This window comes from Girardinichthys multiradiatus, chromosome 19, assembly GCF_021462225.1.
Source record: "Girardinichthys multiradiatus isolate DD_20200921_A chromosome 19, DD_fGirMul_XY1, whole genome shotgun sequence".
Taxonomy (NCBI): Eukaryota; Metazoa; Chordata; class Actinopteri; order Cyprinodontiformes; family Goodeidae; genus Girardinichthys; species Girardinichthys multiradiatus.
In genome coordinates this window covers 38,291,415-38,435,593 of record NC_061811.1, presented here as the reverse complement: position 1 = coordinate 38,435,593, position 144,179 = coordinate 38,291,415, and the positions used below count along the sequence as shown (strand labels likewise).

At 42.0% G+C, this 144,179-nt stretch overlaps 5 protein-coding genes and 1 non-coding gene across 10 annotated transcripts in view; 4 read left to right on the top strand and 2 right to left on the bottom strand.

Moving 5' to 3' along the window:
• Positions 1-6,617, top strand: part of dkc1 (dyskeratosis congenita 1, dyskerin) — a 9,274-nt gene extending 2,657 nt beyond the window's left edge. The window contains exons 5-16 of the mRNA XM_047346181.1: positions 404-495; positions 574-758; positions 1,018-1,082; positions 1,317-1,443; positions 1,935-2,065; positions 2,256-2,399; positions 3,710-3,830; positions 4,022-4,140; positions 4,215-4,318; positions 4,552-4,591; positions 5,808-5,963; positions 6,072-6,617. Of these exons, the coding sequence (XP_047202137.1) occupies positions 404-495; positions 574-758; positions 1,018-1,082; positions 1,317-1,443; positions 1,935-2,065; positions 2,256-2,399; positions 3,710-3,830; positions 4,022-4,140; positions 4,215-4,318; positions 4,552-4,591; positions 5,808-5,963; positions 6,072-6,131 (1,344 nt within the window). The 3' untranslated portion in view covers positions 6,132-6,617. The remainder of the gene's footprint in view (positions 1-403; positions 496-573; positions 759-1,017; positions 1,083-1,316; positions 1,444-1,934; positions 2,066-2,255; positions 2,400-3,709; positions 3,831-4,021; positions 4,141-4,214; positions 4,319-4,551; positions 4,592-5,807; positions 5,964-6,071) is intronic.
• Positions 3,869-3,945, top strand: LOC124856071. Its single transcript, XR_007035244.1, has one exon. It is a non-coding gene; the product is annotated as a small nucleolar RNA SNORD83 (small nucleolar RNA).
• A 13,811-nt stretch (positions 6,618-20,428) lies between the features above and the next one.
• LOC124855755 (cyclin-dependent kinase 2 interacting protein) lies at positions 20,429-37,975 on the top strand. Of its 3 annotated transcripts, none has more exons than XM_047345814.1 (6): positions 20,429-20,827; positions 29,231-29,402; positions 30,417-30,561; positions 34,587-34,716; positions 35,193-35,270; positions 37,351-37,975. In XM_047345814.1, exons 1-6 carry the CDS (start codon positions 20,758-20,760, stop codon positions 37,551-37,553), a joined length of 798 nt encoding a protein of 265 aa, XP_047201770.1. In that variant the 5' UTR covers positions 20,429-20,757; the 3' UTR covers positions 37,554-37,975. The 3 variants fall into 3 exon arrangements, with proteins under 3 accessions (XP_047201770.1, XP_047201771.1, XP_047201772.1); XM_047345816.1 differs by lacking the exon at positions 20,429-20,827 and adding an exon at positions 24,789-24,921; XM_047345815.1 differs by lacking the exon at positions 35,193-35,270 and having other exon boundaries at positions 20,451-20,827.
• Positions 37,976-48,946: 10,971 nt separating this feature from the next.
• Positions 48,947-74,671, bottom strand: znf839 (zinc finger protein 839). Its single transcript, XM_047345155.1, has 10 exons — positions 73,674-74,671; positions 69,423-70,508; positions 67,893-68,036; positions 63,323-63,436; positions 63,112-63,204; positions 61,723-61,869; positions 61,519-61,623; positions 58,518-58,605; positions 57,342-57,468; positions 48,947-52,536 (listed from the first exon to the last, which is right to left on the bottom strand). The coding sequence occupies exons 1-10, from the start codon at positions 74,400-74,402 to the stop codon at positions 52,044-52,046; spliced, it is 3,126 nt and encodes a 1,041-aa protein (XP_047201111.1). The 5' UTR covers positions 74,403-74,671; the 3' UTR covers positions 48,947-52,043.
• A 1,532-nt stretch (positions 74,672-76,203) lies between these two features.
• On the top strand, positions 76,204-133,147 carry tecpr2 (tectonin beta-propeller repeat containing 2). Of its 3 annotated transcripts, XM_047345245.1 has the most exons (28): positions 76,243-76,352; positions 77,664-77,744; positions 81,923-82,050; positions 86,794-86,934; positions 88,026-88,154; positions 88,234-88,365; positions 88,438-88,595; positions 88,703-88,856; positions 90,074-90,226; positions 93,650-93,782; positions 93,871-94,100; positions 99,310-99,538; positions 100,445-100,709; positions 102,712-102,943; positions 109,601-109,831; positions 111,327-111,394; positions 111,466-111,581; positions 111,766-111,939; positions 114,604-114,784; positions 117,093-117,234; positions 117,465-117,690; positions 117,766-117,855; positions 117,946-118,043; positions 118,149-118,284; positions 128,521-128,669; positions 129,030-129,171; positions 129,272-129,421; positions 132,159-133,147. In XM_047345245.1, exons 3-28 carry the CDS (start codon positions 81,970-81,972, stop codon positions 132,308-132,310), a joined length of 4,092 nt encoding a protein of 1,363 aa, XP_047201201.1. In that variant the 5' UTR covers positions 76,243-76,352; positions 77,664-77,744; positions 81,923-81,969; the 3' UTR covers positions 132,311-133,147. The 3 variants fall into 3 exon arrangements, with proteins under 3 accessions (XP_047201199.1, XP_047201200.1, XP_047201201.1); XM_047345243.1 differs by lacking the exon at positions 77,664-77,744 and having other exon boundaries at positions 76,204-76,352; XM_047345244.1 differs by lacking the exon at positions 77,664-77,744 and having other exon boundaries at positions 76,208-76,356.
• A 6,542-nt stretch (positions 133,148-139,689) lies between these two features.
• ankrd9 (ankyrin repeat domain 9) lies at positions 139,690-142,091 on the bottom strand. The gene has a single exon (XM_047345495.1). It carries the CDS (start codon positions 140,987-140,989, stop codon positions 140,168-140,170), a length of 822 nt encoding a protein of 273 aa, XP_047201451.1. The 5' UTR covers positions 140,990-142,091; the 3' UTR covers positions 139,690-140,167.
• Positions 142,092-144,179: the final 2,088 nt, after the last annotated feature.

Below are 144,179 nucleotides of genomic sequence, written 5' to 3'. Positions count from 1 at the left end.
GGAAATAACTTGATGCATTACTGCCACCTTGTTGTTGCAACAGCAGTGCAGCAAATGACACAAGACTAAACAATTTACATATCCTTACTTTAGTAAGTTTTCAATTAACTTTTATGTCTGTCCCTGTTGTAGTTTTTCAGTCCAGTTAGAGCATAAATTCAGAGTAGACTGATTTGTCTTTAAAATACTACTGATTGGACAGCAGCATCTTACTGATCTGAGTATAATTCGGTTTTAAGGCAGGCAATCTTCAGTTTTGCAGGATTACAGTAAACCATAGATGTTTGAGATGAGTTGTTTGACAGAGAGATGTTGCTGTTTTCTGAACAAAATGTTTAAGAATCTAACTATCTGTGAATTAGTGTGCTCCAAAGACGCTAAAGATATGATTTGTTTCCTGCAGAATTTTCATAAATTGAATATTCGAACAGCCCATTATACACCTATACCATGTGGCAGCAACCCTCTGAAGAGGAATATCACAGACTATGTCAAGTACTGGAACATTCTCATAAAATATCACCAGTACTAGGCTAAACATGAATATGATGATGATGCATTTGTTCTCGCCAGGTCAGGCTTCATTAACCTGGATAAACCAGCCAACCCCTCATCTCATGAGGTGGTGGCATGGATCCGGAGGATCCTGCGTTCAGAGAAGACAGGTCACAGTGGAACACTTGACCCCAAGGTTACCGGCTGCTTGATCGTCTGCATAGACAGAGCCACACGACTGGTGAAGTCCCAGCAGAGTGCTGGTAGGTTCACATAAATGCATCCACTTTATCACCCATGTATTATGTTTGACCTCTGACTGCACGGTAAAAATCTGCTTGTCTGTTGTTGCTTCGGTTGACTATTACAATTTGTATGAAAACCTTATAACCTACATAATATGGATATTTCATCAGAGGATCAATAAAACATGGTCAGATCTCAGCTCCATGTGATCTGATGCTCCTGAAACTGAACGTTGGAAACATGGTGAAGTGTCATGGTTTCTTCTTTTATTTGCAGGTAAGGAGTATGTGGGAATCGTTCGCCTGCACAATGCAATCGAGAGTGAACATGTTCTGGGCCGGGTACGCTACTGGTTTCTTAATGATTTACGTAGATGTTGTATAATGCAACACATGAACTGAATAAACTGCATAGGTTTCATCACTGTGGAAACAAACTGTTCTTCTGACTTGTGATTGATCAAACTTTCCTCTATAGTTTTTACTTGTACATTCAATTTGATTGAAAGAAATATATTGTGATATAAAACAGTTGGATTTTAGAGGTACTAATCCCTCCTGGCTTGTTGTCTGCAGGCCTTGGAGACGCTAACTGGAGCATTATTTCAGCGTCCGCCGCTGATCGCTGCAGTTAAACGTCAGCTGAGAGTCCGAACGATCTATGAGAGCAAGCTGATAGAGTATGACCCAGAGAGAAGGCTTGGTGAGGAATCCCTTTTACGAATTTTTATCTCCCAGGGTTTATATTGTGCCAAGAGAAACCCCAAATTCATCTCTGTTAATGCCAGCCTGAACAATCACTGCCTGACTTTCAGCCTGTCGTTCATAGAGTCATTAGCCAAGCACTGCTTTAGCCATGCTGGGTGACTTCTTTTGCATTTCCCAGTTAGTGTTGACATTATCCTCACAACAAAGGTGTGAATCTAATAGAAAATATCAGTTTAAAAAACTGCGGCTAATCAGCCAGTGAGAAATGTTTAGCATCCTCCTGCTATGAAGCTCCACCTTTTAATTCAGGGTCCATCCTAAAAGCTTTGTTAGCAAGGTGGGTTTCTAACCACTTTGGTCTGATTTGGTCCTTGTTCCTGCAGTGGGAACACACCCTGAGAAAACAGATTTCATGTTGTGTCTGTTTGATTCTGGCAAGCAATCTAATAGTCACAGCTTGACTCCATTTACATTTTTTTTCCACAGGCATCTTCTGGGTCAGCTGTGAGGCAGGAACCTACATCCGGACTCTGTGCGTCCACCTGGGACTGCTACTTGGGGTCGGAGGACAGATGCAGGAGCTCCGAAGAGTTCGCTCTGGAGTCCTGGGAGAGAAGGTCAGAAGGAGTTCTTGTTATTCTCAAAGGTCCAAAGCGTTGAGTCCAGCTCTGCTGTTCAGTGCCGAGTTGTTAATTAGACTTTGGAATAACAAAAAGCAGTGGAGACACAATGGCCAGAATGTGTCCTGACTGTTGAGACTCAGTGCTGCTAACATGGCTCATGTTCAGTGTGACTCTATGCTTTCAGGACAATATGGTGACAATGCACGATGTTCTAGATGCTCAGTGGCAGTTTGACCACAATAAAGATGAGACGTATCTGAGGAGAGTCATCTTCCCTCTAGAAAAGCTGCTGGTGTCGTACAAACGGCTGGTGATGAAGGACAGCGCGGTGAGTCTTCCTCCTGAGAACCTGCTGCTCATGAACTTCAGGACGTTAGGCTGTAGCTATGCAGGATGAACGTCATGATTACGTTAAAGGTTTCCTTTTGATACCCGTAGGTATATGTGTTATGTAATGGTTCAAATCATTCATAGAAACATCTTAACACAACCAGAACCATTCAGATAAATAGAACAGAGCCAATCGGTGTAGACAGTTTCACAATCTGCTGAAGGGAACCGCTCTCTGAGGTCTGACCAAACAATGATGCCAAGAAAAAGGATAAAATCGATTTGATAAAAGCACAATAAAAAAGGGTCAATATGGTTGGGTCAGTTTCATCATTTCTGCCTCACAGGTGGCATCATCTAAATTCATTGAAGCTATTTGTAAGAATGCACTCTCTATTTGCCTGATCTTAAATTAAAGTGACTTTCTGCTGATGAGGCTGTCTCTTAAAATCAGTTATCATATGTTCAGTGTTGTCAGCATTGAGATGAAGACCAGACTCCTTACGTTATTGTACAGTCACTGGTCGCTGGGCCAGGCCTGCTTCCATCTTCTTGGAGCAGAATCATCAGCATACTTTCTGATTAATCTGTTATATCTGCTCTAACGCATGTTTATATACAGAATAAATAGCGGAGGTGATAACACGCAGCCCCGAGGTGACTCGGATGAAGTGTATTCATAGTCTGAGAGACAATTACCATCTCTCACTCTCTGTCCTGTTTGTTCAGTGATCCAGGATCCACCCAGGCAAAATATTAAACAGTTCGTGGAGTCTCTGCAGTTGAATTATATCAACAGCTGAGGAAGAATCCACAAATAAAAGCCAGCCATGGGTCCCATTAAAATCTAAGCAGCATCTTTCCAGGTGGTCTAGGAGCACGTGTTTCCAAAGATCTATTGTTGATGTGATGAAACGATACTCGGCTCGTTGGAAAGAGATTTCACCACAAAGCTGCATATGTTATCCAGTCCATGACTGTTGTTCACTTTTACATAATTAAAGCCTTTTTTACACCCTTGATGTCAAAGTCTGGAGTGTCTTTAAGATAATGGAGCAGTTTCTGGATTCCTCGCTAAAATCCCAGATGTAAGAAAGATGATAAGAACTAGGCGCATTAGCCAGGTCAGAGTCTGAATTAAAACCATCTAAGGAGACATGAGTGTGCCAGTGTGGGTTCTGGGGGCCTGCAGTAGTGTTCATAAGGGCCCAAGCTGAACCAAGCTTGTTTCTGTTCATTTTCTTCCCTAGTTTGTTTTTTGTGGTGGTTCCACAGTTTATAACTATTTTATACTGGACCTGCCTGCAGGTGAATGCCATCTGTTATGGGGCCAAGATCATGCTTCCTGGTGTCCTTCGGTATGAAGATGGCATTGAGGTCAACCAAGACATTGTTGTCATAACGACCAAGGGCGAGGCCATCTGCACAGGTAAGAGCAGGTTCTTTTGCGTGTTCTGATGTGTTGGAGCCACATGATGAGATGAATAGCTGCAGCAGCTTTCGAGCAATGATGACCTGCTATCTATCACCCTTTTCTGATGGCTTCACTGTCAGCAAACCTAACATCTTATTGTAGACTAAACAGGAAATGAGATGAAAGCTTTTTCTCTTTTCCTGCAGCTGTGGCTCTGATGACTACTGCTGTGATTTCTACATGTGATCATGGCGTTGTAGCAAAAATAAAGAGGGTGATCATGGAACGAGACACGTATCCTCGGAAGTGGGGACTAGGGCCAAAGGTACTGAAGCTTCTGATTGTCTTGTTCTGAGTAAGTGGATTAAATTGTCTAACATATTTCTGTTTTTGAATCAGGCGAGCCAGAAGAAGATGATGATTCAAAAAGGACTCCTAGATAAGCACGGGAAACCAAATGGCAGCACCCCACAGGAGTGGAAAGACCAATACGTTGACTACAGGTACCCCTGAGATGCTGGCAACCCTGTTTAAGCTGCAGAGAGTTATCCCTGTCTGAGCTGAAGTGCTCTTTCAGGGAGTCGCTCTGCTAGATCAACTTTCTGCTTGCAGCCCCAGCCCTCCGTCATCAGCTGAGGGTTCAGCTCACCAGAGAACAGACTACTCATTGTGGTCAATATGCAGCTATAATGTGCCTAAAATGTGTCAAACCTAAAGGTGTTGTTTTCTTGGGCAGTGTCTCTGGTGTGGTGGCCTCAATTGACGCTTCAGCAAAGGTAAGATCTTACTATCAGTCTCTCATGAGGTTAAGTTACAAACTGGTGCTGGAGTTCACCAAGCACCAGTTCTTTGTGTTTCCACCAAGTCGAGCTCTGGCCCCAAAAACCGAAGGGTTACCTGTGTGAGATATTTCTAATAATGTGTTGACTTGGCTCACCGGTGGTGGAACAGCAAACCGGTTCTTTAACAGAACCAGTTGGGAACTGGAACTTGGTGGGAAAGTCCTATTTCACACCAGGGTATTCTGGGGGTGCATTTCAGCTGAGTTTTAGAAAAACGAATGGAAAGAATGTTTGTGGATAAATGCTCGAAGCCCAACTCACACGAATGGAGAATTTGACATCCTTTGTGTTAGTAAGGATGGCGTCTGTATTTGCTGAGATGTTTTTGCTTTGAAATGATGCATTCTGGGTGTTCTTTAATTTGGGCAAACTGATTTATGGGTATTTGATTTAAAGATCCTCTCAGCTAATAAATGGTAAATATTATATCATACTAACATATTTGAGGCAGCAAACTGTTAGCACGTTGATGTGAATGGTTTGAGTCCCAGACTGTTGACCTTTGCTGCATTGTCTTCCCCTCTCTTTCCACCCCATTTCCTGTCAACTTACAAAATAAAGGCCACTATTGCCACATAAAAAAAAATGTTTCTTAATTTTAAAATGTACACTACCGGTCAAAAGTTTTAGAAACACTATCTCATTTACTGGTGTTCTTTATGTTTGAGTATTTCCATTGTACGTATATTCTCACTGAAGGCATCAAAACTGTAAATGGAATTATTTAGCAAACAAAAAATTGTAAAAACTATTTAGATTCCTTAAAGTAGCCACCCATTGCTGTGATGACTCAAATGGACAGAATACCAAGAGAGCAAAGCAGTAATCAGAGCAAAAGGTGGCTATTTTGAAGGATCTTAGGTATAAAACTGTTTAGTTATTTCACACTTTTTGTTTACTATATAAGTCCATATGTGTTCTTTCAAAGTTTTATTATCTTTGGCAAGAATCTACAATGTAAATAGTCATCTAAAGCTAAAATCAGACTTGGATGTTGGCTACAAAATTCTGATCAGTGCATCTCTAAACTAGTTTTTGTTTTGGAGAGCGGTCACATAGTCCAGGATCACGAATCTGAGCTAATTGAGCTCTTGAGTTCAGTTTCACTCTAAATAGATTTGCAGCAAACATTTATCCCTTTCGCTTGCAGAGAAAGCGAGAGGCAGAGAGTGATGGTGAAATGGCCCAGCCCAGCACACCGTCTGCAGAGGAGCTAAAGAAAGAGAAGAAGAAGAAGAAAAAGGAGAAGAAATCGCAGATGGAGGAGGCAGAGGCCGATAAAACAGAGGAGGAGCCTGACACACAAGTCAGTTTCAGTTTAGATTAATTCTCCAACATGCTTTCATTGAGTTGGTGGATATAATCTTCAGGACACTTTGCAGATAGTTATTGTGTGAACTTTGTCTTTGTCTAGGTTGTTGAAAAGCCAAAAAAGAAGAAAAAAAAACAGAAGGAGGGTGACCCATCGGACTGAATGATTCCTCAACAGAACTAACTCTTCCATCCACTGATGAACTGGGCGTAAATCTCAGCACAATGTGCTCAAGGAAGACTGAAATTTACCTCGAGTCAGCAGGAGGACCTCACAGTGAGAAAGCTCAGCTGTATTGTTCAACAGAAAGACATTAGCTATGGCCATGAGTTGAATGTGAAACTCTCAGTACCACAAAAGTCCACCCCTAACCTGTTGGGGAGCAGAGGAGTCCGGCTTGATTCCTACTGCTATATCTTTGTGAAGCAGCAGTCCTTGGTTTTCTTTCTGCTGCCTCAGCCTCTGTCCTGTCACGTCCCCTCAGACAAGAGACTATGATGTAAAGAACGTATTCAGGTCCTTTGGGTTAATATGAAAACAAAAGCATGTAAAGGGTTCATGCATTGTGAAAACACATTTGTGTATGAAAGTTATCAATTTATTTCAGTATGTAAATATTTGACTTTTTTATTTTGAAATAAAAATATAAAAATGTATTCTGTATTTGTCCTCTCGATAGTTTTCAGAAAATAGTGTGTCGAACTTTGTTTTGGTTCTCACAAAACCTGATGACTGCACGGAGCCCATATCTGCCCATGCCTCTGGGAGTTCTGTCCTTCCTTACAAGCTGGGACTCAACAGGACCTTTGTGTTGTCTGGATCTCTTTATTTTGCAGATCTTTAAGACTACTACTTAAATTATATAACATTTATTTTTGTGTGTTAAAAAAAAAACTAATTAAACTCAGGGCTTAACAAGAAAGTATCAGGATGTACAAGACTGCAGAGTTTTCCACTGTCAACACATCACTGGAAGAAAACAAAAAAAAATGAAATTTTGGGAATTGCTCTGATGATTTAAGAGTTCATGCCCAAGGTCACTAATCCGTCTGCCTGGTGCTGCAGGAATGTTCCACCTGATTTAAAACATTTGTAGCAGTAACCATACAGGGGTTGGACAATGAAACTGAAACACTTGTCATTTTAGTGTGGGAAGTTTCATGGCTAAATTGGACCAGCCTGGTAGCCCGTCTTCATTGATTGCACATTGCACCAGTAAGAGCAGAGTGTGAAGGTTCAATTAGCAGAGTAAGAGCACAGTTTTGCTCAAAATATTGAAATGCACACAACATTATGGGTGACATACCAGAGTTCAAAAGAGGACAAATTGTTGGTGCACGTCTTGCTGGCACATCTGTGACCAAGACAGCAAGTCTTTGTGATGTATCAAGAGCCACGGTATCCAGGGTAATGTCAGCATACCACCAAGAAGGACGAACCACATCTAACAGGATTAACTGTAGACGCAAGAGGAAGCTGTCTGAAAGGGATGTTCGGGTGTTAACCTGGATTGTATCCAAAAAACAAAACCACGGCTGCCCAAATCACGGCAGAATTAAATGTGCACCTCAACTCTCCTGTTTCCACCAGAACTGTCCGTCGGGAGCTCCACTGGGTCAATATACTATGCTATAGCCAAACCTTTGGTTACTCATGCCAAACATGTATTGTTCTCTGATGAGTCCACCTTTACTGTTTTCCCCACATCCAGGAGAGTTACGGTGTGGAGAAGCCCCAAAGAAGCGTACCACCCAGACTGTTGCATGCCCAGAGTGAAGCATGGGGGTGGATCAGTGATGGTTTGGGCTGCCATATCATGGCATTCCCTTGGCCCAATACTTGTGCTAGATGGGCGCGTCACTGCCAAGGACTACTAAACCATTCTTGAGGACCATGTGCATCCAATGGTTCAAACATTGTGCCGTGTATCAGGATGACAATGCACCAATACACACAGCAAGACTGGTGAAAGATTGGTTTGATGAACATGAAAGTAAAGTTGAACATCTCCCATGGCCTGCACAGTCACCAGATCTAAATATTATTGAGCCACTTTGGGGTGTTTTGGAGGAGCGAGTCAGGAAACGTCTTCCTCCACCAGTATCACGTAGTGACCTGGCCACTATCCTGCAAGAAGAATGGCTTAAAATCCCTCTGACCATTGTGTAGGACTTGTATATGTCATTCCCAAGACGAATTGATGCTGTATTGGTTGCAAAAGGAGGCCCTACACCATACTAATAAATTATTGTGGTCTAAAACCAGGTGTTTCAGTTTCATTGTCCAACCCCTGTATATAGCAAAGACTGGGGACTTGGGGTTAGACTCTTTCATCACCCAGGCTGAAGTCACCAAGGTGGTTAAAAAGCACCACGGTAGCAGGGCTTCGGGGGTGGATAAGGTCTGCCCTGTGTACCTCAAGTCTCTGGATGTTGGGGGGCTGTCATGGTCAACGTTGTGTGGCGGTTGGGGACAGTGCCTCTGGACTGGCAGTCCGGGGTGGTGGTCCCCCTTCATAAGAAAGGTGACCGGAGGGTGTAGGGGAATCACACTCCTCAGCCTCCCTGGTAAGGCCTACGCCAGGGTATTGGAGAGGAGAGTTCGGCCGATAGTCGAACCTCGACTTGAGGAGGAGCAGTGTGGTTTTCTTCCCGGCCGTGGATCACTGAGCCACTCTCTGCAGGGTACTTGAGGGTTCATGGGAGTTTGCCAACCGGTCCACATGTATTTTGTGGATCTGGAGAAAGCATTCGCCTGTGTCCCTCGTGGTGTCCTGTGGGGGGCCCTCCAGGAGTATGGAATCGGGGGCCATTTTTTAGGGGCCATCTCGTCTCTGTACAAGCGGAGCAGGAGTTTGGTTCGCATTGCCGGCACTAAGTCGGACCTGTTCCCGGTGCATGTTGGACTCCGGCAGGGCTGCCCTCTGTCACCGGTCCTGTTCATAACTTTTATGGAAAGGATTTCTAGGCACAGCCAAGGGCCGGAGGGAGTCTGGTTTGGGGACCAGTGGATTTTGTCTCTTCTTTTTGCAGATGACATGGTCCTGCTGGCCCCCTCTAGCCAAGACCTACAGCATGCACTGGGGCGATTCGCAGCCGAGTGTAAAACGGCTGGGATGAAGATCAGCTCCTCCAAGTCCGAGGCCATGGTTCTCGACCATGGCCTCGATCTGTCAGGCACGCCCCACCAAGAGGACGCCCAGGGGACGGCCCAGGACACGCTGGAAAGACTATGTCTCTTGGCTGACTTGGGAATGCCTGGGGATTGCCCTGGACGAGCTGGAAGAGGTGTCTAGGGAGAGAGAGGTGTTTCTACTGACTCTGCCCTTTTGCCTTCAGAACTGCCTTAACCCTTTGTTGCATAGATTCAACAAGGTACTGGAGACATTCCTCAGATAGTTTGTTGCAGCAGAAATCGAGACTCATCAGACCAGGCAACGTTTTTCCAATCTTCTATTGTCCTATTTTGGTGAATCTGTGCTTCTTGTAGCCTCAGTTTCCTGTTCTTAGCTGACAGGAGTGGCACCTGGTGTGGTCTTCTGCTAATGTAGCCCATCCGCCTCAAGTTTCGATGAGTTGTACATTCAGAGATGCTCTTCTGCAAGCCTTGGTTGTAACGAGTGGTTATTTGAGTTACTGTTGCCTTTCTATCAGCTTGAACCAGTCTGGCCATTCTCCTCTGACCTCTGGCATCAACAAGGCATTTGCGCCCACAACTGCTGCTCACTGGATATTTTCTCTTTTTCAGACCATTCTCTGTAAACCCTAGAGATGGTAGTGCGTGAAAATCCCAGTAGATCAGCAGATTTTTGAAATACTCAGACCAGCCTGTCTGGCACCAACAACCATGCCACGTTCAAAGTCACTGAAATCGCCTTTCTTCCCCATTCTGATGCTCAGTTTGAACTGCAGCAGATCGTCTTGACCATGTCTACATGCCTAAATGCATTGAGTTGCTGCCATGTGATTGGCTGATTAGAAATTAGCGTTAACGAACAGTTGGACAAGTGTACTTAATAAAGTGGCCATTAAGTGTGTATATCTTATATATACACTGTTCAAAAAAATAAAGGGAACACTTAAACAACACAATATAACTCCAAGTAAATCAAACTTCCGTGAAATCAAATTGTCCACTTAGGAAGCAACACTGATGGACAATCAGTTTCTCATCTTTGAAGATTAGCAAGATACACTCAATAAAGGAGTGGTTCTGCAGGTGGGGACCACAGACCACTTCTCAGTACCTATGCTTTCTGGCTGATGTTTTGGTCACTTTTGAATGTTGGTGGTGCTTTCACACTCGTGGTAGCATGAGACGGACTCTACAACCCACACAAGTGGCTCAGGTAGTGCAGCTCATCCAGGATGGCACATCAAGGCGAGCTGTGGCAAGAAGGTTTGCTGTGTCTGTCAGCGTAGTGTCCAGAGCCTGGAGGCGCTACCAGGAGACAGGCCAGTACACCAGGAGATGTGGAGGAGGCCGTAGGAGGGCAACAACCCAGCAACAGGACCCCTACCTCCGCCTTTGTGCAAGGAGGAACAGGAGGAGCACTGCCAGAGCCCTGCAAAATGACCTCCAGCAGGCCACAAATGTGCATGTGTCTGCACAAACGGTTAGAAACCGACTCCATGAGGATGGTATGAGGGCCTGACGTCCACAAATGGGGGTTGTGCTCACAGCCCAACACCGTGCAGGACGCTTGGCATTTGCCAGAGAACACCAGGATTGGCAAATTCACCACTGGCGCCCTGTGCTCTTCACAGATGAAAGCAGGTTCACACTGAGCACATGTGACAAACGTGACAGAGTCTGGAGACACCGTGGAGAGCGATCTGATGCCTGCAACATCCTTCAGCATGACCGGTTTGGCAGTGGGTCAGTAATGGTTTAGGTTGGCATTTCTTTGGATGGCCACATGGCCCTCCATGTGCTCGCCAGAGGTAGCCTGACTGCCATTAGGTACCGAGATGAGATCCTCAGACCCCTTGTGAGACCATATGCTGGTGCGGTTGGCCCTGGGTTCCTCCTAATGCAGGACAATGCTAGACCTCATGTGGCTGGAGTGTGTCAGCAGTTCCTGCAAGATGAAGACATTGAAGCTATGGACTGGCCCACCCGTTCCCCAGACCGGAATCTGATTGAGCACATCTGGAACATCATGTCTGGCTCCATCCACCAACGTCACGTTGCACCACAAACTGTCCAGGAGTTGGCGGATGCTTTAGTCCAGGTCTTGGAGGAGATCCCTCAGGAGACCATCCACCGTCTCATCAGGAGCATGCCCAGGCGTTGTAGGGAGGTCATACAGACACGTGGAGGCCACACACAATACTGAGCCTCATTTTGACTTGTTTTAAGGACATTACATCAAAGTTGGATCAGCCTGTAGTGTGTTTTTCCACTTTAATTTTGTGTGTGACTCCAAATCCAGGCCTCCATTGATTGATAAATTTGATTTCCATTGATGATTTTTGTGTGATTTTCTTGTCAGCACATTCAACTTTGTACAGAAAGTATTCAATGAGAATATTTCATTCATTCAGATCTAGGAAGTGTTATTGCAGTGTTCCCTTTATTTTTTGAGCAGTATTTGATATATATATCATATATAGGGTATATATATATATATACATATATATATACACATACATATATATACACATACACACACACACACACACACATATACGTACAGTACAGACCAGAAGTTTGGACACACCTTCTCATTCAAAGAGTTTTCTTTATCTTCATGACTATTAATATTGTAGCTTCACACTGAAGGCATCAAAACTATGAATTAACACATGTGGAATTATATACTGAACAAAAAAGTGTGAAACAACTGAAAATATGTCTTATATTCTAGGTTCTTCAAAGTAGCCACCTTTTGCTTTGATTACTGCTCCACACACTCTTGGCATTCTGTTGCTGAGCTTCAAGAGGTAGTCACCTGAAATGGTTTTCCAACAGTCTTGAAGGAGTTCCCAGAGATGCTTAGCACTTGTTGGCCCTTTTGCCTTCACTCTGCGGTCCAGCTCACCCCAAACCATCTTGATTGGGTTCAGGTCCGGTGACTGTGGAGGCCAGGTCATCTGGCGCAGCACCCCATCACTCTCCTTCTATTAAACACCAAGTTTTGTGTTTGTCTGCCATTATAATGCATTAGTCATACTGTACAGTGATGCGTGTTGGGAATAAATACATTCCATGTAGTCACACCACCACTAAAATGAAATGATTTTAATGACTGTGCCAAGATAAATGATCTTTATCCAAATATCTGCAACACAAAACCTACTGTTTGTAACTTTTTTAACTAACTCAAGAATGTGTTTATTTTTTCAGGGCCAACCAGCATAATTAAAGAAAGGAAACAGAGGCTCCAGTAGTTAAAAGGTCCCTTTTTATCAAGATTTCCTTCATTGGGAAGAAGATTTAAATAGAACCAGGACCAAATATAGTCAGAGGAAGTGAGGACATCATAAAGTTCTGCAATATGAAGTACACAAGACAATAGAGTGAAAATATTAGAGACATATTGAAAAGGGATTACCAGAACCACATTGGAGACACATTAATAAAATATAAAAACATGATTTAGCTTCACTAAAAAGAAAAAATGGCCAGTGTGAGCCAAAGAAAATGCAGAAGTGTCTCGATGTACATTACTGATGACTAAAGCAATTGTACATACTAATTTCCAGACAAATAATACATCCATGCCTGGAAAAACAAATTATTTGAATATTCCCAGTGATTATTTCCCAAATAAACTGAGATACCTTTAACTTCTTTAAAATAAATAAATATTAAAATGAACAAGTCGTTTGAATGCCTCCCGTAGGCAAACAGATCCACAAGATCTAGCTACCTTCAAAAGGAACAGATCCACAAGATCTACCACCAATAAAAGAGCCTTAGATCCCATCTCTGCTCACCATGTAGAAACTTGATTTTACAAATCGACCCACCTTTGACAGATCTAGTAATTAAGATGTAAGTAAATGTAGTTACAGTACTTTGTCAAAGTGATTCAAATACTAAACCACTTTTATATTTTCAATGGCGCAACTTGTAACTGTAACCAGTAACCTTCCCAACACTGGTGATTATTCCTAAAGAGAGTTTAAAAAAAAAGTTACAAAACAAAAATCTTATTTTTTTAAAAACCAAAACACATGTTGCTGTCCAAACTAGAGACTGATCACTAATATAAATCACTCAAGCATATAAGGATACTTAATTCAAAAGATGAACAAGTGCAAAAACCCAATTTAACATAAAGCCTTAGGCACTAGCAGATTTCTTTAGTTGAATGTACATTGCATAATAAAGACGACAGCTGGACAGGCATATGATAAGAAGTCCCAGTGAAAGATTAAGAAAACATTAGCTGGATGAGCTCAAGAATTGTGCATCTCTCAGACTCTAAGCCGGATATAGCCATCATTCATTTCATGTCTTACATGGTTTCCACATATAAGGTGTTGGGGTAGCAGGCCATTCAGATGAAATATGAGCTACCAGAACATATATGCACTAGAGCAGAGGACACCGAACTGTTGGACAGTTATTAACCAACCAAAGCCAACAGAAGAGGCTATATGCAGAGGATGAAGGGTCTATAAAAGCTACACAATCCAATGTTCAGAATAAGTTCGAGCTTCTCACCTAGTGTTTCACTGTCTGCAAGAAGACTTTGCTGACATCATCTTCAGAACCTGACAGTGAGCACCAAGCTCTAATCCTAGGCCGTGAAGAGCTGAACACCAGAAGAGCGCACACAACTGGGCAAGGAACTTAACACCAAGATTCCGACCAAGATGTACATCAGTGTATGTCTGTGAATGTGGATTTAGTGTGAAGCATGACCAGAAAAGTGCTGTATAATTTCAGACTATTAATAACCTGACCTGTTAAACCCTAATGGTTTTAGAAGCAATATCCGCCTGAAATTACAGACCTGAAATAAATCAGGCATAGCTCCACAGTTATAAGGTCTACATGCAAACTTTTGGTACCTGTGTAAAGGTAAGACATAAAAGAATATTTTCCAGATGGAAGCACTATTGCAACTGTTACTATGTCTAATTTATTTATGATTAAACAAAAAGAAAATCAAACACACCACACACAGCTCAACCCCCCGACGGGCTTAACAGGTTAAGCTGGAAACCTATGGCTTACACCCTTTCAGAGTCTGCTAGAAGATGCAAATGTGCATTGTTCTAATCCCATTAGAACTATTACTGTTAACAGTGCAGACGGTAAGAAGCAGCTATACCACTGATGGAAGAAGAGGCTAGAGGTTCGGATCAAGGCAACACGTGAGTAGTTTCCCAGTTGTCACAGAAAGACAAGTGTGATAAAGTGGTCTCCATTAGAGGCACTACAGGCTGCCAAACAACATATCACTGCTCTGCTTATTTACCTCAAAAAGTCTTTCCCCTTTCAGATTTCTTCTGTTATTTTGTCACTAATGCTTTTTGTTTCAGATGAAATTTTTATATCAACGATAACCTCAGTAAATACAAAAAGCAGTTTCAAATGATGATTATATCAAGGTATACGGGAACCAAAACTATCAATAACAACCTGGCTCCAATGGGATAATGTAATTACCCCCTAAACCTAATAACTGGTTGTGGCACCCATGGCAGCAACAGCAACAGTGTTTGTGTTAGCTGGTAATGAGTCTTTTACATCACTGTGAAGGAATTTGGACCCACTCTGCTTTGCAGAATTATTTTAATTCTGCCACTTTGGAGGGTTTTAAACAATAAGAAAAAGACTGGACAAAAATGGCATCCCGTCTCAAATTTGCTTTGCCGTCTATGACCTTAAAGCTGCAGTAGGGAGTTCTGAGAAAACCGTAGCCTGAAAATTTGAACAAGCACACTGTACACGTCCTCCCCCTTGCTCTCTGCTGTGCTACAGCCCTATAGGACCACTAGGTGGAGCCAAAGTTAGATTTTTTTTCACATATTACTTGTCCCATATTTCACTGTGAGGACATAGTGAGTTTTCACAAATATATAAAAAATACTTTTTTGCAAAAGTTACCTACTGCAGCTATAAGACTCAAGCACAATGGGGTTAAACAGTAGGGCAATGGTCCAAATGACACCAGGAAGTCTTCCTCTGAATGGCTCAAAAACAAGAGACACAAAATGAAGGTTTAATAATGGCCTACTCGAAGTCTAGACTCAATTGCTTTATTGGCTGTTGGGACTCAGGACGGAAAAAGCAGTTATTAAGTTTATGGATAATTACTTTTCACATAAGGCCAGGTTGGTTAGAAAGCTTCCTTAATAAATGAAACCATCATTTGAAAACTGTGTTTTATATTTACTAGGGTTATTTTTGTTTCATGTTAAAATTTGTTTGGTGACGTGAACATTTAAGTGTGACTAAAAAGCAAGAAGTGAAGAAATTTGTAGGGGGTAAACGTTTTTCACAGCAGTTTACACTAAGAAATTAACAGCAAGTCCTCGACAACATGCAAAGCATAATCTTAGTGGTTAGGGAACAACTTCAGACCCACCCTGAGCTGAGACCAGATAATACTGGAGAAGACCACAGGGGGCGGAGGCATCGCATAACACAAGCCAGTGAAAACCAGTACCCATCACTGTGACAGATACCAAAGTCAGATTCTCAAGAATAAAAAGTAGGACTGCACCAGACCTGGATTTGTTTCAATGGAAGTAGATACAGAGAATTTTTCTTTGGTGAAGCTGTTGACTCCAGTCTATAGTCAGATACAGGCACAGGTCAGAGCATCTCTATGTGAACTGGTGATAACTCTGACTTTGTGATTGGTCAGTTTTTGCAGGTCAGAGATCAGCTGCAGCAAACGGGAACTTGGCTTGTAGACAACCAAGCTTGGATCATTTGGGTCTGGTCTATAAAATGAATCCAGAATTTCCAGAGTGTTAAGATGCTGAAGCTGATGGAGACCCAGGAAGTCTTCATCTGACACGTGATGATGTCTGAGACCAAAATAGAGGCAGGAAACCACAGGTGAACACAGGAACCATTTTATAGAAGTTATACATGTGGCTCATGTTTGAGTGTCTCACCTGATTGCCAGTGTCTTCAGGCAGGGAAACAGCTGTGGGAGCAACCTGACTAGGTTGGAGGAGGAGCTCCATGGCTCCAAATGCAGGTGTTGCAGGTTAGGGGCTCTCAATGAAACCACATGAAGGTCTTCAGGCTGAAGGTCCACACAAAGAGTCAGGCTGAGAAGGGAGGATGGAAGGAAGTCAGCATACACCACCAGGGGATGGCCTCCTGTTTACAGATAGAATGGGGTCACATGATATGACGGCGGTCTGATTGTTTAGTCAAGAAACGACTTAAAGAAATATTAAAAATAAACCAAAATAAAACTCTTTTCTAGCCTGAAATGTCTTTAGTTTTTGGCTTATCAAAAATTTGATTATTTTCTAGGTTCAACATTAAACCAGAGGCCCATGAAGAAAATCCAGCTTTCCGTCAAGTCAGAAAGTTGAGACACTCAACATGATTAAGAACATGTTTTTTGCATGTACCCAGAAATACCTGTTCTCTAAGCTTAAGTGAGCTTTGATATGAATATAGAGGAAAGGTTACAGTGATGACATTTAATCTTTGAATGTTATGAAACCTTTGAAAGAAAACTGCTTAGACCTGTTCAGTGACATTTGTCCAAGTTTAACACTGTTTTTAATGAACCTCAGCTCCTAGCATATGTCAGTCTGACTACTTTATTAATTATATGGACATAATTTTGCTAAACTCACCTCAACATCAGACATAACTAATTTGAGGTCTGCATTGATTATATTTACTATTATAGATTACAGCTGATTTATTTGTGCAAGCCATAACACAAGTAAGGTCTGTTTGAGCTGTGATATCAAGGTAATTAGTTCAGTTTTCTAGATCCAATTTACATAAACAAGTTTATAATCAAATCAATCCCTCATACTGAGCATACTTTGGTGACAGTGGGAACAAACATGTCCTTTTTAACAGGAGAGATCATCCAGCAAAACTTTGAACAGTGTCAGTGGCCATTTTCTGCAACCAACTAGGGTTTGAGTAGACAGAGCAGACAGAAAAACTCATAAGCAGTTGTCCAGGAGTACTTTCTATGTTAGAGTTAGTGACAGCAGTAGCTCCTTTAATGGCTTCATCTAGAAAAGTCAGCCAAACAAATAAGCTCTTGTCCAGTAATAAAATCTGTGATGAAAAGATGAGTATATACAGTCAGTGGCAGCAGCAGCTTATTCAATGTCTTTGTTCAGGGGGAAAGAGTGTTTTAAACATAGAACGGCAGGGCCAAGTATCACCTATAGAAAGACAACGTTACGTTATATGATAACATAAAGTTAATGTCAGGAATTAGTACAGATAATGCATAAAAAGAGAATAGTAGGAGAAAGTAGCAGGGTGAGGAAAAGTGGTCAGTTTGTCCTCTAGCATTAGTGTCCAGCAGTGTCTCAGGTTATCCCAAGCTACTGAATCTCCAGAGTTTCTGAAAACTGGATAATTTTTCCTTAACTTGATAACTATGCTCTACTTTGTGTTGTTTTATCACATCAAATCCCAATAGGATACTAGTTAGTGGTTGTAATGAGATAAAATGTGAAAAACATTCAAGGCATTGTAAACTAACAAAATAAATAAATCTCTGTTTCAAACCGAAGAAAGTGGCGTTCTTATATGCAATACATGGGAAGTCAGCACTCTCTGTGTGTGTGTGCAGGACAGTACGCTGTAAAGGCTGTCAGGTAATAGTTACCGTGCACACTGAGGCTGCAGAGTTGTTGCAGTGATGTTAGCCATGTCTGCAGGTGACAGGTGGGTCCAGGCACGGAGTAAAGGTGGAAGACTGACAGGCTGCGGAGATTGGCCAAAGGCTGCACAACTTCTTGTGTTACAGCAGCGTCATAATTCAGCAGCTGCAGGTCAGACAGCGGCAGAGAGGCACCCCCAGCTACAAGGAAAACACCGCAGGTGGCACACAGTAAATAAACAATTATAAGAGTTAGGATGCTGACATCTAGTCGGTCAGGAAACAGCCAGACCCTACACAATGTGACCTACCTTGCATTACTTCATCAAGTGGTTTATAACATTAGGATTAATGTAATAGTTAGGAGCATGATTAAAGTGTTGTTTATTGATGCCAGGTACTTTATTTACTTCACATGCTGTAAGTTTAAAAATAAAATTACTATAGCTTGCACTTTCCAAGTGGATTTCTTTTAATGGCCAAAATTCTTAGCAATATTTTCTCATTTTCTATCAAAACTTGGAAAGTAAATTGGGGGAGATTTACAAGGATTTGAGTGTTCCTATCCACCAGAATTCACAAGAGGACAAACGCAAACCCTCAGGAACTTTGCCTCTAAATTCAGCATGAAAATACCAACGTTATTTTAATGATTATTAAATTCTTATAATAAAGATAGGAGGTTGTTCTTTGGAGCCTCGCCTCGCCGCAGAGCCTTTAAATCCAGAGAGGAGGCTGTGAGCCTGTTTAAGCCGCTGCACGCATCGCCCATGGGACAACACACTAACATTGGAAAGACCCACAATTCTATGTGTTCAGCATTTTATGGTTTGACTGCCAACATAGAGAAATTGGTGTGTAGCCTCATTATCCTTAAGCTCCAATGTACAATCTGTATATGTCACGTAAAACTGAAATTTTCCAGGTGTCTGAATGTGACCAGTGCCAAAAAGTTGGACCTCCACTAAGGAAAGTCAAGATGCTGGATTGCATCAATGTGACCATCCACTAAAATTCACTACTGTATCAATGCATAGTGTGCTGCTTTAATGCAGACATTCATGCAAAAGGAGCTTCAACCAAGTCTTGAATGCATAGAAATTAACATATTTTTCAGAAACCTGATATTTATGTAGAAAATATCCTTTTTTATTGATCTCATGTAATATAGAAATTTTCAAAGACACTGAAATTTGGGTTTTCTTTATCTTTAAGTCATAATCATCAAAATGACAAAAATAATGCTTGAAATATTTTGCACTGTGAGTAATGAATCTATATATGAGTTTCACTGTGGAAGTTTTTCACAATATTCACATTTTTTGAGATGGACGTGTAATATATCACCAACAAGTTATCTGCTGTGTGGGAGCTGATCAGTATCTGCCTGACAGGTCCACTTCTGCAGCCATCCTTTCAGTTTGTTTTGACAGCTACTGAAGGAGGAACCCTTCCCTCTGAAAACCAATTCCGCAGAGGAAGTCTGAAAAATCCTCTGCACTTCTTTTATAGGCATGGCTGTCCTCAACGTATCCTTACAGACCAAGGATCAGAGTTGGTGAATCAAGTAAGCTATGTTTGACACTGTTTGTAAGTTCATGTTGTGTAAATTGAAGCTTCACAGAACTATAACTAGCTTTATGGTTGTGTCAGATCAATAGTAGACTCCTTTTATCTGAGAGGAGCGCCACAGCTGCAAATCACCCACAGACAAACGGATTGGATGAAAAAACAAATAATATTTAATGGTAAAAAAAATAATTATTAGCATTATTATTATTAGTTGAAACAGTATAATGTTATTGAAATATTTTGGGACAGAAGCCTGCCATAAAATGTCATTTTCTTTGTGCATGGTAAAACTAACTCTAAATAAGATGTATTTATATGCATCCATCTACAGCTTTGTGAGTCTCTATATTATGGGAATGATTGTATAGTTGCTAGATGTAAGTCAGGATGTCCATGCGAACACCCCTCACATGGACTGCAGCTGGATGCCAGCGGTTGTGAGGTCTTCATTTTGAAGGAACATAGAACACAGATGAAGTCCTTTGAAATCAATGTTTCTTAAAACTGATATTTTTCATAGTTTGAAGAACACTATATTTAAGAGACAAGTCTGCAGTCAGTCAGCACTGGAAGTGATGAAATGTACCGGGCCAGACTGGACGTTACAATCACTCTTTTGGCATGCAAAGATGATAAATACAAACTGGTTAAAAACACATTTTCCAAATATTATTGTGGTAATTAATTAGTGGCTACAGTGAGGTTTGGAGAGTACACTAGATAAGCAAGACTTAGATTGATTGTACATGTAAAGAGAATAAATAGTGGCTATGTTGGAAAACAAAGATAGTGATGGGATAGACTTTGATTCCTATTCAGTATTTAGAATAGTAATGAAGAAGACGGATGCTCAGTTGTACTTTCCTTGTTTTCATTCCAGAGAAGGGAGGACTGTTGTGTCATCTGCAACATGTTGCAATATGATGCTGACCAAAGCCTCATTGATATGGCAGAAACCCAATTAAAGCATTTTATACTTCCAAACCATTACACGTTTGACTTTACTGCTGTTTTTGTTTCTTTCCACTCCATAGATACAATGTGACATCTGTCCATTTTTTCCGTAGTTTTACTAAAGTATATTATTACAGTGCTATTAACAACTGTATAATAGATACTGCTGATTTCCACTAAAGGTTGTGCTGTTTGTGACTACGGTGCATGAGCTCTCCATATAATGCAGCTCTGACATCATAAGGCTGATGCTGGTATGACAGCGTATGGCTGGACAGAACACCGCATCTGCCTGCTGTGTGAACAAAGCCTAAATAAACTCCACTCTATAGTTTCCCTTCGCTTACCTTCGCCCGTTCCAGGACGGAAGAAGTCCTGGGACAGCCTTTTATAGTTGATCATGGTCCAGGACAGAAACCTGAGGTTAACCAGTTGGGAGAGGACTCCTCTGAGTGTTGGGATCGCCAGACTGCCATCATGGTGCAGAAGCAGAGACCCGAGCCGAGTCAACTGAGAGATGCTGGCCAGCAGCTGAGAGGCAGGACAGGTGAGTTGGACATTACACAGGCTGAGCTGTGTTAGCTGGTGACTCAGAGGAAGGAGGAACTCCAGGTTCACTAGCGGCGTGGAACAGGCAGTGAGAGTCAGGCGGTTTAAGAGGTGGAACCGTTTCAGCTCCTGGACGTCGTTTCCTCTACAGTTGTCCAGCCGCAGTGCCTCGAGCAGAGGGAGCCAGACAGACAGGAGCTTCAGATCCCTCTTCTTCCCTGCCCGCAGAGACACGCTGGTCAGCTGCCTCCGAGCGAGGCTCCGCCAGAAGGTTCGGTTATACCGGGAGAGATCCTTCAGGACCACGCTGAAGCCCCGCCACACTGGCCGAGATTCATCCATCAGCCGCTTAAAGTGTGAACATGTGCACCGCATACTCAGCTTATCCTTCCAGGACAGGAAGCTGAACACCCGCAGCCATAGTTCGTAAGGAAGTTGAAGAGCCGACGTCATTGTTATCACTCACGGAAAGACCAGGCGGCATAGATGGCCTATGACAGTCTAACGCCCGGCCTGACCGACGGACACTGGCTCTGGAAACTTGTTTCACTGAATCCTAAGATCTGGAGTTCGCCTGTCCTAAGAATCACTCTCTTTCTCCCAACTTCCTGCTTACGTCAGTAAGAGGAGAATATGCGTAAATCAGAATACGTCACTGCGCCATTATGTGGCTTTTATATGTTTTAACTAACTTTAACTCCTCCTTGTCTGTTCTACTGGAAGAACACTATAAATATTAACTACCTGCACTCATAACATTACGTCAACAATAAAGTCAGTGAGGTTATCTTTAGAATATTACATCGGGTTTACCCACTAACCATATTCTGTAAAATGCAGATAAAATTAACTAGATCAGGTCGCCAACCCGCGACTTCGGAGCCGCACGTTTGTGGTTCTCTTGGCTTTGACAATAAAATAAAATAATTTATAACTTATTATCCATGCAGTCTTTAAACATCCTGCATGCACATAGTTACTCACCATGGCTCATACTAAATCTACTTGGAAAGAGCACAGCAGCTTCAGTATTCCACCTTTCCTGAAATGACTATTTTCGCTTTATTCTCAATGTTTTCACTTTAATCACATAACAAAACCTTTTTTCCTCAACCTTTTTACCTTATTCTCGACATTTCAACTTTATTCAATAATGAGAAAAAATCCACCAAAAAGCATCCACATTCTTCCCCCAAGTTACCCTAATACCCTTCAGACTTATGAATATTTCCATGTTTTTTAATAGAAATGAAAGGGACAGACGGAAGTCATACAGAACTATTTCATTTGGAAAATGTCATAGAGTATGACTCAAAGACTCTTTAAGTTTTAGTTATATAACGCCTCTTGTTTTTAATTTTTTTTTCTATTGTTTGCATAATATGAGCTACAACAACATTTAATTTCTCTTGGGAATGAATAAAGTATTTTTGAATTTTGAATGAATTAATATTATTATAGGCCTACCTCTCTTTTTTTCACTTATTACCGACTTGGTTAGCTATTCTTCTGAACAACTCACTCAGAATGTATAGGTTCTGTACAGAAAGCTGCAAGCATTCCTCTAGAAGACCCTGAAACCTGGCCTACTTCCATTATTAGGACAGTCAGGTTTAATAATAATAATAATTGATACTTTATTGATCCCCGAGGGGAAATTAGACCCTCTGCATTTAACCCATCCCTTATAGGGAGCAGTGGGCTGCCATTGTGCGGCGCCCGGGGAGCATTCTGGGGCTAAGGGTATTGCTCAGGGAGCCAGAGCGACAATCTGTGGGGTACGAACCCGGCCCCTTGTGTCCCCTCCGGAACACAAACCTCCTGCTCTAACCAGTAGGCCACCACTCACCCCCAGTCTCTCCACTTCCTGTCAGTCTGGGCCTTTATTCCAGCTGCAGGGACTCTGGAATAATTGGAATTTCCATACTGTTTCTCTGTTAAAGGTGACCTTGATGTGACATGGTAAATGGAAGTTGCAAAATGTTCTTCTGAAGCCCAGGTTGCGAAGCACGCCCAGCCATATTACTGACCATCCTCGACATAATCTGAACAGATGTTATGGAAATATTGCAGACCATCTGTGAACGGCGCGTCGCTAGACCTGGGCTTCCGGGGTTAAAGCCCCGGATGTTTTCGGAATAGCCCCAGACTTCTTCAAAAAATTTTTTGAAGTATTAAAAAGATGCAGCCACAAAATGGTATTGGACTTCACATTTTTTATTAAAAAACAATCAGGGTTTTTTTTTTCAATTGTGTTCCATATAATCACCCCCACTCCACCTAACCTGACAATGAGTTAAAAGGAGAAGGCAAAACGCGAATGCGCAACTACGCGCACAGCCAGAGACGGACTCCATTCTGGAGAAATCCAGAACAGTAGTTTACTCTAGAACCGTCGACCTGCCTCATTCATTACCTGAAAAGTTACACTGAGCGCCTCGAACAGGGCTCATTTCAGAGCAACCGCGGAGCCAACCAGAGAGGGGGAGCTTGGTGTGTGTGTGTGTGTGTGTGTGTTCAGGAACAGGTGAAAGCAGAGCGGTAAAACCCAGACTGAAGAAGCAGGTAAAACCTGAATGCTGACTCAGAATGGGCTAACTAAGTTACAGCTAATCACTGATTCACCCAGCAAGACATGAGGTGGAGGTTCACTCTAATGAGCATCTTCAGGGTCATGATGAGGAACTTTCACCTGAGCTACAGGTGAAGTTAAATGATCTGTGATAGAAAACAGTAGCAACCTTCTCTGTGAGCTTCCAGCTGGATTTGTACCATAATGTGAAAATATCTGGTTCTTTACTTCAGTCAAAATAAAAGCATTTAATCCTAACGTATCTGAACATATGAAAGGTCCTTTAGATCAACACATTACATCTCATTGCTGCAGCCAGTCTTATAGTCTAGTTCTACATGTAGACAGAAAAAGTGTTGCTCAATAAACCAGGAAAATATTTCCTGGTTCCAGAAAGACGTAGTAGAAAGAGCAAAAGTAAATCTCCCTCTTCTATTTCATATCTTCTGTGCTGATTCTAAACTCTAAGCTCTGGCTTTAAAGATGCAGTATAATTAGGAAATAAATCATAGCAATTAATCACAGGTGGACCATTGATTAGTTAACTATTTTATTTTTCTGAATTACTCATGTAATATTAAATAAACTAAACTCATTAAACAAGGATACAGTTTTACTGAAGGTGAGACATACATACCATATGTATACAGTTATTAGTCAGTCAGTCAGTCATTTTCTACCACTTATTCCATAGTGGGTCACAGGGGAGCTGGTGCCTATCTCCAGCTATACAGTTATTAATAACTGTAATATTAGTACTGATAAGGTCCAGGATGAGGCTCTATGCTATAAACACCACAACATAACACCCTTTCCTCTCAAAGTGTTTAATAGTAAGAACTGCACTAATGTCTCATGTAGAACAAAAGACTGGGTTGAAAAATATTTCATTTATATTTATATAGTAAAATTATTGTAAACCTTTTTTGTTTGATTCACAATAATTTACATGCAGTCTAAAACCAGCCAAGACAGAGAACTGTGTGAACTGTTATCAAAATATGACTGTTGAGATAACTTTGAATATTTGCACAGTGGTCCTCTACAGCAATAAGGTGCTTGATCCATACTCTGGCTGGGGCCTTTCTGCATGGAGTTGACATGTTCTCCCTGCGCATGTTTAGGCTGTCTTTGGATAGTTCCTCCAACAATTTAACAATCTGTAAATTAGTTTGATTGGTCATTCTGAAGGGCTCTCAGGGATATGTGTGTGTCTGACTGTGTTGCCTTCTCATATAGTCCTAAATATCGTCTTAAATTTCACTAATAATTTAAATTGATGTTTTATGATTCCTCAGTTTAATTGAAAAAAATGAAATTTGAGCAACTGAGTTGTTGCAAATCTTTTCGTACATCTTTAGATAAAAACTTGGATGTACAGTAGTGAAAGACTATGGGTGTGTTACTGATCAGTAGAGGCGCTCACCGCTCATCTGAGACAAAACAAAAGAGAAAGCTTTAGAAGAAGAACAAACTATGGCAAGTCAGTGACTATGCGGCACGGAGACCGACGTGTTCATGTAAGTAGCCTATTTCTCAGTCTGATAGAAAGCGAGGGGTTATCTGCAGACTGAGCGTGGTCATCTGTACAACAGGATATGGATTATTTTGTTATAAAGCTGGATTAGTTCACAGAAAGTAACATCCGGTTTCATTTGTTCAATATACCTCAAAAATGTTTCCTGATGCGGTTCCTCAATGAAAAAGGTTGGGAGCAACTTATTGTCAACACAGACTCAAGAACACAGACATAAAATTAGCTACACGCTGTCCCTGAGCTGCAGCCTAACGTCAATGCGTCCGCCATATTGGGAGGGGAGACATCGGCTAGTTAAAGCACTCCAGTGAATGGAGGAACTGCAGTTTTCACGGGGATTTAGAGCTTACTGTTAGCTAACAAACAGTTTCTAATGATGGAGTAAAGGCATTTTCGTTATCTCCAGTGACCTAGAAACTTGACAGTATTTGTCAAGATTATAAAACTAAGGAAAAGCACATTATTGAACATCTGTTTTGTTTACCTGGTAAATTCGTTTTGTATTACTTGATTGTAAAAATGCTGGGAGGGAAATTATTACTGTACATATAGAAAAAATACAGAGAAAGTAAAATTACTAAGAAAATAACTTCTTAAAATCCAGCAGTTATGGTCGATTTGTTCCGTTTTTAACATAGAAATAAAGTATTTAAAATATTTTTACCAATTCAGTGGTTTAGTGAATATTAAATGTTGACTCAGTGCTGTTAAAATGTCAACCAAAACCAAGTGAAATAATTCCCAAACCTTCCTGATTGATAACGTGACCTACAACTTGTACAACAAACTGAAATCATTCAGGGCGGAATAAATCATGTGGCTGCATATGTGTGTGTTTTCAAATTGACCCAGCTGTTTCAAACAAATGTTAAATAGGAGTTAGTACCAACCTGTTTCTCATTAAAGTTCGCCAGTTCTAGTAGGTTTTTCCTAATATTAGCAAGAATATCTCACAGGAAAAGCCATGGTCCACTGAGAGCTTCTAGAGCAGGGTCTCAATGTCAAATGGTCTCAGTCAGGAAGAGAATGGACAATAATGTCTATGGCACTGGTTATGCCAGGGTAACCCTGAGGTCAACTATCATCAGGTGGAGTTAATGTGGTGCAACAGTGACACTACAAAGAAGTGAAAGTCCCCCCACAATGATGAAAAGATAAGAAAACTGACCAGGGAGGCTGATATGAGGCCTACAGCAACGTTAAACTATAAAGGAAATGGCTGTGTACTACATGCTAGTACTACACAGTCAGTGCTGGGTACTACTGTCATGTTGTACATGACTGTGGATCACGGCCGGTTCTAGGGATGCATATATGTGGGTGCAGGCAGAAATGTGAAGGGGGGATCAACATTCGTACACATTATGCTTCGGCATGTTTAATGTTGTTGGTGATTAGTGTTTTCTTTATGGGATTGGGGTAAACTGTCTAGGGCTGTGCAATTTGCCAGACTGGACTGGATTCTCCCCAGTTGGATTTTTTTTAACACACTGGGTGGGAAAAAAATAGCTTGGGCAGATTGTTCAAATTTGGGCTGCTTTTCACAACATTTGGAGGGTTTTTAGTAATGATTCATGAGAAAATTCTATCAAAATAATTGTCGTCTGGCAGAAAAGTAAAAGCCTAAACATCTCTAAATGTTTTGTCTTTTTACTTATATCAATAGTTCATTTATTTTGAAGAAGAGAATCTGTTGAACTTGACATCATCAATCAGTGATGCTTATTGGTTAATCAGCTGTCACTGTGAAATTATATTGGTCAATTGTAAACGCCCAAAAATGCTGTTATGGGTTCATCTAATGGTCACTGAGGTGCAGCCTTTACTTTAAGTTTCACTTGATGTTGAGAGACAGCTTCATGCTGACGGAGGAAAATACAAAAAATATCCAAAAAGTTAAAACCAGACCAGCACCACATCCCAACTGGATCTGGTACTGGTCAGAACATGCACAGACCTTTTTAGGGACAGGTGCTCAAGCCAAAAAAAGGGTATCCATTGCCAAATGTATTTATAAAATGAAAATAAAAAAACTGGATATTTTTATGCTTTTATAGCCTCGCTTTTCTTGAAATTATGCTGTAAAATTAATAAGTCAAATAAATCAATGTTCTGCTATGCATCGTAATCGATAGAGACTCAATGAATCAGCTGATAAACCAGTAAACATTATTTGACTGTTTTCTGACAGAGTTGAAGCATTACACTAATAATAAACCTTTACCAATATCAACATAACTCACCACACTTCATGTAGCTCCACTTAAGACCTCCCTTTTATTTCAAATCACAAACCTTCTTTAGGTAGTTAATGTTAACATTGGGTCTATTGTTATGCTAATAAAACCAAACAGACAGCTAAGTAACATTTTCCTATTTATTCATCATTTTGATATCATAGAGCATTATATTTAGTGTGACTCCCTCCAAGTGGATAAACGAACACAAGGCGTTCTTGTTATTTACTGCCATTTAATCAGACACTTTGTCATCAACGATGTCGTGAGAACTGTACAAAAACACAAATAATACATTTCAGACAGAAAGCATTCTCATAAGGAATAAACAAAGAATACCATTTAACAACAAAACATTCACAATGAATAATTTCACTTACAAAAATATCAACATTCTGTACCTCATTGAAGGGGTCAACAAAACACCTCACAGAGTACGTCTTCTTTACACCTTCACTGCACGAAACTTCGCTGCATGCTTCCTCAAGTCTCTCTGTCTTATCCAAAAAAGAAACATGCTGCCCGCTATTGAGCATGGTGTGCAACCCAAAAATCAATCCAAACCTAACAACAACTTAAACATTGGTTCCACCCTGAAACATTCATGCAACCCTTAAATATTCATTTTACAACAATATTACACTCAGATATTAATAAACTTGAATCATTTTACTCTAACTTGGTTATTTTAAAACTATGAAACTGACCAAAAATGAATAACTCCCACTGATGGCAGCCTCAACATATATTAGCCATTAATGTTAAATGATTCCTCAACAGTTGGAGTAGAAATGCTTGCATGAAAAGGCTCCTTGAATTAAAATGACTTTTACACAGCATGCTTTAATTATAAAACACTGTATGTTAGGTTCTATTATCAACACTTTATTGTGAGAGTTACTAGACAGGGTTGTGCCACGTCTTTTCTTTTCTTCTTCAGACTTTAACATCAAAATAATGAAGTGAAATTATTGAAATGATCTAATTTGTGTGTTAGTATATCTCTCCATTAAACCTGACAAACATCAGTCAACAGCTTTGAAATCACAGATTTTTTCAGCACAAAACATGTAGGCAGTGCATTACGCAGCCATGCATGGATGCTGATTGGAAGAAAATTCAAGCGCTTTTCAGCAGGTGTCGCTGTACTTGTCCGCGGAGACAAGTACAGGAGACAAGTGTTTTCCCCTTAAGTGTTGGAGGAGGAGGGAGAGGCAAGGCGGGCGCTTGATTGTGTGATTGAGAATTGATTTGAGGGGGCATTGCCCCTCTTGCCCCTGCGTAAAGCCGGCCTCACTGTGGACAGGAGGTGCCCTCACAATCTGAAACATCTGGAGCACTTGGGTGAAGAAGAGTGGGTAAATACTGTCAAATCAAGATGTACCATGCTGATAGACTCCTTCCCTGTGATAAAATCAGAAGATGCATCAACACAGTTTTAGTTTATGGGTGTCCTCACTTATGCAACTGCAGTGGTTGATTATTGTTTTCCTAAAAAATTGAAGTATGTCTTTCTATCAAGTTTTGTAGGTCATAGGTCACATTAAAGGTGGAAAAGGTTCTGAAATGATCTCTGATGGTCTCATTATATTGACACACAGGAAACTGTCATTTTAATAAGGCTGTGTTAGCTTTGCATCTCCACTGTTGCACTGTGTTAAATTACAAAACATAATTAATGTATGAATACTACAGGTAGTAGAGTATGTGTTATACTTGGTTTCAAAAGGGGCGGTTGCCTACATTACTTTATTACTACTATGTTTTATTCAAATGAAAGATGAAAAAATTGACTTGTGTCCAGAAAGTGGAAAACCAAATTACCTGTTAGTCTACGAAGGACTGAGCAATTAAGGAACTAAGCAACTTGTCCTGTTCTTTGTAAACAGAAGACCTTTGGAGAGATCTTGATGTTAAGGAGAACTTGAAGTTGACTCAGTTTGGATGGACTTCTGTCTGACACAGAGCTTCTTGTCCATGTAGTTTTTTAGATGGACCTGCATTTTGTCTGTGTATGAAATAATTAATTCAAATGAAAAATGAATGTGTTCCCAGGTGACCCGGCTGAAGTTAAGATGTCCTCGTCCAACACAAAGTTTTCCGCAGTTACAGGAAGTGCTCGAAAGATCAGGGACAATGCAGCCGACTGGCACAACCTGATGGTAAGGTGGGACAAACTGAACAACGAGGGATTCCAGTTTGCAACAAACATCGTCAACAAGAGGAAGTAAGTTGACTGAGTTTGACATTTTCTCAATAAATATACAGTAATTTGCGTTCAGTAATGAAGTAAATACCAATACCAGCAGATTAGGTGGCTGTGAGATGTGCTGTTATAGCCCCAATATAGCCACCAGGTCCTACTCCGAATAATCTCAACTGCCCATGGTGGCGCCTCTTGTTTTTACTCTTTGACTTCCAGCCCATATTTGACCCAGGTGTTCTTGGTAGTGTTCAATATAAAATGTTAGGAATGTGTCTGCTTAGAACTAGCTTAAACATATTTACAGCCTTTGAAAGTATGGAAAGAATTAAATTTACTTTTTGAACTTACAATTTCAGTTCAGAGTTCAAAAGTTGTTTTTATTGCAGACTGACCCCTGTTTCCATTTTATAAAGATATGAATCTGTAAAAAATGCTGAAAGTTTTTATCTTGTTGATTTTGTAGAAAAGCTGGTTCAGTCAGATCCAGCCCTCTGTTTGATGGGTTTAATTAGAACTGTCTTTCCTTTTGGGCTACTTACTGAGAACCCAGATGCACAGAAATATAAAGAAGAACTGCAAAGGGGTTGTCAGGTGATTAAATTGATTTGATTCACAGTTTGTGGAGAGAATCTGTTTTATTTAGAGTTCCAAACCAAGGCTTTGCTTAATTAGTCCACTATGTAAAGATAAGAGAATTCATTAAAAAAAATCAGCTTCTAAAAGGTTAGGTGAATAAAGAGAGTTTATTTATTTGTCCAATTCAGAGGAAGTGTTTGGGGTGTGGCCACTCTACCTACTTGAAGACTTTCTGTGCTCCAGAGAACCCATAAGTTACCTGCTTGTGCATACAGTTATCATTCAGAGTGAACTCAATGTTGGTTAGTATAAAAAGGAATTGTTAGGATTTACTTTCTGCACCACAGAACTCCTAATTTCTAACCCTGTAGCCCTACTGAGCTTCATGTCTTTGCATCACAGTTGCATTTCCATGTGACTTGACTGTGTTATTTATCTAAACCGGTTATTCTTCCTCAGTTCTCAGAAAGATCATCAGCCTTTAGATGACTTCCCTTCAACTTCAGTATCTCAGTCATTTCCTTCTGCTGTGCAGCAGCAGACAGCGGGAGCAGCAGAACTGCAAGTTGAATGTTCCAAACTGCAGGCTGTTGTTGACCAAATGGTGAGGCTTCATTTAACTTTGTTTAAAAATCAACTGAACTATCAGGCAGGAAACCTAGATAGAGACCTTTTATATGATGGCTTCTTGTAGGAATAAAAAAGAAGAATAAAATGTTCAGTTTTGTGAAAAAGTATTTACCCCCTACAGATTTCTTCTGTTTGAGCTTTTTTGTCCCACTTAATGTTTCAGATCATCAAACAAACATTAATATCAAAGGTAATCTGAGTAAATTCAAATCACGGTTTATAAATGATGATTTTATTTTCAAGAGGAAGATCCAAACCAAGTTGGAACTGTGTGAAAAATAATTTACTACCCTTATTAAATCATGAATTAACTGTACTTAACCAAATTTTTTCTGGTTCAGAAACCACTTCATTAGAACCTGTATGACAACATGAAGTAGGCTAAAAGATCTCAATAAGCAATGCATCATGCTCCATTCTAAAGAAATCTAACAAATGAGAAACAAAGTCACCGGCTTCTATCAGTCAGGCTACAAAGCCTTTTCTAAAACTAAATCTTGAAGGAGTAGGTGCATCAGTGTGTCTCCCTAAGCTCAAACACAATTGGACTGTGCAGCCGGAAATGATCCAAAGCACATCAGCAAGTCCACCTCTGAATGGCTCAGAGAAACAAAATTATGGTTTTTAAGTGGTCTGCTCAAATAATGGACCTTAAACAGGTCATACATGCTAGAAACCCTACAATGAAGCTGAATTAAATAATTCTTCCAAGCAAAGTAGGCCAGAATTCCTCTACAGTGATGTAAAAGAATCGTTGCCAACACTTGATGCAAGGTGTTGTTGTATTAGATTTAGGGGGGAATTACTTTTCACATAAAGCCAGGTTGGTTTGGATAGATTTTTTAACAACTGCTTTTTGTATTTACTCGTGTTATCTTTGTCTATTAGCATTTGTTTAATCTGAAACATTAAAGTGTGACAAAAAAGCAAAAACAAACAAAATCTCTAAGGGGGTAAATACGTTTTCACTGCCCTGTAGTTAAAAACAAAGTTGAAATAAGAGGGTTGCAGCATGTTTAAACTTTACCTAGACTTCATGTTCACAAAGTATCTTCAAAATTGAGCTATAAGCAGTTTTTATGAATTTCACTCAAGTAAGACAAAACTTTTTACAAGAAATCTGTCGGTTTATCCATCCTTCATCTGCCTTCTTCACAGTCATCTGTATGATTTGATTTAATTGACCTTGTGAAGTGCCTTGAGATGACATATTATGAATTGACACTATATAAATAAAATTGAATTGAATTGATTTGAACTTTACATCAAAATGGCCTTTCCTCCTGCCAAGAATATTGCAACTCAAAGAACAGTTTTCTGGATCATCTGGAACATCTAGGTTAGAAGTTCAGCTGCAGAAAAGAAGGACCAACAGAGTCCAGCAAGTTTCTCAATCGCTACTGAATCTTGTTGCCACCAGTGCAGAGCTTACTTAACATTGGCAGCAGAAGAGTGGGAGTACATCTGCAAGCAAATTTAATTAAAGACTTGGACTTTGGCTGAGGAGTGGGATCCTCAGCCTCCCTGGTAAGGCCTACGCCAGGGTATTGGAGAGGATAGTCGAACCTCGGCTTCAGGAGGAGCAGTGTGGTTTTCGTCCCGGCCGTGGAACACTGGACCAGCTCTATACCCTCTACAGGGTACTCGAGGGTTCATGGGTGTTTGCCCAACCGGTCCACATGTGTTTTGTGGACCTGGAGAAAGCATTCGACTGTGTCCCTCGTGATGCCCTATGGGGGGTGTTCCAGGAGTATGGAATTAGGGGCCCTTTACTTGGGGCTATCCGGTCTCTGTACAAGCGGAGCAGGAGTTTGGTTCGCATTGCCGGCACTAAGTCGGACCTGTTCCCAGTGCATGTTGGACTCCGGCCGGGCTGCCCTTTGTCACCGGTCCTGTTCATAACTTTTATGGACAGGATTTCTAGATGCAGCCAAGGGCCGGAGGGGGTCGGGTTTGGGGACCAGTGGATTTCGTCTCTTCTTTTTGCAGATGACGTGGTCCTGCTGGCCCCCTCTAGCCAAGACCTACAGCATGCACCGTGGCGGTTCGCAGCCGAGTGTGAAGCGGCTGGGATGAAGATCAGCTCCTCCAAGTCTGAGGCCATGGTTCTCGACAGGAAAAGGGTGGCTTGTTCTTTTCAGGTTGGAGGGGAGTTCCTCCCTCAAGTGGAGGAGTTTAAGTATCTCGGGGTCTTGTTCACGAGTGAGGGAAGAATGGAGCGGGAGATCGACAGACGGATCGGTGTGGCTGCCGCAGTAATGGAGGCGCTGTGCTGGTCCGTTGTGGTGAAGAGAGAGCTGAGCCGAAAAGCAAAGCTCTCGATTTACTGGTCGGTCTACATTCCTACCCTCACCTATGGCCATGAACTTAGGGTTATGACCAAAAGAACGAGATCCCGGATACAAGCAGCTGAAATGAGCTTCCTCCGTAGGGTGGCCAGGCACTCCCTTAGAGATAGGGTGAGGATCTCGGCCATCCGGGAGGGGCTCGGAGTAGAGCTGCTGCTCCTCCACATCGAGAGGAGTCAGTTGAGGTGGCTCGGGCATCTATACCGGATGCCTCCTGGACGCCTTCCTCGGGAGGTGTTCCAGGCACGTCCCAGGGGGACCAGGGGACGGCCCAGGACACGCTGGAGGGACTATGTCTCTCGGCTGGCCTGGGAATACCTTGGGCTCCACCCGGAGGAGCTGGAGGTGGTGTCTGGGGAGAGGGACGTCTCTGCTGAATCTGCTGCCCCTGCGACCCGGTCCCGGATAAGCGGAAGACGACGAGTACTTGGACTTTGGCCTTGTGAAGACAAGCAGTAAGACAAACAGAAGAAGAGAGCTAAACTACTAGCAGTCCAAGGACACACAGAAGAACACTGATACCAAGTTATTTTCTCTGATGAATTCTGCTGATTGTTGGGACATCTGGAAAGTTGTTTGTCTGTGGAAGAAAATGCAGGAGCTATTATGATGTGTTGTACCAACCGTGAAGGATCTGATACAATCCATGTGTGGGGATGCTTCTTATTCAAGGAGTGGGCTTCTTCCCAATCCTGCCCAAGAACACAGGAACAAAAAAAGAGTGGGATAAAAAAAATCCCCCAAGAGCAGCTTTCAGCAGCAACCCAGACACCATTTGTTGATGTGTGGATTTTGGGCATAGTGGAGCAGGGGGTCACAAGGTCAAATTGATTACAAGGTCACTGAAAGATCAAAACACTGAAATGTTGGTTTTGTGGACAGGAAACTATCCAGCTCTTATTACTACTGAGAATCAGTTGTTTTTAAAAAGCATGCAGAGAAACAGCACCTTTTTATAAATGTAAAATAATAAAAATTTGTAGAAATTCTACAACACATTTGTGCCACTGTCTAAACGTTTGCCCGTTGCAATGGATTCAAACTTCTGCCTGTAATTAAGATGTTTCTGTGTTCCATTGAAAGGAAATCCCTTAAAGCAGCAACACGTTCTAGACTAATAAACCAACCAATGGCTTCCTGTTATCAGAAGATGAATCCAGATTCAGGTTGTTAGGACTTCCCAACATTCTAACAACTGCATATTAGTGTTGGGGGCCTTTAACATGCAGATACACTATACTGCCAAATGTATTTGTCTAATTTTACATGTACATGAACTTTGACGTCCTGCTCTTAATCTATACGGTCCAGTTTGTTGATGGACCCACCGTTGTCAGCAACAGCAACTTCAACTATTCTGTAAACATCTTCCACAAGGTTTAGGCGTGTGTTCATAGTTGGATGAGAAAACCAGAACTGCTGCCTCCACTAATTCATCCCAAAAGTGTTGAAGGTTGAGTTCAGGCCAGTCAAGTTTCTCCACACCAAATTTTATACACCTGCAGTCATGGAAGTGATTGGAACACCAGAATCATTTATTTGGTGATGGGACCCAATACTTTTGGAGATATAATGTATCTACATGTGATGCTGGATCCCTTCCAACACAAGTTTATTTTTAATGTTATTTATGTGATTTCTGTTTGTTCAGGTTGTTATAGTGGCAAAGATGGAGCACCTGATGGCCATACAGCAAGGAGTCCAGCATCTAGAGGAGTTTCAGTTTGGATCTGAAGGAAGAACGTTACCTCTCTGTCAAAGCTGGAGAACCAAAGAGTTTGGTTAGTCCACCTTAAGCCGGCATACCTGATGTTTATCTGGATTTAGGATCCTTTGGCTTTAATTCTGAACTTTGATTTGATGCATTTTTTGTGGTTCAGTGATTATTTGGTTTTGGAAAACCAACGCTTTAATTCCTAATTTACAACACTTGACAGGAACAAACCGTAGAGTGGGTCTGATCAACTTCTGTTTAAGACTACAGGAACATTAGCTTCTGTTAAAGATCTCTCTCATGAAGATCATCCTTTTTTTTTAGCACTTTCTACAAATACTTCTTACAGCAGGTCTGGGTCACTTTTATTGCTTATGTAATAATTTTTTTAAACATTTCCTTTTCAACTTAGTTCCGGCTTGTCACCCATGGTAGTTGTAGGCGTGTTTAAATTAAAAGTGAGTACAAGTCAGCCAAGGGTGTAGCGAAACGTCCACAATCTCTGTTGTTTTCTAATCCTGCTGCAAACGTTGTTCCCAACAGACTGGGCAGGAGAAATCAGGCCTGTTCCTTCCACAGAGCTTATCCAAGTTTCTTCTGTAGAGGATATTTGTAGCAAAGGTATTGCTGCATTGTTTTTCTTTCACCAAAGAGAGGTCACTTATCTATTTGAGATATTCAAGATAGAAAACAATCCCCTTTCTGTCTGCATTAGAAAGTCACAGGCTTTAAGGTGTTGCTTTTACAGACAATACAGCTTCATCCATAAACTCCTGATCAGAATCTTGAGACTAGTTAAAAAATTGCAAGAATTTTAATTTTGCACCGTTAGATCTTAAGAAGGTTCTAAGTAGAATCTTACAGTGATAAAAGAAGAAATGGGAGAAAGAGAAAACGCATTTTGAGCAGACAGTTTGACAACTACGTTTAAACTCAGAATGCTTTTGTCAGCTGATTAAGACCACAGTCTTTAAAAGACAAAATCTGTGGATTCCACATTATTTTCTGTCAAGTAATCACCCTGTCAGGACTCCCTGACTGCAAAGGCAAGAAAGCTCACTGTCTTTGAATGTGGTAGGATTGTTGGGATGCATAAACAAGGTCTCTCATAATGTGCATCGTTGCTGGGCTTGGAAACAGTAAGACGGTCATTATGAATTTCTTCAAATATTTTGAAGGTTCTAGAACAAAAAGGTCTAGTGATTGGGGACATCATGATTTAGGGAGCTTTTTCCTTCAATGGAACCTTGGAGCTAGATGTTGCAGCAGATACCCCTCATGACTGAGGGACCTAGTCTGTGTGGTACTGACTGGGTTTATCATCTGGACAATGCTGCAGTTCACAATGCCTCCCTGACAAAGGAGAATAACCTCACTCTTTTTCACCATCCAGCGTGTTCTCCTGATCTAAATACGATTGAGGAAATTTGGTGATGGACGGCAAGGAAGGTTTACGAAAATAAACATCAATTCCAGACAGTGGAGCACTTTGTGAAGCCATCTTCAACACTTGGAGCAACGTTCCCACTGGCCTCTTGGAAACATGCATGCCTAAACAATCAACAAGAATGGTGGAGCTACTCATTACCCAGTCCGTTTGTGACACTGATTCCTGTTTTGAAGGGTCTTTCAGGTCTTTTTGAGCTATGGTTTTAAACCTTTGATCCTGTGATAAACAGCCTATTTTAGTTGAATTGTTATTTTCATTAAACTGCCTGCTCACAATTTCTTGTCTCTTGCTCCCATCTCCTCTTTTAGCATTGAGATGCTTTATTTAGAACCTTCATAAGATCTGATAATGTAAAACGTTAATTCTTGCAATTTAACTGGTTTTAAGATTTTGATCAGGTTTGTATATTGAAAATCCTCCTATTTTAGAGGGCAGGACTCAGAACACTGGTGTACCAGAAACGTACACGTCTTTTATGTACAAAGTTCCAACTTTTCCAGATTGAACTTTCCAGATATTTCTGCAATACACAGCCTTAAAATATGGATCCTGGACAAAGCAAAAGAACGGGACCATGACCTGAAAGAAAAGAAGGAAGGAGAGAATAAAAAGACAAAAATAAGTAACATGAGGGAAGAAAGAAGCAGACAAGAAAAGGAAGAAAGGCAGAAAATTGAAGGATGATAGAAAATAAGGGCACAAGAAAGGAAAGACAATGAGGGAGGAAAGGAAGGAAGAAAATACACAAGGAAGGAAGGACGGAGAGACACGAAGAATGAAACAAGAAAAGGCACAAGGACAGTGTCGCAGCATTTAGAAAATAGGATAAAAAATATTTTTCCTTTCTTTTCCAGATCTAGAAAAGACTGAAATCAAATTCCAACTATGGAACCCTGATATTAAAATTATTTGTCCATTTTGTAAACCAATTGAAAGGATAATTGTGGTGTATTTGTTTAATTTTTTCAGATTTTTAGGTTTTCAGGCTAAATTCTATGAGGCCTTTAATTACTTTAAGTTGTTGGTTTCTAGGTTCTAAGCAGTCCTATCATTAAAAGGATAGATGATACCTACTCAGCCAGGCATATTTTGGACCAGCACACTGTTGAAATGTGAACCTTCTCTGGGAACAAACAAAGGAACTCCATCTGCCTTTTCTTCAAGTACTTCATATCAAGGTGACCTGGATGAATGAGAGCCTACAGGTTTTATTAATTCAACAGTCTTGTACTTGTTTGGCTGTTGTTTCAGAGGAGTCCTCTCAGGTCCTGTTGGCCGCCTTCAGTCAGGAGCTGAAGTTGAAGCAAATGATTCTGCAGGAACTTGCTCACACCACCGTCTCTGACCTGCACATGATCTATCTGTCCTGTTGGCTCCACCAGCCTTTCATCCCCGCCCAGACCAGGTTGACTCTGGAAGCGCTGCTGCTGGAGACTGGCCATCGCCCACTATAAAATCATCCGTCACTATCATCATCGTGATCAGCATCAGGATCATCACTCTATCACAGGTGTCGAACTCCAGTCCTCGAGGGCCGGTGTCCTGATGTAACTTTTAGGTGTGTCTTTCTGTCAACACACCTGAATCACATATTAGGTCATTAGCAGGACTCTGTAGAACTTGAGTTCATAAAGAGGTAATTAAGTCCTTAGATTCAGGTGTGTTGGACCTGGGACTCAGGACTCAAAAACCTGCAGGACACTGGCCCTCGAGGACTGGAGTTTGACACCCTGAGTCTACCTCAATGTATAGGCCTTGATATTGACTGACACCTGCTGGTTTGCTTGAATACCTGAAACCTGTTTTTAATTTGTGAATATGTAAATAATATTGTTAAATTACTGCAGTGAAATAAATGTTTAACTTTGTTTTTAAACTGTTTTGCTTTTTGATGTTTCTTTCCTAAATTAATTGACCAATTAGGAAATTCTACAATAGTGTTTGTTACATCCATCAAAAATAGTCTTTGAAACTTAAATGGATTACACCGAAAATTTACAACGGATATATCCCACATTTTAATCCTTAAATCACAGTTTGTGATCAGTAATAACTTAAATTCACAAAAAAATATATAAGTTGGACAAATAATCGAGTATTGAGGTGCCAAACCAGAAAGGTCATCCTCTAAATATGAATCAATGTAAAAAGTCCTTTATTTGCTAGAAATTCTGATTATCTTTTCAGTAATTTCTGTATGGAAATAAGATATAAAGAAATAATTTTTTTCCATACTCACTTTTCATTTTCCTCACTTATCTAGACTCGGAAAATTATAAAATCAAATGGGATACTTTTCAAGATGGCACAGGGATCCTGCATATCATCTGTTTCCATCCTTTCCTACCTTATCCCTAAAATCCTCATCTGTCACACTATCCCTCTGGATATTCTGCTTATTAAAATTTAGGTACAGACATGATTCAATCCTAATTATAAAACAATGCAGTCAGTTCATTATTCTAACTGGTACAAAGAATAAAGAGAAATATCCCTAATTGTCCCACAGTAGAGAAATTCAGTCCAAGAAAATCCAGCCAATTGCAAGTCACAGACTTCGCAGCAATTTCTCCTTCTGAACAAGTATGTAGTTTCTGTTTTTCTTCCCTCTTTTTTCCCCTTTTTTTATGTGGTGATTGTGTTGAATCTTTAACTTTGCAGCAATCCTCCATACTGATCATGCACGTGATGGTAGTGGAATGGAAAGACACCCCTATAACAGCAAAAGCCCTGAGCCCATAAGAAAATCTATGGAATAGAAACATACTGTACAGTCATTGGCAGCAATAGCTCCTTCAGTTTGTTCATGTAAATGATAAATCATCTTTAAACTCCAGGGTTAATTGTGGAGTACCACCACAGGGTTCAGTGCTTGGGCCAATTCTCTTCACTATACAGTGCCTTGGGAAAGTATTCAGCCCCCTTGAACTTGTCAACCTCTTGCCACAATTCAGACTTGAAAAATAAAGATATAAAATTCTAATTTTTTGTGAAGAATCAACAAGTGGGACACAATCGTGAAGTGGAATGAAATGTATTGGATGTGTCAAACTTTTGTAACAAATAAAAAACTGAAAAGTGGGGCGTGCAATATTATTCGGCCCCCTTGCATTAATACTTTGTAGTACCACCCTTTGCTGCAATTACAGCTGCAAGTCGCTTGGAGTATGTGTCTATCAGTTTTGGACATTGAGAGACTGAAATTCTTGCCCATTCTTCCTTGCAAAACAGCTCGTGTTCAGTGAGGTTGGATGGAGAGCGTTTGTGAAAAGCAGTCTCCAGCTCTTTCCACAGATTCTCAATTGGATTCAGGTCTGGACTTTGACTTGGCCATTCCAACACCTGGATACGTTTATTTGTGAACCATTCCATTGTAGATTTGGCTTTATGTTTTGGATCATTGTCTTGGTGGAAGATAAATCTCCGTCCCAGTCTCAGGTCTCTTGCAGACTCCAACAGGTTTTCTTCCAGAATGGTCTTGTATTTGGCCCCATCCATCTTCCTATCAATTTTGACCATCTTCCCTGTCCCTGCTGACGAAAAGCAGGCCCATACCATGATGCTGCCACCACCATGTTTGACAGTGGGGATGGTGTGTTCAGGGTGATGAGCTGTGTTGCTATTATGTCAAACATATCGTTTTGCATTGTGGCCAAACAGTTCGATTTTGGTGTCATCTGACCAGAGCACCTTCTTCCACATGTTTGGTGTGTCTCCCAGGTGGCTTGTGGCAAACTTTAACCGAGACTTTTTATGGATATCTTTGAGAAATGGCTTTCTTCTTGCCACTCTTCCGTAAAGGCCAGATTTGTGCAGTGTACGACTGATTGTTGTCCTATGGACAGACTCTCCCACCTCAGCTGTAGATCTCTGCAGTTCATCCAGAGTGATCATGGGCCTCTTGGCTGCATCTCTGATCAGTCTTCTCCTTGTTCGAGATGAAAGTTTAGAGGGACGGCCGGGTCTTGGTAGATTTGCAGTGGTCTGATACTCCTTCCATTTCAATATGATTGCTTGCACAGTGCACCGTGGGATGTTTAAAGCTTGGGAAATCTTTTTGTATCCAAATCCGGTTTTAAACTTCTCCACAACAGTATCTTGAACCTGCCTGATGTATTCCTTGGTCTTCATGATGCTCTCTGCGCTTTGAACAGAACCCTGAGACTATCACAGAGCAGGTGCATTTATACGGAGACTTGATTACACACAGGTGGACTCTGTTTATCATCATCAGTCATTTGGGACAACATTGGATCATTCAGAGATCCTCACTGAACTTCTGGAGTGAGTTTGCTGCACTGAAAGTAAAGGGGCCAAATAATATTGCACGCCCCACTTTTCAGTTTTTTATTTGTTAAAAAAGTTTGACATATCCAATAAATGTCATTCCACTTCACAATTGTGTCCCACTTGTTGTTGATTCTTCACAAAAAATTAGAATTTTATATCTTTATGTTTGAAGCCTGAAATGTGGCAAGAGGTTGACCAGTTCAAGGGGGCCGAGTACTTTCGCAAGGCATATGCTTCCAAAAGGTAAAATTCAGGCAGCATGGCATACAATTTCACTGTTATGCTGATGATACTCAACTTTATTTATCCATAAATCCAGATGAGCCCAACGAGTTAGATAGACTACAAGCATGCCTTGAAGACATAAAAACTTGGATGACTTCAAATTTTCTGCTTCTAAATTCAGACAAGACAGAAAGTGTTGTCTTTGGACCGGAGTCTCTAAAAAAAGAAACTGCTTAGTCAATCACTTAACCTGGATGGCATTAAATTGACCCCCGATAATAAAGTAAAAAACCTCGGTGTTATTTTTGACCAGGACATGACATTTAAATCCCATATTAAACAGGTTTCTAGGATTTCCTTCTTTCACCTCCGGAACATTGCAAAAATTAGAAATATCCTGTCCAGGAGTGACGCTGAAAAACTAGTCCATGCATTTGTTACTTCAAGGCTGGACTGTTGTAATTCTTTACTATCAGGATGTCCACAAAATGCAGTTAAAAGGCTTCAGCTGATTCAAAAATGCTGCAGCAAGAGTTCTGATGAAAATTAAAGAGAGATCATATTTCTCCCATTTTAGCTTCCCTTCAGTGACTCCCTGTTAAATCCAGAATAGAATTTAAAATTCTCCTCCTCACATATAACGCCCTTAATGATTTAGCTCCATCATACATCTGATTGTTCCTAACAGGGCACTTCGTTCTCAGACTGCAGGTTTACTGGTGGTTCCTAGAGTCTCCAGAAGTAGAATGGGAGGCAGATCCTTTAGTTATCAGGCTCCTCTCCTGTGGAACCAGCTCCCAGTTTTAGTCTGTGAGGCAGACACCCTGTCTACTTTTAAGGCTAGGCTCAAAACTTTCTTTTTTGATAAAGCTTATAGTTAGAGGGGCTGAGGTTATTCTGAGCTGTCTTTTTCTCTTGCCCCCTGCGGAAGACACACGTGTTTTCTCTCCCTCCCTCCTGCTGATCCCTGCTTCTGCTTTTGTCTGCGTTTTTCTCAGAGCCTCACTTTGCATATCCTCCAAACTTTTAAATTATGGATTTGGTCAGCTGGACTCTCAATGTAATTGATCAAATTTGTTTCGACGAGAAGACAGGGTAAAGGAGACCCTCTTGTCCAAACGGGACGTTCTTCTCTGGATACACAATGGATTCTTGGCAGCAGTGGAAGATTGTGTGCCTGACTATGATGTTGGTTGAGGACATAGAAAATGTGTACATATTTGGACTTTGATAACAGGATTTCTGCTTTTTGGAGTTGGTGGTTACCTGGCTTACCGAGTGACTCATAAAACGTGGGCGGCTGTTCAAAGCATTCCAAAGCTGCCTGCGATGTTGGATGGAGTCTGTAGAGCGATCAACACTCAGACTGAAATGTTAAGAGAGCAGAATCGCAAGCTGGACACAATTCTTGAACAGAATCGCAGCCTGGCAGCGGTTGGACTCAGAGGTTAAAGGATATAATCTTGGAGAAGTTGTACGTTCAAGATCTGCGAAAAGTACCAGAAATTTGGCTATTTGGATTCGCAATCGAGACATACCAGTAAAACTCTTAAGGTGGTTGGAAATTCACAACTGCCTGAACCACATTTATTGTTTTTCTAAATCTGGCGCCCCGGTGTGGCCTTGGCAACTTCTGCTAAATGGCTATCGACAAAATATCTCCTGGATGTTATATAAACACGACGCTCTTCCCCAGCACTCCTGTACCAGCTGTGTGCTGATAGGACTATGCGGCCGATTGATAAAACTTCCACCTCTCTTCTCAAGGACAATGGCGCTTCTATCAGTGTTGACAGTCTAATTCTTGCAAACACACTCAGACTTAGATTCGCACCCTCAAGATTCCACCATACCCTTGCTAAATCTTTACTTATGTGCGTGTTGCTTACCCCTGCTGAGGTTTTTTGTGCTATTTCAGACTCTACTGCTAAAAATAGAGTCTGAAATATGATTTTTTTCCCCTCCTATCTTACTTTACCTAAATGTGTGATTTCATTACTTTTTTTTTTTTCAGCACTAGTGGCCTTTATTTTTTTTTGACAGTAGGCAGACAGGAAAGAGGGGTAGACATTCAGCAAATGTTGCTGGGTCCGGGACTCAAACCCGGGACGGCCGCTTTGAGGACTGTATCCTCTGTATATGGTCGCGCGCTTAACACCTACAACATCAGCGCCGCACCCCGTGATTTCATCACTTTTCATAGATTTTCAGATTTCTCAGAAGGATTGCCAGCAAAAGCCAATTATTATTAGTATTTCATTACTTTTTCATTGATTTTTTGTTTTATCAGAAGGATTACCAGCAAAAACCAAATATTATTAGTAATTTGGACTTTAGCTGCTCTTACACCAATGACCCAGCTTCCTTAATTAGACTACAAAGAACTTTTATTACTTAGTTCAACTTCAGTACCAGTAAAAGCTTAGCACAAGATGCTTTCCCCTACATAGAGGACTTAATGATATAATTACCTCTTTAGAAAGATTGGTTTAGAACCAGCTCTTACCAGTAAAACCCAAAGGATTATTAATATTATCTGTATCATTGTTATGTTGACCAGAGATTTTTAGATTTCTTAGAAGGATTGTAGTATCATTTGATTTGTTTTTCTGTGTCTGTATCTGTGTTTATTTTCTTTGTGATTGTATTGTAATTGAATGTACAGCGCTTTGAATGTCTCGTTACTGAAAAGCGCTATATAAATAAACTTACCTACCTAACTTACCTACCTATCTCTGTAGTTATGCTGCTATAGGCTTAGACTGCTGGAGGACATAATGACCACTTTCACTCTCTCTGCTACATTCTCCTACTACTCTCAAATTTTGTATTATTTGCTGTAATTTTAGCTTTTAACTCTATGTTCTCTCTCTGTTTTTTCTCTTTATAAAAGCTACATCTGACTTGACTCTGTGTTTAGCTGTGGCACCTTCCTGGAGGGGGACATTGGCCAAGCTGCTGGTGCCAACAACATAATGCTCACCTTATACAGATGATCCACTTGGCCCTGTCTTTCAGTGTTTAACCCTGTCTCTCCTAGACATAGCTACTGGCTGAGCTTCTAATGTGACTAACTGTATGTGCTCTCTCTCATACTCTAGACCTTCATACTCTAGACTGGCTCCGAGTTAATCTGCTTAGCTGTCTTTCTCTCCAAGATGAAACCACTAAAGAAGCTACATCCATTAACATTTACTTTTCCTTCTCATAGAAAGTACTCCTATATCAGTGCTGCTGTGTTCTGTTTTTTTTTTTATGTCTCTGTTCTGTTCTCTCAAACCCCCAGTCGATCGTGGCAGATGGCCGCTCACACTGAGCCTGGTTCTGCTGGAGGTTTCTTCCTGTTAAAAGGGAGTTTTTCCTCTCCACTGTCGCTACATGCATGCTCAGTATGAGGGATTGCTGCTAAGTCAATGCAAGCGACTGTCCACTGTCTCTACATGCTCATCCGGGAGGAGTGAATGCTGCAAGTCATATGAGGACAATAAACAGGAAAGTCCATATTCAGAATTTTTTGTCCAATATATCCACTGTTCCTCCTCTGCACATGTGCAAAGCATCTCAGCCCTGACTTTGTCTCAAAACATCTCAACCTCAGATGTCCCTCTGATATACAATTTATAAATGCAGTTTAGGCTCAATCTAATGAGTGTAGAAACATCCGTCCATACATTCCCGAGATCGGATCACAGGGGTAACATTTCCTGAAGGGAAATCCAGAAAGCCCTTTCCCCAGCAACACTCTGTAGGTCATTTTTCTTTCTGCTCTCGGTGGAGGAGGACGCTTTTTCTCTGTCTCCAGCACCCCTCCCATATCTGCCCTGCTTCAGCTCTGTGTCTTGTCTTCTTTTTGGAGCCTCTTTTTGCATATCTTCCAAATTAAATTCTGAGTTATGGATTTGGTCAGCTGGTCTCTCAATGCAATTGATCAAATTTTCTCGACGAGAAGACAGGGTGAAGGAGAGCCCAACTTGTCCGGACTGGACGTTTTTCTCTGGATACAAAATGGACTCCTGGCAGAAGTTGAGGATTGTGTGTTTGTCGATAATGTCAGTCGAGGATGTGGAAGATGTGTATATAATTGGATGTTTGATATCAGGATTTCTGCTTTTTGGAGTCAGCGGTTACCTGGCATATCGAGAAATTCGGAGAATGTCAGCAGCTGTTCTGGCAACTGTGAGGCTGCCTGGCATGTATGATGGGATCTTCAGGGCGATCAGCACTCAGACTGAGATGTTACGTGAGATGAATCGCAGACTGCATGTGATCCTTAGGATCGCAGGCAGGTTGCGGTTCCTGGACTCAGGGGTGAAATGGGATAAATCTTGGAGAAAGTTGTTCGCTCGGATCTGGCGAAAGACCAGGAAATTGTCTGTTTGGATTCGCCTTTGAGAAGCACCAGCGAGACTCTCAAGGCTGACGGAAAATTAAAAGTCAGCCTAACCCAAATAATTATTGTTTTTCTGAATCTGGCTCCCCTGCACGGCCTTGATGGCTGGCTATCTTCAACTTCTCCTGGAAGTTATGTAAACATGATGCTCTGCTCCCTCTGCCCCCTCCCTTCCCTGAGGACATCTGTGGACCTGCTCAGAACTTTGTGGCCGGTTGATGAACATTCCAACGTACCATCAAGGACAATGGCCTCTGTGATAGTGCTTCATGGACTTACTTGCACACACTCACTTGCACACACACACATGCTCAAGATAAACATATGCACCCCCTCACACCACCTTCACCGTTCCCGGCATGATGTTGTTTTGTAAACTTCATGCTTCTTTGTGCTGAGGTTTTTTGCAATCTCAAACTGTATCCTGCTAAGGATAAAGTGTGAAATATGATTTTTTTTCCCCTCTACTTACCTAATGTGGCCTCTTTTCTCATCTAGCAAGGGCAGCGCCTGTGAGTGGGCAGCAAAGCCTCGGTGACCCGTCCTCCCCTTGTCTTGTGTCATGATGTATGTTTGGATGGGTTGTACTGGAATTCTAATTTCCCCTCAGGGATCAATATAGTATCTTTGAATTGAATTGATTCTGAGGAAGCCATTCCTAGGATAGAAGTCCAGTGAGTTCTGGGTCTTGCTTGGCGTCTCCTCCCAGTGGGATCTGTCTGGAAACCTTCAAAGGAAGGTGCTCAAAAGACATCCTGATCAGATTCCTGAACTACCTCAACTGGTGCTTTACTTAAAGCCCCTTCAGATGATATACCTGCCACTCTACACAAGATGTTAAGTTCAGCCACTTGAATCCAGTAGCTCATTCATTGGTCATGTTCCATATCACATGACCATAGGTGAGGGTGTGAATGTAGACAGACCGGTGATTTAGGAGTTTTGCTTTTTTTTACTCAGCTCTTTCTTCATCACAACAGAGTGGAGTTATGACTACAATAATGCAGACAAAGCCCTAATCAATCCGTTCATCTCCTTTTATCTGCTTCAGTGAAAGATGGTGTCCTAAATTTGGGTGTTTTCTTTGACAGCGCTTTGTCTCTTGATACTCACCGTAAGCATGTTGTTAGAAACTGTTTTTATCAGCTAAGAAACATCTCCAAGAAAAGATCTTTTGTATCACTGAACTAGACATGATTATCCATGCTTTTCTTTTATCCACTTGGAGTACGGGAACATGGTTTTACTTGTTTAAATAAGGGATGTCTGGATCGCCTTCACACTGTGCAGAATGTGGCAGCAAGGCTTTTAACCAGGGCTAACTAGAGAGACCATGTAACCCCACTTGTTGCCTCATTACACTGACTCCCTTAGAATCCCCTTTAGAATTTTGGTTTTAACATTTAAAGCACTCCATAGCCAAGCCCCTAAATATATTGCGGACTTCTTCCCGACTTCTTAGATCATCTAACCAGACGCAGCTGGTGGTTTCCCGGACTCATTTCAAGATCCGTGAAGATTGGGCTTTTAAGGCGGTGGAAGGTTCTGTCTCTCTGTGATCTCTTTAATAGAGTCTCTACTGACTTTATTAAAAACACCTAAAGATGTAATTATTCAGACAGGCTTTCACTGATTTTTATCTCTGAAATGTGCTATATAGATAAAAATAGTGCTTACTCCATCCTAAAAGCAAAGATTAGATCATTGTGAAAAAGTTCAACATTTTTTATTCCAAAAATAAGACATATATAGCTTCATTTCACATAGAGTGAAATACACTGCTAAAAAAAAATAAAGAGAACAGTTAAACAACACAATATAACTCCAAGTAAATCAAACTTCTGTGAAATCAAACTGTCCACTTAAGAAGCAACACTGATTGACAATCAATTTCACATGCTGCTGTGCAAATGGAATAGACAACAGGGAGAAATCTTTGGCCATTAGCAAGACACACTCAATAAAGGAGTGGTTCTGCAGGTGGGGACCACAGACCACTTCTCCCTACCTATGCTTTCTGGCTGATGTTTTGGTCACTTTTGAATGTTGGTGGTGCTTTCACCCTCGTGGTAGCATGAGACGGACTCTACAACCCACACAAGAGGCTCAGGTAGTGCAGCTCATCCAGGATGGCACATCAATGTGAGCTGTGGCAAGAAGGTTTGCTGTGTCTGTCAGTGTAGTGTCCAGAGCCTGGAGGCGCTACCATGAGACAGGCCAGTACACCAGGAGACGTGGAGGAGGCCGTAGGAGGGCAACAATCCAGCAGCAGGACCGCTATCTCTGCCTTTGTGCAAGGAGGAACAGGAGGAGCACTGCCAGAACCCTGCAAAATGACCTCCAGCAGGCCACAAATGTGCATGTGTCTGCACAAACGGTTAGAAACCGACTCCATGAGGATGGTATGAGGGCCCGACATCCACAAATGGGGGTTGTGCTCACAGCCCAACACCGTGCAGGACGCTTGGCATTTGCCAGAGAACACCAGGATAGGCAAATTCGCCACTGGCGCCCTGTGCTCTTCACAGAAAAAAGCAGGTTCACACTGAGTACATGTGACAGACGTGACAGAGTCTGGAGACACCATGGAGAGCGATCTGCTGCCTGCAACATCCTTCAGCATGACCGGTTTGGCAGTGGGTCAGTAATGGTTTAGGTTGGCATTTCTTTGGAGGGCCACACGGCCCTCCATGTGCTCGCCAGAGGTAGCCTGACTGCCATTAGGTACCGAGATGAGATCCTCAGACCCCTTGTGAGACCATATGCTGGTGCGGTTGGCCCTGGGTTCCTCCTAATGCAGGACAATGCTAGACCTCATGTGGGTGGAGTGTGTCAGCAGTTCCTGCAAGATGAAGACATTGAAGCTATGGACTGGCCCACCCGTTCCCCAGACTTGAATCTGATTGAGCACATCTGGGACATCATGTCTCGCTTCATCCACCAACATCACGTTGCACCACAGACTGTCCAGGAGTTGGTGGATGCTTCAGTCCAGGTCTTGGAGGAGATCCCTCTGGAGACCATCCACCGTCTCATCAGGAGCATGCCCAGGCGTTGTAGGGAGGTCATACAGGCACGTGGCGGCCACACACAATACTGAGCCTCATTTTGACTTGTTTTAAGGACATTACATCAAAGTTGGATCAGCCTCTAGTGTGTTTTTCCACTTTAATTTTGTGTGTGACTCCAAATCCAGGCCTCCATTGGTTAATAAATTTGATTTCCATTGATGATTTTTGTGTGATTTTCTTGTCAGCACATTCAACTTTGTACAGAAAGTATTCAATGAGAATATTTCATTCATTCAGATCTAGGATGTGTTATTTGAGTGTTCACTTTATTTTTTTGAGCAGTGTATTTCAAGCCTTCATGTTTTGTAATGTTCATGATTGTTGCTTATAGATCACGAAAACTCAACATTCAGTGTAAGATCATAAGATCAATAAAAGAAGGTTATTTTAAACAGAAATATCAGGCTTCTGTTCATTCCTATGCACTCAGTAGTTGGTCTGGGCTCCTTTTGCATGTATTACTGCATCATTGCAGCGTGGCATGGAGGCGATCAGCCTGTGGTTCAGCTGAGGTGTAATGAAAGCTCAGGTTGCTTTGATTACGGCCTTTCTGTCATCTTCGGTGTTGGGTCTGGAGTTTCATCTTCCTCAGACTCAATTACTACAGAGCCCCAAATTCCTGTGGCCTTCGGATTATCTGCAGAGGTATGCTACATTGTATTAAACCCTACAGATGGAAAGTCACTCAATATGTGTGTGCAAGCAAACAAGCATTTTTGCCAACATAGTGTTTCAGATCCCGTTTGTGTTAGTCATAAAAAACCTCCCCTTTCCTACAGAAAAGGGATAAAAACATCCGAATGTAGCCAGCTGACATTTTCAATTGAAGATGGTGTGATCTTATCTTTTGACCAAATCACCAAACCGAAAGTAAGTTTGACACATTGTTTTATTATAAAATTTTCTAGATACTTTCTGCATCTGAAACATCCATACACCTCCCTGCACTGACCCCCTGCAGTCCTGTTTACCTCCAAAGACACATTGAGTGATGTTTTATAAAAAGTAATAAAATAGTGCAACTCTTAAACTTTGTTCATTGTCTTTATCTACATATACACATTCAACAAATAACCTTCTAGTTTGAAATGATTAAATCTAAATATAGAAACACAGGGGAAACAAATGTACAAATCTTAAAATGTCTTTAAAAACCAGCTGATGTCATCATTGCAGCAGAGTTTAATGCACCTGTTGGGTCAATTACAGGCGATTATTGATCAGAACACCTATTTAGCTCTGCACAGAAACCAGGGAGTTAACAAATCATCATTGTCATTTTCAGATTGTTCCTCTTAGGATGACAGCATTTCACTCAACTGGGCAATAAAAACAAGGAAATTAGAAATTGATCGATTTTTCTTTGTTGTAACAATTCTTTGCACTAAATCTTACACCACTGAAAATGTATATTTCCCCTTAAATATTGCCCAGACATATTTGTCCAGACAATGCTTAGTAGGCTCACTGCAGAGGGTAGCAGGTGGTTGTGAAAGCTTCTCTAGTAATGCCAAATAGCTTTTGGTTGAGGCAGTATGATGATGTGGGGCAGCATCTCCCTCACTGGAAAAACAAGGCTCATCATCACAGTAGACAATCTTAGGGCTGATATTTCTCCAGAATCTGGGACCAAACTTCATCCTCCAGGATGTCAATGCTTGCCCCCACAGAGCAGAGTTTATCAGGGAGTGGGACTACCAGCAGAACCTGGGAGGGCCAAAGATGGAATGACCTGCATTTGGTCCTGCCCTCAACCCCACCTGTAAGATTAACTTGGGCATACTTTTCATTCCAGCGACCAACACATCCACATTGGCCTCATCCCACACATGCTGGTCAAGGAGTGGGATGCCACCGCACACCAGTGTGACCAAGCTGGTGACCAGCATGAGGCTGTGGTGCCATGCTAGTGTGGATTTGTAGGGTCCTCCGATGCTCTACTGAGGCTCCTGTTTGTTACTAAATGAATAATTTAACTATAATTTAACTTCAAACTCCAAAACAGACAACACAGGTCAATAGCAGAATGAGCGCTTTGGGAGTGGCAGAGAAAATATTACAGGTTTTTCTCGGGTGAAACCCATAAACTCAACTCTGCAGCTCAACTGACTTTTGTGAAGGGCCTTGAGACATGTGTTGTGAATTGGCGCTATTTAAATAAACTGAATTGAATGGAACTCAACGGATTTTCCTTCTAAATATGGTGCCATTTAGGGGGAAATAAACAGGCTATGAAAGGTATAAGATTCATTTCCAAGAACCACTGTTACAAAGAAATAGTCAACCAAACACAAATTTCCTTGCTACTAGAGGCGAGTTCGGATCCGGCAGCTTCAGAAGGAAGTGCCCCTCAGCTGTCCGGTGCCGACTTTTAGTTTGATCTGGGTTCATGTGAACAACAGTAAGCAAGAGAGAAGCTGCTGATTATTAAATGTACATCTGAGTGGGGGTTGTCATGGTGATGCTCAGTGCAACACTTTATCTGACTCCAACAGATTTTGTGTTACAACTGCTGCTATTTACAAAACTATGTAAAGCCAAGGCCAGAATTATTCATAGTCCTGGCAGATTTAGCTTTAAATCAATCTTTTAATTTTACTAACATTTTTCAAAGCGACCCACTCAGAGTCTTTAAAAATGAATCTGACACATAATAACATACCGGAGTCAAATTCCTTGTTTGTATGTACGAACTTGACAATAAAGCTGATTCTGATTCTGATAATCTCTGCAGGGAGCTAAAGATTAGGGTGATGATAAAGGAGGCCTTCCAACCTCAAAGACTTTCAGCTCAAAGATAAACCGTCAAAATACCAGAAGGGTTTTGATTGCTGTATTGTCAATAAAGATATTTCCAATGATTATTGAGAAGGGTATAAATATGTTTCAACATGACATTTTAATAATATGTAAAAAATAAAAAAAAAGATTCCTTTTTCAAAATTTATATTTTTACATTGTTTTCTTATGGTTCAAGAGTTGCCCATCTCATTTCCTGTCAGAAAGAATAATTTGAAATCTGAATTTGCCAGGGGTATGAATAATTTGGGTTATAGGTGTACATCCCAAATACACCAAACGTTCTTACAAACACTTGTGTAATATTTTTGTTTCTGGTGTTTCGAAACAAGAAAAAAACCCACATATGGACTACAAGAAATCCAATCAATCTCTGTTTTGTTTTTTGTTTTGGAAAAAATAGAATTTGTGGGGGACCCAGATGTGTTTCATCTTGTGTGAATACTTTATGTTTTTTAGTTTAGAGAGAGTGTGACAGAAAACTAGTTCTCCTTCTAACATATTAAAACTACTGAGTAAACTGTGGGCAGTTTACTCAGTAAGAATTTGGCCCATTCACTTCTATGCCATTCTTTCTGAAAAATTATTTATTTCAGAAACAGAAAAATAAAAGCAAACAAGCCAAACTGCAGACAGCGAGAAATATAGTCAGAGGACAAAAAGGAGGAAATTAATCTTTTCATCTTTTATAAACATATAGTGGCAGTGTGCACCTGGTGCACCAAAGACTAGCAACATAACAGTAAAAGAAATGAAATGTGTGTGTGACCTTGCATCTTTGAACACAGCTCATATGCAACAATAAGGATCTGGAAATGTTCCTACTGGAGTATAAACATGAGATAACTGTCCAACTGGGATTTGGACCACCATCCCCTTGTGTTGTTCTGAAACTCTGACACCCACAGAGATAAATAACAGGTTGGACCTCCTTTAGGAGACTGTCTATGAAACACTGTTTATTTTCAGGTTAAAGGGAGGCACTGCAGTTTTCACCCCTGTCCATCACTCCCTGACTTTTGCATTACAGACAATCTGATGTTTGTGGACTTGACTTTTAAAAGACTGACCCATCCATGTATACATAGGTCTGGCTGGTGCTGATCCAAAGCATCTGCTCACACCACCATTTTAGGCCTGGTCATTAGTGATGTTCAGATTATGGTCACTTAGTCTTGGATCTGCTGAGAAGGTCTGTCTCCATCTGAAGCCTCAATGCCTAGAAGAGCCTGGACTGCTTCCAGAGGAACCCCTTCTGGGGTCTGAATGTGCATTGTGGTTCCATCAGGTCCATTGACTATGACAATCCCATCTGAGCCCGCCTCTGCCAGCTGGACTGTCAGCCCCTCAGTCTGGATGTAGATCTCCTGGCCTGCTTGCAGCTCTTTGGGCTCTTTGGTCCCAGGATCAGGCTTGGAAGAGTCACACTGCTGGAGCTCAACAGAAGCTGCAGCCTGGGTCGAGCTGGACTCAAGTGTCTTTGTGTCTGTAGTACTCTTAGGACTTGAACTAAGAGAATTGTCCGGTTGCGTCATCTGGACTGTGGTGTCAGCGATGTTTACGTGCTGGTCCGGGTGTACCAGAGCCTCCTGCTCCTCCGTGAGGCTGGCAGAAGGTGGAACCAGGTTGGGGGTTGTTTTAGCAGAGGTTGTGGTAGAAGAGCTAGGAGATCATGACAAAACAGATTCATACCTCAGCAGAGTTTATCAGCACAACAGTTCCAGAGGTCTGTACTATGAAGCTGGATTGGTTGGTTAACAAGGCATCAGCCTAACACTGACTGACGTTATTGCTGTGCAGTGGTACCATGGCAACTAATATTACTTTACAGCTAGAGTTGCAGAAAAGCCCATTATCTGACCAAGTAGTTCTGTCACACCGAGCAAATAAACAGACACAGTGGGAGAACAGTAAGAGTCTTAAAGAATGAAACTGTTACACATGGCTTATATTGGAGATGAACTTCATCAGGATCATCTCAGGAAAATATTCATAACCCTTGAACGTTTCTACACTGTCACATTACAACCTGAAAGTTTCATGTATTTTAAGTGGTTTTATGCAACACAAAGCAGTGCTGAAATGGTTTTATTACATATTGTCTACAAAGTGCGCCATCCATTTATATTTAGCCCCTCTGAGTCAGTACTGTGAACAACCTTTGGCTGCAGGTCCAGCTGCAGGCCTTGTTGGATACATATCTTCCAGCTTTGAACATCTAGAGACCAGAATTTGGACTGTTTTCTTCAGATTGAATGCAGAGCATTCGTGAACTTCAATTTTCAAGTCACAGATCTGGGCCACCCCTCCTTGAACCGCCACCTTAAGGTGGTGGAGGGGTTTGAGTTCTCGAATGATCCTAGAGGCTATGTTGTCTGGGGCCTAAATGCCCCTGGTAGGGTCTCCCATGGCAAACAGGCTCTAGGTGACGGGTCAGACAAAGAGCGGTTAAAGAACCCCACATGACGACTACAAAATCGAGGCACATGACGTCGCCTGGTGCGGCGAAGCCGGGGTCCCACCCTGGAGCCAGGCCTGGGGTCGGGACTCGTCGGAGAGCGCCTGGTGGCTGAGTTGCTCCTCGCGGGACCCGGCCGGGCCAAGCCCGAACGAGAGACGCGAGACCATCCCCCAGCGTGGGCTCTGGAACCCATCTCCTCGAGAGGGCTGGACTCTCTTCTACTCTGGAGTGGCCCACGGGGAGAGGCGGCAGGCTGGGGTGGGTTTACTTGTCTCGTGTTGGGGTTTACCCCAGTGGATGAGAGGGTCGCATCCCTGCGCCTTTGGGTTGGGGAGAGGTCTCTGACTATCATTTCAGCCTACGGGCTGAGTGGTAGTGCGCAGTACCCGGCCTTCTTGGCGTCCCTGTCGGGGGTGCTGGATAGTGCCCCTCCTGGGGACTCCATTATTCTGCTGGGGGACTTCAACGCCCACGTGGGAAATGACAGTGACACCTGGAGAGGCGTGATTGGGAGGAATGGCCTCCCCGATCTGAATCCGAGCGGTGTTTTGTTATTGGACTTCTGTGCTAGTCACAGATTGTCCATAATGAACACCATGTTCAAACATAAGGGTGTCCATCAGTGCACTTGGAACCAGGATACCCTAGGCAGGAGGTCAATGATTGACTTTGTTGTCGTATCATCAGACCTTCGGCCGCATGTTTTGGACCCTCGGGTGAAGAGAGGGGCTGAGCTTTCCACTGATCACCACCTGGTGGTGAGTTGGATCCGCTGGGGGAGGAGAAAGCCGGACAGACTTGGCAGGCCCAAGCGCATAGTGAGGGTCTGCTGGGAACGTCTGGCGGACCCCTTGGCCAGGGATGTATTCGACTCTCACCTCCAGGAGAGCTTCGACCAGATGCCGAGAGATGTTGGAGACATAGAGTCCGAGTGGACCATGTTCTCCGCATCTATTGTCGATGCTGCTGCCCATAGCTGCGGCTGTGAGGTCTGCGGTGCCTGTTGCAGCGGCAATCCCTGAACCCGGTGGTGGACACCGGCAGTAAGGGACGCTGTCAAGCTGAAGAAGGAGTCCTATCGGCTGTGGTTGGCTTGTGGGACTCGAGGCGGCTGACGGGTACCGTGGGGCCAAGCGTGCCACGGCCCGGACGGTGGCAGAGGCAAAAACTCGGACCTGGGAGGAGTTCGGTGAGGCCGTGGAGAAGAACTACCGGTTGGCCCCAAAGCGATTCTGGCAAACCGTCCGGCGCCTCAGGAGGGGGACGCAGTGCTTCGCCAACACTGTTTACAGTGGGGGTGGGGAGCTGCTGACCTCGACTGGGGACATTATCGGCCGGTGGAAGGAGTACTTCGAGGATCTCCTCAATCCTGCCATCATGCATTCCCTGGTGGAAACAGAGGCTGGGGACTCGGGGTTGGACTCTTTCATCACCCAGGCTGAAGTCACCGAGGTGGTTAAAAAGCTCCGCGGTGGCAGGGCTTCGGGGTTGGATGAGATCCGCCCTGAGTACCTCAAGTCTTTGGATGTTGTGGGGCTGTCATGGTTGACACGCCTCTTCAACATTACGTGGCGGACGGGGACAGTGCCTTTGGATTGGCAGACTGGGATGGTGGTCCCCCTACATAAGAACGGTGACCGGAGGGTGTGTTCCAACTACAGGGGGATCACACTCCTCAGCCTCCCTGGTAAGGCCTACGCCAGGGTATTGGAGAGGAGAGTCCGGCCGATAGTCGAACCCCGGCTTCAGGAGGAGCAGTTTGGTTTTCGTCCCAGCCTTGGAACACCGGACCAGCTCTATACCCTCTACAGGCCCAACCGGTTCACGTGTTTTGTGGACCTGGAGAAAGCATTCGACTGTGTCCCTCATGATGCCCTGTGGGGGGTGCTCCAGTAGTATGGAATCGGGGGCCCTTTACTAGGGGCCATCCGATCTCTGTACAAGCGGAGCAGGAGTTTGGTTCGCATTGCCGGCACTAAGTCGGACCTGTTCCCGGTCCATGTTGGACTTCGGCAGGGCTGCCCTTTGTCACCGGTCCTGTTCATAACTTTTATGGACAGGATTTCTAGGCGCAGCCAAGGGCCGGAGGGGGTCTGGTTTGGGGACCAGAGGAGTTCGTCTCTTCTTTTTGCAGATGACGTGGTCCTGCTGGCCCCCTCTAGCCAAGACCTACAGCATGCACTGGGGTGGTTCGCAGCCGAGTGTGAAGCGGCTGGGATGAAGATCAGCTCCTCCAAGTACGAGGCCATGGTTCCCGACCAGAAAAGGATGGCTTGTCCTCTTCAGGTTGGAGGGGAGTTCCTGCCTCAAGTGGAGGAGTTTAAGTATCTCGGGGTCTTGTTCACGAGTGAGGGAAGAATGGAGCGGGAGATCGACAGACGGATCGGTGCGGCTGTCACAGTAATGGGGGCGCTGTGCCGGTCCGTTGTGGTGAAGAGAGAGCTGAGCCGAAAAGCGAAGCTCTCGATTTACCGGTCGGTCTACGTTCCTACCCTCACCTATGGCCATGAACTTTGGGTCATGACCGAAAGAACGAGATCCCGGATACAAGCGGTGGAAATGAGCTTCCTCCGTAGGGTGGCCGGGCACTCCCTTAGAGATAGGGTGAGGAGCTCTGCCATCCGGGAGGGGCTCGGAGTAGAGCCGCTACCTAATCCTCCACATAGAGAGGAGCCAGTTGAGGTGGCTCGGGCATCTATACCGGATGCCTCCTGGACTCCTTCCTCGGGAGGTGTTCCAGGCACATCCCACCGGGAGGAGGCCCAGGACACGGCCCAGGACACGCTGGAGGGACTATGTCTCTTGGCTGGCCTGGGAACGCCTTGGGCTCCCCCTGGAGGAGCTGGAGGAGGTGTCTGGGGAGAGGGACGTCTGGGCGTCTCTGCTGAGTCTGCTGCCCCCGCGACCCGGTCCCGGATAAGGCGGAAGACGACGAGTACGAGATCTGGGCCATTTAAACAGATGAATGTTTTGATCTAAACCAGCTGTATGTTTAGGGTGGTTGTCCTGTTGGAAAGCGAACCTCCACCTCAGTTTCAAGTTTTCAGCAGGCTCTAACAGTTTTTCTTTCCTGGATTCTCTTGTATTTAACCCAATGTATCTTCTCATCAGACCCGACCAACTTCCCCGTCTCTGCAGATGGAAAGCTTGCCCACAGCATGATGCTGCCCATGTTTTGTCTTCTTGCCCATGTCTGTGTCTTCTACAACACTACTTCTGGCTTTCCTCTTGCTACTCTTCCATTATGTGCAGATACGAACAGGCACATCCACAAAGGCAGCAGGTGTTTAGCCACATCAGAACATGATGAAAAAAAAAAAGGTTCACACACAGTAATTTAATTTTTGTATTTTTGACTGATTTTATACAGCAATTTCTGCAAAAGCTTTTAGGTACTGGTATTTCCTAGTTCACTCAACCCTCGCATCTGATAAAAGATGATGCTGTACATAGTTTAGTTTTATGATGAAGAGCCTACTGCCTAGAATATTACCTTGGTTCCACGTGATGATGCAATACATGAGCCAGCCTACAGTGTGGGAACCTTTTTTCTTCATCTGGATTCTTCCATCAAGGCCATATTTTGGGGAGAGCACCGCTAATAGCTGTACAGATTTCAACCTGAGCTATGAATCTATGCAGCTCCTCCAGAGTTACCGTATGCCTCTTTGCTCCTGTGATTCATGCTCTCCAAGCCCGGCCTGTCAGTTTAGGTGGAAGAGTGTTGTTGTCAGTGTGACCTGGAAGCACTATTTTATAGGTTCCAGTTGGTCATCAATCAGGGCCAATCAAGCTGCAAATAGTTTTAATGTCCCTAATTTCACCATTGCACCAGTAACATTAAATATTCACATCTCAACAGTGATGTAGCTTGTTCCTCGGCCCAATGTCTTGACCATGACTCCATATAAATGTAGAGCTGTCCACTTGTGAGAAATCATTAAGGACTAATGTTATAAGTGTGGTCTGAACAGGTCACACATACACTGAGGTATGGTTGGCTCACCTGGAGGTAGGTTCAGCGGAGGTGGTCAGCACTTTGGATCCACCTGAAATCTCCAGGGGAGACACAGAAACCGAACAGGATTTCAGAAGGGAGACCGCTGGAGTACCTGAGGTTACTGGAACAGCACCTTGGAAGGAAAAGCGACAGACACGACACTGATATGAGCTCAGATACGCCGGTTCAAACAGGTACATGCTGAATAGTCCATGTTTTTATAGCTGTTTTAACCATATTAAAGTTTTTATAGTTCTTCACCTCTTTCCTAATCACTCACACATGCTCAGAACTTCTTAATATTGGGGCTTTCCCAATACAATAGTTGGGATTGAATTTTTTATTGATTGGTATCAGAGTCTCTGATGAAGCTAAACTCACAATATCTATTGTTGGTCTACTGCAACCAAGTTAGCTGTGCTGCTGAGTGTTGCACAGTTACAGCCTGCCTTCATGTCCACTGCTTGAAAAGTGTTACTATAGGCTTTGGACATTATTTTAGTGATCTAACCAATGTACTAACAATCCCAGTGTTTTCTTAACCTTCACAATGACATTCGCTTCCTGTCTGCCTGGGTCATTTAGCTGGTCTGCTCTGTGCTCAGATATGGCCAGGCAGCTCTTGATGTGAGTAAGAGCAGCTGAAACACTATTTATCATGTTTTACATTGTTCAAAGCTGACGAAGCAGGAGAAAAGTTTTGCAAGTTTAGTAGAAGCTGATTTATAAACAAGTATCTAAACAGAGAGGAAACATACAATGGTAAACAATAGTCAACAAATGATGAAACAACGTGCACTTCAGAAAATCATCAGAACATTATAGCAGTCTTCTCATGTTGTTAACCCTGTGCTAAAGCAGCATAATACAGCTTTCCTGCACAAACTCTGACTGGGACTAAATATCTGGAACTCTCAAGAGACAAACAGAGTGGAGCATCACAGATGGTAATGGGTGAGTAACTGTAAAACAGATGAAATGTGTTGTTAATTCACTCCACCTGCATTTTTAAGGATAGGTAAATGTATGAAGGGCTAATGAGGGCTAAAGGGTCTTTACAAACACTGCAGACCTGGAGAGTGAACCCCACATCTTTGGATTAAAATATCATCATCACATCTCTGCCAACTAATATAACTAGTTGTCATCAACAATATGAATGACTAATTCAAGATAACATACCTGTTCTTGGTGCCTCTGTGCCATTCTGGTGATCTGCAATGCTGTTTTCCATCTTAAATCTTTTTGATGGTGGTAACATCTTAGAGTTCTGGAAAAAAAAGTTTTAATAAATTAAACTGAAACTCCATCAGGCCTTTGCCAGACTATTAAATGTGTAGACTAACAGTATTACATCCCTTTAGATATTTCTCTTTCAATGAGCAAGAGTTAGTTGTAGTCATTTGCAATAATTCTCCAGGGTTTCTGAAGGTCTTTATAAAGCAGCCAAACTCCAAAGATACAGTGAGGAAAATAAGTATTTGAACACTCTGCCACTTTGCAAGTTCTCCCACTTAGAAGTCATGGAGAGGTCTGAAATTTTTCATCCTAGTTGCATGTCCACTGTGAGAGACATAATCTAAAAAACAAATCCGGAAATCACAATGTATGGTTTAAAATAATTTATTTGTGTGTTTCTGTTGCAAATAAGTATTTGAACACCTTCCAATCAGCAAAACGTCTGGCCCTCAAAGACCTGTTAGTCCGCCTCTAAACAGTCCAACTCCACTCTGCTCATGATTCTAAATTAGTGGCACCTGTTTGAGGTCGTTAGGTTGCAGAAAGGCACCTGTGCACCCCACAATCAGTCAGAAGTCTAACTACCAACATGGGCAAAACCAAAGAGCTGTCAAAAGACACAAGAGACAAAATTGTAGACCTTCACAAAGCTGGAAGTGGCTACGGGGCAATTGCCAAGCAGCTTGGTGAGAAAAGAACAACTGTTGGAGCAATTGTCAGAAAATGGAAGAGGCTAATGATGACTGTCAATGTCCCTCGGACTGGGGCCCCTCGCAAGATCTCACCTGGTGGGGTATGGATGATGCTAAGGAAGGTGAAGAATCAGCCCAGGACTACATGGGAGGAGCTGGTCAATGACCTGAAGAGAGCTGGGACCACCGTTTCCAAGGCTACTGTGGGTAATACATTAAAACGTCATGGTTTAAAATCATGTATCGCACGGAAGGTTCCCCTGCTGAAGTCAGCACCCGTCCAGGCCCGTCTGAAGTTTGCCCATGACCATCTTGATGATCCAGAGGAGTCATGGGAGAACGTTCTGTGGTCAGATGAGACCAAAATAGAAGTTTTTGGTCTAAATTCCTCTCGCTGTGTTTGGAGGACGAAGAATGATTAGGACCATCTCAAAAACACCATCCCTACTGTGAAGCACGGGGGTGGAAGCATCATGCTTCGGGGGTGTTTTTCTGCACATGGGACAGGATGACTGCACTGTATTAAGGAGAGGATGACCGGGGCCATGTATTGCGAGACTTTGGGGAACAACCTCCTTCCCTCAGTTAGAGCATTGAAGATGGGTCGTGGCTGGGTCTTCCAGCATGACAATGACCCAAAGTACACAGCCAGGATAACCAAGGAGTGGCTCCGTAAGAAGCATATCAAGGTTCTGGAGTGGCCTAGCTAGTCTCCAGACTTGAACCCTATAGAAAATCTTTGGAGGGAGCTCAAACTCTGTGTTTCTCACAACAGCCCAGAAACCTGGCTGATCTGGAGAAGATCTGTGTGGAGGAATGGGCCAAGCATGAATACATTTAGATTATTTTAAATCACAGAATTATGTATCTTTGATTAAAAACTGTTCATGACCTGAAATCTATGACCTGCAGCCTTGCAGGGTTGGCAAAGAGGCTGGGATTATCTGGTTCTGTGCTGAACCAAAGCAGATCTTATTTAGCAGACTTTTGTAACAAAATCTGATCAAACAACAACATCAACTGTGTGGTTTCACAAGTGTCCATTCTTTACATGGAAATTGCAGAATATTTTACAGGGATCAAATGCATTGTAATCATGCCTTAGTAAGACCATATAGACACACACACACACACACACACACTCTTGTTTTGCTATATGTAGTGAGGACCATCTGTTGACTCCCATTGACTTCCATTGATTTTCAGTCATTTTCAACCCTTTCTATGCCCTAACTCTGACAATAACCCTAAACTTAACCATTACCAGTGCACGCCTAACCCTAACCCTAACCTTAACCTAAACTCAATTCACATCTTAGTCCTAAACCTAACCGTTAGCAAAATAGGTCGTGAGGACCAGCAAAATGTCCTCACTTTGGTACAAACGGTCCTCAATTTGATGGTGAAATCGGGAAAATGGTTCTCACTGTGATGCCAAGACAGGAACACACACACACACACACACACACACACACACACACACACACACACACACACCTGAAGTGCAAAACAAAGCAGATTCACTTTTCAAAGTTTTGAAACTAAAAGAAGGATCCCATAAGTCCAGGAATGTACAGTGTGAATGATATACAAGTATCAGATTTTTTTAGACAAGATGGTGTGTCTGCCAAGCCAACCACTAAATACAGCTGCTAAAGAAGAGCAGACAAAAAGCTAAAACATGCCGTTTCCAAACAAGGAAACTATTGTATTGTAAATTTGTGTTTTCTTTATAACACAGGGGGAGAAGAAGTCAAAAACCTGTAAACACTGGAAATAACCTGCGATTTTCTTCAAAGAATGTGCAGAAGGTCCTGTGCACCATTTTAAACTGGATTAAACAATAAAAGGCACATCCAGAAATTGTATTTTAAAAGGTCGGGGCATAAACCATGTTTTTGCTCCCTCACTTTTAAATAAAAATTAATAAATCAGATCACTCTTTATAATCAGAAGTTTACAAATTTATGAATAAAACAGTATTAAAAACAGAAATCACACTATTCAGGTGGAAAGTCAAAACATTTTGGCATGTTCATAATGCGTGTTTGCACAGTTAAGTGTTGCAACACAGTAATCTGCCATCATGCAGCATGTTCTCACTGTTAAACATCTGCAAGTTATGTAGAAAACTAAAAGCCTATGACCTATGTTGTTTCTTTTCACTATACAATGTTTTTCTAGCATAAAAAAGAACCTGACAGATGCATTTTAACTCTCTCAGAACCTAATCTTACTGATAGCATGCTTACCCCCATGTACCGGACATTCTTATTGTTCACACTTGAGGCAGGAGACGCTCCAGGAACCACTTTCATCTTGTTCACCTCATCCAGGATCCCTAGAGACCTGGCGACCTGAAATAGGAGTCCAGAGCAGAACAGAGACCGTGTCACATGATCTGCTGCTAAAAGGTTCTAATCTTCAGAGCATACAGGGACAACTTATGGTCTTACCTCAATGTTCCTGACCTCCACGGGCATGGCTCCACCTTGTGGACTTATGATGTAGTCCTGTGCAGTCTGTCTAACTTGAGCATGCAGAGACTCAAACTCATGGTAAATGTCTGGAAAACAGCTGCAAGCTGAACCCTTGCACTCAAGCTGAAAGAGAAGGAGGACGTCAAATATTAGAAATTATTTTCAAAAAACCTGAGAGGTGAACTTGCCTGAATACCTTCTACTGTCTTCAAATAATAATGCAGTCAATTACAACTTACAAAGAGATCTGAACCCTGTAAAGTTTGAAAGAACAAAAAGAATGAAGTAGGGAACTTCTTATTCCTTCCATTACCGCAGAAGCTCATACTAAGCTTAGTTTTGCTGAAGCTATCGTGTCATTAAAAAGGCTTTCCTTTCCACTGTCGATACATGCTTGCTCAAGATGAAGGATTGCAGCAAAGCTACTGCTATATTAAAAATATGTCTGGAAAAGAAAGTCGCTTAACTTCAGAGAGACACTAAAAATAGTTGTCGTTTTGTTCATTAAACAAAAATGTGCGAGTTAGGACACCCTACTCCACACTTACTAGCTGAAGCAGTGTCTTGTCCCCATCTACCATCCCTAACAGTGGTCTGAAGAAAGTTTGAGGGGTTTCTTGGATGTTCAGCCCGTTTGAAGTCATCCCACTGCCTCTCAATCAGACCAGGATCTGGGCTTTGACTAGGCCCAAGACCGTCAAGTTGTTTATTCTCAGCCAGTCCTTGGTGAATTAACTGGTATGATTTGGATCACCGTTATGTTGCAGGGATAAGTTCTACTTCAGCTTTCATTTTTTAGATGGTTTCACATTTTCCTCTAATTCCCTCTGATACACAGTAGAATTTATGATGATGATGAGCTGGCCAGCTGCAGCAAAGCATCCCCAAACCATGACACTTCCACCTCTATGCTTCACAGCTGGTATGAAGTTCTTTTCCTGTAATGCTGTAATTGGTTGATCCTCTGTTCTGGTGTCCAGATCATTCAGTGTTCACTCTCATTTCAACAGTCAGGAGCATTAAACTAAATGATCTGATGTTCTCACCACATGCTCCTGATCTGATGCTCTTCTGGGTGATTTTAGCCATTTTAAGTAGGAATAAATGCAAGTGTGTCCTAATTTATTCATCACCAGAAATAGCATTTTGTTAAATTACAGGCAGGATGTTAACATATTTTCTTTAGTATTTACTGTTGATTTAGATTACTTGAATTCTTAGTATTGTTAAACTTGATATTGAATATTCGTAAGTTGCAATATGCTGGAGAAATAAACAGACGCTCATAGGGTGTCCTCATTTTCTCATTGACTCTCATGTGTAATACATGTGCTATGTATGTGTGTGAGTGTGTGTGCTATGCACCTTTGCCAGCAGCAGCTCCCACAGACTTAACATACTAGTCAAACGAGGAAGAACAACATCCATCAGTTCTTCATCTTCGCACTGCTCCACAAGCTGTGAGCAAGATAAGGCAATAACAGAAACACTAATTACATACCAGATATCTGCATAAACGAGTCAGTTACATCATGTCTCCACAGAAGAGTTGTGCTTCATGAGTCCTTCCTCTTACTTCCTCCAGCCTGTGTTGTCTCCTCTCTGCCTGCTGCTTTGCAGTTACTGGGATGACACCAAGCTTCGGGGGTCGGCCACGACGACCAGGTCTACCTACCAGACCAAGCGTCACCTGAGAGAATCAACCAATTAGGTTAACGAATTTACTGATCAAGAAAAAAAAAAAAAAACACAGAATCTGAGGAAGCTTGTGCAAAAACACCTCAGGATTTCTCCCTGAAATGTAAGAATGCCCAGGTTATAGCAACTGATGCATATTCCTTACAAGTTCTAGAATGATTTAAATCGAACTTCATGTGTGCAAGATGAAGCCCAACTGGAAAAAAAAAACAGTGTGTAAAAACACCCAGTTATTCCTAACCTGTAGACATGTGTTTCTACGCAGCTTTCTTGAGATGCCAGCCCAGTGTTTCAGTCAGGTTGTAAAGTAGACTTATTCTGATATCATCATTGCAACATATTCTTTTATTTTTCAGCCATTTTGTTGTGGATTTGCTGCTGTGTTTGAAAGCATTCTGTTGTTAATGACCCAATTTGGGCTAAGCTGCAGCTGTTGGGCAGACAGCCTTACATTTGACTCTACAACACTTTGGTACACAGAGGAGCTCTCGGTCCACTCATTAACTACAAGTATTTCTGTGTCATCAATCTTCCACCACTTTGCATAAAAGCTGCCATGAGATGCTGGTGTTTGCAACATGCTGAAGAGCACTATGGCAAAATATCTCTACTTTGATCTCATCTGTCTAAAGGTGATACATCCAGAAATCTTGTGATTGATTCAGATAAACCTTTGCTGCAATACTGCAAGTTTAACTGCTGAATTGATTCTTTGAGGTGTTCTCCTTCAACTCTTCCAAACAACACTGAATAACTATGTTCAGTCTTTTCCCCAGTTTTCCTGTCACAAACTCAAACATGCTAATGTAGGCCTGTACAGTCTGGGACTGATCTTTTTGGTTTGTTTCACATCTCTGTTTTGCATGCTTTTATCTTGGGTTACTGCAAAGAGTTTGGAAAATGCCTTTTCACCCTACTCAGATATAATGGCTTCCCTAAGGTCATAAGGCCACTGGTCATGTCTCACCTCCTTGGCATTGAGTAAACACACTCCTATATGCCTAAAATCAGCAAACTGCCAAAACTCCTTTCATAGACATGGTCAAACTGATGCTGCTTTTTGTTTTTAGTGCCGTGCTCTCCCACAGAGGTAAGCCACTGCAAAGAACAGGGCAAACCCCATCTACTACTGACACTCTTCTCATTACCAGCAGATATGGTCTCTTCTGATCATAAAACCTTTCTCCAGAAGGCATTTGGCTTGTCCATGTGGGCAGCTGCAAATTTCTATCATGCTTTAAAGGTGACCTGTTATACTTTTTAAACATTTGGGATAGGTCTATGGGCTATACAAAACATGTTCATTACATTTGTCACACAATATCATTCTCAGATATTTCACCTATATATATCTCAGAGATTTCACCTCTTCGGTTCCCCCTTTTTGAGCTTCTTTCAGAATGAGCTGTTTTAGGGCTCTGTCACTTCTATGCAAATTAGCTGCATCTGGCCGTGCCGAACTTTGTACACGTGAAAATGGCTGCCAGCAGATGCGCAACATTACAACCATACATCTTTGACATCTAAGTCAGACCTAGAAGCAAAAGAAGTTGAGCCTCCTAAACAACCATCAAGGAGCCATACAGCAAGCAATTTCTGAATGGTAACTTCAGAATGTCCTGTTCATAAATCAAAACATTATTAATTACCATCTCAATTAGGGTTGCCACCTTTCCCGTAACATACGAAATATCTGATATATATTTCTGTCACACAACAATAAGTACTTACATTTCTGTCACCTGCAGATTTGCCACCAACAGCAGGGACTGAATTTTTCTTCAGTCTAAGTCTTTCTGCAAATCCTGACGTGTACTGATGTGAGTTCTCAAAGCAGTCTGTGGTGAAGTGATTCGTGCAAACTAGTCCAGTCTTCGGCAATGTGACTGGAACATTGCCCTCCAAAATAAAATGAAGCCACAAATCTCTGTTATCTGACAACGTGCATGGACACATGTGGGTCTTTGCAGCCAACAGAACATCTGCCTTTGAGGGCAGCCATTGTAAAGCGGGTCTAAGGTAAAAACCAGCCGGCGAGACGTGATCCTTTACTGAGAATCAAGTGGGTGGAGCTCCACTTCAGTTGCTAGTCAGAGGCGGGACTCAGGTAACGTTGCTAGGTGGCTGTGTAATTGTGACGTCACAATTACACAGCTTTTGAAAGCGTGTGTTTTCTAGAAAAAATAAAACATTCATTGATAGCCAAATAATGGCTGATTGTTTTTTTTGTGTTTGGACGATTTGTAGAAGCATTAGAGACCCAAATAGAATAAAAATGATCAAAAAGTGAATTTTGCATGATGGATCCCTTTAAGATGTTGAATTCTAGGTCTTGGGCGGCATCCTCTCAGTCCGTGTCTACTTCCCAATCTTCTTCAACATGAAGGTGTGTGTTTAGGATTATTAAGTGATCAGAATACCTAGCCATGTCCATAATCCTTTTCACAAGACATGTTAAGGCTGCATTAAGGTGCCATTTTCTTATCTCCTTGTGTTTTGTGAAAGGTCTGATGGGCTAGGGGCTTGAAGTCAGCCTGCCTCTGGATCCCCACCCTGAGTTTATCTTCCATTATTGGTTTGAAACGAACGACTTCCAACAGGTTTTAAGCGTAGCACCAAACCTCCAGTCATCCTACACCGGCCACATTATTTCAAAGCTCTGCAGGATGTCACCATCTCTTCATGTGATTTAGGAGTGGGATGAGGGAGCACAGAGGTCGGTTTATGACAGAAATGTTGGCATCATTTTCTGAAGCAAACATACATCAAAACTGGATTAAATGCAACTGAATGGCCTCCCCAACACCCTAACATCCGTCCTTCTTTAACATTTATAGAATATCCTTTTAAGCGGAGTCTGTGCCAGGAGACCAAACAATTTAAATAGTGACCATCTATCCGGCCAGAATGATGCCAGGAACAACGTCTGTGTGGAACATTGAACCAAATATTAGTGGGCCTGTATGTACACTCACCGGACAATGCATTTAGGCATGTAGACATGGTCAAGACGATCTGCTGCAGTTCAAACCGAGCATCAGAATGGGGAAGAAAGGTGATTTCAGTGACTTTGAACGTGGCATGGTTGTTGGTGCCAGACGGGCTGGTCTGAGTATTTCAGAAACTGCTGATCTACTGGAATTTTCACGCGCTACCATCTCTAGGGTTTACAGAGAATGGTCCGAAAGAGAGAAAATATCCAGTGAGCAGCGGTTCTGTGGGAGCAACTGCCTTGTTGATGCCAGTGGTCAGGGGAGAATGGCCAGACTGGTTCGAGCTGATAGAAAGGCACAGTAACTCAAATAACCACTTGTTACAACCAACGCATGCAGAAGAGCATCTCTGAACGTACAACACGTCGAACCTTGAGGCGGATGGGCTACAGCATCAGAAGACCACACCGGGTGCCACTCCTGTCAGCTAAGAACAGGAAACTGAGGCTACAATTCATACAGGCTCACCAAAATTGGACAATAGAAGATTGGAAAAATGTTGCCTGGTCTGATGAGTCTCAATTTCTTCTGCAACATTCGGATGGTAGGGTCAGAATTTGGTGTCAACAACATCCATCCTGCCTTGTATCAACGGTTCAGGCTGGTGGTGGTGGTAAAATGGTGTGGGGGATATTTTCTTGGCACACTTTGGGCCCCTTAGTACCAATTGAGCATCATGTCAACGCCACAGCCTACCTGAGTATTGTTGTTGACCATGTCCATCCCTTTATGACCACAGTGTACCCATCTTCTGATGGTTACTTCCAGCAGGATAACGCACCATGTCATAAACCACGAATCATCTCAGACTGGTTTCTTGAACATGACAATGAGTTCACTGGACTCAAATGGACTCCACAGTCACCAGATCTCAATCTAATAGAGCAACTTTGGGATGTGGTGGAACGGGAGATTCGCATCATGGATGTACAGCCGACAAATCTGCAGCATCTGTGTGATGCTATCATGTCAATATGGACCAAACTCTCTGAGGAATGTTTCCAGTACCTTATTGAATCTATGCCGCGAAGGATTAAGGCAGTTCTGAAGGCAAAAGGGGGTCCAACCCGGTACTAGCAAGGTGTACCTAATAAAGTGGCCGATGAGTGTATATGTTAAAGCCTGTATGTGAAATTCAAGAAAATTCATAGTAAATTCAAACTGGTGCACCCGATTTTTATTTCTAAACCTCGTTGAAGTTGTTTTTGTATCTTCATTCCACCCTGAATAAAAAAGACCTAAATCCATGACTAGAAGCCAAACAATGCTGACATTCATGTCCACAATGAGTGGAGGTCAGCTTCTGACAGGTCCTGTAAATGGGCACATCTGTATGCTTGAAAGGAATTTGTCACAACTGAGCACGCCTCAGCTTCTGGTAAAAACATCCCATTTGGCAGTCATATTTTAACCACCAGACACTTGGTGAAGACACTTGGTTTAAAACAAACTAACCTTAGGAGGAGGTCCAAGTGATCGACCACGCCCCCTGCCTCTTCCTCTTCCTCTTCCCCTCCCTCGACCTCGCCCTCTGGGACGACCCGGACCCCGGTAAAACGGGCCAGTGACTCCTTCAGCTGTTGCCAGGCCATTGTCTCCCTGAAGACAAACAGACACATAGCTTTTTAGAGGCAGAGTAGACACCAGTACGTACCTAAGATTTAGCTCTCAGTGCCCATACTGTCAAACAAGTTGGACAAGAAAAGTATTAATAAAACATTGACATGAACTAGTTACACCAATGACTCAAGGGTAATGATGCTGTAACGGTGAATCGGACCTTTTGCACATCACTTTCACCAAAGCCTGTATGAACACTTCCGCCATGACATGAGCCTGAGCAGAAATACATTGCGTGCCTGAGACTGTCCAACCATGCACTGTCTATGACCCTGAGCCGATGACTTCAACTGTTTATTTAGATGCGTGTGAGTCCCTGTCAGAGCATTGCAGTCAATAATCTTATTCAGCTTTTAAAATGACTCAGAATTAATTCCTGATTAGTTAGAACTTTATACAGTTAAACTGGTTCTTTTCTTGTCTCTCTTCCAAATGCACGTCAGGATAACCTGAAAGGAGCACAGCTCCAGCCAGGGATATAACTTAGAACCGGGTTTGGACCAGCCTCTCTCTCTGGAACGTAAATAACAAGGTTTGAAAAAAATATACCAGACTATATTTTCTTAAAGGCTATCTAATGATGTGGAAAACAAAAATAAGTGACTTAACCTCACAGTGGCTTGTAATGCTACATCAGACTAAACAAAATATAGAACCAGGACAAAGAAGAGAGCCCAACTGATCAACTCTGATCCACTTCTGACATTTTGTTCACCGTCTAATTCTTAGAGTTCCAGCAAGCTTCATTATGTTTTGCTTTTGCGTACTTGTAGCAGATTACCATTTGGTAGTGTTCACAACCTGGTTCTGAAGTCCAAAGAAAGGAACCACTGAAAATCCAACACCTGAGCCAGACAAAATCAGGGGAGAAACCTGGGCTAAAGAAATGCTATACTGAGATTCTACTTTCACTGAGCGGGAGAAACAAGACGTTCAGAACCACAGGTCCAGTGACCCAATCTGCTTCATTGAGAACTGACAGCAACAAGACCTTTAGGCCAAAAGTAAAGCATGCCAGTTAATCTAAAGGCTGGTTTCTTGCGTTGGAACCTGCTGGAACTTAAAGGCCTTCCTCCTGATAAGGTTTTTGTTACATAATCATAACTTAGTAGCTAGATGCTACATTTAATGCTCCGTCCATTACGAGTCTTTGTTTCCTGTGTAACCTCCAGTGTAAACCAGGAGACATCTTTCTAACCAATCACACCCTGAAATTCAGTAAACTACAAAATGATTAAGTGCAATTATTCACCAAGAATAATAACTAACTCTTCACCACCAAGCCCAATGCTAAACTCTTACAAGATGAAGTGCAATATGACTCTCTCACAGATCTCAGCTCTGATAGATAGATAGGTGTCTCACACTGTTTGTTGTCATGGCAGCAGGTTTATCCTCCGCTTCCTCCTCCTCATCCTCCTCCTCAGTGACAGCCCCCTCTACTTTCAGGTCATCTCTGCTCAGGTCTGGATCTGGTGCGTTGCTGGACGTGACACTGGACAAATCAGGCTCTCCATGGGTTGGGTTCAGCTTGTAGTGTCGGTTCAGGCCACCAGGGCCAATATAAGCTTTATCGCAAGTCTGACAACGATGACAACGGGACTTGAGGCTGTAGCTGAGAGATGAGGGGCTGCTGGAGCAAGGCCTGTCCCTTTTGGCGTTTTCCTCCTCCTCCACGCTCATGTCAGAATAATCATCAGAGTCCGACTGGTGGCTTTCAGCCAGGTCCTCTGTCTTTATGAACTTATAGTCTTTAGCTTTGTACTTAGGTGGTCTGGATACCCGACCAGATCTAGTTTGGACCTTCAGTGCTTTCTTTTCTCTTTTCTTTGCCTTCTTCTTCTCTTCTTTTTCTCTGTCTCTTTCCTTGACTACGGTCACTGTGGCAAGTTTGGGGGCAACAGCAAGGGTGGTGGGCTGAGGTTTAGCTGCAGAGATGACTGGAGATGCTTTAACTGGACCTTTCCCAGCAGCTGTTTCTGTGCCATTGTGTGAGGTTTTAACCAAGGGAATGTTGACTGTTTTAGTGGCAGTAACAGGAGGGGCCTTACTACTGGAGGTTGGCGGATCTTTAACTGTGGACGTTGTTGCTGCCACATCTACTCTGATCGTAGACGTGGCAGGTTTCTGACCAAGACTGGAGGAAGCAGTCGCTTTGGTTACTGGGCCTGTCACCTTGTGGACCAATGGAAGCAGAGACCCGACCACAGGAGTAGCGTTTTGCAGCACCAACTGGATTGGTGGTTCCCCTGGATTCTGCTGCAGGAGAATCTGCTGACCCTGCTGACCGACCACTGGCTGGATGTGAATGATCTGCGTGTTGCTCAAGCCACCACCGGCGGACAGTTTCACCTGTGGGTGACTGATAGCTACAGTCTTCTGCTGGAGGGTGACACCAGACTTCCCTTCTGGTTTAGGAGGAACTTGGATCTGGATTCTCGCTGGTTCTGACTGGTAAGACAGAAACACATGTTGCTAATAAAGATCTTATTTAAAAAAATAAAAAAATACACCTGAAGTTATTAAGGAAAAATCTTAAATGAAATGTAAACGGTCTAGTTATTCAAGCTTAGAAAGAGCTCCTGTTTAAACTAAAAACTCCTGAACAAACTTTAGAGCTCACAGGGTGTTTACTAATGGACTCAGGAGGAGCACAAAAGCTCTAAGAACCTTCTATAAAGGAAACTGGATTTTACATAAAGAGCTGCTTGCTTTTCATTCAGGCTGGAGTTAGACAGCAGAAAATACCAGTAAGATGAACCTATTAAAACAAAGAGTCCAAGTCTGACATGGTAACGGTCAATTTACAGTGTAGGGAACACACAAAGACTGCTATAGCAATGCTAACTGTACTGCACTAACATAAAATGCTAAAAACTATTTAAAATGTTAACTCTATAATCAATATTTTTTATTAATAATAGTGAAATTTTGTTCCAGAGAAGAGCTGTGGAATGCTGACTGCTCTCTCACAAATACAAATAAATCACAGAAATAATGAACAGCAGGTCAGAAGAGAAAGGCTTTGCCTCATGAATAGTTACTGTAAATGATTTAAAACTAAAGCTTGACAGAAAATCACAAGTGGTCAGGATTTATTTTCAATAGATTTTATCTTGTAAAGGCCTAAAGGAAAGGGGCTGTAATTCTGGAGAATTTCACAGCATTCCTACTTTTCCAGAGATGCGAGGAGAGACAGCTCTGGATGCCTGGGCTGTTTCTGAGAAAGTTTTATTTTCTTACAAACATTTTTCTGTTATGACAGGTCAATTTCCACCATTTCAAGAAAGTAGAACAAGCAGTATTTTGTTGTCATTCATAGTTTTTAAAGGACAAATGGGAATTAGTTACAACATTTGCAGGTCAAAGCGTGACAAAATCAGCAGTAGGAATTTGCCCACAACATCTCTGACCAGCGCATCTCTACTGCTGACTGATCAATAATTTCTACAATAGAATTTTACAGTACAGTAGATTTTTTTTTTTGGTTGTTGTTAGGGTTTTTATATCTTTTGTATTGTTTATCACTCATGTAAGTGCTTTTCCTTCCTTACATGTTACAGGAAATGAGTTATGCTTTTATGATGATTTTATTATTTTATTAGCAGCATCTGGGGGCTATTCACCAGGTCCCCACTTCCCACTTCCTCTGTTTGTTTATAATCAAAACACATGAACCCTAACCTTTCTGACCCCCCCCACACACACACACACACACACGCACCCTGAATGTTTGTTGAACTGTGTGTGAACCAGCATGTATAAATAAAGAGAAAAGGGTGCCAACACTTTGTAGTCTGCACTGCAGAGCTACCCTTGCAAGTAAAATGACTGTATCGTTCTTACCTCTGAGTTGACTAATTAATACCTAACAGTTGTATTCAATGGTTTGCTACCAAGATCTCTAGTTCGACACCTTTGATCATACCAACCAAGAAACAGATTCTCTATACTGTATGCTTTTCTGTCAGTGACCCTATTGGGGTCCAGTCCTTGTGTTGATAGTAGGACTGCGCAATATTAGTAAAACATGTGATAATACTGGTGAATGTTGCAATAAGGATATGAATTGCAATAAATAACCAGTAAACAGTAGTGATGTGTTGGTCGCAAATGAAATGCCTCTTAGAACCGGTTTCTGATTCGGAGCCATTTGGAGCCTCTCCTGGCCTCTTGGACCCACTAAATTTTCAATAAATAGTCCATTTTGCATGTATATTCAAGTTATTGTGGGCAATAAATTATTTCAAGCAACAAAAATCTTTAAAACCGTTCAGAAGCTGGCTCTTTTTAGTGAGCTGAGCCAAAAAGAACCGGTTCTCTGAAAGGAGCCAGAGCTCCCATCCCTAGTAGACAACAGTGTTCATGTCTTTCTGTTTGGGTTCATAGCAAATCTAGACCCCAGATAACAAGCAGTCTAACCTGCTACTGGAAAAAACTTAATTAAATTCAATATTTCCATCTCAGTACTAGGGGAGGGTGATATGGACTTCCAAATTTTATCACCGTATTTTTGCAGTACTATTGTGATAACGATAAAAGTGATGATAAAAAACTATTTATTACTTTTTGGATAACTGCATGCCACACCAATAATAGTCTCAAAACTACTGCTCTTAAAATATATACCCATTTAAAATAGGCTTCTACAGGACACCAGTTCTACCAACAAGTGTGATGTTTTTCCCTAAACTGCACGCAGTAACTGCATTTTCTGGCAATAGCCGGTTTCAGACAGACAATTATCATTTTTATAATAATTCAAAATTCTTATGACAAGAAATTTTTCACGATAATAAACAATGCGATAATGCCCACCATGACTCATCAGCTAAATTTTATGTAAAAGTTGCTTCTGGATGATGTCTGATTTTCAGCATTAAAATAACTTAATTAGTTTGTTAATGACTTGACCACCTTACGAATTCTTTACTTTTCATACATTTTTATGCTGAATTAAACAACAAGTGTAATTAGCTGACACCTGTTGCAGTCTAGGCTGTTCTTTGTAATAACGATAAGTTGGCGATATATTGTGCAGCTCTAGTTTGTAGAACAGGAGAACAGAAACGTGCATCACTGTAACAATGGAGCCAGAGAGGCTGTCAGGTTAGACAATCCTGGGGCAGCTAAGGCTCATCCTAGATCCACAAATCTTTATAGCTATAAACAAAATAGAGAGCTGCAAACTTCCTACTGCAGGAGAAGATACTGTAGAATGGATGAGTCTCCTTGTTTATTGAAAGTAGACTAAAATAAACTTCCACAATTTTAGTCTATAAACACGTGAAGAGCATGGACTCTGATGCATGATGATCTTTCTGAGTTTAATAAAGAAAAAAAACATGCTTCAATGCATAAACAGGCATAATCTTGTAATAAATCAACCTGCGGCATATTAACCCCTTTCATGTGTTACTGCTTGGAATTATTTGAAATTAGATTGGCAGGTCAGACCTAAAGAAAAACCAGAAACTGGTATCGGCCATGAAAAGCCTGATCACTGCATCTCTACTCTTTTCTATCTAACATTTGGTCCAGATTATCAGGAGCTACCGTGGACGGACTGAGAAGACACCTGTAAGTTGCAGACCCCCTGATCTAGCCTTTACTCACCTGGATGAAAGTGTTAGACTGCAAAGCGACGTGTTGAGCCACACTTTTCAGCTGTGTGGACGCATTATTCTGAGAGGCAACGACCTTTAGATTTTGTGGACTAACATGGACCTGTTTCTGTTGGGTCAGACTCTGCTGAGCCTTAACATGCTGCAGGTTCTCCTGAGGCACCTGGACCTGATTCTGGGACTTGGTGACCTGGTTAATGACCTGCTGCAGCTGATTCGGATCCAGAGCTGTTTTTTGGACCGGGGTGGGTTTGATCAACTGGCTCTGCTGAAGCAACTGGACGGCCTCGGTGTCGGAAACCTGCACGATCTGTTGCTTGGTGAGCTGATGCAGCACCGCTTGCTGCTCCTCGACCGTCAGCCCAGAACCCTCCACCAGGCTGCCGTCTGGCTGCACGTAGATGATGGTGGTGTTAGCCAGATCGGTAAATTCTGTGCCCACCACGATGCGCTGCTCCGCCTGACTGCTTTCTGCTCCACTCAGAGGCTGACTGCCATCCGTGCAGGATCCAGGCTCTGAACTCTCTCCAGGCTGATCGCACTGGGCGACGAAAATAGTCGATATTTTTTCCTCGGGCTGTAAGATCTGGACGGCAGGTTGGACCGATAAAGGGTCCTCAGGCTGGGTGCTCAGAGGGACGGCGGGCTGAGCCTCTGTCCCCGGCGGCTCCGCCACTGTTATTGTTCCGATAGCTCCGCCGTCACCCTCGTTGTCCGCCATTTTAGCTTTGGGGTTAACAGTTAGCTCTCACTGGGGGCCTTGATGCTGTTAACCGTATCTCCAAAATATATCACTGAATAAAAAGTTATTTATAAAACCAGCGTGTGCTGGTAGATAAAACTCTCCACAGGAATGAATGGCAACATTGAATTGAGCGGTGAAATCGCTGAAAGGTAAGGTAAGCGGGAGGAGTTTTGAACTAGCCTAGCTAAACTCTCCGCGGCAGCGGTAGCGCACATTTCCCGGACCGGAACCACCGACGGACCGGATTCAAAACGTTCAACCATAATTAGGCTTTCACATATTTATATAAACGTTAATTACAATTAATTAAATTCAGTTTATTTATATAGCACCATTTCACAACACATTACATCTCAAGGGACTTAACAAAAACGGCCTATTCAAACCATGACACTTCCACCTCCATGTTTCACAGCTGGGATAAGATTTTTTCTTGAATGATGTGTTTATCTCACATCTGTCCTCTTTTGATGTCCAAATAATTCTGTTTTAGATCAATCTGTCTAAAGAACATTATTCCAGAAGTCCCGGTCTTTGTGTATGTTCTCGATGGCAAACCTCAGTCTGACCTTCATGTTTTTCATGGAGAACCAAGGTTTCTTCCTTGCTCACCTCCCATTAAAATGTAAACTTGTGCAGTTCGTTTCTGGATGGACACACATTTCATGTCAACAGTAGTAAGACCCTGTTGTAGGTCAGATTGTGAAAATTAAGTCTGCAGTCTGCTTTTATGGCGAACTTGCATGAACAGCCAGACCTAAGCATTTTGGCAGTTGTTTTGAAATTTCTCCACTTGTAGACTATTTTCACATGACCTATCAATAGTGTTACTTCAGCTCTGAACAGTACAGTTTTTTGTTATTTATTACATAAAGAAATCTTTACCAAGTAGAATTAACATTTTAGATAAAAAAAATACCAAAAACTTTTATGAGTAAGTGCATTTTTATTTATTCATGGTTTATAAATGTTTTTCAATTATTTGTTTAAGAAGCTGATGAACAGAGAAGATAGAGAGAGTGTAGTTTGGGAATCACTGGGGATCCAGGGGATATTTACATACCTAAGTAAATGGTAAGAGCTTACTGATAAGGATCTTCAAAAACAAGAGTGGTGTGTGAAGGAACTGTGGATTAATGTGAGGAAGTCAAATGTGACAGAGATGTCTGAGTGGGTGGTGCAGGACATTTAGGAAATTCACTAATACAGTGGTGAGGATTGTAGTAGTGATAAATAGGTACAAGCCGGAACTAAGAGTTCACCGGGGAGTACATCAGCTGAGCCATTTCCAGTTGGTAGTGGAGATGGACAGGTTGATGGATGAGGAGGGGAAAGAGTCCCCATGGACTATGATGTTCACAGGTGCTATAATGATCTATAGTAAATGTAGGCAACAGTTGGAAAAGTTGATTTAAATTGGACAAATGATGTTAAATACAGAACAGCCAAGAAAACACCACAGAGAAAGTTCATGGATGTAGTAAATGAGGATATGCAGAGGGATGGAGTGACAGAGAGTCATAGGAATAGGGTGTGATGAAGTCTAGAGAATTAAAACAGAATATTTTAAATGGAAGGATGAATCCAGTTTCCTGGTTTTCTAATTAGCCCTTCCTAAACGACGTCATTTATCAAAAAAATATAAATACTGTGGCAAGAATGGGCGAAAAATATTTTATACAAGAAAGGAGACCTGTTTCGTAGTTGAGCTGTTTGAGCATTTAAAAAATGAAGTCTAGAAAAAGGGAATAAAGCCAAGACACAGATGTTTCCGCGTGTGGCCTGTAGGAGGCGTAGTTTGACAGTCTCGTTCAGACAACTCCTGTACATGCTGGGCGATGTCACCTGTCCGCTCTTTGAAATCCAGTCGCAGCAGAATTACTAGGATTAACATCTGGGTGCATCCATCATCGGGCTGCGTTCCCAGTAGGTACCACGCTCTTTCTTCTCCTACTGTAATTATTCAGCTCTGTTTACCGGAGTAGCTGATTCAAACGATACTAGCTAGCCTGAATTAGCTGCCCAATAAGAACCACCATGTTTGATGTTCTTAATGTGTTTTGTTGTGTCACTTTGGTTGTGCTTATTATGAAAACTCATATTGTCCCGTAACCTTTAGAGTTAATATTATCCTGCCAGGGCGCCGCCGCAACGACAGTCCCACAGCTCACACCATTAAACATGTAAACATTTGAACATTTAGGCTGGAATACGTCAAATAATTCAAATAACGATGTGTTTTAGCAAATTCCTTTCAGCAAATGGTTTTGTAATATTCGGGCTGTGCTACAATGATCACTGTTTACATTTAATTAAGCATGTAGATTTCTGGGTTTTATTTTCATCAGACTGATCGTTAACGCCCCCTGTGTTATGCTGCATTTCGTTTACCTCGGAAATCGGAACTCAGGTCTCGCGATACCGTCACCACCTGTTATTCTTTGGTTCAGCTTCAAGTCAGGAAAGTACCGGGATTTGATGTATAACCCAGTGACAACTTTAACGGCAACACAAACCGGTTGATACTTTTTGTCGACCCTTTGTGCGTTCAAACACTATGGCAACATTTTAGCTAACAGAGGCTGAACAGTACCATGTGAGTGGGTGAATTGCACATAATTATTATTACAGCAGTTATTCTACTCTTAATGTGGCAGCCATATTGGATTTTTAATTAAGGGTTGGTGAGGAACCATCCACTCTCCAAGCAATTAAAATTAAATAAAGGGATTTTTCTAGTTTAATTTTCATACACAAATTTGAAAATTCCAACTACCAAGTACAAACACATAACAATGTTACACTTGTAATAAAAGCAGAACCTAGTGCCAATAACAGGGTTCCTATGGCCTCCGGAAATTCACATTATGGATATTAATTTAACTATTTTCCAGTAGAGACTATTGGAAAATAGTCCATCCATTTATCCATCCATCCACCAATCAGTCTGCTTACCTTCCTTCCTTTTTAACAGCCTCTGCATGTTTCATTTTAAGCCTTGCCGCTGTGGAAATATTTGCTATTAGATCATAGTTTGTGTTATGAGGTCATGTAAACTATGACTGTAGCTAGTTGCTATGACTGTAACAGTTTCTCAGTTTTTAAGATCCACTAGCTATGTTAAATGGTGTGTGCCCAGTTGGCGGTGTCCACACATAAATAGAACCCTTATTGTGCGTTTTATTAATTATTAATTAAATTAATCAATAAATTAATTGTTGGAAGCTGGAATTTCAGATTTCCAATTCAGAAAAATCAACTACTGTAGAGCACCCTGTGAAGTTGGAAAGCCATCTTGGAAAGTCACCGTCTCCAGCTGTAAGTATTACGTATGGCCACTGTACCTATAAACTAAGGGGATAATTGCAGCATATTATTAGGGTGTTGGATATTTTGTATTCAATTAATGTGGTCCCACACATAACACTGTAAAACATCTAATAGTAATATGTTTGTTTAAGTTTTGAATGAGCAAAATGTAGGGAAATATCCTGTTACTGGTTTTTATTATTAATAGTAATTAGCCAGATATCGGAGCATTAGATTATCAAATCGGACTGGTTTTTCAATGTTTAATTAGAACACTGTTAAATTGGGTGTGATGCCATCCCAGGGTTCCAGTCTTGACTTTAGAGGCAAAAGAAGGCATCATAACGCCTTTCTCCTCCAGCAAGCAAAAGCGGCAGATTTGTTTTAGAAATCTGAAAAATATCAGTCCTAAACTTTTAGCAGTCAATCTTAAGAGTCAAATTCCAGTATCCACCAATGATTTGGACTTCTTTAACACCAGCTTCTCTAGCATTTTGGACCTTCGTGCTCCTGTTAGAGAGAGAACAGTTGCCTTTTCACACTCAGTCCGCTACTTTACTCCTGAGCTATGGAAAAGCAGGTCTGCTGGTCAAGTGCTTGAGATGCTTTTAGCCTCTAGTATGCAAGTCCACAAGCTAGCTTATCAGAAGCACTGCAAAATGTATGCAAGGTCCCTCAAAGAATCTCATGCCTATATTGTTCATTCATAATCTCAGCAAACTCTGGTACCTCCAAAGTACTGTTTTCCACCATTATCCCTCTCCTTCAGCCCCAAACAGCAACTCTCACTGATTCTATCAGTGACTTCTGCAATAAATGTCTCTCCTTCTTCCATTATAAGATCCAGACAATTCAATCAGCCCTCACCACTCCCCCTGCCACACTCACCCCATCAGTGTGAAGTAAGTTGAGGCTGCTGTCAGGGCCATGAAGCCCTCTACATGTGCTCTTGAACCCCTCCGAACAGCCTCAGTTAAGACTAGCACTGCCTCCCTCAGTCCCTCCAATTTGATCACCCCCCCCTCAAATCAGCTATAATTAAACCCCTCAAGAAACCCACCTGGACCTGGCATACTACAGACCTATTTCCAACCTTAACTTCCTCGCTAAAGTTTTGGAGAAGTTAGTCTTAGTCTATATTCAAAAACACCTACATGACAATAGAATTCTGGACAAATTTCTATATGTTTTCTCTACTGCTCACAATACTGAAACAGCTTTAGTCCAGGTCCCAAATGACCTTTTGATGACTGCTGATTGTGGCTCTGTTTCACTTCTCATTCTTCCTGATTTGTCAGCAGCCTTTGCCAAAGTGGACCATCACACCCTTTTCCACCACATATAACACCTTGCAACACTCCCTGGCACTGCCCTGTAGTGGTTCCAATCATACCTGATGTACAGATCTGAATTTGTCTCCATTGGGCATGTCAGATCCTAGTCATTTTGTCCCCTTTGGTGTGGCCCATGGATCAGTTCTGGAACCCCTTCTTTTTAATTTGTACATGGTACCACTTTGGCGCATTATCGGCACCTATGGGGTCTCATTTCATTGCTATGCTGACTAATGTGCAATATGTCTGAGACCCACCCACTCCATCTTCATCATCTGCAGCCTCTCCACCTTTCTAATTCTCCGCTCTTTCCACACTTACACCCTGTCTAGAGCTGATAAAGGCATTGATGCTGCAAAATTCCCCCCGCCTTAACTGCTCAAAAACAGAAATTATTCAAATTGGTACTTCAAATTCAACAACAAAAAAGTCTCAGTATTACTTTCTCTGGCAAAACATTTCTCTTTCAAGTACAGTGACTAATCTTGGTGTCATTTTTGATGTGGGATGTTAGGGCAACAGGTCTATAGTCCTTGAAGGCTGATGGGTGAGCTTTCTGGATCAAGGCAGGAGGTCTTTCACAACACTGGGGCCTTCCTCTGGGTCAGGCTATTCTTGAAGAGGTTCTGCTGACTCCCATAGAGCTGCTCTGCACAGGCCTTCAGAACTCTGGGACTGACACCATCTGGACCTGCAGCCTTATTCTGGTTCAGTCTCTTCAGCTGCCTTTTCACCTGACTTGCACTGCTACTCCATCCAGTTTGCTTTTGCAACTCCTTAAATCTCTGTGTGCTCGTGTGGTAAGAAAGGGCAGAGAGACATTGGAGTCGGGGATATGATCCTGCAGCCATGTCTCAGTGAAACACATAATTCTGCATTTTTGATAGTCCGGATGGGTCCTTGTTAAGGCATGGAGTTCATCCAACTTGTTTCCAAACTATCTGACATTGCTCATTGTAGAATAGATGGTTTGAACGTCTTCCCTCTCTCTCTCCTCTCCTCCACGGCACCTCCTTTTCAACTCATCTGGGATTTGGGGCTGTAGTTGATGTATTATTTAAGGATTTGAGATGTTAATCAGCTGCTCCCTGTTGTAAAAAAACACCCTAATTCTATGGTTAAGCATCACTGCAAATGTCCTAAAGTAAAAAGGTAAAGATCCTTCCAGATACACAGCATCCAATACCAGAAGGAATAATCCTTCAAAAAAGCAATTTATATCCACAAACAGTTTTTTAAAGAAATGTATTAGAATGAAAGTAACAACCACTCCAAAGTGCTGCTACCTTGGGCAGCACAATTATTTTTCTCTAATGGTTTTGATGATCTACCTTTAAATGCTTTGTTCTGTTTTTATTTATCATTGTATTTGCACTAACTCCTTTTGGTTGTGTATTTATCAGCATATTAATGTCCTTGTTTTTATTTTATTGATTTCTTTGTAGCACATTGAGATGTTTTGTAAATGTAAATTGCATTATTAGTATTAGTATTATTATTACAGGACATACACACTCAGGCCTAAGGGTCTTAAAGTGGTCAGTTAATCTTTTTGGCCTTCTTGAGGAAGCCACATTATCCAGAGGAAACCCCTGTATGAATGAGATTGTGCAAACTCTATGTAGAAGTGTCTGGGTTTATACCTAGGAGTGTCTTGCTGCAAGGTGTAGATTCTCAGTCATCCAGGGCATCACAATCCTAAGTGCTTGCGTAGAAGGCAACTGGAAGCAAGAGAAGACATCCAGTTGGCTTCTACTTAAGCAATTAGAAGAGCTAACAACTGAACTATTTAGAGTAAATGCCAAATATTATTGCAGCTCTGTACTGTGCATATTTAAGTGCATTCATGCATACCACTACGTGTCTCAAAAACCGTCATCTTTCTGAGTTGCAGTTCATCTGTAAAGTATTCACATTACTTACTTTTTCCACAATTATTCATGTTCCAGCCATATACATGTAATTTCTTTTTGCAAATATATAAAAAAACAACAACTAGTAAACACATTAATATAAGTATTTACAGCTCAGACACACTATGTTTCCACTGATCATCCTTGAGATGTTTCTGTACCTTATTTTGAGTTCACCTGTGGTAGATTCAGTTGATTGGACATTATTAGGAAAGGCACTCTCTATATAAGGTCCCACAGCTGACAGTGCAGAGCACAAACCAAGCATACATCAAAGGAACTGTGTTTAGATTTTTGAGACAGGATTGTCTCAAGGCACAAAAGTTGGGAAGGGTAAAAAAAAAAAATCTCTGCATCTGTGAAAATCCCAGTGAGCGCAGTAGCCTCCATCATCTGTTAGTGCAAGAAGTTTGGAACCACCAGGACTCTTTCTAGCCTGGACGTCCATCCAAACGACTTGGTGGAGAAGGGCCTTAGTCAGGGAAATGACCAAGAATCTGACAGTCACTTTAACAAACATTTTCACTTTAGTAATTATGGAGCATTGGGTGTAGCGTTGTTTCAATGGAAAAATGAATTAAATCTATTTTGGAATAAGGCTTTAACATAAACTGTGGAACAAGGGAAACACTTTGAATACATCCCAGATGCACTGTAAACGCAGAACATAGCATGAGGCCTGGCAGTTTTTGGTTAGTGGCGTTAATTTCACTGCTTCTAAGGAACACATAGTATCCTTATTTAAAATCCCCACTGTTTAGATCTTGCTGTTCAGACCTGACCCCTTTGCCCTTTCTGAAGGGCCAGTCTTCTAGGAATATCTACTCATTTGTAATAAATCCCAAATTTGTAATGAAGTAAAATCTCTTATCAACACTTTAGATTTTGTTGTGTAATTTTGGTAAACCGTATGTTTTTTTTATTATTATTTTTTGTTTAGGTCTGAAATGATTACCAGGAACTGCTAAGTCGTCCCCAGGGAGAATCATGACCACACAGCCAACTTCAGTTTCCATCCTGAGGGAGTTCTGTCCTCTTTATTACCTGCTGAATGCTATTCCTGCCAAGGTACTGACCTAAAACCTTTTATCGTACAAATGACACTGTAAGCAAAATCTTGGCCTACAGTGCCAATCAGAAGTTTACATCCACCCATCCATCATTGTGCTTGTAATGATACGTTTGAACTGTTCTCTTTTTATTGAGGTAGAACATGATACAACAAACTGTGTCAACGACTTTAATGAATAGGGTCTTGAGTTTGGATTTAATCTCAATGTTCTCTAATCCACTCAAGTGGAAATTTAAACACTTACGCTCAAATATATTCATAAACTCCAACTAATATTAGATTAAATCTCCTTTAGATAGTTACAGAGGAAGCATACACATTCTGTAGTCTTCAACAAGCTTTTGGTATAATTCTGGTTGAGGGCATCTAAATTGGTTGGTTTCCTGATACAGACTTGTTTTTTGAGCATAGTTCAAAAATGGTTGTGGCCAGAGCCATTTGAGAAACTTAATGTTGGCCTACTTTATCTATTTCCAGTTTGGGCTTATGTTTGGGATCATAGTTCTGTTAGAATGTTCATCTGTGTTACACTTTTACTAATTTGACCCAAACTTTCACCGTTTTTAAAAGGAAAGTAGTTATGATGTTTAAGAACAACCCAGGAACTACCAAGTGTTAAGCCTATTATAAACTAATGTCACTATCCAGAATTTAACATCAACATAGATTGATATGGTACTGAGCAAGAAAAGACGCCTTGTCACCTTTCAGCATGAGAGAAATTTGCATCTGCCCAAATGGTGAAGCCAAATGTTTCTGGAGAAAGGGTTTATGGTCAGAGGAGACAAAGCTGTTTGGCTACAATGATGAAAAAATATTTTTGTATGGAGGAGTCATGATGGGGGTTTTGAGATATAAGAAAGCTGTACTAACTGTCAAACATGGTCATGGTAGAATTATGCTGAGGGACTGTGTACCCATAGGTGGTACTGGTATGTGGAGTGGTATACTGGAGTGGATGGATTGTAGAAATAAGGCTCCCTACATATCTTAAAATTGTACCTCCATCCACAGCTAGGTGGTTGGAATGTAGGGACAATTAGGCATTCCAAAAGGACAATGATCCCAAAAACATCCAAACTTGCATTAGAACAGAAAAAGTGGGCTGCCTTCTTCTAAGCTTCTGGAATGCCCCTGACCTCATACCTATTAAAATTTCATTGAATATTTCTAAAAAGACCTGTCTGTGCCAGGAAACTAATTTAAATGAGCTCAGCCATTTCAAGAGTTGTCAGATATCCAGCCTGCTAATGACTACAAAAACTGTAGGGTCTCTCTGAAACTTGCTCCTAATTTTAGCGGGTGCGTGTGTACAGTGGAAACGAAGACATTTATGTACATTCTATGAAAATATCATATTTTATTTCTCTCTGTCTGACATTGAATCCGACTAAACTTTTCCTGTCTTAGCTCATTAAGGATTACCAAAATTATTTCCACTAGATGAAAGCCATGGAAATGAGAAAATACATCTTTGTAGACAATATTTTTAGACTTACTTATTACCAAAAGTATTCTCTCACCCATCCAAATTATTGAAGCCAGGCGTTCCAATCACTTCCATTGCCACAGTTGTATAAAATCAAGAACCTGGCCATGCAGACTGATTCTACAAATGGGTCTCTCTCAGGAGCTTCTCCATCTGACAATCTGATGGACCAGTCTGGGTTCGGAGGTTGCCAGGAGAACGATACTTGTCTGATTATATTGTGCCAACTGTAAAGTTTGGTGGAGGCGGGATTATGCTGTGGGGTTTTTCAGGAGCTGGGCTTGGCCCCTTAGTTCCAGTGAAAGGAACTCTGAATAATGAATGTTTGGAGATGACCCCTTTCTCTTCCAATGTGACTGTGCACCAGTGTACAAAGCAAGGTCCATTAAGACATGGATGAAAGAGTTTAGCATGGATGAGCTTGACTGGCCTGTAGAATCCTGACCTCAACCCGATAGAACACCTTTGGGATGAATTAGAGCGAAGACTGAGAGCCAGGCCTTCTTGTCCAACATGAGTCTATGACCTTACAAATCTGTTTCTGGAAGAATGGTAAAAAATTCCCATGATCACACTCCTAAATCTTGTGGACATCCTTCCCAGAAGAGGTGAAGCTGTTATAGATGCAAAAAGTGGACCAACGTCAAATTGAATCCTATGGATTAAGAATGGGATGTCACTTAAGTTGATATGCAAGTCAAGGCAGGTGAGCGAATACTTTTGGCAAGAAAATGTACTTCAAATTCATAAGTTTACATACGTTTCCTTAGTATTTTCAAGAATTGTCTACTTAACTGAATACTTGGGTCAAACGTTTTGGGTTTCCTTCCAGTCTTCTAACAACAGTTTGCTGGAATGTTGGTCCATTCCTCCTGACAGAACTGGTGTAACTGTGTCAGGTTTATTCAATTCAATTCAATTCAAAAATACTTTATTAATCCCAAAGGGAAATAAAATGTTGTTATAGCTCATATTATGAAGGTTTCCTCAAAGAGCCGTTGTAGATGCTGATGGCTGTGGGCAGGAAGGATCTCCTGTAGCGCTCCGTCTTACAGCAGATCTGAAGAAGCCTCCGACTGAAGACACTCTGTTATTGTAGGACAGTCTCATGAAGAGGATGCTCAGGGTTCTCCATAATGTTCTTCATTTTATGAAGAATCCGTCTTTCCACAATGATCTCCAGAGGTTCCAGAGGAGTCCCCAGAACAGAGCCAGCCTTTTTTATCAGCTTGTTGAGCTTTTTTAAGTCCCTGGCTCTGATGCTGCTTCCTCAGCAGATGATGGTAGAAGAGATCACACTTTCCACAACAGACTTATAGAAGATATGCAGCATCTTGCTGCAAACACCAAAGCACCTAAGCGTCCTCAAGAAGTACAGTCTGCTCTGTCCCTTCTTGTAGATGGCTTCACAGTTGCATCTCCACTCTAGTCTGTTGTCCAGGTGAACACCGAGGTATTTATACTCCTGCGCCACCTCCACTTCTTCTCCCATGATAGAAATAGTTTTTGATTTATTCCTGTTTCTCTTAAAATCTACAATCATCTCCTTTGTTTTAGTCACGTTCAAAATGAGATGATTGTTTCCACACCATGCCACAAAGCGGTCCACCACCTTCCTGTACTCAGCCTCTTGTCCATCTATAGGCTGCCATGCTCACACACACTTTTTCAGCTCTGTCCACATTTTGTTTTTCTTGTCCTGTGGCATCATGTCAGGCATACCATAAAAAGAAGCTGCTTCCCTACATGTGCCAGGACAGTTTTGCTCTACTAAAACGATATTTCTGGACAAAAACCGAATTGTGGGATTGACTCGATCTTGCATCAAATTGGCAGGCCACATAGACATAATAGTAACCCGTGATTGTATGACCATCAGTTATTTGGATCATTTGTGTAAGTGTGTGTGTGTATGTGTGCTCACAAAGTTTCTATGGGACTGACATTAGGATTTTGTGACGGTCATTCTAAAACACTGACTTTGTTACCTTTAGGGCACTTTGTAATTACTATGGTGTTGTTTCAATTCAATTCACATTCACTTCAAAAATACTTTATTAATCCCAAAGGGAAATTAATTGTTGTTGTAGCTCATATTCTGCAGGTTTCTTCAAAGAGCCGTTGTAGATCCTGATTCAATTCAATTCAATTCAAAGATACTTTATTGATCCCCGAGGGGAAATTAGAATTCCAGTACAACCCATCCAAACATACATCATGACACAAGACAAGGGGGGGACGGGTCACCGAGGCTTTGCTGCCCGCTCACAGGCGCTGCCCTTGCTAGATGAGAAAAGAGGCCACATTAGGTAAGTAGAGGGAAAAAAATCATATTTCACACTTTATCCTTAGCAGGATACAGTTTGAGAGTGCAAAAAACTTCAGCACAAAGAAGCTGTGGGCAGGAAGGATCTCCTGTAGCGGTCTGTCTTACAGCAGATCTAAAGAAGCCTCTGACTGAAGATACTCTGTTGTTGTACAACAGTCTCACGAAGAGGATGTTCAGGGTTCTCCATAATGTTCTTAATTTTATGAAGAATCCTTTTTTGCACAATGATTTCCAGAGGTTCTAGAGGAGTCCCCAGAACAGAGCCAGGCTCCTTTATCAGCTTGTTGACCTTTTTTAAGTCCCTGGCTCTGATGCTGCTACCCCAGCAGTTTAGGGTCATTGTTAATTTGGAAACTGTAATCTGGCTTTTCATGTTTCTTTTGGATTATTGGCTTCTTCCTTTCTGAGTGACCTTTCAGTCCATCTTGGTAAAGGACTTGTTTCACTGTTGACAATGACACTTTCTTACCAGCTTCAGCAGCATCTTCCCAAGATGTTTAGGTTTGGTTTTGGGTTTGATTCAAACATTTCACACCAAAACCTGTTAATCTCTGGGACACAGAACCCGTCTCCTTTCTGAACCATATGCTAGCTGTTTATATTAAATTGTTTATTTCTAGCTGAACTAAAATAAGAAAAGTTTAGTATGATTCTTTGTTAGACAGCAACAAAAAAGCTTTTTGTTTTTTGTTTTATATATACTGTATGTAAATTTCTGGTTTCAACTGTAAATAGTTTAGCTGGTATGTGTTAATCCTGTTATTTAAAGAAAATCCACAATAAATTCAAATGTTTTCACCAAGGTTCTTCTCACCAGCAGTCTGAATAATGTTTTTGGTTTTCCATCTGTTACAAAAGCGATCTATGGGGTTTATCAGCATGTACGTGTGTGTGTGTGTGTGTGTGTGTGTGTGTGTGTAGGTGCAGCGGGGCTTCAGATCTGTCCTGGTCTACCTGACAGCTCTGGACAGCAGCTCTGATTTCCTGGCAGTGGGGAGCAGCATTGGCATGCTTTACCTGTCCTGTCGTCGGGTTGCACAGATGAACAAGTACAGTGTAGAGGTCAGAAGTCTTTTTATGTTGTCTTCATCACTCAACAGTCCACATTGTTTATTGTAGTTCATGTTTCAAAAGGTCAGAAACCATATTTGGACATATTTGTCATCAAATTTCCCAAGTGTTCCCAACCATAGACTTTTTCTACATTTTGTAATGTTACAACCATAAACCTCAATTGATTTTATTGGGATTTTATATCATAGGCATGGCTTTAAAAATGTTTCTCAAATCGAAATGTACAAAATTGTAATGTCCAGTTGTATGCAGTACCCCCTGAGCTAATACTTTACTTATGTTGCTTTACAACTACAAGTGTTTTGGAGAATGTCTCATCTAGAGATGGACATTTTTGCCAATTCTTCTTTGCAAAATAGCTCAAGCTCAGTCAGATTGGATGAAGAACATTTGTGAAAAAAACAGGTTTGAAATATTGCCAAGGATGAATGGATTTCAGTTCTGGACTCTGACTGAGCCATTTTAACCAATGAATATGCTTTGATCTAAAGCGGTTCTGGCTGTATGTTCAGGGTGGTTGCCCTGCTGAAAGCTGAACCGCTACCCCAGTCTCAAGTCTTCTGCTGGCTCTAACAGGTTTTCTTCCAGGATTGTCCTGGATATAGCTTCTTACCCTGAACTCTGACCAGCTTCCCTCTCCCTGCTGAAAAAAAGCATCCCCACAGCATGATACTGTTACCACCATGTTTCACCAAAGGGATGATGTGTTCAGGGAGATGTGCTGCTGTATTCCTTGTTCTTCATGATGCTCGTTGTTCTCTAATGAAACAGAGCAGCTGCAGTTAGCCTCAACTGGATTCCATGTATTATTTTTCTTTTACTTTAAGAGCAAGCACTACTTTGTATTGGTCTGGCTCATCAAGTCCTGAATAAAATATATTGAAGTCTTTTGTTGTAATGTGAGAAACGGAGTGGGACCAATTTTGCAAATTGCTGCAGTTCCAATAATCTCATGAAACCTCATGTTGGTGTATATGAAATTGGATATTCTAGTTTGTTAATTCTTGAAGCTAAAGGGAAGGAGTGGTTGAATGCTGACTCACTGTGTGGTTCTCCTTGTGTGTCTCCATGTTAAACAGGGAAAATGTGAAGCAATCACAGCTGTGAAACTGCTCAGCTGTTTTGATGATCTGGTGGCTGCTGGAACAGCTTCCGGTCGGGTTGTAGTCTTCCAGCTGGTGTCTCCACTTCCTGGACGCAACAAACAGGTTGGCTTATACACATCTGTATTTTCTGCAATCCATCTGTTATCATGTGACAGCAGTTCATTTGTTGGTGTTATTGCAGCTCAGGCGTTTCAATGTTGTTGGCCACCATAAAGGCTCTATTACATCTTTGACCTGGAGCGCCAACGGAATGAAGCTTTTCTCTGGAGATGACAAAGGACGGGTTGTGCTCTCTGCTCTGGACCTAGACCAGGTAAAACACTGTGTGATGCATGACTGTTCCCACATATTGTAAGACACACTGTCAAACTTTGAATGTGTGCAGGGGGTGTGTCAATCTGTGCTGCTGCTAGAGGAGTCGTCAGGTGTGGTTCAGATGGAATACAGACACCAGGTGTTGCTGATCTCAACACAACAGAGATCTGTTCTTTACTGTACACAGAAACAGGAATTGTTGCAGCTGGGCACCAAACCCCGCAAGAGGTACACCAAATGTGCTTTACAATAATATGGACCTATCTTAAATGAAACCAGCTGCTTTAAATGTCACTGCAGGTAGCAGCATTGACAGTGTTCTTCTGCTTTCTCAGGACCGGCAGATTTGGAGCTTGCTTTCTGCCGGCACTTTGTAAACAGAGCGATCTTCTGGTGTACGCTGCCCGACCTGGACTCAGATTGTGGAGATCGAATGTTAGAGGAGAGGTGGAGGACACTCAACTACTCAAATCATTTTTTGACAAACAGGTATACACAGAACGTTCCTCTAAGCAATACATTTTTACAATGCCTTCCAAATGAGTTTAGACAACTTAAAATTTCATACACTCCTGATCATAATCTGAAGACCAGTTGAAACATTACAAGAATTTGCATTTTGCCCAATTGGATCTTAAGAAGGTGTTAATAGAGCTACACAAAGCTAAAAGAGGAAATGGGAGCAAGAAACATAACATTTTGAGCAGACTGTTTATTGACAACTGCATTTGAATTCAAAATTTGTCAGCCGATCAAAAGTAGGGTTAGGTTTTAAACCGAACTTTAAATATCTCACAGGGCAACTGTGGCTCAGTCAGTAGCGTAGTCGTCTTGCAATCTGAATGTTTTGGGGTCAATTCCAGCTTCCACCTGCCACATGTCTGGGCAAGGCACCTATCCCCAAGTTGCCTATCAATTTGTGTATGAGTAAAAAACTATTCAACCCAAACATAAGTAGGAAGGTTAAATAGTATGGTACAACTGCAAACCAACCAACACATGGCCATCCACCTACACTGACAGATGCAAAACACTACACCGCAATTACTCCGAACACACCTTCCCCACATCTCTGTGGAAGAGGCAGCATAATCCTGTGGGGATGCTTTACTTTACCAGAGACATCGAAGTTAACAGTTGCCAAAATATGGATGACACTAAATACAAGGCAAGATTGGGGTTTAGGTTCACCTTTCAAGAGGACAACAACCCTAAACATACAGCCAGAGGTGCAATTGAATGGTTTAGATCTAAACACGCCCAGTCAAAGTCCACACATAAATCAAATTAGGAACATGTGACTAAGCTTAAAAGATGTTGTTTAAAGACGCTCTCATTCCACTCTGACTGGATAGAGAGCTTTTTTTGCTAAGCAGAATGGGCAAAACTCTCTAGACTAGCTGGTAGAGACATACCCTAAAAGACTGTAGCTGTTACTGTAGCAAAAGTATTGACCCAGGGGGGCTGAATACAAATGCAAACCACATATTATTATGTATAAAAATGTTGAAAACGATGGATCAGTTACCTTCCACTTTAACACTGCTTTGTGCTAGTCTGTCACAAACAATCCTAATGAATTCATGTAAGTTTGTGGTGATAAATGTGACGAGAGGTAAAGAGGTTCCAGGGGTGTGAATCATGCGATGCACTGTATATATGCTTTCTGTGCCTGCCTACTTTACTGTCTACTTGGTCCATTCCAGATTCCTCAGTTTCAGTTGTTTCCACGTCCTGGTCCAGTTGGAGCGTACCGTCCAGCAGACCGACAGCTCGGCCTCCTCAGCTGTTTTCTCAGAGAGGGTTGGATTCTCAGCTGGAATGAATACAGCATCTACGTATTTGACTGTCTCCATGAGGTAATGCATTTATGAATTGAATATTCTTCTAAGTTGTATGTAATCCAAGTTTCACTAATGATCAAAGCCCAGTGTACAGCCACTGTGTAAGAACCCAGTCAGTGGGCCTGGTCTGCATTCACTATACCTTTTCTTTGAGTTCATGGTAAAAAATGTGATTGTTCATTTTGTCAGTATTCAGAAAATGTCTAAGCTTTTTCTGCTGGTCCCATGAGAACAGAAACAAACAAAAAAGCTGAGTCTAGCAACCTTACCACTTAAATTAGGAAAATAGAAATATACAGGAACGTCTAAAAAAAATGTAATATTGTGGAAAGTTTCTATATTTTTTGTTATTCATTTCAAAAAGTGAAACTCATATTTTATAAACATTCATTACACATAGAGTAAAATATTTCACGCCTTTTTTTCTTTTCATTTTGATAATTATGGCTTACATATAATGAAAACCCACATTCAGTGTCTCAGAAAATTTGAATATTGTTAGTTAAATATTAGAACCTCCTGGTTTCACATCCTAATCAGCTAATTAACTCAAAACACCTGCAAAGGTTTCCTGAGCCTCTAATGATCCCTCAGTCTTGGTCAGTAGGCTATACAATGTAAGACTGCTGACTGGACACATGTCCAGAAGACAGGTATTGACACCTTCCACAAGGAGGGTAAGCCACTAAAGGTCTTTGCTCAAGAAGCTTGTTGTTCACAAGCATATTGTGAACAACCAGCTGCACCAGCAACAGGGATTACCACTACCTTGAGAGGGTTGTCAAGCAAAATCCATTCATTGGGAGAGCTTCACAAGGAGTGGACTTAGACTGGAGTCAGCGCATCCTCGACCACAACACACAGACAAATCCTACACATGGGCTACAACTGTCACATTCCTTGTGTCAACTCACTCTTGAACCAGAGACGACATCAGAAGATGGCTGAGATGAAAAAAAAAAAAAGAAGAACTGTTGTTCAGTGGTCCAAAGTCCTCTTTTCAGGTGAAAGTAAAGTTTACATTTTACTTGTGGCTCAGTAGGAAGAGTAGTCGTCTTGCAATCAGAAGGTTGTGGGTTCGATTCCAGCTTCCTCCTGCCATATGTCGATGTGCCCCTGGGCAAGGCACTTAACCTCAAGTTGCCTACCGATGTGCGTATTGGTGTATGAATGTGTGAGCGGTAGTGAGTGCGATTTGGTGAATGTGGCGCTAGTGTAAAGCGCTTTGAGCGGTCTGTATGACTGGAAAAGCGCTATATAAGTTCATTCCATTTAACATTTACTTGGAAATCAGAGCGCCAGAATCTGGAGGAAGGGTATAGAGGCCTGGAATCCATCTTGTTTAAAGTCCAGTGTTAAGTTCCCACAGTCAGTGATGGTTTGGGGTGTCATGTCATCTGCTGGTTCTGGTCCACTAGATTTTCTGAAGTCAACAGTCAACGCAGCCATCTACCAGAACATTTTAGAGCACCTTATGCTTTCATCTGCTGACAAATTTTATGGAGATGCTGATTTTATTTTACATCAAGACTCGGTACCGGTCCACACTGCCAAAGCTGGTTCAAGGACCACTGTGTTGCTGTGCTTGATTGGCCAGCTAACTGGCCTGACCCGAACCCCATAGAGAATCGAATCTATGGAGGATTGTCCAGAGGAAGATGAGACACCAGAACCAACAATGCAGATGACCTGAAGGCTGCTATCAAAGCAACCTGGGCTTCCATTACACCTCAGCAGAACCACAGGCTGATCCATGCAGCGCCACATTAATGCAGTAATTCATGCAAAAGGAGCCCAGCCAAGTAATGAGTGCTTAGAAATGAACAGACTTTTCAGATCCTGAACTTTCTGTTTAAAGTAGTATTTTTTTTATTGATATTACTATCTACTATTCTAATTTTCTGAGACATTGAATTTTGTTTTTTTTATTCTATAACACAATCATCCAATTCACAAGAAATGCTTGAAATATTTCACTCTGTGTGATGAATCTACATAGTATATGAGTTTCAGTTTCTGAAAAGAGTGACAAAAATATTAAAACTTAGAGTGACAAATATCACCTGTACACTAGTTGTCATGCAACTAGGCTGTTCATTTAGGTATATGAACCATATTTTATCTCATAGTGTGGGACTAGTTTGTGTCCAAAAGCAAGTAATAATAATAATAATAATAGACTTTTCAATTTCTGAAGGAATTTTGTAGTTCAGCAATTGCGGATTGCTAAAAAGATGAGGCTAAATCTATCAAGGTTATGGAAATACAACAGAAATAAAAGTAGCTCTATGTTAGTGAATATCCAACAGCTGTCAGTTCAGGTTACCATACTGATGTTGCACTACTGTAATTTTTTTTTTTTTAAAGATTTGTTTCGGCACTAGGGGCTACATTTCTCAGTAGGTTGACAGGAAAGGTGTGAAAAGAGGGGGAAGACATGCAGCAAATGTGCCTGGACCAGGAGCCGAACCAGGTCACAGAATTACTGCTGCATTTAGAAAAACTTTATTTCTGGTTTAAAATGTGAGCATACTGCAAAGTTAGACTACAAACCTTCTCTGGGAATCCTGATGTCATTCTCAGGGTAGCTTTGTATTTCTGTATATCTGGAGATTCTGAATTAAAGGACTTTTGGATATATTCAATTTTTTTGGTTTTGGTCAGGACTCATTAACCTGATTTATCTATTTATTTTCACAGACACGAAAAAGAGACAAATACAATATACTGAAGTCCTAAAGCTAAAAGCAGATACTGATTTTTCTATTTCTTTTTGACTGAAAATTCCTTCATTCTGGCTATGTTTAAAAATACTAATAAGCTGATGTGGTAAGAGACTTTATGTGGCTCTTGAAATCGATGTACAAGTCAACAATGAGCTGGAGAATTTCCTGGCCTATCCCCTTATTTATACTATAGAAAAAAATCACACAGTGACTGTAATGGAATAGAATAATGTGGTGACAGAAGAATAAAGCTGTGGGTCATCAGCATAGGTATGGTAACAAATGTAGTAACACTTCATAATCTGAGCTAGGAAGCACATGTAGATATTAAATTAAAAATGGGCTGAGATTGGAGCTTGGATTAATCCCACATGGGACCCTTGTTTGCATAGATTCATAATTGCACATTAAACAAACTAGCCCTGGTCTGCAAAGTAAGATTTAAACCAATGAAGCAGAGTATTACCAATTACAGCATCTTTTCCTCTTTGTTCATCAAGATACCATGGTAATTTCTGTCAAAGACTGTCTGAAATCTATAACAAGGAAATATCTAAAACTAGAATTAAAACAAAATATTTTACTGTGACTACTAGCATATGTTGCCATTGCATTGTGTCTTAGAGAGGTGAAGAGATGAACCAACTTTGTTGTGGTGAAAACTCTGGAAGAAATCTAAAGTACATGTTGTGCCTTTGTTTGGTGCTTAAAGGTTTTAATCGGTGCACTGGAAAGCAGTGGAGACATTGTGTCTGTGTCATCTTGTGACAATGAAATCTTCATCTTGAAAGGTGACAGAGAGATTATCCGCCTTTCCAACAACCCAGAGGGAACTGCGTCAACCAGTGAGCGCCACTAATTCTGCCACAGATAATCTCACTGTTGGTAGCTCAAACTAATGTCTACAATTTATGTCTCTTCCTTTATTATCAGTGCTTTCTGCTCATCTGTCTTCACCTCTTACCACACCCACAATTCTCCAACCAACTGGATCAGTGGAAACAGTCCAGCCAATCAGAACAATGGCCATCATTGTAGAAGGTGGGGGTAAAGAGGACGCAGGAGGGAACGAGAGGCTGTCTGAGGAAGGAACAGATGAGGAGGGGGAGGAGGAGGGAGTGGAAGAAGTTGAAGAGGCAGTGGAGCAAGAAAGCCCACTAAAGGTAATATTTTTACAATAATAATATTATTAATAATAATAATGCCCAGTAATAAACCTGGCCTAGTTCTCAGTTTTAGAGCCAATCAAAGAGAAACTGCACTCTAAGAAATAGTTAATAGTCATTAGATAAGTCATGAACATGGCACTGAGAAGAAAACAGACCTCAGTCAAAGGGGGAATTCAGTCTGGGCGTGAACTGGTATGAGGTTCTCACTGTATGATTACCTTGAGTAAAAATACACGGTCTCACAGTGTCATGGTACTTTCACAAAAATAAAAAAAATAAATTGTATAATGGAATCTAACTGCTTTATTTTAAACAAATCTTATTCTGTTACAACTATAATATAATATATTGGTAATAACAATAATGTAATCCATAACAAAAATGTAAAGTAAATATATATAGTTATTGATGAGAATATTAGACATTTTGCCATTTTGCTAATTAACAATGGTTAGCTGATTAATTAGCAAACTTGCACGTGTCGGCTCTAAAGCAGCGTTACCTTAATAAGAGGGATAAGAGGGGTGGCCCTCCCTTACTCTCTGCTTAAAATGACTCCCTTTTTTGTTTAGTACATCTGTAAGAACTTAATTAAATACATAAATAAAGTCATGCTGAACATAATATTTAAAATAAAAATGTCAGATTTACTATTACATATGTTTTCTTGATAAATCATACATTTATTTTATAATAAGAACCGACATGACAGGCTACATTTTTATAATTATAACAAATTAATTCTAAACTAATGTTTACATCTGTTGCCTGGATGCAAATTAAATGTCCAAAGTGAGGTGGATTTCAGTTAGTTGCCAGTTTAAATGTCTGCTGTTACTTTAGTGAAAACCATCAGCGGTAAAAATGAGAAGCAGACATATCTCATAAGGAAAGCTTCCTGTTCTCTGTCCCTCCTTTTGTACTTCCTCTGACTTTATTTTTAAACACCTTACAGATATGGATAGTCTCTAACTGAGTAAAACCTCATACACTGAGTACATTCTATTTCTGATATTTGTTAGCTGCTTAGCTATGCTGGTTTAAAAGACTACAGAAAAAAAAGATTTGACTGCTGGTAATTGAAGAGTTTCAGATCAGCTTTCAGCTAATCAAACAGAAAATCTGCCTATCGTAGTTGTAGGAGCCATAAATGTAGCAAAGGCCATTTGGTTGTAAATTGTTTTCTCTGTTTCTAAATGTTTTTAGGGTTTTTTTGTTTGTTCATGATTATAGTATTTTTGATTTTTGGGCATTTTTCAGAAAAGATGAATGGTAACACAAAATCTTTTGTTTCACTCGTGGTTAGTAGTTGTGTGAAGCCATTTATTGTCAAACAACTGTTTTTAACTCACAATGAAAAAATAAACTACCCAGATGAACCTGAACAAAGGTTTACATACCCTAGTTCTTAATACCATGTATTGTCCTGTTTAACATCAATGACAGCTTGATGTCATTTGTGGTTGCTGTGAATGAGGCTCTTTATTTTCTTTTAGAGCCTCCCGTTCCTGCAAATTACTACGTTGTCTTGCATGAAATCCAGAACCTTGACTTTGTTCTACTGCCAATGACAGGTTGACTCGGCCTTGGGTTTTGGATCGTTACCATATTGGAACGTCCAAGTACATTCCTTGCCCAGCTTTCAGGCTAATTAGTGCGAATTGTCCTCCAGTATTTTCTAATAAAATGCTTCATTCACCCTGCCTTAAAATTTGACCATGTTTCCTGTGCCTTTGTAGCTCACGCATCCCCAAAACATCAGCAATCCACCTCCATGTTTCACAGTAGGCATGGTGTACCTTTCATCATAGGCTTTCTTAACTCCTCTCCAAATGTAACATTGATGATTGTGGACAAAAAGTAAAATTTTGTCATCACTCCAAATGACTTTGTTTCAGAAATATTGAGGCTTGTCTCTGTGCTGTCTGGAATACTGTAAACGGGATACTTTGAGGCTTTTGCGCAGTAAACGCTTTCTTCTGGCAACTCGACTATACAGCCCCGGCAGCCGTCTACGCCCAAGCAGATCCAGCCATGCACCCAGAGACCCAAGACCCCGGGACATATCACTCCCCAAGCAGAGGCCTGACAGAGCCTAGGAGTCCAGGCCCTGGCAAGCAGCCACCGGGAGTAAGCCAGCACACACCAAAGCACCCAGCCCCATCACACAGTGCGCCACGACAGCAAGGCAAGGGCCCCGCGCAACTCTACCCCAGCCCCCAGCCACAGGCGCAACAGGGCAGACACCATCGAGCACCGAGCCCACAACAGAATCCCCGACCCCACACCAAGATGGGACAAACTCACACGGCCAGAGGTTGTGGTAGAAGAAAGTTTACTAATATAAAATGATGAAGAGACAACTGGTTTCTTCTCAAAGCTGATGCCGGGGACCTTTTATTCAGAACACACCTCTGAATACATCTTCATAATACTAAATCCCAAAGAATCCCAAAAAGTCATATTATTGTTGTGTATGTGAAACCATTGACAAATCCAAAGTATCCTTTCCATTTACACACATTTTCTGGCACACTGAACTCTAATGTCAAAGCGACCTGGCAGGATTCAAGATATCATAATTCTTTCCAGCTGGACTGTTTCTATCCAGCCTACAAGTTCGCTTCTACAATAATAAGTCCATTAGTCTTTCCTCACGCCAAGAATTTTTCCTTATCTAAACATTTTCCCAGACAGGCCTTGCATGCTGCTCAGAGTGACTGTTTCCTTATGCCTAGAACAATCTACACAGAATTAATTTTTACATATGGTAAAAATAATAGTAACACTTTTAATCTACCAAACAAAGCTCTAACCTTGCACAAGGTCCCCAGCCAGCGGCAAGCGCTCGGGGCCGGCATCCCCCACCTCGCCCCTGCAACCACACAGACACACCACATCACTGCCAGTGCAGCAATCCAAGGTAGAAACATTATCCAGCTCAGCTCTACCATCACCGCTCCGCCGATCCAAATGCCAGTGACCCCACATCTAAGAAAAGGCTGCAGCCCCCCCACGCCACCCTCTGGCCCATTTGTTTTCAAGTGCCTCCTTATTGCGCATCTTGAAATGGCCACACCACTTTTCTTCAGAGTCCTGTATATCAGCTGCAGTTATTTGTGAGGTTTTTTTTTTGCATCCCGAACAATTTTCCTGGCAGTTGTTGCTGACATCCTTGGTGGTCTACCTGACCGTGGTCTGTTTTTGAACATATTCCCTTTTTTCCACTTCCTAATTAGTTTGAACACTGCTGATTGGCATTCTCTGTTTCTTATATATTTTTTATATCCCTTTTCTGTTTTATACAGTTGAATTAACTTTTCCTGCAGATCCTTTGACCATTATTCTACGGAGCCCAGAAACTCACTGACCTTTTATGCACACACACTGATTACAAGCAAAAAGATCACAGGTGCGGTTAGTTAGCCATTCAGATCCATTTGTGTCAGCTTGGGTGCGTGTTATTAGGCCAAAATCGCCCAGGTCTGTACATTTTTGATAAGGGTCATTTAAGTAGATTTTTTGAGTTGTTTATTTTTTGTGAATAAAGTTCTCTTTCTGTCCTCCACTCCATTTAAAAAAAAACTGTTTAGTAAAATAAGCTCATTCACTTTACAGAGCGCTTTGACATGAACTGACATGTATCTAAATTAGCAGTTTACCATAACAGCTTCATAGTCATAAACATTGCACTTGGACAAGCTGAGGCGCACAGTCTAGGGGAGTTCAATGTAGTGTCATGATAAAGGCCTTTCCATAGTCTTGGTCAGAATAGTGAGGAGGCAGTCTGTACATTTTCTTAACACTCCCCAGCAAACATGCAAAAGGGTGCTGTGGTCAGATGAGACCAATTTGAACTTTTTGACCAGTATGCAAAATTCTCAGAATGGTGGAAAACCATAGTAATCACCAAGGGTTTACCATCACGATTGCTTGCTTCACTTCAGCACTGAAAGTAAAGCTGGTCAGAGTTTTTGGGATTTTTCTGATGGACGGAGCTACACACAGAGCAATAATTTAAGAAATTCATTGGATGCTGACCATTTAGCAAGATAGTGACCCTAAGTAACGAAATATTCCCCTGAGAATCTCTGATATGTTGCTTGGATGTGGAATCGCAAAAAGAATTAGGCTAGAAATCCAGTCTCTAGGTGTGCAAAGCAAAGAGACGTACAGTTGAAGACAAAATGATTTGCTCCTCATGAAAATGTAATTGTTTTAAAAGTATTTGTGAAGTGCTGTTAAATAAAGTGGAGTTTTTAACACAGCTTTCCCAGATACCTTAGGTTTATGTAGTTCTTTATCAGCAGTAAAGTATGTTTACTTTACTGGAGGATAAATAGTCGACCCAAATCCAATTTCGCTGCTGACCTATTTAGGTTTTCTTTCCCAATCTTCACATATTCTTCTTTCTTTACGATTCCTTCAAACTTGAAAAGATTCCTAGCTCCAGACGTCCTGAAGCCACCACTGTGTTTCTCTGTAGTGCTAGTGTTGGACTGTTCCTTTACTCTTTTCCAAATATAAGCAATATTTATATGGCCAAAGAGCTCTAGTTTTATTTCATCTGACTGAAAAACATGCTGCAGAGCTCTAGTGACTGTGAGGTCTTCTGTGAGGCTGCAGTTCCAGACTTGGTTGAGTCACTTATTAGTGTCTTCTTGCAGTTGTTCTGGGTTCTTTAGAGACATTTGCGAATATATTCTTTATTATTGAGAGCAAAGTGTACTGGAGTCAAATACCTTGTTTGTCTGTACAAACTTAACAATAAAGCTGATTCTGACTCTGATTCTGAACATTTCTTTTTTCGAGTAAACTGCTATCTTTTGGCACTTTTTTGGGATAATCCTTTTTAATTGACAATTTAACCCTTTCTGAATTTCCTATACTGTGTACAGTTTATTCCTAAACTGCACCCAAAAAGACTTTCAGCTGTAATTGCAGTTTTGACTCAGGGGTCTCAGGAGTACAAAGGTGTACTACCCTGTTTAAAACCATGTCTTCACAGCACCTCACAAATGTACACTAATGCACTACTTTGTGTTCTGTCAGATAAAATCACAATAAAATATAGAAAACAGGTACAAGAATATAATTTGTGTTTATGACTATGACAAAATGTGAAAAGCTAATGGGGTGTGAATACTTTTGCAAGTAAAGATCATAATCCATTTCATGAGGACTGTTCACTCTGTCTGTCTAGGCGATGAAATCCAGCCAACCCTCCACTCTGTTTAGCAGCTCCCGTTTCCGCAGCAGCTCTGTCACTGCTTGGGACAGCTTAAGTGCAGCCAGCCCAGGAACAACTCCGGTAAGCACGACCTATGAACTGAGCTCCAGGCGCTACAGTGCCCCTATAGATGAGGAGAGGATGCAGCAGAAGCTGGTGGTGAAACCCATAAGAGTGAAGAAGAAAAAGAAAAAACATCAAGGCAAGTAAATTAAGACAAATATCAAAGCTGTCCTAGTGCTTAACAAGGACTGGTGATATTTAAAGAGTCAGCACCAGTTAGAAATGAAGTTACAACATACAGTTGTGTAAAAAAGATAGGTGACTCCAAGACAGCCTGTGTTTTTCAACATATTTAGATATTACATGTTTAGCAATTCTGAGAAATTCAAGTGATATAAATCAGCAATAAAAACTGAAGAAAATATATTTTTAATATCTTTTGTAAAATGTAATAGAAAAATGCTATTTCTGGAGAGGAATAACTTAGGACACCTCAAACTGTATTCCCACTTAAAATCACGTACTGGTGTACTGCATCAGAAACACATGATGGAACAAGACTACTCAGCATTTTGAAGGAGGTTTGTCCTGTTTAAACCTGACATTTAGCTTGGGGCTCCTGACTGTTGAAGTGGGCTCTCTAAAGCCTTCAGACTGAAGATCATACCAGTCCATGAGTCTTGTAAGGGGTTTAAAGAGATGTCAAACGAATTTGAAATCAGTTGTTCCACTGTAAGGATAACTGTATACAAGTGGATGACATTCAAAGCAATTGCCAACATGCTCAGATCTGGCTGTCCAAGCAAGTTTATCCTGAAAGCAGACTGCAAGATTCTAAAAGAAGTCTCCAAAAAAAAGCTAAAATGTCACCATGTGACCTGCAGCAGGTTCTTGCCACAGTTGATATGAAAGTTCATGCCTGTACAATCAGACATACATTCATCTCCTGCTTTTCTTTTGCTAATTAACATTCAGTGTTGAAGCTTAGCACTTTAATATTGATTTAATTAAGTGAGATAAAACCAATACTAAGTCGGAAGCTTTATGGGTGTCATGTCCAACAGGTAGAGATGGCTCATTATGATCTGTCTCCTTCTGTCTTTAGACATTTCCTTAGACCACAGTACTGGAAACCATCTTGTTGAGAGCAGCTGTTCAGATTCAGTGTTTGTAGTCCAGGACAACAACTGCAGTGATGGAGAAAGTGGAACCCCTTCCAGTGACCATGCCTTCCTCATTGGTCTTGATGTTGAGAACCAGGACACTCTACAACAGATCCATGACCAGAAGCCTCTGAAGACAGACGACACAGGCTCAGAAAAATGTTTGAAAGATGGGGAGGACGTGGAGTGTTCCTTCAACCAGTTTGGGTTTGTATCTGATGATCCATAGCCTTTGATAATTGTGTGAATGCCTTCAACATTCACACAATTGAGATCCTGTTTCTCTTTATTATTATTATGTATATCTAACACTTTTTTTGGCACCTATCTCCTCCTTCATTCTTTATGCTATTTCAGCCATTCAACTTTTAAAATGGTCAGCTCATTTAGGACATTACGGCTATGACTTTTGGTATTAATACTTTTTATACTTTTAAAAATATTCAGCTTTTTGTGCCAATTTTTGGCCCATTGAAATGAATGGAAAATCTTTAAAATTCCGCTAAAACTTTGTGCTCTTTAACAGCTTACTACTTCTGCATACTTTCAGCTTGAAACACCATTCAACTTTTAAAATGTTCACAAGACATTAAGCTATCTTCAAATGATTCAGCTTTTTGATATCTATTACGGTTCTTCTACAATTGCGATACAAATTTTAGGCAAGATTTTTGATGTTTTTGATTTTATAATGTAATCTGTCAGTTGGTAGAGAGTATGTTCTAGGTTTTTGAATAACCTGAGAAAGAACGAACAAACTCTCCTCACTCTCTCAATTTTTGCTCTACTGGCACAAATTAGGTATCAAAATGTAGGATGCTCTTTCGCAATTCAGAAAATGTCACCCTCGTTAATGTGGGACTAACGGATTTCACGCAACACACCCTGAATGGAAAACCTATAGGAATTTCAGAAGAAATCTGAGCAAAAAATCTTTAAATTCACATGTTTTCAAATCGCCGCTTCTCCTAAACCGTTAAAGTTAGAGACATGTTGCGATTCAAATTTTAGGCAGGAGTTTTGACGTTTTTGACTTTATAATGTAATCCTATGGCGGAATTCGTCAGTTGGTAGTGTGTACACTCTAGGTTTTTGAATAACCTGAGAAAGAACGAACAAACTCTCCTCACTCTCAATTTTCGCTCTACTGGCACAAATTAGGTATCAAAATGTAGGATGCTCTTTCGCAATTCAGAAAATGTCACCCTCATTAATGTGGGACTAACGGATTTTACGCAACACGCCCGGGCGACTGCCAAAGCAATGCAAGGACGCATGATTACTGGTGAAACAAGAACAGGTCTAGATAGACATCTTAACCTTCTACCCTCAGTCATGATGCACACTGTTCTGTTGCTTTGGTTCTGTACCTCAGCCCCACAACCTTTGGTTCTGGTCCGAGAAGCACGCACCAAGAGGCAGGCCCCGTCTAAATTTCTTCAGAAATTTTCTAGTTTATTACTATTATTATTGTGTGAATGCTGAAGAGTGAATCATTTTAAACGGCAATTTCATAGACTTTTGAATATACGCTGTAGTAAGCATTACCATTTTAGCTAATTTTAGCTTATATATTGCTTTTTGCATGGTAGATGGGTTAAATTAATATCAGTCTTCATGCTAGTGATAGCCAATATGCTAATGTTATCATTTTAGCTTCTCTTTCTCCTCTCTTCTCTCTTAGCTGAAGAAAACATTTGCGTTTTTTTAGGCAATTTCTTGTTTGTTTTTGTGTTTCTTCAGCGTATTTGTTGTTAGTTCATTTTTTTCTGAAATTTCTGCAATTTTTTGTATTTTAGCACTGACTTCAACTTCTTAGGCTATTTTATTGCTTCAGTCTATGCTTTTTCAGCTCATCTATGGCAGCTCTTTCCTGCTTTTTTAAAGTTTTTGTCAGTTCTTGCATTTCAACAACTCTTTCAACAAGTAGTTTTGAGGTAACTTTACATTGTTAAGCTGTTTTATAGCTAATAGTCTTCCTGCTCAAACAGATCAGATGACAGTTTTTCTTTGCATTTTCTGCTATTTCTACTAATTTATCAGATTTCAGCAGATTTTCTGCAGTCAATTTCAGCTTGTTTCTGCCAGCTTTCAGCTAAAAAATTCAGCTTACAGCATTCACACTGCATTTTCACAGGAAATGCAACTTTTTCTAGTCTAATTTACATCCCACTACTGCTATTCTGACAGTTTCATTCTTTTTTTTCAGCTCCATTGTCAAAACAGGGTCCCTGCTCCTTTCGGGTCTGAAGAACGACCAGAACCCAGAAACAGCTCAGAACGATGGTTCAGAGGCTGATGTTATTCCCCCGACCCCAGATGTTGATCAGCTGCTGGAATGCACCGTCGCTTACATGAAGGGAGAAGATGATAGAGGACCTGAGCCCCAGCTGGTTAATAATGGCAAGTTTCCCCGCAATCTGCCATCCAGAGATGAGACGGTATGTTATTAGTGTTTTTTAGACTGTCAGTATCAGTGTTTTCTACTAGTTCTGTAAATATTTTATGTGAGCTCTCACAAATAAGTCCACAAGTACAGTCCTGGTCAGATGTTTACATCCCCTCATCATCAACAAGTGTCATACTAACTTTGTAACTTTAGCCTTGTAATGATGCCTTTGAACCATTCAGTGTGGAATGATGAAAGAACAGACAAACAGGAACAGGTGCATAAAATGGAATTTGTTTACTGCGGATTGACACAGTGCTTCAAGGTGGAGGGGGGGACAAATCCAGGTCTGCAGCTTTAGAGGGATTCAGTCGGGGGGCATGGGGCTGGTGCAGCTGGTACTGGTTGCTTTGGTGACAAAGCTGTGTGGCTGGTACTGGTGATGTAGCAGAGGAGAAGCTGTTGCATATCTTTGGTTACAGAGAGGAGGTATGGGAGTATCAGGTCTCTCCCATTCTCTTTCAAAGAAACAATAAAAATCATTCAGACTGTTGGCCAGACACGGGTTGTTCACAGAGTGGAGGCTCTTGGGTTGTAGTTGGCTGATAATCTTTGCACCATATAGTGATTTGACATGTCTCACTGTATTAGCTAAATCTGTATTTAGCTGCTTTGTATTCATCTTAGTCTCCACATTTAAAAGCAGCCTGTTTCTCTTACCTGAGCTGTCTGAGTGTCGGAGTGAGCCAGGGCTTGTCATTATTCCAACTCCCCTGGTGTGTGATGGAATGAAGTTAATGCAGAACATCACAGTGTCCGTGTACTCATCCACACTGTTAGTGGCAGACTTAAAAACACTAGTGGCAGACTTAAAAACACCTGTAGGTCCCTCAAAGCCTCTCTGGTCCAGATCTTTGACATTTTCACCACAGATGCAGAGTGCCTGCCTATATGCACGGATGCACAATGATGTGGTCAGATGGGCCCAGTGCAACACAAAGGACAGCATGATAAGCGTATGGCCGTATGACAGTGATCCAGATGTACACATACACTGTATAAAAAGACATGACCTTTTTCTCTCTGTCTCAAATCAAATAAGAAAGATTAATACAATTGTTTCCATTTGCTGAATACCAGAATAATTAGCTGTTTTATATTTTTAGACTATTTGTTTGTATGAAAGTCAAAAGTCAATTTCCTTAGGATTTGGTAGAAATGTAAGACTTGGGTCAAATATTTTGGGGCTTCTTTTCACAGTCTTCTAAACAGTTTGCTCGAGTTTGGCCCATTCTTCCTGCAGAACTGGGTCAGGTTTGTTGGCCACCTTGCTCACACACACCTTTTCAGCTCTGCCCACAAATTTTCTATAACAACCAAGTTAGGGCTTTGTGATGGACACTCCAAGGCATGGACTTTATTGTCCTTCAGCTACTTTGAAACAAGTTTTGCAGCATGTCCAGGCTCATTGTCCATTTGCACACTCTAATTTGTTTTGTGTTACTTTTGAATTGGCTTCTTCCTCTCTGAGTGGCCTTTTAGCCCATGTTGGTACAAGACTTGTTTCAATGTTGATAATGACACTTCCTTACCAGCTTCAGCAGCATCTTCAAAATAACTTTAGCTTTGGTTCTGGGTTTCATTCAAACATTTCACACCAAAACATGTTCATCTCTGGGACACAGAATCAGTCTCATTCCTGAACCGTATGATGACTGTTTATATTTGCATAAATTAGACACAATGATGAACCAGGCTTGTGGAGGTCCAAAATTCTCTTGATATCTTGACTGATTTCTTTAGATTTTTCCATGATGTCACACAAGGAAGCATCATGTTTGCTGTGTAGCCTTAAAATACATGTTGTGACTTCATTTAACTCAAAGTGTAACTTCTACAGAGGCCATGACTTCATCATCTAGTTTGTTTAAAGGCATGATGATCTTAGTGTTTCTAAACTTCTGACCTCTGAAATATTTAGGTAATCCTTATTTAGCTAAACAGGAAGAGTTGGTTCAGATTTAATGTCCAACAGTGAGAACAAAGGTTATGTGTCTTTTATACAGTAAGTGTATCTGCTTTTAACTCTACGCAATTAATATGTTGTAAAAAGTATTTGTTTTTTATTGACATATCTTTAATAAAGACTGTACACAACTTACATGACACAAACTAAACATGTTATGTACATGTTATGTGTGGTATGCAGTGTTCATTTAAAACTGATTGCTGTCACATTCAAACTAATTCATTTGTCTTTTAACTAAAATACCATTTTACCATTTACTATTCTTTACTTCCTTTTCCATGAGGTTCAACAGCTTAGTTCTGTATTTTAAAGAAAGATCATAGACTGGTCATCTGTAAAAGTAAAGTTATTCATTGTTGTCAACTTATGTATATTGTTGAGCCCAAAATTATTTACACCTCTGGCAGATTTAGGTTTAAAGTAATCTTTTATTTTATTATATTATATTATTGGTTTTTATAAGCCCAGAAAGTGTCCTTGAATCTGACTTTAATCTGATAGAGAATGTGTGGAGGGAGCTAAAGATCAGGGTCATGGCAAAGAGGTCTTCCAGCCTTAAAGACTTCAAGCTCATCAGCAACGATAAATCATCAAAATACCAGAGGAAACTTGCAAAACGATGGTCTGCATAAGAATGTTTTTGATTGCTGTGATGCCAAAAAAGATTTTTCCATTAAAGGAACTATCCCTAGTCCTGCATACATTTGTACCATGAGTTAGAAAAACAGTGTAGTTTGAGGTGTAAGCCCCACTCCCAACTATTTTTCACTAAAAAAATCCCCACAAAAATCCCTCCTTCTCGCCTTCCTGGTCTCCTCCCAGTCGACATGCACGAGACTAAACATGGTATCGCTACCTTCCCTCGTGCTTCGGCAGCCATGCTGTTCTGTTTGCATACCCTGTCAAGCACGCGCTAGAGGAGCTGCTGCTTAGCAAAGGCGCCTCGTTCTGCCATTGGCAGAGAACAGTCGTCCCGTGTTGTCGATAGTTCACTGCTTATTCCTTTTAAAAAAATGCCTGGACTTGCTCGATTATGCAATCAATTAGTCAATTGTTTTCATCAAAGTACATCTTTTAGTTCATAATACATTGCGTAAAAATAATTTTTCCTAACCAGACAAAAATAAATTCAGGTATAGTTTCTTTAATTATTGATAATATTTCAACCACTGTCTACCACTTTGTGCATTTGCATCAGTACCAGTGTAAGTAAAACAGACCCTCAGCATGCTGCTACCACCACCATACTTGACAGTTTGGACAGCCTTCTTCTGTTTGAAAGCCTCACATTGACTCTTCCAAATATATTTCTTGTCACTGTGCCCAAACCGCTCATAATTTGTCTGATCTTATTATAAAACTTTTGTCCTTGAGTTGAGCATGAAAAGCCCAAATAAACCTACATTAAGTCAAATTCATCACCTTAGGCATGTCTCCAAGCTATTTGTAAAACACCATTCATGCATCTACTTGTAGGTTCTCAGCATATCAAAAACACAGATGCTGATGGTTAAAATGTCTAACTCTAGGCTTGATATGGACAGACTATCTAGTCAGTAATTATCTGAACTTTTTCTTTTTAAAAGATGTAATATGTAAGAGAGTGCGGATATATAAATGTATTTTTTCATACTTTCCCGGAACTGGAAACCAATAAAAGCAAATTATGCACTTTACAAGAGTATGTGGGAACCCTGTTATAGAGTCTGTCTGAATAATCTTGGCGATATCTTGAGGATCAGAAATTAAACGCAACAAGAAATTATCTTCTAAACAAAATCAATAACAGTTGCCAGTTCTGGCTAAAAGTAGGATTTTAACAGAACACCCTCTAACCTCAATAATAAATGACAGAATTGCTGAAAACCATTTTTTTCTAAGGCTGCAACTAACGATTATTATACTAATTGATTAATCTGTCGACTATTTTTTGATAAATAATTAGATAGCAAAATCTGAATCAGGTGAAGCTAAAGCAATGCCACTGGAGGAGTTCTGGATAGAGCATATTTACAGACAAAGAAGGTTTTTCATCTTAAATGCAAAATGTATATATTTATGTATATATTTTTTGTACAGTTTTGTACAGTCTGTATACTCCAGTTAACAATTATTAAATTAAAGATTATTTCAATAGTCGATTAATCCAAATAATCTAATTAATTGTTTACGCCCCCAAAAGAAAATGTTTTCTCTTTACATTTTAAAGGAGGCTGCTTTGGACTGGATACAAATGTGAGCCATGAATGACCGTATAGAATAAATAGTGCACCCTTCATGATGATCTGCACTCTTTGCATGTGTGTGTGAAGCCTTCTAAGTTCTGCAAAAGCTCTTTCTCTAACACAGATGACCATTTCTCTTTTCCACACTTGAAGATATAAAAGACAAGAAAACATGCCTTTCAAGAGAAGCAGAAATGTGTTAATCTTTGTAACCCAGAAAATAGCTACAAGAAAACAGACACTTGCCAAAACTCACACACAGGCTGCAACATGCTTGTCCTTGAATGTGCCAATTTAGAAGAAGAGACTTCTTATCAGTACATGTTGATGTTAAACCAGTTGACTGTGGACAGTGACACTGGTGTTCCTGTATGTGATGTGAGCCAAGTCCCATTTGTTGCTTACATCACACTCCAGGGGCTTGAGGAGGTTGCAGACAAAGAGACACAGACACAGAATGGTACATTTTATTCAGAAGCTGACAACAGGTGCTGCAGAAAGACCCTGTTTGTCCACTGTGTGGAAAGCTGAATATAGACAGCCCTGAATGAGGTTTGAGGGGAAATCGGATTGTGTTGGATTTCACCCTCTGTGTTATTCTGGTAACTAGTGACCTGTGGTCATGGTGCTGTGGTGGATATTACTTTCTTGTTCTAATGGTGTGTAAACACAATGTTTTTTAACTCTGAAAACATCTGTGAAAAAATAAATTGTATTCATCCAATAGATCTCTTGTAGTGTTTGACTTTGGCTCTTCAAGACATGAAAACTTCCAAAATAAAATGATGAGCTTGTTAATATTTAGCATGCGAGTTATATACAGGTCCTTCTCAAAATATTAGCATATTGTGATAAAGTTAATTATTTTCCATAATGTAATGATGAAAATTTAACATTCATATATTTTAGATTCATTGCACACTAACTGAAATATTTCAGGTCTTTTATTGTCTTAATATGGATGATTGTGGCATACAGCTCATGAAAACCCAAAATTCCTATCTCACAAAATTAGCATATTTCATCCGACCAATAAAAGAAAAGTGTTTTTAATACAAAAAACGTCAACCTTTAAATAATCATGTACAATTATGCACTCAATACTTGGTTGGGAATCCTTTTGCTGAAATGACTGCTTCAATGCGGCGTGGCATGGAGGCAATCAGCCTGTGGCACTGCTGAGGTCTTATGGAGGCCCAGGATGCTTCGATAGCGGCCTTTAGCTCATCCAGAGTGTTGGGTCATGAATCTCTCAACGTTCTCTTCACAATATCCCACAGATTCTCTATCGGGTTCAGGTCAGGTGAGTTGGCAGGCCAATTGAGCACAGTGATACCATGGTCAGTAAACCATTTACCAGTGGTTTTGGCACTGTGAGCAGGTGCCAGGTCATGCTGAAAAATGAAATCTTCATCTCTATAAAGCTTTTCAGCAGATGGAAACATGAAGTGCTCCAAAATCTCCTGATAGCTAGCTGCATTGACCCTGCCCTTGATAAAACACAGTGGACCAACACCAGCAGCTGACACGACACCCCAGACCATCACTGACTGCGGGTACTTGACACTGGACTTCTGGCATTTTGGCATTTCCTTCTCCCCAATCTTCCTCCAGACTCTGGCACCTTGATTTCCGAATGACATGCAGAATTTGCTTTCATCTGAAAAAAGTACTTTGGACCACTGAGCAACAGTCCAGTGCTGCTTCTCTGTAGCCCAGGTCAGGCGCTTCTGCCGCTGTTTCTGGTTCAAAAGTGGCTTGACCTGGGGAATGCGGCACCTGTAGCCCATTTCCTGCACACGCCTGTGCACGGTGGCTCTGGATGTTTCTACTCCAGACTCAGTCCACTGCTTCCGCAGGTCCCCCAAGGTCTGGAATCGGCCCTTCTCCACAATCTTCCTCAGGGTCCGGTCACCTCTTCTCGTTGTGCAGCGTTTTCTGCCAGACTTTTTCCTTCCCACAGACTTCCCACTGAGGTGCCTTGATACAGCACTCTGGGAACAGCCTATTCGTTCAGAAATGTCTTTCTGTGTCTTACCCTCTTGCTTGAGGGTGTCAATAGTGGCCTTCTGGACAGCAGTCAGGTCATCAGTCTTACCCATGATTGGGGTTTTGAGTGATGAACCAGGCTGGGAGTTTTAAAGGCCTCAGGAATCTTTTGCAGGTGTTTAGAGTTAACTTGTTGATTCAGATTATTAGGTTCATAGCTCGTTTAGAGACCCTTTTAATGATATACTAATTTTGTGAGATAGGAATTTTGGGTTTTCATGAGCTGTATGCCAAAATCATCCGCATTAAGACAATAAAAGACCTGAAATATTTCAGTTAGTGTGCAATGAATCTAAAATATATGAATGTTAAATTTTCATCATGACATTATGGAAAATAATGAACTTTATCACAGTATGCTAATATTTTGAGAAGGACCTGTAAACTGTTTTCCTTGTTTGAGCAGGAGAACCACCCACTTCTCTCACCTGAGCCGGCAGACCAGATGTTTCCCTCTGATGTGACCAATCTGGACAGGAAGCCCAGCATGTCCAGCGATGAAGAGGGAGACATCTACTGTAACTCTCTTCCTGCTGCCAGTGGGGGAAACTCCCACGCCGGTTCATCAAAAGAGGCAGAAAACACAACAGAAAAAGATACTGAACAGGACTATCAGGACAAGAACAGGCCTTACATGGTGAGAAAAGCACACAGTGCTATGAAAAATTACAGACTTTTTTTGTCACACTTAAATGATCAAATAATCAAACAAGTTTTAATATGAGACAAAGAGTAAATACAAAAAGCATCAATCAAATGATAAAATTTCGAATTAACAATAAAAAAGAGATTGGGAGGGGCCTCCACTAGGGCCACGCTCAATCCCCACAGACCACAGCCGGCCCGGGGCATACCTGAGAGCCATAGGGTGCCAGCCAGGCACCCACCAGGCTGCAACATGCTTGTCCTGTGTAATGTCTTCAGTGGAGGACTTTATATTCTATAAGCTTCAGATTCATATTCTGTGTCATTTTAAAGATGTTAGTGCAAATTTTGCTCCAACAGCTAAAACTTGTGCCAGTAGAAAAATCAGCATCCAATTTACTGTTAGGAGGTGAGATTGTTAAATCTACTTTTCAAGGTATTATACATGTTTTTGAGAGTAACTTTGGAAGTTGAAGTTTAAGGAAGCTAGTTATTACTAGAGGAAATTTTGGGTTTATCTGTTTAATCTTCCAATTTAGACTGGATAATAGATTTTGGTTGGTCATATTGAAATAATTTATTTTTATCAATGCCATATGATTTTTCTAAAACATTAAAGAATATGAAATCTTTTCCATCAAATATGTCCTCTAAATGATTTAGTTCTTTACTGTTCCACGTTGAAAAGTTAGGGGCCCTTTTATTTTGCAGGGTCTGGGTTTTTCCAAATGATGTTGGCCTGCATGGGAGAACTGAAGACCTATTCATTTAGAGATATTCCCACCAGGCTGTCAGAGATGTAGTGATGTTGATGCTTTAAAAACCAGCTGTGCTGCTTAATTAAAGGGTTGATAAATGGAACATCTGAGGTACAGATTTCCTTACATAGCATTTGTTGAATGTCTAGCCAGACGTAGTCTGATCGATTTTTCCAACTCTACTTTAAGATATATTGTAATCTATGTGCCAGGTAATATTTATACAAGTTTCAGTGTTCCAATCCTCCCAAACCTTTAGGCTTTTGTAAAGTTTTGAAAATTATGTGTGGAGGATTAGATGCCCAGGAAAATTCATGAAAATTTGTTTAATGTGTTTAAGTCTTCAGCGGTTTAACTGGGATAAAGAGAAGTTCTTGAATTTCTTTAGATTGGTGCGTAATGTGTTGCTTTTTGGGAGATTTTAGCCTTCTACTACATGTTGTGAGATTCTGTATAGGGTTCTGGTTCTGCTGTGATTTCTTGATTCTACATGTCTTGAAGTAATCGGGGCTGGGTGTAGGAAGTGAAATTAATTAAAAAAAAGGTTATCTTTGTTAAAAACTGTTTTATCAGAAACATTGATCATTAACAATAAAGCAAAAACGGAAGAAATCTACAAATTGGGAAATCCTTTTCATAACACTGAATGCAATATGCTAAATCCCATGGTACTGATTGAAACATTTACCAGATTAATCTTTTCTTTTCTTTTCTTTCTGTTCTTTGTAGTTGGCAGAAAGTTGGATGGGTTACTCTGGACCAGGATGTGGAATATTGAGTCTGCAGGTGACTGACAGGTCAGTCAGTTCAATCTTTTTTTCTGTCTTGCTGGTGAACTCAGATGTCTGATTCATGGCTGTGGTTCCAGGCATGTGTGGTGTTTGGATTTCAAAGGAGGATTGTTCTGCAGCCCACTTCCTGAAACTGGACTCAGATGGCAGCGCTTCGAAGACAATGTCCACCAGGTGGCATTATCCCCTTCAGGTGGGCTGCTGACATATCCACCCGCTGTCCTTCATGTCTTTAACTTGCTTTCTAGCTTTGTACTTTGGAGTAACAGTATGACTGCGTGATTACAGTATTTATAAATGTAGCTTATCTCAGAGGGTCATGGTAAATATTTAGATGTCTAGTACAATCCAGATGTTAACTGCTTTAAACCCTTTAGGCAATTTGCTGTGGAAGGTGGAGCAGAAAACCATGACAGCATTTGCTTGTGCTAAAGTGTCGGTTAAGGGAAAACGTCACTGGTATAAAGCTGCAGAGCAAACAGCCTTCGTGGCTCTGAGTGATGACTCTGCTTGGATCATCAGGACCAATGGAGATCTCTACCTGCAAACAGGTAACCTAACAGATGTATGACTCGATAAACTTCACATATTGCCAGCAAAATGGAAAAAGTAGCATCAGATTACTGTGTTTAACATTTTTCCTCTATTACAATAATCCACTTATCATTATCTGATGATTATCTACAAATGAACAATAGACTCAGAGAGACCCCCCCCACCCTTCAGCCTCTCAGCCCAGCTAACATGCACACCCAGCACCAATACACACACTCAAAATTCATGCATGTGCAGGGGAATTCTGCAACAATGATTGCTTAAAAATAGCAGTTTCCAGTTATTTAACACACTGTTAAGTTATTCACAGAGTTAAGTATTCTGTATAGTATTACGTTATTGCACAGCACTATGTTATTCCACATATTCATACAGACCTGTAAGTGTATGAGGTTCAGTATAGAATGGCTTTTCGATAAAAACTGTTAACCAGTCTTGTGGATCGTGCTTTAATGGACCGTACCTCCTACCTGATGGAAGAAGATCAGAACAGTTTGTTTGCTGGACGGTTAATGGTCCTGATGGTGCTTGATGCCTTCTGGAGGCATTGTGAGGTGTAAATGTCCTCCACAGTGGGCAGGCATTTATTGGTGAGAAGTCCAGCAGTCCTTATGACTCGTTGAAAATACTTTTTATTTGCTGCTGAGCTGCTACTGTACCACGAGGATTCCAAAGGTCAGGGAACTCTCAATGGAGAAGCAGTAGAAAGATACTAAGTGATGTTGCGTCCAAATGTCCTGACTGTTCTGAGGTAATACAGTTGCTGTGCTTTTTTTTAATCAATGCCTCTGTGTTTGATGTCCACGTGAGGTCCTCTGAGATGTGTGCTCCCAGACATCTAAAACTGGAGACTTGCTCAGCTCTGTCATCATTAATGAGAAGTGGCCGATGCTGCTCCTTCTGCTTCATGAAGTCAATGATGAGTTTTTTTGTCTTTTTGGAGTTCCGTGTCAGGTTGTTGTCTGAACACCAGTCAGTCTCTTTACCTCTCTCTGTAGGTCTTCCCGTTGCTCCCATTGCATTCAGAAATCAGACCTTATACTGTGTTGTCATCTGCAAATTTGATAATTCTGTTGGCCTTGTAGGATGGTAAACAGTCATGTGTGTACAGTGAGAAGAGAAGTGGGCTCAGCACACAGCCGTGGGGTGCTCCAGTGCTGAGTGACAGAGTGGAGGAATGATGAGTTCCTAATCTGAAGAAATGCGACCTTGTCCATGAGGAAGTCCTGAGTCCACAGGTAGATGTTGTGCTTGAGGCTGAGGTTGACCATCTTGCAGAATAGTCTGGAAGGTTAAAAGGTGTTCAATGCACTACTGTAGGCCAAAAAAAACAGCTGTGCATATGATCCTGGCTGTTCCAAATGCCGCAGGGTGAAGTTAAGTGAAGTTCAGATGGCGTGTTTGTTGATCTGTTTGGTTGGTAGGCAGGTTGGTGAGGAGTTGGTGGGTGGGAGAGCTGAATTGATGTGCCTCAGTACCAGTCTTTCCAGTCATGATGACCAGAGTCAGAGCCACTGGCCTATAGTCATTGAGGCACTGCTGTCTGCCTGGGAACAGGGATGATGGTGGATCTTTTCTGTCAGTAAGGCACAGCACACTGTGACAGGAATTGCTTGAAGTTGTCTGTAAAAACTGCAGATGGCTCCTTTTCGCAGTCCCTGAAGACCTGTCCTGGTACACTGTCGGATCCTGCTGCTTTCTAGGTGTTGATCCTCTCGAGTGTGCAGATGACTTCTGTCGGTAAAGGATGAGAGCATGGCTGTTGGTAGGAAGGGCTATTCTTTTGGTTGGTGCCATCTGTGATCTCAGCTTCTCATAGCGTCTGAGGAAAAACTTCAGCTACTCTGCAAGAGATCGGTTCACTGCTGGCAGCAGGCTGACCTCCCTGCATTGGTGATGTAATGAATGCCATACCATGTGCGGTTAGAGTGGTTGTCGATTACCTGTCAATAGGCAGCTTTAGCCTCTCTGATTCCCTGTTTGAGGTCAGACCTAGCTACACTGTAGTGTGTGGCATCACTAGAACAAAAAGCCTTGTTGCACGCCTTCAGTGGCTCACAGACTTCCTTGGTTATCCACAGTCTGTTGTTTGGGATGACATAGATTTGTCTTATTGTGGTCACATTGTCTATACAGCTTTTAATGTAAAACAGCTCAGATGCGGTGTCCATGTTGGAATCCCTAAACACATCCCGGCCCATGCTGGGAAATATTTGTTTTGAAAGAGATGCATCCAGAGGGCAGTTAGAAAGGTCCTCATGAACAGCTGATTAGAGACACATTCAGGGTTCAGTTTGCCATCAAGTCCCTGCTTCTACTATATTTGATCAGGACAATTGCCTCTGACACACTTGTTTGTATATCATGGTCTGATGTGACCAGAAGATGTTCCCCTAGTCCTGCATTTTGTAGTTTTACTGATAATTCAAATAATGAGATGTATTTACCCAGAAAAAGCTCAAGGACACTGGTTTCCACACAATATTTCCACATTCTGTCTCCACATGCTTTGTTAAAAGATATTCAAATTTAACAGGTGGAGAGAAATACCTGCACTGATGACCACACACTTTGTGTCAGGATAGAAAGAAACGCTGATTTAACCGTTAGTTTGGAACCATAGTTTACTGCTGCTATATTTAAGGCCGTGTGTGTTTCAGGTCTGAGCGTGGAGCGTCCCTGCGCCCGCTCCGTGAAGGTGGACTGTCCCTGCGTCTTCAGCCAGGTGTGTGTGAGGGGAGGTGTGGTCTGGGCCTTAAGTGAACACAAAGCTTTATTCTACAGAGAAGGAATGAACAGCTACTGCAGCGAAGGAGAGGGCTGGAAGTACGACACTGTCAGGTACTGTTCCTACTTTGATACATCTTAGGTACAACTATAGTAAAATATTCACCTTAGCTAATTGTATTTATGCCAACTACCAAATAAAATGTCAGTATAGTGGCTGCTTGCTCTGAAGGGAAGAGACAAGGAACCATGAAAGAGAAAAAGATGAGAGAATTCACAAACAGACTTATAAATTACTATATATGAAGTCAAAAACTGTCACAATTGTGTGTGTGTGAGCCTGTGTGGGTGAGTTTTTTCCTGTCTCTCGTGAGGAGCTTTGCTAGTAGGTGTGGTGCGTACCTGCAAATAATCATCTGCTGCAGCTCTCCTAAGGAACTTCTGGACGAGCATTCTTCACCTGATGGTCCATGTTGTTGGTTAATGAACCCACTTTGCCTCTGGTTTTCTCCACGCAACTTCACTGATGATCAGCTCATTTCTGGAAATCATTTCTACTGCCGTCCTCTGCAGCACCAGTCCATTCCAGCCCCTGCCTGCTCTCCAAGTCTCCCGTGGATTCACCAGCTCAAGTTCCAACAATATCCCACTAGAAGACTCACCATCAGAATCCCAACCCCTCCTCAGAGTGTTCTATTGCGCTCAGAACAGAAAGCCTTCTCTACCTATTAATCCTCCTCTTGATCAACCATTCCTGGAAACCTCCCACTAACTGCTGCTCTCCTTTCCAGAAGCCTCAGATGTTTGGGTCGATTTGATCAGCAGCAGTAACTGTTTATATTATCTCAAAGTTCATCATGGCAAAAGAACCATGAAAATAATTCAAATAAAACTTTAATAATTATATATGCCACTTAAAAAAGCCCCAGTAAATACAAGAGGCAGTTCTCAAATGATGACTATATTTACTGAGGTCAAAGGTTATCCAAACCAGCCAGGCCTATGTGAAAACGTGTTTGCCCCCTAAATGTCATCCATGGTTGCAACACAGCCATCAAGCATTTGTGATAACAAATTATTAGTCTTTCACACCACCGTGGATGAATTTTCACCCACTTTGCTTTGTAGAATTATTTTACTTCAACCACGTAGGAGCATTTTGGAGCATGACCGCCCTGTTTAAGGTCCCGCTATAGTATCTTGTGCCTGTCTTCAGTGGTCATTAAGCGAGAGGCACGGTTCCACTAATACTTAAGGGAGGGACCAATTACCATAACAGTCATGTTTTTGGACAGTAGAAGGAAGCCAGAGTACCTGGAGAGAACCAACGCTTGCACAGAGAGAACATGCAAACTCCATGCAGAAAGACCCCAGCCCGGAATTTGAACCCAGGACCATCTTGCTGCAAGGCAACAGTGCTACGAACCGTACAACCATGCAGCCCAGGCTAATCCAAAACCTTCATATTTTGAGCCATTCAGAGCTGGTGTAATTTGGACCATTGTCCTTCTGCATAACCAAGGTGTGCTTGAGCTTAAGGGCATGAGCTGCTGGTCAAACAGTCTTGTGAAAGATTTTCTGCCAGAGAGCAGCATTAATTGTTCTTTTAGTTACTGCTAAAACTGCTAAGCATTACACTATACACTTTGTTCTTTTGGGTCAGCAGTTGTTTTGACCTTGAAACTAACCCATGGGTTCCATTTTTGCCCAGTCTCTCCTTCTTGTTGTTGCATCATGACCTCTGACCTTAACAGAGGCAAAGGAGTTCTCCAGTGCTTTCGTTGATTGGGGCAGGATATATTGCTTTTTGAGATCCTTCAGCCTACTTCATGTTAGACCAGTTTTATTTAAGTGATTTGTTAATTCAACAGGTCTGGAAGAAATTAAGCCTTGGTAGACAAACTGAACAAAAAATGATCACAGTTATTTCATGATTTGACAAGGGGGAAAGTCCTTCTTCACATAGTGCCACCTTGATTTGGATAGCTGTTTTAACTTCAGAAATAACATTTTTATTTTTTGTATTTACTCTGACAATGTTAGGCTGAAATTAATACAGGTTTGACCAGATCTTTCAGCTGCCTGTCGCCAATTTGAACTAAAATTTTAACATTTTAACTACAGAAAAGCAAAATCCAGTGGGACTGTTTTATTTTATTCCAAAATGATATTAATTAGGGGTGTGTTGAGTTTAAAGTGTAATTGCTACAGTTTTATATTGACATGTGTGAAAACATTGATATGTCTTAGCTTCTCCGACCACTTGGAACTGATGGTATTGTTGCCTGTGGCTTATTCCTTCTGTGGTTCAGCTTCTAAATATGAATGTACACCTGCTAGAAAGTTAGTTAGTTTTTGCTCAGTGACAAGCTTCTAAAACTGCGAATGTTTATCAGTTATTGTTTGTCTGTTTCTGATGCAGTGAAGCTCAGGGGCTGGAGCTCATTTGTATTGCTCTTGGAGGTGGTGGAACAGCCTGGGCATTAGATGCAAGCGGCAGCCTCTGGTTTCGAACTGGCATTTGTCCATCCAAACCACAGGGCAATGATGACCACTGGTGGCAGGTACACAGATCAATTCTAAGCATCACTATGTTTGAGGAGGAGTATGAGTTTAGGGAAGAGGGAAGCAGCAGGCTCAGAAATGTCAAACAAATACATTTGGGCTGAACATCATTTGTTGAAGGAGGTGTTTTGGATTCAGACCAAGTTTTAATGTTCAGGTTAGAGTTGGGTCTTGAATTAAAGAGTCTAGGATTTAGGTTTAACAGCTCAGCTCTTCATTTCTCCACCAGATCAGCATTTCAGACTACGTTGTCTTCGATCAAGGCAGTTTTTTCCAGACCCTGCTGCAAGCTACACACAGCGTTGCCACAGTAACCAGGGGCCCGGTGGAGCGAGTGGTTGCCTTCCTGTCCCAGTACTCACAGTGCCAGCCTAGCCTCGTCAGTGCTAATGCCACTGGAGTGTGGGTGGCCTCAGGACGGAACCAGCTGCATCTGGCCCGTGGCAACCTTGTGGGTGAGTAAAGTTCAGCAGAGCAATTTAGCAGTTTTCGTCTTGTTTCTGTTTACAGCATTCATTTGTTTCTTACAGGTACATTTTGGCAGAACGTAGTCCCAAGAGGAACTGTGTCAGCCACCAGATGGACTTTTATTTCATCTTCATCTGTGCCTCATAAAGAAGGTAACACATCTGGAAAGAACAAACATCTGGATTTCTACAACTCAGTGCCATAGATCTCATCAGGCATTGTCTGTGTTAACTGTGTATTAGGTACGTTCCTGTGGTTGGCTCAGAGCAGGAAGGATCTGTTCTGTGTGTGGGATCGGGATGGCGAACTTCGTCCGTCCTCTGTCTCACTACCACCAGAAGTAAACCTATCTAACTCATCTACGCATCCAAATATGTCGGTTTAAATCACTCATGATGGTCAACACACGCATCTTTAATGTTTTGTGTTTCATCTGTGAGTTCAGGTGGAGCTGACCCACTTATCCGCCTGTCGTGATGCTTTGTGGGGTTTGGACATTCATGGCCAAGTGAGCATTCGAACACTTTCACCTTCTTGCCCCATCGGTTTGCATTGGACCCTCTTGGACCTCAGCCAGCTTGGTACGTTCCACAAAAATACATACAAAACTGAGTGGATAAAATAAAAAAAAATACTACTGCTTAGTTGCTCTTCTTGTTGATTTGTGTATTTCTAGGTTAGGTTATAATTTGACCCTTAAACACATAATAATTTTTAGGTTTAGCCCCTTAAAGAAGTGAGTTCTGTCCTCAAACTCAAGGAAGGAACTCACTTTTTTAAGGGGCTAAACCTCCCCTAAGGGGCTAAAGCTCTTCTGGTGTTTTTACCTCTTAAACACATTTTGTTCAGTTGGAACCACAAACTTGAAAGTATTTTCTTGTAATTTTATTTGATTACCCCTCCTTGAACCGCCACCTTAACGTGGTGGAGGGGTTTGAGTGCTCAAATGATCCTAGAGGCTATGTTATCTGGGGCCTAAATGCCCTGGTAGGGTCTCCCATGGCAAACAGGCTCCAGGTGATGGGTCAGACAAAGAGTGGTTCAAGAATCCCACATGAAGTACAAAATATCGAGGCACGTGACGTCGCCCGGTACGGCGGAGCCAGGGTCCCACCCTGGAGCCAGGCCTGGGGTCGGGACTCGTCGGAGAGCGCCAGGTGGCCGGGTTGCTCCTCGCGGGACCCGGCCAGGCCAAGCCCGAACGAGAGACGCGAGGCCATCCCCCAGTGGGCCCACCACCTGCAGGGGGAACCGTGAGGGACCGGTGCAAAGAGGATTGGGTGGCGGACGAAGGTGGAGACCTCAGCGGCCCGATCCCCGGATGCTTAGGCTGGCTCTAGGGACGTGGAATGTCACCTCGCTGGGGGGGAAGGAGCCTGAGCTTGTGTGGGAGGTCGAGAGATATCGACTAGAAATAGTCGGGCTCGCCTCCACGCACAGCGTGGGCTCTGGAACCCATCTCCTTGAGAGGGGTTGGACTCTCTTCTACTCTGGAGTGGCCCACGGGGAGAGGCGGCGGGCTGCTGTGGGTTTGCTTGTTGCCCCCCAGCTCAGCCGTCTCGTGTTGGAGTTTACCTCAGTGGATGAGAGGGTCGTATCTCTACGCCTTCGGGTTGGGGAGAGGTCTCTGACTATCATTTCAGCCTACGGGCCAAGTGGTAGTGCAGAGTACCCGGCCTTCTTGGCGTCCCTGTCGGGGGTGCTGGATAGTGCCCCTCCCGGGGACTCCATTATTCTGCTGGGGGACTTCAACGCCCACGTGGGAAACGACAGTGACACCTGGAGAGGCGTGATCGGGAGGAATGGCCTCCCCGATCTGAATCCGAGTGGTGTTTTGTTATTGGACTTCTGTGTTAGTCACGGATTGTCCATAACGAGCACCACGTTCAAACATAAGGGTGTCCATCAGTGCACTTGGCACCAGGACACCCTAGGCAGGAGGTCGATGATCAACTTTGTTGTCGTATCATCAGACCTTCGGCCGCATGTTTTGGACACTCGGGTGAAGAGAGGGGCTGAGCTGTCCACTGATCACCACCTGGTGGTGAGTTGGATCTGCTGGAGGAGGAGAAAGCCGGACAGACTTGGCAGGCCCAAGCGCATAGTGAGGGTCTGCTGGGAACGCCTGGCGGAGCCCTCGGCCAGGGATGTATTCAACTCCCACCTCCGGGAGAGCTTCGACCAGATCCCGGGGGATGTTGGAGACATAGAGTCCGAGTGGACCATGTCCTCCGCATCTATTGTCGATGCTGCTGCCCGTAGCTGCAGCCGTAAGGTCTGCGGTGCTTGTCGCGGCGGCTATCCCAGAACCCGGTGGTGGACACCGGCAGTAAGGGATGCTGTCAAGCTGAAGAAGGAGTCCTATCGGCTGTGGTTGGCTTGTGGGACTCCTGAGGCGGCTGACGGGTACCGTGAGGCCAAGCGTGCTGCGGTCCGGGCTGTGGCAGAGGCAAAAACTCGGGCCTGGGAGGAGTTCGGTGAGGCCATGGAGAAGGACTACCGGTTGGCCTCAAAGCGATTCTGGCAAACCGTCCGGCGCCTCAGGAGGGGGAAGCAGTGCTTCGCCAACACAGTTTACAGTGGGGGTGGGGAGCTGCTGACCTCGACTGGGGACATTATCGGCCGGTGGAAGGAGTACTTTGAGGATCTCCTCAATCCTGCCATTACGCATTCCGTGGTGGAAACAGACTCGGGGACTCGGGGTTGGACTCTTTCATCACCCAGGCTGAAGTCACCGAGGTGGTTAAAAAGCTCCGCGGTGGCAAGGCTTCGGGGGTGGATGAGATCAGCCCTGAGTACCTCAAGTCTCTGGATGTTGTAGGGCTGTCATGGTTGACACGCCTCTTCAACATTGCGTGGTGGTCGGGGACAGTGCCTCTGGACTGGCAGACTGGGGTGGTGGTCCGGACCGGAGGGTGTGTTCCAACTACAGGGGGATCACACTCCTCAGCCTCCCTGGTAAGGCCTACGCCAGGGTATTGGAGAGGAGAGTCCGACCGATAGTCGAACCTCGGCTTCAGGAAGAGCAGTGTGGTTTTCATCCCGGCCGTGGAACACTGGACCAGCTCTATACCCTCTACAGGGTGCTCGAGGGTTCATGGGAGTTTGCCCAACCAGTTCACATGTGTTTTGTGGACCTGGAGAAAGCATTCGACTGTGTCCCTCCTGATGCCCTGTGGGGGGTGCTCCAGGAGTATGGAATCGGGGGCCCTTTATTAGGGGCCATCCGGTCCCTGTATGAGCGGAGCAGGAGTTTGGTCCGCATTGCCGGCACTAAGTCGGACCTGTTCCCGGTGCATGTTGGACTCCGGCAGGGCTGCCCTTTGTCACCGGTCCTGTTCATAACTTTTATGGACAGGATTTCTAGACGCAGCCAAGGGCCGGAGGGGGTCTGGTTTGGGGACCAGTGGATTTCGTCTCTTCTTTTTGCAGATGACGTGGTCCTGCTGGCCCCCTCTAGACAAGACCTACAGCATGCGCTGTGGCGGTTCGCAGCCGAGTGTGAAGCGGCTGGGATGAGGATCAGCTCCTCCAAGTCCGAGGCCATGGTACTCGACCGGAAAAGGGTGGCTTGTCCTCTTCAGGTTGGAGGGGAGTTCCTGCCTCAAGTGGAGGAGTTTAAGTATCTCGGGGTCTTGTTCACGAGTGAGGGAAGAATGGAGCGGGAGATCGACAGACGGATTGGTGCGGCTGCCACAGTAATGGGGGCACTGTGCCGGTCCGTTGTGGTGAAGAGAGAGCTGAGCCGAAAAGCAAAGCTCTCAATTTACCTGTCGGTCTACGTTCCTACCCTCACCTATGGCCATGAACTTTGGGTCATGACCGAAAGAACGAGATCCCGGATACAAGCGGCTGAAATGAGCTTCCTCCGTAGGGTGGCCGGGCACTCCCTTAGAGATAGGGTGAGGAGCTCGGCCATCCGGGAGGGGCTCGGAGTAGAGCCGCTGCTCCTCCACATCGAGAGGAGCCAGTTGAGGTGGCTCGGGCATCTATACTGGATGCCTCCTGGGCGCCTTCCTCGGGAGGTGTTCCAGGCACGTCCCACCGGGAGTATGCCCAGGGGACGGCCCAGGACACGCTGGAGGGACTATGTCTCTCGGCTGGCCTGGGAACGCCTTGGGCTCCCCCTGGAGGAACTGGAGGAGGTGTCTGGAGAGAGGGACGTCTGGGCGTCTCTGCTGAGTCTGCTGCCCCCGCGACCCGGTCCCGGATAAGCGGAAGACGATGAGTACGAGTACAAGTTTATTTGATTAGTCTGTCACAACTATAAAGTGGAAGAAGAATGATTAGTTTTAAATGTTTTAGAATTCAGAATGCACAAGTCATCTAATTAGTACATAGAATCCGCTTGTTTGTAATTTAACATCTTTATAAATGCAAATGAACACTGAAACTGAACCACTCAATTCCTATAAATATACTCATTGGTGGGTGATTGAGAACAAAATGCCCTAAAATATACTACAAAACGTAGAGCGCCCTAATCAATCGCTGTTGAAGTTTTGGTGTCACAACAACAAGTTTCATTGTATAGTTTAGCCCAAAATTATTCATACTCCTACTTATACCTAGATTAATTGAGCTAAGAAGTTTGTTTCCGATAGGAAATGAGACAGACATGTCTCAAAAGATAATAAATCAATGCAAAAGGAGAGTCAGTTAAAAAGAAATCTGTTTTTATTTACATTTCACAAAAAATGACAAGTTAAAGAATATTTATACTCTTCTGAATAATTTGTTGAAAAAAGTCCAAAAGAAAGCCATAAGAAGTCTGTTTGCAGTTTGCCCCAACCCATGTAGGGAACACAGTGCACAGGTGGCTCTAATCTGATAAGACCAAAATGTAACTTTTTGACTGACGTGCAAATTTTTGTCAGAGCTCACCATCCCCAAGGTGGGACATGGTGGTGGCAGCATCATGCTGTGTGAATATGAGAATATTTTCATCAGGAGAGACAGGGAAGCTGGTCAGACTTGATTGACAATCCTGGAAGAATACCTTAGAGGCTGCAGAACACTTGAAACTGGGGTGGAGGTTCCCACCGACCCACCGGGGCTGAATGCAAATGCTGGCCACACTTTAAACGTTTTATATCTAGTAAAAAATATGAAAACTTTGTTTAATTTTCATTCCAGTTCAGAATGATGCACTACAATTGTGTAGGTCTATCATATGAAATCCAAATAAAATCCAAGGTTGTCATAAAATAAAATGTAAAAAAAAAAAGAGGAGAATGAATGTCTTTGCAAGGAACCATCGAGTGACAGCAATGCCACTGATTTTAATGGAGTGCTGCACTTTCTGTGACTACCTCCCTTGGTAGCTCACAGCCATAACAGCTAAGGGTCAACTTTAATCTTCTACTCCATATCAGTTGTTACATAACTGAGGCATGCAGAACAAATCTAGATTACAACTTCAAAATGTCTTTTGAAAGGGCTTCTTCCATTCAGCCTGTAAGGACTAACGTTTTAGCCCTGACAAGCAAAAAAGGTATTTCTTAGCCACCAACTCAAACACTTCTCACTGTTGCATTTAAAGTTCTACAAAAAGGTACTGCTACTTAAATTAAATTTGCTGGTTGAAATGCATTCATGGATGACATTGTTTAATTTTCTACGATCACACTCTGCTTAGGATGTGTGGTGTAATTTGAGGCTCAGTGTCTTAGACACATGTCAAATGACAGAAAAAGAATCATAGATCGCTGAATGATTTAGAAGACAACTGCTGCACCACTGAGCAACAACCACATGACACATTGTTTCAGACAGTGTAGAACCAGATTTAAATGGGTACATCCGGCCTCACCTGTGTGTGTCCGTCACATTGACAGTCTTAGGTTTTGTAACAGGGTTTGCATCAGAGCTCAGTGGGAATGTGTGTGACAGAGATAGTGTAACATGACAGAAAGGTCAGATCTGTTAATAGTCCCTCTGCTCTTCTCCTTGTCAAAGATCACATGATTTCCTGACGCCTTTTTGCCTGTTTATATATTGTTGACACAGACTGAGACACAAACTTATCAGAAACTCAGCTGTAATCATCCATACAGCCATCAGTGCTGTCAAAAGGTATTTACTCCCTTCAGGATTTCTTCAGTTTTTGCTTTTCTTTCACGCTTAAATGTTTTAAATCATTAAATAAAAGTTAATATCAAGCAAAGATAATCTTAAGTAATTACAAACCTGGCCCTGTGTGAAAGGTGACTGTCTGCTTGTTAAAACCTAAATGAGCTGTTGTACTTTTTCGTAAGATTTTGTTTTGCTGATGGCTTTATTGACAGTAATCAGACAGGAAACAGGTAAAGAAAAAAGGTGGCAAGACATGCAACAAGGGTCCCAAGGTTGGGAATAGAATCCCAGATGGCTAATCACCTCTGTATGTGAGGCTCCCATTCTATCACTACACCACTTGCTGCCCAAACCAAATTTTTTGAAAAGCAGAGTTCAGTTTCATTAGCTACACCCAGGCCTAATTGCTGTAGAATCAAGAAATTACCCAAATAGAACTTGTGACTATTGGAAAGTCTGGGCATCTCTACTAAGTCTGCTGCTCCTGCAACCCGGTCTTGGATGAAGCAGAAGACAAGTACAAGAACATCTTACGATTGTTCCCAAGACTGTTGAGAAAATATTCTTTAGACTGACCAGACAAAATTGGAACGTTTCTGGAAGGTGAGTGTCCTGTTACTTCTGGTGTAAACCTAACATAGCATTTCAGAAAAATATCATGGTGAAGGAAGCGTGTTGGTCTGGGACTGCTTTGCATCTTTGGGACCTGCATATTTTGCATTAGCTGATGACAGCCTGAATTCTGATCTCCACTAGAAAATCCCGAAGAAGAATTTGCAGCCATCAGTTCTTGACCTTTAGCTCAAACACATTTGTATTATCAGCAGGACAATGATCCAAAGCACACCAGCAAGTCCACCTCTGAATGGCTCAAAAAAGTAAAATGAAGGTTTTGGATTGGCCAAATCAAAGTCTGGACTTAAATCTGATTGAGGTACTGCGGCATGACCTTAGACAGGCTGTTCATGCTTGAAAACTCTCCAATTCAGCAAAAAAAGAGTTGGCTGAAATCTCCCCACAGTGATGTAAAAGACTTATTCCCAGTTACCACAACCACAGTTACTGTTGCCAAGGGTGGCACAACCAGGTAATAGGTTTACGGGGCAATTACTATTTGCCTTTGGGCCTGGCTATTGGGATAACCTTTTTCCTTAATAAATTAGGGTCATCATTTGAAAACAGCATTTTATTCTGAGCATTTTATTCAGTTTACCTTTGTCATGCCAAAATGTTTTTACATGATCTGAAACATTGTAGGTGTGGTAGAAAATCTCACTTAGATTTAGGTCTGGTCTTACACTGGGCCATTCTAACTGATGAATATGTTTTTATATAAAAAATAAATATATATAATTTCAGGTCTGGCTATATACTGGAAGGTAAACCTTTTCGCCAGTCTCAAGTCTTTTGGCCTCCAAAATTTTGTCAATTCTGGAGGCCAGCAGAGAGTCCGGTTGCCTTTGATTTAAGTCTGTTGTAGTTGCCATGACTTGGATGACTGAAAACTTGCACAGGCAATATGGACAAAAACCCAGTGCTGACAGTTCAATATCCGGCATGCAGAGATGATATTTCACAGTGGCATATCATGGATTACATCATCTGTTGTATACAACCACTGCTAATCCATCTCTTTTGCTTTTGCTGTCTCTCTTTAAATCTGTCTGCCTATATGATTAGAAAGCCTGTCAGACAGATGTCGGAGTCAAGGGTATGACTCTGCAGCAATGTCTCAGTAAAACATATAATACTGCTTTCTCAATGCTGTGGTCCTTGTTAGTGTTTGAAGTTCATCCAACTTGTTTGCCAAGATCTAACAATGCACAGATCTTGTCTCTCACCTTTTGCTCCAGTTGTGCATCCACAGCATCCTAGTTCAGGTATTATTTGGACTTTTCACATTAGTGTCTTGGTAGGTTTACAGTTGCTGCACTGGGCCAATCCGGCCACATCATGGTCCACCTGATTCCTGCATACAGGCAGAAACTAAAACTCTGCAAACCTGTTGTGAGAACGACAAGGAAGTGGAGCAGTGAGGTTGTGGAGAATCTCCAGGCGTGTTTAGGCTGTACAGACTGGGATGTGTTCAGGACTACTACCAACAGTCTGGACGAGTACACAGAGGCTGTGACTTCCTACATCAGCTTCTGTGAGGACAGCTGTGTACCATCATGCACCAGGGTGAGTTACAACAACGACAAACCCTGGTTCACAGCTAAACTCAGAAGGTTAAGACTGGATAAGGAAGAGGCCTTCAGGAGTGGGGACAAAGACATATACAGAGAGGCAAAGTACAAGTTTGGCAAGGCAGTGAAAGAGGCCAAACGACGGTACTCTGAGAAGCTCCAAAACCAGTTCTCAGCCAACGACTCTGCATCTGTCTGGAAAGGGCTCAAGCAAATCACCAACTACAAGCCGAAAGCCCCCCACTCCATCAACGACCGACGCCTCGCCAACGACCTGAACGAGTTCTACTGCCGCTTTGAAAGACAAAGGGACAGTCCTGCAACCATCCCCCACGACACCCCCCAACAGCTGCAGCCACAATCCACCACCCCCACCTCCCCAACCTCAAGAGGGGCCTTGGCACCTCCAACCCCACCCTGAAGTTCCCCCCCACCAGCCCCCTACCCACGCCGAGGACGGCTCTTTCCATCCAGGAGAGGGACGTAAACAAACTCTTCAGGAGACAGAACCCCCGGAAAGCTGCTGGTCCGGATTCTGTCTCACCAGCCAGCCTGAAGCACTGCGCTGATCAGCTGTCTCCAGTCTTCACAGACATTTTTAACACCTCACTGGAGACATGTCATGTGCCAGCCTGCTTCAAGTCCTCCACCATCGTCCCTGTCCCCAAGAAGCCAAGGACCACAGGGCTTAATGACTTCAGACCCGTCGCCCTGACCTCTGTGGTGATGAAGTCCTTTGAGCGCCTTGTGCTCTCACACCTAAAAGACATCACCGACTCCCTCCTGGACCCCCTGCAGTTTGCCTACAGAGCCAACAGGTCTGTAGATGATGCAGTCAACATAGCCCTTCACTTCATCCTCCGGCACCTGGACTCCACAGGAACCTATGCCAGGATCCTGTTTGTGGATTTCAGCTGTGCCTTCAACACCATCGTCCCAGTTCTGCTACAGGAGAAGCTCTCCCAGCTGTGTATGCCCGACTCCACCTGCAGGTGGATCACTGACTTACTGTCTGACAGGAAGCAGCGCGTGAGGCCGGGGAAGCACGTCTCTGACTCCCTGACCATCAGCACCGGTTCCCCCCAAGGCTGTGTTCTCTCTCCTCTGCTCTTCTCCCTGTACACCAACAGCTGCACCTCCAGTCACCAGTCTGTCAAGCTTCTGAAGTTTGCGGACGACACCACCCTGATCGGACTCATCTCTGATGGTGACGAGTCCGCGTACAGATGGGAGGTGGACCATCTGTTGGACTGGTGCAGCCAGAACAACCTTGAGCTCAACGCTCTAAAGACAGTGGAGATGGTTGTGGACTTCAGGCAGAACCCAGCCCCACCTGCCCCCATCACCGTCTGTGACTCCACAATTGACACTGTGGAATCTTTCCGCTTCCTGGGAACCATCATCTCCCAGGATCTCAAGTGGGAGCCAAACATCAGCTCCCTCATCAAGAAAGCCCAGCAGAGGATGTTCTTCCTGCAACAGCTGAAGAAATTCAACCTGCCAAAGACTATGATGGTGCACTTCTAAACAGCCATCATTGAGTCCATCCTCACCTCCTCCATCACCATCTGGTACGCCGCTGCTACAGCCAAGGATAAGGGCAGGCTGCAGCGTGTCATTCGGTCTGCTGAGAAGGTAATTGGCTGCAGTCTACTGTCGCTCCAGGAACTGTACACCTCCACCCCGGTCACAGACTCTTTGAAACTCTCCCCTCTGGCAGGAGGCTGCGGTCCATCCGGATCAAAACCTCACGCCACAAGAACAGTTTTTTCCTATCTGCCACCAGCCTTGTTAACAAAGCCCGGAAACCACCCTGACATTCTCCCCCCCCCCCCCCCCCCCCCCCTTTTTTTTTTTTTTGCTGACAGGACACTTGTAACCTGTAACTCTATGCGTTACATTAACGTTCAGCTTGGACTCCTGCTTTACTTGACTCCTGCTTTACTTGCACTGCCATACTTGCACAATGATCACCTGCACTGTTGTATTGCTCTTGCAACTTATACTGCTCTATACTTACTCTCACTCACTTAAAACTGTGCACATATATTTATATTATATTGTAGATATGTTTATACTGTTTAATTTGTATTGTATTGCACTGACTACGCCAAAACAAATTCCTTGTATGTCCAAAAACGTACTTGGCAATAAAGCTTTTCTGATTATGATTCTGATTCTGATTCTGATTCCATGATCAGCTGATGGATTAAACAAAACTCTGTGAGATGTTCAAAGCTTTGAATATTGTTTTAGAACTTATCACTAATGTCTTTACAACTTTCTCCCTGACCTGTCTGCTTTGTTTATTGGTCATCAAGATGCTGTTTGTTCTCTAACAAACCTTTGAGGCCAGAAACAGAACAGCTGCATTTATACTCAGATTATTTTATTCACATGTGGATTATGTTTAGTGATTGGATGACTTTATTTAGGGTCTTTCCAACTGCAACTCCAGTATAATACATATATATTTAAGCACATGGAGGTTTGGCGTACAGATGCTTAACAATCTTATTGTATGCTCCAAAACTAAGTATCCCATTTTTCTTTCAGGAAGTGTTCGTCTGGTTAATGTCAGTTGTGGCAGCCAGAATGTTTGGGCTGTGGACAGTCGAGGACTAGTCTACTTCAGAGTTGGAACTCAGCCTCTTAATGCGAGCATGATGATGCCAGCATGGATCTATATCGAACCTCCTTCACAGGTAAGGGCTTGAATGCGCCTTTTGTCCATGTAACAGTGTCACTTTGTTCCAAGTGGCAGTAGAAGAGTCTAAGTTTTATTTGTTCTTTTGTCATCTGTGTCTTAGATGTTATTCTTCAATATTTTTCAGACTTCTGTGATATAATCCATTGTTACTGTTCCCACTCAGTCTGTGGTATTTTCATCTCAGAGAGCTATACTCGGTTAGCTTTTTGCTGGACCATGTGCTAATTCAACATCATTGGTTAAATATTCACAACTATTTACACAGCAAGTGATGGGCAATACATAGACAATAGGTCCAGGCAACCATGTTATACATACATTCATAATGTATGTGTGACCTGTCACATCTTTGCAGCCAATAGGAGTACAGCTGGTTAGTATCCAGACAAGCCCTAATGATCGTCTCCTATGGGCTCTGGACAACAGGGGAAGTGTGTTTGTCAGAACTGGGCTAAGTGATGAGATGCCTGTTGGGACAGCATGGGACCTTGTACCAGGTACTTTTTTCTCCGCTGCTCTTTGTAGCTGCCGACTGTACATTATCTGTCTATTCTGCATCTAGGTATTCAACTAGTTATATGGTGCGTGTGTCTGCAGGGCTGGCTGTCAGTCAAATGGTCGTCAGCTGTCAGACTGTGTGGGTTCGGTGTGTAAACGGAGAACTGGCTCGGCGTTATGGCATTTCTGATCGAAACCCTGCTGGAGATTACTGGAAGAAGATTCCTGGAACTACTAACTGGTTTACTGGTAAAACAGTTTATACCAAGTTTCTACAGTTGAAACATACACACATATGACACACACCCACAAGTTTGTGTCTTGTCTTCATTAGAACATTGTGTTCACTCCCATTCTTTGTGTAGCCTAAACATAAGTCCAAATCTAACTCCAACCATTATCAGTATATACCTAACCTAAACCCTGGATTTAACTGACACCTTAACCCTAAACCCTTTAGCCTGCTAATAACCAAGACTGAAATAGCATTCAGTCTTGACAAGGTAGGTACTAGAAAAGGTTCTGAAGAAATAATGTCCAGGTACACATAGGTATCGGTTAAAAATGTGCAACGCTGCAAGGATAAGTGGGTATAGACAATGGATGGGGAAAAAAAGTTATTCAAACCAACCTGGCCATATGTTAAAAAGTAATTACCCCCTAAACCTTATCACTGGTTGTTCCTCACTTGGCAACAACCACCATCACCAAGTGTTTGTGAACATGAGTCTTTTAAATGACTGTGGAGGAATTCTGGCTTACTCTTCTTTGCAAAATTGTTTTATTCAGCCACATTGGAGGGTTTTCAAGCATAGGCAGCTTGTTCCATATTTTCCCCATTTATGGATAATGGTTCTCACTGAGCTTCTCTTGAGTCCCAAAGCTTTACAAAATGGCTTTGTAACTTCTTTCCAGATTAATGGATGTAAATGACTTTGTTTCTCATCTGTTTTTGCATTTCTTTAGAATGGAGCATGATGTGTTGCCTTTTGATATGTTTTAGCCTTTTATCATGTTGTCAGACAGGTTCTATTTGAGTGATTTCTTTATTCTACCTAGGGTTTGGCAGTAATCAGGCCTGGGTGTGGCAAATGAACATAAACCAAAAAATATGGTTAATTACAGTTAATGTATGATTTAACATGAAGACAATTGTAATTTCACAGTGCCTGGTTGGTGTGGATAGGGAAAACCCCCTAATGAAACGATCCTTTTAAAACTGCATTTTGTATTTACTCAGATTATCTTTGTCTTATATCAAAGTTTGTTTGAGGATCTGAAACATATGGGTGAGACCAAAAACCACAAAATAGAATATGCTTTTAAACCCAGTGGCCTAAAAGAGTAGTAAAATAACACACTACTCTTCCTCAGCGTTACACCCATCTCACTTAATAAATGATGCTCTGCATGCTGCAGTGTGTTTTTCTTGAAAACGACTGATATTTTGTCCCAACTGGGTCAGCCATATCAGCCTTGACATGTTAACTCTGTTAAGAAAGATACAATAATCTTCTGTCAAGGTGTCGCCTAAAATGCACATAGCTATATCATTTGTTTCTAAATCACTTCCTGACTAAATATGCATAGCTACAGTCTTAAATAAACTCACTTGTCAGAAAATTAGCTCATTATTTTGAAGGCTCTCTCTCTTGTACAGAGTTGTATGCGGATATCTGATAGCAGTAAGGCCTCTGGGCAGTTTGCTTTTATCTGCTTCAGGTGGAGAAGTTGTAGTTGGTCAGTCCCTATGGACAGAAGACTTAACTAAAGTAAAAAATCTGGTTCTAATCAATCGACCACAGATCAGAATTGGGCATCTTCCATTGATTGATTCTGATTAGCAGAAAAAAAGGAAAAAAATCTTTTTCCCCATACTATATTCAGTAAATGTATTCTTTTATGCATTATTTATACATTATAGATTATTTTCAGCCTATACATGAATAAACCATCAGTGTATTTATGTATTTTTTGTATAACATTTTTTATAATGGTTAGAGACAAGATCTGAAGCATAACTGGAGATGATCTTGTAATTTCTTAATTTTTTTTAGACTAAGCCTACAATCTCTATCATAGAACCTGAGCACATTTTTTATGTCAACTTTGGATACCTGAGAGAAGTCTACTTTAGGCTCTGCACAACACAGGGCTGAAACCCTGAGGACCCCACTAATACAGTCATATTTTACAGGTTTGTTTGGACCTGTTATTATAAAACATATTGGGAAGATCTTAGGTTTGAGACGCTCAGGAAAAAGGTTCCTTTATTTTTTAGAGGTGCTAAAACATGCTTAAAATATTGTCCCTGGTAAGGTGGTAAAAAAAGCTTGGATGTCAAGCAGAAAATACAGATTTGATTAACAAAACATTATATGATACAAGTTTGCAAGACATGCAAAAAAAAGGTGGTGATTGTTAAAAATTTGTTGTATAAATGCTGCCTTGTGTTTAACTGGGGGTGTGGTTATCATGATGACACAGTAGACAAACAAAAGGTGTTAGGCATTGAGTTTTGTCAGGGACTCCAATCCCAGTTATTTTAAAATGGTGTTATCTGGGCACGGGGGTGGTGCAGGGTGTGATCTGGGAGTGGATCAGGACATCCCTAGTGTGACTTGTATATTAGCTATAAAAAAATTGTTGTAGGGCATGGCACATGGCATAGCGGTAGAGCATGTGACCCATAAACAGAGGCTTTAGTCCTCGACCCAGCTGTCCCGGGTTTGGGTCCCGACTCCGGCAACCTGTGCTGCATGTCTTCCACCTCTCTTCGCCCCACTTCCTGCTTGCCTACTTTCTAATAACAAAAATATAAAGGCTACGAAATAAATCTTAATAAAATAGCTGTAAAACAAATGATCTTTGATCAGAAGTCTAAATTGATTCCTGCGTATTTCTGACTGAAATAAAAAGAAAATAAATCAAGAGTTAAAAAAGCTAATGTGAAGTATCAGCTATTGTCTTCTGTCTTTCTTCACAGTAACTCCAGAGGAGCAGTTGTGGGCAGTAACTCCCATTGGAGGATTGTGCCGTCGATTGACAAAGCTCCTCCCACCGATGCCCAGCGCTTCCCCGCCTTCAGGCCCCATGCTTGGAGGAGAGGATGTTGAAGATGAATGGGAGCTCATCTGACCAGTGACATCATCTCTGTTTGGTGTTGGTCACTTGGATCTGGATTGTCTTGGAAGAACGTTGTGATGTTATTACTATTGATCCTCCCATCTATAACATTTTCCCTTAGGCAGACAGGAACAAGAGTGAGTGATTTCACAGTTGGACCAACTCTGAGCAGGCAAATGACGTCACGTACTGTATTGTCTGCTGCACAAGGCACTCTGGGAAAAAAGACTGGTGTAAAATGAAGGGAAGTTTATCTTATTTTTTTAACAGGAAGCACTTTAACCTTATTTAACTTTGCTAATATTTATTCCAAACTAGTTCAGCTGTTCAAGTTGGTTTGAAATCAGCTTTAGATTTTCTTTTAGGTAATTGAGATTAGAAGACTCAAATGAGACATTATACAGTTCAGTTTGATTTAGTGGAACCTGACTTTTCCATTTTAAGCTTTTTTGAAACCCTCCTTTTCTTGTCTTGACGCTCTCACATGGTGCTGCATTTATGTCCTAGTTATTCACTTGACTGTGGGAAGACTGGAAAAACCAAGTTCCTAGTCTGATGGCTTCCCACAATCAAATAAAAACAAAGCTCTATGTTGCCTTTTGGGTGTTGTTGTTCCGCCTGTGAATCACAGACTTTACCTTTAGGGTTGTCAATGTTCGTATGTTGCATCACTATTGAATGGGTTAAGGACTTTCTGTTAATTTGACAGACTGGGACTGTTTAAGTTCAGAACTAAAATCCAGACCCTTCAAACACTGTATATAACAGCCTGAAGTGGTTCTTGCTGTAGTTAATGGCTAACTGAGAACATGTAAAGACTATTTGAGTAAAATATTATTCAGCCTGCAACTCAGTTTGTTTCCTACTCGCTCTTACGGGTCCTGACTGATTCTCTGTCAGCACATTGGTGCTGTGAATTAGATTGTTTAGTTAGTGTTTTGATTTCACTTTGAGTTAGCTTTAGGCCAAGTTGGAATTGTAATTTACTGTTTGTAGAAATGAATACTCCTATGATCCACAGAAAAGCCCAGTGTTCCCTGATTATCCTGGTTCCACTGACCAGTCTGCTCTGGGTATAAATCTAAAAGAATGGTCATTAGAGCCTGACCATTCTGGAATATTTATAGACTGAGCAGCTTTAACCAACTTAACACAACTAAAATATCATTATTGCTCTCTCATAGGTCTTCTCCCCTACACATTTCTGTCCTGTGTTGCTGCTCTGAGATGTCCCACAATACTGAGGCTTTAATCGACTGTAGTTAATTGTGATTTTTTTGCATTAATAATGTATGTGATCGGCATACAGGCAAAACTTCTAGTCTTTTCACAGCCCCCAAATTATCTATGATAATTTGCAACTAGGAAAAGGCTTAGTTTCAAGGCTGGCCTTTTAATCTAGAATTTCTTGCAGTTTCATTAGACATACCACTGGGTGAATAGAAACAGTTTTAATTGATCTAATTAAATCTTACATAACTGTGGATCCACTATTATCACAATTCTCCCAAGCTGTAGGTCCTCAGTATCGTTTTGCCAATAATAGCTGTGAGTTTGGAGCAAAGGTAGGTACAATTTCAGGAAATGATTCCAAAGGTGGTCGGCTAACATGTCGCCACCTCCTCCAACCAATCATTTCTGTGTGTACTCAACTTAAGGAAGAAATGGGTCCAGCCACCCCATCAATAAAATGCAAGGATTACCTGGATCTGGGTTAGCTACTATGTTTTAAGACCTCATTATTCATTTGAATTTAGTGTTTTTTATTGATGCATGGAAATGTAACCAAACAACACGGGGTCACCAGAAGCAGCAGGGGTATTCACAGCTTGCTCCTAAACTCTGTCCTTTATGACTACAACTAGGCAGATAAGGATTATTGTCCTTCATTGTCTCTTGTTACACTGAATGAATCAATTGTAAACAATTCTTTTGGACGACATGGCCATTAGTCTGCCACTTTAGAGCATAGCACTGGTTTTTATTGCTTATGCAGCTCCGTGTCACTCGCTCTTTGTCGCTGCCTCCTTTATGTGCTTTCTAAAGATAATTGCATGGATAGTTTATGTTTGAAAGTATAGTTGCAGCACGTTTGTCTGTGTGACGTTGATTTGTTGAGCATCTCTGAGCTAAAAAAAGACGACACTGGAAATGGAGGAGTGCTGCTTCGGCATCAGATGTGACAGATACTGATGGGTTTGCACACTATTCTTTAATGTTCCCCCTTAAAACTTAGCAGTACAATATTTTGTCATATTTCTAACAAAACAAACAAGCAAAGAAAAATCAAATATTTGGGAGACAATAATGATAAAAATCACAACCCCCCCTCCATAACTTCAGCACTCCTGCAACATCATTTTCCATATATGACATGGATGAATGTTTTCACCATCCAGGCCAAAATGTGATTAAAACATTTTTTTAATGAAAATTTTAAGAAGTGTTCATTTTATTTGTTCCTGTTCATTTATATTTATTTGTTTTGTGGATAAAGAAATAGCTGGGAGAAGACCTTTAACCTTACTGCTAAGCTTATCTCCAAAACTGAATCAGTCAGAAAGGCTAACACTGCTTTGGGAAAGCTATTTTCACACAAATCACTAATATTGGGTCTGATGTGATGTCGTTGTTGCACATATGAGACTCTAGAGGTAAAGGAGGTAGAGCTTTATGGACCGCTGATAAGCCTGTGATGTGTAGAAGACATAGAGAGAATCAGTGTGTTTATGTGTAAACCTCTGGCTCACACCTTCTGTGCAAAGGTTTTATTTGTCCTCAAACATTTTTTTCCACGTTTTGCTGCGTCACAGCACTAACTTCAAAGTATTTTATCTGAATTCTATGTTATAGACCAACACATGGTATGCATGTGTATTCAGCATCCCTCAGTTAATACCTTATAGAACAATCTTTCTCTTCAGGACCCGTATTCACAAATATTTTCAGAGTCCTCTCAGAGAGCTCCTATCTTAGCCTAAAGATTCCTGCCAAGAAGCCCTAGCTTAAGAGTGATTCAGCTGACAGAGGTTCCTATCTTAGTGAAAAGGTGGTTGACCCAGTTGCTAGGTGTGACGCTGTCTTCTAAGAGCTGTGATTGGTTGCACTCCTAGTTATCAATGGAGAGATATTAGCCGATGATAGAATGTAGACAGGATTCAGACATGATGATAAAACTTAGCAAAATTAAATGATTTGTCACACAGCATCAACATGTTTAAACGTAGCATATTTACATGATCATTATTTTTGATTTACTAATTATTATGTTTACTCGCCATGCTGGTCATTTTCATACTGCATCTATTTCATATTAATTAATTTCATATTAATATTAAAATTCAGCCTTTTACTGTGATCTCCTTCTTGTGTAATGAGGTTTAGTTTGGGAAAATGATCAAAACAAAACAGAGAAAAAAAAGGTGGAGAAAAGCGAACTGAACAGAGGAGCAGAGCCTGCTGGTGGAGAAGAGAGGAGTGTTGAAAGGTAGATTTGGTCCTGGGATCACGGTGGGAACAAACAGGCATTCCCAGCAGATCAATGCGTCGTTCCTTCAGCTTTCACCAGGTTGGAATGTGAGCAGCTCTGGTACCTGCTGCATCGGTTACCACCTATGTACTGGTCCTTCTCAAAATATTAGCATATTGTGATAAAGTTCATTATTTTCCATAATGTAATGATGAAAATTTAACATTCATATATTTTAGATTCATTGCACACTAACTGAAATATTTCAGGTCTTTTATTGTCTTAATACGGATGATTTTGGCAAACAGCTCATGAAAACCCAAAATTCCTATGTCACAAAATTAGCATATCATTAAAAGTGTCTCTAAACGAGCTATGAACCTAATCATCTGAATCAACGAGTTAACTCTAAACTCTGCAAAAGATTCCTGAGGCCTTTAAAACTCCCAGCCTGGTTCATCACTCAAAACCCCAATCATGGGTAAGACTGCCGACCTGACTGCTGTCCAGAAGGCCACTATTGACACCCTCAAGCAAGAGGGTAAGACACAGAAAGAAATTTCTGAACGAATAGGCTGTTCCCCGAGGGCTGTATCAAGGCACCTCAGTGGGAAGTCTGTGGGAAGGAAAAAGTGTGGCAGAAAATACTGCACAACGAGAAGAGGTGACCGGACCCTGAGGAAGATTGTGGAGAAGGGCCGATTCCAGACCTTGGGGGACCTGCGGAAGCAGTGGACTGAGTCTGGAGTAGAAACATCCAGAGCCACCGTGCACAGGCGTGTGCAGGAAATGGGCTACAGGTGCCGCATTCCCCAAGTCAAGCCACTTTTGAACCAGAAAAAGCGGCAGAAGCGCCTGACCTGGGCTACAGAGAAGCAGCACTGGACTGTTGCTCAGTGGTCCAAAGTACTTTTTTTGGATGAAAGCAAATTCTGCATGTCATTCAGAAATCAAGGTGCCAGAGTCTGGAGGAAGACTGGGGAGAAGGAAATGCCAAAATGCCAGAAGTCCAGTGTCAAGTACCCACAGTCAGTGATGGTCTGGGGCGCCGTGTCAGCTGCTGGTGTTGGTCCACTGTGTTTTATCAAGGGCAGGGTCAATGCAGCTAGCTATCAGGAGATTTTGGAGCACTTCATGCTTCCATCTGCTGAAAAGCTTTATGGAGATGAAGATTTCATTTTTCAGCACGACCTGGCACCTGCTCACAGTGCCAAAACCACTGGTAAATGGTTTACTGACCATGGTATCACTGTGCTCAATTGGCCTGAATCTGTGGGATATTGTGAAGAGAACGTTGAGAGACTCAAGACCCAACACTCTGGATGAGCTAAAGGCCGCTATCGAAGCATCCTGGGCCTCCATAAGACCTCAGCAGTGCCACAGGCTGATTGCCTCCATGTCACGCCGCATTGAAGCAGTCATTTCTGCCAAAGGATTCCCGACCAAGTATTGAGTGCATAACTGTACATGATTATTTGAAGGTTGATGTTTTTTGTATTAAAAACACTTTTCTTTTATTGGTCGGATGAAATATGCTAATTTTGTGAGATAGGAATTTTGGGTTTTCATGAGCTGTATGCCAAAATCATCCGTATTAAGACAATAAAGGACCTAAAATATTTCAGTTAGTGTGCAATGAATCTAAAATATATAAATGTTAAATTTTCATCATGACATTATGGAAAATAATGAACTTTATCACAATATGCTAATATTTTGAGAAGTCTGTGGTGCAACGTGACGTTGGTGGATGGAGCGAGACATGTCCCAGATGTGCTCAGTCGGATTCAGGTCTGGGAAACGGGCCAGTCCATAGCTTCAATGTCTTCATCTCCATAGCTTCAGTCCATAGCTTCAATGTCTTCATTTCTTTGGAGGGCCATACGGCCCTCCAAAGAAATGCCACCCCACACTATTACTGACCCACTGCCAAACCGGTCATGCTGAAGGATGTTGCAGGCATCAGATCGCTCTCCACGGTGTCTCCAGACTCTGTCACGTTTGTCACATGTGCTCAGTGTGAACCTGCTTTCATCTGTGAAGACCACAAGGCGCCAGTGGCAAATTTGCCAATCCTGGTGTTCTCTGGCAAATGCCAAGCGTCCTGCACGGTGTTGGGCTGTGAGCACAACCTCCATTTGTGGACGTTGGGCCCTCATACCATCCTCATGGAGTCGGTTTCTAACCGTTTGTGCAGACACATGCACATTTGTGGCCTGCTGGAGGTCATTTTGCAGGGCTCTGGCAGTGCTCCTCCTGTTCCTCCTTGCACAAAGGCGGAGGTAGGGGTCCTGCTGCTGGGTTGTTGCCCTCCTACGGCCTCCTCCACATCTCCTGGTGTGCTGGCCTGTCTCCTGGTAGCGCCTCCAGGCTCTGGACACTACGCTGACAGACACAGCAAACCTTCTTGCCACAGCTCGCATTGATGTGCCATCCTGGATGAGCTACACTACCTGAGCCACTTGTGTGGGTTGTAGAGTCCGTCTCATGCTACCACGAGTGTGAAAGCACCACCAACATTCAGAAGTGACCAAAACATCAGCCAGAAAGCATAGGTATTGAGAAGTGCTCTGTGGTCCCCACCTGCAGAACCACTCCCTTATTGAGTGTCTTGCTAATCGCCAAAGATTTCACCCCTGTTGTCTATTCCATTTGCATAACAGCTGTGAAATTGATTATCAATCAGTGTTGCTTCCTAAGTGGACAGTTTGATTTCACAGAAGTTTGATTTACTTGGAGTTATATTGTGTTGTTTAAGTGTTCCCTTTATTTTTTTGAGCAGTGTATATGTGTGTTTTATGGAGTTTTTTTCCAATGTTTTTCTGTTTTTTTGACAGCATTTTACAGTCTGTTAATATTTAAATAATTCTGTACTATATTGTTTGTAATTTTGTTCACTTTTTATTGGTTATTTATTATTGTTTCTAATCCTAATCCTTCCTAATATTACCTAATATTACCTTACCAGAGGTTGACCTTTAACCTCCCCTGCTGCTGAAACTTTTATTTCTCTGTAGGGGGATGATAAAGTTGATCTTATCTCTATATTAATAATTGTATGATTGTTATAGAAGTTTATGTGCTCTTTTACTCGACTACTAAAGGGGTGGATCCCTGTACCATCGAGCTGGTAGTGTTTTATTAATTCACTGTTATTCATTGTAGGAGAATATTTCTCATTTCTCTCTGTCTTTCCACCATCTTCTGTGCTTAAGACACTCTTAAGCTCATTAAAAGTTCTCCTCACTACTCTTAACATTTCTTCACATTAGGAGCTCTCTTAAGGCCTAAGGTGCTTTGTGAAAACATTTATCTTATTAAGGGAAAATTCTAAGAAAAACCTTTGAATTCAAGAAATTTAAGATGTTTCTTAGAATGACATCACAAGGAGCTACTTTTTTGTGAATACGGGCCCTGGTCTTTTAAGAGTTTGGACTTTAAACAGGATTTCTTATGTCTTTTTTTTTTCTTTCCAACTTTCTTCTTGTCACTCTTTCATGACTAACAGCTGCCCTGTCAACAGACTCTCCCACCGGAACCCTGGATCTCCGCAGCATCACCAGAGTTACCACGAGCTTCTTGCCTGCCTCTCTGATTAATGCTCTTCTGTCTCCTTGCCCAGCCTGTTAGTTTAGGTGGACATCCATGTCTTGGTAGTCGTGCAGTTGGTCCATCCTCTCTCAATGTTCAGATGATGGATTGATCAGAGATCTGGGAGATGTTCAAAACTTGGAATATTGTTTTAGAACCTAACCCTGCCTTAAACGTCTCCACACCTTTCTCCCTGACCTGTCTGCTGTGTTCCTTGGTCTCCATGATGCCCTTTGTTCTCTAATGTTCTCTGACAAACCTCTAAGGCCAGAAACAGAACAGCTGCATTTAGCTGGACTGTATTTACTATTAGGTGACTTCTGAAGGCAACTGGGATGTATTCAAGTTTATTTAGGGGAATCAGAATAATGGAGGACTAAATACAAATGTATACCAGACAAGTAATGTGTAAAAATGCCTTTACAAACTGTGTCTTGTCTGAATTATTAGTTTGCTGATTTTTCTTCAGGATCACATGAATGAAGTATATTAAAACATTTAGAGCAGTGTTGTTATATTAATAACAAACCTCCACATTCAACCCTGAAGATTTTAAAGCCACTCTTTTTTTGCAACAAATCAGAAACTTTAAAAAAAAAATCAGGCATTTATTCCCGAACAGCCAGATTAAAGCTAAACCAACACCTAAATAACGCTTATGCTCTCCCAGTCCTGTATAGATTCTATAAGCCTGCCTATTTTCTCCAATATGTAGCCTACACTTAAGAGAATATTTACACATTATTCACATATTTAAACTGTCCAATCAAAGCAGTCCTTCAAAATTGTTTGCGTAACAGATGGCGCTGTCAGCTGTGCGGCTGCAGGAAATCGGGCAACGAAGTGATGCAGTCTGATCCGGACTGGGCCAGACACCTGAGCGCCTGGAGTAGCAGGGGGGAGGGGGTCAGGCCGCAGAGCCAGCTGAACACCCTGTTTCCCAGCACACCCTGCCAGCGCTGCGGCTCGTCCTGCAGGCACGGCAGCAGCGGCGGCTTGGACTGAAAGAGAAGCAGGAAGTCAAGGCAGCGCTGCGCTTGTTGTCGTTCCGAAACAATACAGGAAATTAGTTTCTGCAGCGCCACCTCGAGGCCATCGGGCCGAGCGTCGTGGACCAACAGCTGCAGCAGGCAGTCAGAATGCGACAGCTCCACTGCCAGCTGCACCGCAGTCTTTCCTGCGTCTGCAGCATGGACACAGCCGCCGCAGCCGTCCAAGTATTCCCTACGCTTCCCCAGCCCGGCGCAGTCTTTCAGCGCCTCCATCATCATGCTGAGGATCGCCACACGGTTGTAGCGCACCGCCACATTCAGGTGCGGCGTGCCGCTGCCTGGGCAGCAGCAGAAGCTGCAGCTCGGCGCTCTGAGTGCACCCACTGAGTACCTGTTGAGGAGGTAGCGTGCATAGTCCTGGTGGTCGTGCACTATAGCGTACAGCAGTGCTTCCGACGGCAAGAAGGCTCTTGGGCTTCCATTATCCCAGCAGAAGACTTCCATGCTGCGCATCTCTTCCAGCAGCCAGACCGGGAGCTGCTCCCGCACCGCGCAGTAGAAAGAGAACGCTGTCCGCTCACACTCCCGCTGACACGGGGACAAGGAGAGGCACTCTGAGGAGGACCGCAGCCGCGGCATCACCGTGCACAGCAGTGGGCAGCAGCGTCTGACTCCAGGGAAGAAGAGAGGCTGTGTTTCCCTAAAAAGACTCTAGAAACAATGTTCTGTTCTCAGTCAAAACTTCTTGTTCAGGCCTGCACACTTTTATAGCCTAGGTCCCCCAGCCGGAAACTCAGCAGAGCTCCTCCCTCATGCAGCTCCATGTGCGCAATTCATGTTTGTAGTACAGTCTGGGACAACACTGGAGAGGGAGGGAGCGATCAAGTGTCTCACATAGAGAACATAGTGGTCTTCTAACTGCAGCTCGTAATGAGGACAGCAGTTAGAAGCCGACACAGTCAGCGCAGTCATATTACAGCTGACAGGAGATAAACATGTGCACTAGTCTTATGTTGAGAAATAATATTGATTATAAATATGTGATCCTGCAGAAGTGTGTATGTGTGTGTGTGTGCTGGACCTTATATGGGATCAGTGACCTTGTTGAGTGCAGCAGGGGAGGAAACCTAAAATTATATAACATACAATCAGATGGGATGGACTTACATAGTTGAAGCCCAAACCTTTGACACTGGCAGAAATCGTCTTGTTAACTTTACTGCTTGAGTCATTGTGAGAATTTACATTGAGTAGATGACTACAGTGGCACCCCTGTTTTCACATATAATGTGACATTTATCTGACACAATTCCACTGACAAAACAAGCACAAATATTTGAAGGAAGGAAAATAAAAAACTGCAATACCCTGGCTTAATAGGTGTGCACACTCTTTAACAAATGTATTGCTGAAGCACCTTCTGACCCAACTTCAGCATTCAGTCTTAACTGTGCGATATGTACCCACTCTGCTCCACCAAAGCTCTCCAGATCTCTGTGGGCTTTTTGGAGCCTTCTTCCAGCCGCTACATTTTTACAGTTAGATCATGTAGAGCCCTTGGGTGTTTTAGCTGTAGCAGTAAAATGTTGACAGGTCAGTGTCCACTTTAATAGTAAAATATTGTTTGCTTGCTTGTTTGTTTTTTGCAATAAGCAATCACAGCTACTAGAAGACAGCACCACACCTAACAAGGCATTCTAATGTACTTTTCAGAACATCAGAGGAAAAAGAAAAAAAACAACATAGAAGCACTGCAAGAAACTGATGTTAATACACATATTAAAAACTGCAGTTAACAAAAAATATTCTCAGTCGTGATTTAAATGAACCAACAGTTTTGGCACATTTTAGGTTTTCAGGGAATTTGTTTCAGATCTGAAGAGCATAGAAACTAAACGCTGCCTCGCCTTGTTTAGTTCTGGTTCTGGGAACTCTGAGTAAGCAGGTCTCTGAAGACCCGAGGGGTCTACACTGTTCATATCTCACCTGCAGCACTGAAATCTACTTCAGCCCAAGACCATTCAGTGCTTTGTGGACCAACAGCAGAACTTTAAGATATATTCTTTGACAAACAGGGAGCCAGTCCAGTGATTTAAATAAAAACAGAGAGGAACTGATAAAATAAACCAGTAAAATAAGGTTTGGACTTTCACAGGAAAGTTGTGATAAATAATTACATAATAGATAACAGCTTCTCCTCAATTTAGGTCAGAAACTCAACACTGCCTCCTCTTGTTTAGTTTTGGTCTTGGGCACACTGAGTAAACAGGTCTTTGACAAACTTTTTATATTATATATTAACTCTGATATTAATTTTGAGAAGGGTTGAGGCCCGAGAATTCTTAGTTTTTATAGACTAGTTAAAATGTTTTAAAATATCTACTTTTCAAAGTGCAGTGTTTTAAAGGCTGCTAGGATATGTTCCATTTTCCTGGCGTTGTAAGGATTCTGACAGCAACATTTTGCTTCAGTTGAAGGGGACTGATGACGATTTTTAAAGTGGAATGAAGGGCTGAAAAGATGATAAAAGAGAACAGGTTCATAAAAGAAGGAACAATTTTAATAAAATGTTTCGAAAGCTCTTGGCATAATAAAATAAATGTGTTTTAGGTCCAGCAGGGGGCCTGTGATGTCTTTCAGGAGCTTCAACACCAGCTGCTCAAAGGATTTCATGACCACAGACGTCAGGGCTACAGGCCTGTAGTCATTTAATCCTAGGATGGTGGGTTTCTTGGGAACCGGGATGATGGTGGATCGTTTGAGGCAGGAGGGGACCTCACATTTCTCCAGTGATTTGTTGAAGATCTTTGTGAAGATCGGAGCGAGTTGATTTGTACAGGCTTTCAGGCATGATGGGGAGACGTTATCAGGTCCTCCAGCTTTCTTTGTTTTCATGCGCTGAAAGAACCTGTTTACATCTTCCTCGGAGATCTTTAGTGCAGGCAGAGGATCTGAAGGTAGGGGGTTGGTAGCTTTGTGGGAAGAATTGTTCCTCAATGGGATGTGGAGGGGATGGTTTGAGGTGTGAATGGCTTCTTGTCATGTCTGCAGTAGAAGCCATTCAGACGGTTGGCCAGGAGATGAGTGGGGGGGCTCCTATAGGCAGTCAGGTTTCTCAGACCAGTCCATACAGCTGAAGTGTCACCGGTAGAAAGGTTGTTCTTAAGCTTCTCACTGTAGCTTCTCTTAGCTGCTTTGATCTCCTTTGTAAGTCTGTTCCTGACCTGCCTGTACCGCGCCCAATCTCCACTGCTGTGAGGTTTGCCTGTCAAAGCATCTGATTTGATTCAAATACAAACTCACCAACTTGGTCAGGTTTTTTCCCCAGGCCCTAAAAACAGAAATGATCAAACAACTGTTAAAAAAAAAAACTACTTGGAAAAGTTGCTACTGACAAAAGAGATAAGTTACCATAACTACGCAGATGACACAGGTCTACATTACAGTGTCACCAGGTTTCTATGAACATTTTCAAGTGTTGGCTAGATGAAAAGAACAAATCAATGTGTGGATGTTCAAAGCTTGGGATATTGTAGAACCTAACCCTGCTTTAAATTTCTCCCCAACTTTCTCCCTGACCTGTCTGCTGTGTTCCTTGGTCTCCATGATACTGTTTGTTCTCTACCAAACCTCTGAGGCCAGAAACAGAACGGCTGCTTGTACTAATCTGGCAATTGGTTATGCTGGAATTTGCTCAGGGGTACCAGAGTAAAAGGGTCTGAGTACAAATGTACAGCAGAGTTTTCAGATATTTATTTGTAAAGAATTTTGAAACCATGCACTTTTTCTTTCCACTTTACAATTATGCACCACTTTGTGTTGGTCTTTC

Coding starts and splice junctions, on each gene's coding strand:
- znf839 (XM_047345155.1), bottom strand. CDS start 74,402: ATGGCGGACAACGAGGGTGACGGCGGAGCTATCGGAACAATAACAGTG. Junction 63,205..63,322: donor GACAACACAGGCTGGAGGAA/GTAAGAGGAAGG, acceptor TCTTGCTCACAG/CTTGTGGAGCAGTGCGAAGA. Junction 61,870..63,111: donor GGGAGCTGCTGCTGGCAAAG/GTGCATAGCACA, acceptor CTTCTCTTTCAG/CTTGAGTGCAAGGGTTCAGC.
- ankrd9 (XM_047345495.1), bottom strand. CDS start 140,989: ATGCCGCGGCTGCGGTCCTCCTCAGAGTGCCTCTCCTTGTCCCCGTGT.
- LOC124855755 (XM_047345814.1), top strand. CDS start 20,758: ATGGTGCAGAAGCAGAGACCCGAGCCGAGTCAACTGAGAGATGCTGGC. Junction 29,403..30,416: donor AACATCGTCAACAAGAGGAA/GTAAGTTGACTG, acceptor ATTCTTCCTCAG/TTCTCAGAAAGATCATCAGC. Junction 34,717..35,192: donor CTGGAGAACCAAAGAGTTTG/GTTAGTCCACCT, acceptor TGTTCCCAACAG/ACTGGGCAGGAGAAATCAGG.
- tecpr2 (XM_047345243.1), top strand. CDS start 81,970: ATGACCACACAGCCAACTTCAGTTTCCATCCTGAGGGAGTTCTGTCCT. Junction 102,944..109,600: donor TGCCATCCAGAGATGAGACG/GTATGTTATTAG, acceptor TTGTTTGAGCAG/GAGAACCACCCACTTCTCTC. Junction 128,670..129,029: donor ATATCGAACCTCCTTCACAG/GTAAGGGCTTGA, acceptor ACATCTTTGCAG/CCAATAGGAGTACAGCTGGT.